General features: G+C 37.5%; 2 protein-coding genes across 2 annotated transcripts; one reads left to right on the top strand and one right to left on the bottom strand.

The window, feature by feature from the left end:
- Positions 1-22,318: 22,318 nt before the first annotated feature.
- On the top strand, positions 22,319-23,962 carry LOC131060021 (uncharacterized). The gene is made up of 3 exons (XM_057993118.2): positions 22,319-23,055; positions 23,137-23,558; positions 23,646-23,962. The coding sequence occupies exons 1-3, from the start codon at positions 22,319-22,321 to the stop codon at positions 23,960-23,962; spliced, it is 1,476 nt and encodes a 491-aa protein (XP_057849101.2).
- A 14,352-nt stretch (positions 23,963-38,314) lies between these two features.
- On the bottom strand, positions 38,315-116,544 carry LOC131060005 (uncharacterized). Its single transcript, XM_057993084.2, has 6 exons — positions 116,339-116,544; positions 72,429-72,561; positions 72,073-72,255; positions 71,871-71,941; positions 38,843-38,930; positions 38,315-38,697 (listed from the first exon to the last, which is right to left on the bottom strand). Exons 1-6 carry the CDS (start codon positions 116,456-116,458, stop codon positions 38,594-38,596), a joined length of 699 nt encoding a protein of 232 aa, XP_057849067.1. The 5' UTR covers positions 116,459-116,544; the 3' UTR covers positions 38,315-38,593.
- Positions 116,545-144,179: the final 27,635 nt, after the last annotated feature.

The raw sequence follows: 144,179 nt of genomic DNA, 5'->3' as shown, positions 1-144,179 counted from the left end.
AATGATAAATCCAAATTTTGGTCAAAAAAAAAAAATGTGACCAACGATGGTGTTGTAGATGCCTATACAATGAACAGAACTCAACCGATTTTGTCTTTACAAGGTCCAAGTCAATCATTTAATCTGCACACGGAGAATAACACTGTCTTGACAAATGTAAACGTTGTGCAAACTATGAACAAAAAATTTCCAAGGGTAAATGCTCCAAGAAGGAATTACACACCTCTAGGGGAACCTATTGAATCAGCGTTAAAAAAGTTGATACAAACAAACATGATCACTTTTCCAGAAGTAAGAGTATACGAACCAGGTCCTTTCAAACCTACATGGTGGAATGATAGTGATTTCTATGACTATCATCGTACTAAAGGTCACAAAACTACAAGTTGATATAAATTGAAAAACTTAGTCCAAGACATGATCGATCAAGGTGACATCACAATTGACACCAACAAAATGTCAGCAAACACAAATCATACCATCTTTAAAGATCCATTTGTCAAACATGACAAAGGGAAGGCATCTACATCAGGAATGCAAGATAATACAGCTAAGTACACAAAAGTCCCATACGACTACACTATTCATGTCATTAGCTCAGGAGATGTAGTAAATGATGATTTACAAAAAGTACTTGATAATGATGAGCAATATCAAGAGACTCACAATGATGATAACCAAATTTGCATGTTGTCAAAAGCACCGAAATATGATGAAGACAAGAATCTTTGTCTTATGGACTGGGGACATGAAGAACCATTTCATTCGGGATGGTTTGAAGATGAACTTATAGCACATATCATGGATGTCAGTCTTGCACATAATGACTATAAGAAGGGATATGGCATAAACCTAGATAACACAGTATATGTTACAGACAGTTCCTTCACAAGAGATGATACAGTGGCTACAATAACGATAACTCCCAGAGACTGAGACTGCACAGCAGTTACTCGCAAATCTAAAGTAACTTTACAAGGAGTACCATAAAACCCATACCAATAGTAGGGACTTATAATGTTGTTGAGCAACTCAAGAAAACCTCGGCACAGATTTCACTCTTTGAACTATTGCATATATCACCAACTCATAAAGCTATTCTGGACAAAGCACTTTCAAGGTTCAGTAGTGGACATAAATATAGATGAAAATACCTTCCAATCCATGGTGGGGAATTTGGCACAAGGTACTCACATTTCATTCACAGAACAGGATATTCCTAGTGATAGACTTCTCCATAATGACCCGCTACATCTAGAAGCTTACATACATAAGAGAAGAATCAGAAGAGTACTTATAGATAGAGGAGTCGATCTCAACATTTGTACATTAAAGTTGGTTAAGGCATTGGGATATTCTAAACTTCATATTGATTCTTCAAAGAGAATAAACATTAAAGCATATGATGATGAAGAGCATCCCTCAAAAGGTATAGTTACACTACCGGTGCAAATAGGACCTATAACAACAGAGGTTACTTTCCAAGTGTTGGACAAAGAACTAGGGTACAACATGTTATTGGGTCACCCATGGATTCACACCATGCAAGATGTACCATCAACATTTCACCAATTTGTCAAATTCCCATACAATGGCATTGAAATCACCATAAAGGGTGATCCAAATCCATTCCAACAGTGTAATCACTTAAAGGCAAGTGTAGATAACCAGGTACTTATTAATCAAGTAGCACCACTCACTACATAAATGGAGTCATTAACAATCATAGAAACACAGAAGAATGTGCCTACAACATCTTCTTTGCAGATAAAAGATATTGGTTGTGGAGAATACTCTATTTCAAGTACCTCAAATGGAAAACAATTATCTCTGTCTCCTAGGTCTTTTGGGAAACCTCAAAATGCAGTAATGAAACAAGACAAAGGAAAAGAAGTAGTCAAATACTCAGATTCGTGCTCTTTCATTAGGTGGGGAGATTTACAAGAAGAATCTCTGAATGAAGATGTCAATCACTGGATATACAGAGAATAAGATGACATGACAATACCCAGGTTACCTTTAGATCAATATGGCAATAGATTCAAGATGCTACAAAAATATGGGTATGATGGTACCACAGGCTTAAGATTACAAAAGCAAGGAAGATTAGAACCTGTTGTACCAAATGACAATCCAAAGAATCAAGGGTGAGGATATAAACACGTACCAAATATAACGGAAGTGAGACAACATACATTGGATATACTAAATAAACCAAGGCGACCATCAGAATACATATCTCAAAGTCATGCATCATCACGAGTGTTTCCCTCTTCATCTCAAACAAGCAAGAAAGTACCAACAACGCCTAGTGCGGAATTAGATGGTGAAGATATGAGACTTCTACAAGAACCTAGCATGGAATCACCCAGCCATACAGTATCTGACACATCCGCACAAGAAAATATGGTAACAAACACAGGCTTAGCACCAGTAAATGAGCCTAATCCTTGGTTGTTGTCAATACTTCTGCCAAGGGAAACAACTCAAGCTCTACCCAATGAATCAGATGAAGAAAGACTACAATGACTTATACCAAGTTTAAGAAGGGTGACCCTCATACAAGGTTGGCCCGCCAATCTACAACAAAATAAGATACAAGAACAAGAGGAGATAAGTGATACAACCTCATAAGCTGAAACGTACATAGAAAGTGAAACAAATTCTCACAACTATGAATTTTTATCTAATCATGATTCCAACCCATGAACAATTGACATGATAAGGTATCACAAATCACCTATAGATGATGAAAATATACCAAGTCCCTCAAATAACTAGGTATGCATGTTATCAGAATCTGTTACAATAGAAGGGAGTAATGAATTACCCCTTGTACACTCACATTTGATTGATTGGGGACGAGAAGGAAAACCAACTCTAGATTGGTTTGAGAATGATGAAGCTATTGCAGAATTCCTTGGTGTCAGAGAAGGATTTCCACAAGGTGATCGCAAGGAAGGATTTGTTGTAGACCTAGATAGAACAACATACTTTGCGGAGGCAAGTGCCTTTGTAACAGAAGATATGGATAAAAGTAATCATAATGGAAAGTGTGAGTTAGACAATCTCCATATTAAAAAATAGAATTCAACATTACTCATGGAAGAAACAGAAGAAGTAAATATAGCAGAAGGAGAAGTTGTACATAATATCCACTTAGAAAAATCATTGAACCAGGAAGAAAAGGATAAATTCATATAGTTTTTCAAATGTCCTATCAATTTCACTTGCTCCTATGCAGATATGCCAAGCCTAGATCCAGAGTTAGTGTTACATCATTTACCACTGCTACCAGGAATTAAACCGTGCAAACAAAAGTCAAGAAAGATGCATCCACAGATTGCATTACTGATCAAAAGAGAACTCCAAAATCTTCTGGATGTGGGCTTCATTCGACCTATTGACTATGCAGAATGGATATCCAATCTGGTACCTTTGACTAAGCCCACTGGGGAGCATAAGAATCTGTACCGACTTCTGAGATTTAAACAAAGCATGTCCTAAGGATGATTTCCCATTACCCAATATATACATGATACTTGACTTAACTACTGGGAATGAAATACTTTCATTAATGGATGGTTTCTTAGGATACAACCAAATCAGGATTGCACCAGAAGATCAACACAAGACAACATTTACCTATCCATGGGGAACATACTACTAGAACATCATGTCGTTTGGTCTTAAGAATGCAGGAGAAACATATCAAAGGGCTATGACGACACTATTTCATGACATGATCCACAATATCATGGAAGATTATGTGGATGATCTACTGGCTAAATCATAGACAAGAGAAGGTCATCTTGAAGTCCTTGCAAAGATATTTGATCGATTGGAGCAGTACAATGTCAGGCTAAACCCAAAAAAGTGTGTGTTTGGTGAAACAGCAGGCAAACTTTTAGGGTTTATTGTGTCTAACAGAGGGATTGAAGTAGATCCTGCAAAGGTCAAAGCAATCATGGATATGCAACCTCCATCAAAACTTAAGCAGTTAAGAGGGTTACAAGGAAGACTATAGTCCATAAGGAGATTCATAGCACAGCTAGCAGATAAATGTCATCCATTTTAATATTTACTCAGAAAATGAGTTACCTTCAAATGGACAGAACAGTGCCAAGAAGCGTTTGAAGCTTTAAAGGATTATCTTTTGAATACTCCAATGTTAGTTCCACCTACTCTAGGAAAACCCCTATTACTATATATATCAGCAACAAATTCATCTTTAGGAGCCTTGTTGGCACAGCATGATGATCAAGGAAAGGAAAGAGCAATATATTATATAAGTAGAACCTTAATTGGATATGAGCTTAATTACACTCCTATAGAACAAACATGTCTAGCAGTGATTTTCGCATCTTAGAAACTTAGACATTATATGTTGAGTCACAAAGAACAACTCATCACACTCTTTGATCCACTCAAATATTTGTTAAGCATAGCAACATTGACTGGAAGATTGGCTAAGTTGGTCATGATTTTAAGTGAGTTTGATATAGAATATGTGGACAGAAAGGCAATCAAAGGGAAGATTATAGCAGATCAACTAGCAGAGGCTCCCTTGCAAGACACTCACCCACTACTAATAGACTTTCCTGATGAAGCGGTGTTTACATTGACAGCATCAACCATGTGGAAATTATACTTTGATGGGTCCTATACAAATCATGGAGCTGGAGCTGGGATTATTTTCATCACCCCTCAAGGTGATTCTATCCCTAAGTCATTCAGAATAAATTTTCCCTGTACGAACAATATAGTTGAATATGAATCTCTCATCATAGGACTTCGTACTACTGTCCAGTCGAGGATAAAAGAATTACAAGTCTACGATGACTCACAGCTGATTGTAAATTAAGTCAATGATGACTATAACACAAAAGATGATAAACTGCTGCCCTATAAACAAATGGTAGAAGATTACAAAGAACATTTCAGTAACATCACTTTTGAACAGATTCCAAGGATGCAGAACAAGGCAGTCGACGCCATGGCTACAGTAGGGTCTCTACTAAATATGCCTAATAATGAAACTCAGTTTGAGTTTATTATAGAATAATTGATGATACTGGCATATGAGATTCCCTCATCAGAATATGTATGTGCAATTGTGGGTCCAGAATCCACATGGTATAATGAGATATACACATACTTACATACTCAGTATATGTCTCCTGATTTGTCTAGAAATCAAAAGAAAACTCTTATTCGACGGGCATCTAGACATACTATTATTGCTGACACATTGTAAAGAAAGGGCTTTGATGGAACCCTTTTCCGATTTCTTGATGAAAGAGAAGGTCAACTTGCCCTATAGGAGGTACATGATGGAATTTGTGGGGCGTATCAAAGTGGCCCGCCACTATCAAAGAAATTGTTAAGAATGGGATACTATTGGCCAACTATGAAAAAGGATGCCAATAAATATGTACAAAAATGTAAACAATGTCAAATGCATGGAGACCTCATTCATGCACCGGCACAGGCTCTTCAACCTATTACATCACCATGGCCATTTTCACAATGGGGGTTAGATCTAGCTGGTAAAGTCAATCCTACTTCTTCCAATGTGCACAAATTCATCTTAACAGCTACTAAGTATTTTACTAAATGGATAGAGTCAATTCCCCTTACATACACCACTGGTAAGCAAATAGCAAAATTCATGCTTAATTACATTATTTTCTGGTATGGGATTCCCATGTGCATAGTGACAAACAATTGACGTCCATTCAAAAATCAAGAAATGAGAGAATTGTGTGAAAAATTTCAAATACAACAAAGATTTGCAACACCATATTGTCTGCAAAGAAATGGACAAGCAGAGGCAACAAATAAGACAATATTGAAGATCCTCAAGAAAGTTGTCACTAACGTAGGACTAGCATCTCCAATTAAATCCCGCTCTTTGGGATTACAGAACAAGAGTACACATCCCTACAGGAGCAACACCATATTCCTTGGTCTATGGTACAGAAGCGATACTACATATTGAAATAGAACTACCGTCTTTAAGAGTCTCCTTAAAAAACATCATTACAAAGGATGACTTTCGGGTTGCAAGATTACAAGAGCTTGAAACGCTTGATGAAAAGAGACAAACTGCTTTAAATCATTTTCAAGGTTACCATAACAGATTGAGAAGGAGTTACAATAAACGAGTACGCCCAAAGAATTTTGAAGTGGTAGATCTAGTTCTCAAGGAGAACCAAAGGAACCTAGCAGAATGAGAAAAGCCAGGGAAGTTTGAACCTAACTGGCTAGGTCCTTTTATCATAACAAGGGTTATAGGAAATGGAGCATACAATTTGACTACCATGGAGGGAGATCCACTCCCTGGCCCTATGAACATCATGCACCTTAAACGATATTGTATCTAAGGGATGGGTTAGTTTAGGTTTTACTTTCTGCATTGCATATCATTTTTATTCAAAGCACTGCATCGCATATAGTTTCTTTTTCAAATGCATTGCATTCACAAATTTCATGGCATATATCAGCATCAATAGCACAAAGTAATTGTCCAAGTTTATCATTCGTTTGCATTCAAGAGAAACAAGGGTCATCTCCTTTCTTAGATATTCAGATATGAAGTCTTTGAGGTCCTAAGGTCATTCATTTTCAACATTACCCTGTGACGACGCTTTACTTATGGTTGGGTAGTAATTTCACTATTTGAGACTTGTTAACCTAAAATCTATCAATTGCTATATCTCACACACTAACAAAATCTCTAATTCATTCGAGACACCTAGTTGATCATATGACTAGTGAAAAATATAAAATTCAACTTAAGCGCTGTTGTAATTGTCATACCCAAGTAGGTTTCATTACTTACAAGTCAAGGATAGAAAATAAAAGAAAAAAAGCTATACCAAATATTCATCTTAAGGCAAAAGAGCAATGATATATAACTGAAATGTCATGCATACAAAGTGCGACAAAAAGCTTGACTATGGGAACATGCAAGTAACTCCATCAGGTCTATGAACAACTGTTGGCAATGGAGAAATATTCGAGAAATTACAGTCTATATCCTCGTCGGAGATCTAAAAACTTGCTGGCAGTGAGACTCTATTCGAGATGCTTTTGAAGTTGGAATAGTCCACTTAGCTAGTCATATAGGATGCTAAGGATCTTTAGTGAACACAAGAGCAGGATTTAACTCATTTGCACACACATGGGCAAAAGAAGATCAAAGTTTCAAGAACCAATGGGGAAGTTTTCCACGTCTCCATTTGTAAATCCTAGTCACTAAGTGTGTTAATTTGTATGTTCCAAGGGATCTTAAGGATCGATTGACTTCTTATCTACTAAATGTTTTATACCTCCAATTCAATTGGTGTATTACGAAATGCTAAACAAACACAGTCATCCTTGTTCGACTAGGAAATGCATCTTCATCATGCATATTGCATTAACATAGGTCATGTCAAAAATTCATTGTCTCCACATGCATTTTGGAGATCATCATGTCATACAGGTCTATACACTAGGGGCATAACTGAAAAAATCATAAAAATCATAAAAAAGTCCTGAAAAAATCCTAAAAAATCAAATACGATCCTTAAAAAATCAATCAAAAACATTCAAATATCAAAAAACAAAATAAATCAAAAAACTTGCAATAACATGTCTCACAAGAATCAACCACCCTAGCAAATATCCAGCAAACGCTTCGTACGAAGTTAACAAAGGATACGACTATCTAGTCAAACATCTGCAATCAACTGATCAAGTTATCTTATCAATTATATCATATCCATATCAAGTGATCATTATCTTGTCTTAAACAGAAGAGGATACACTTGAAATCAGATAAGTCAGTCTTAAACGAGGTCCGCAACTTTCTGAGATTAGACATTATCAACCATCACATCAAGAAATTGAGAACGAAGGCACAAGGTCAGTATAGCTGCTGAATTTTGTCTGGGTCAGTCTTTATCTTTTATCATTTGGCGACAGATTATGTTCCTATGCTACTCAAGGATGTCCAAAAGTGACTAGAGGATCCATGATGGGCATTATCTTTTTCTTTGTTTGTTGTTTGTGGTGTGAACCGATGAAGTTCTAGGGAAATTTCTCTAGTGGGTGTCTATGATAGGAGCATTGAGCTATTGAATGCCACACATACCTCAGCCCCTGGTGTATTTCCCAAAATGGAGGGGTTCACTCCTTGTCTGTTACATGTTTGTTTCTTCAATGAGATATATTTACATCTTGGTTCCTTATACCCTGATGTGCTAAGCTTCATTGTTCACTAATAAGGCTCAGTGATGAATATATATTGCACAATAAATGTTGACACAGGTTCGTGAATCATTCATTCTCATTCTCATCTCATTTGTTTATTGATAGTTTGTTGATTTCTCATCTTCTTTCTAAATCATTTCCTTTTCTAACATTATTCTTTCATCAATCTCTTCTTTCTTTCATTTTACTAACATTTCTTCAAGATACATCTCAGTTAAAAGAATATTCTGGCATTATCATACAAAAACAAAAGTTGCATCCATATAGTTAAAAGATTCATCCATAAAGTCACATCCATAAAATTGCATCCATATAGTTAACGTTGCATAAATCTAGTTTAAATTGCATTTAATAACCATTGCATTCATAACATTATTCATAAATCATATAGAAATCATGTAGAAACCATTGCATTCATAAACATCATTCATAAATCATATAGATATGCATCGCATAACTCATAGCATCATGCAACATACATAGAAAACAAGGCATAATAGATCGCCGTCAAAAAATGGCATATCGTATATTTAACTCAAAAATGGTAATGTATCTAAATACAATAATCATAAATAAGCCCGACGGCTCAGATAACATGATCTAAATGTCTCAACTGGCACTACATCTGTCAACGGGTGGATCCTGCCCACTAGATCCTGCCCCAGGATGTCGAGGTGGACCCATAACAACACCACTACTGGTCCTCCATGTAGAAGTCCTACTGGAACCAGAATGGCCTCTAACCTCACTAAAGCTAGGAGCTCTCTATCCCTCAAGTACAGTGTCATAGTAGAGTTGTCAGTAATAAAAAGCCTCCTGTGCAGCGTAGTAGAGTCTGTCATACTGTCTGCGTGCATCAGTACCTGGAGCAAAATGTTGATCATAGGTAGCTTGAATCATCTACGACCATCTAACTGCCTCATCTCTCTCCCTCTAGATACGATCCCTCTCGGTCTCTAATGCACCATAGTCTCTACGGAATGCCTCCCATTCAATATCTCATCGTTGCCTAAGTCTGGCAACCTCGTCCTCTAGACTCTGTATCCGCGCTCTGTGAATCTACGGATCATCCTCATCTCCATCACCACCATGTCCTCCTCCTCCCTCTGGAGCAGGCACGTCCTCTAGCTCTGGCATATCATCATCCCCCCCATCCTCACTGCTTGATGACTCTGAAGAATCATCGTCATCTCCACCGCTCATAAACTCGGTGTCTCCACCAATGTCTCCATCCTCATCTCCTTTCTCATCTCCTCCCTCATCTCCTCCACCCTCATCTCCTCCACCCTCCTCTCCTCCTCCTCCCTCCTCTCCTCTATCATCTCCTATTCTCTCCCCCATGTCAATCCTCAGTCACTATCTAGGATGTCATATATGTTGTGTTGTGATTGAAACAGTCGAATCAGTCAGTGGAATAGGCCTATGTCTTGCCCAACATGCATCATACTCAGGAGTAGTCCTTGGATCTGCTGCACCTACACTCCAACCCCACTGTAATGCCTGAAGAGAAACAAACTCGATAGCTGCCACATATGGATATATGCATACACCCGAATCAGAAACCTCACGAGAAACATGAGCAAAGTACGTTGTAACAACAGGTGTCACTTGTATCTCTCCAAACTGTTTGAGTACCCGTCCTGGAAGAGACATCTTAATAATCCTCTAAGTCTCAACGGTCCTCCCAATAAGATATCTCTGTTGTTTGCAGAAAGGCAAGTGTTGTGCATTATCTGCCGAACCGGAGCAATCTAAATATGGTCTCCCAATAAAATGCTGCAAGACATCAAGTTGATGTCGCCAGTACAAGGTGTTACGCGAACCCCTGTGTCTAATACCAAGTGTGTATCTTTACACATATGGCTCCCCGGGCTGCAAGTCAACATGAATAACTAGCCTCGAGATAGAAATGTTCTCCCACGCCCAAGTCTGGAGCAATGTCACACCACAACTGATAGATCGGTATCCCAGGTATACAATGTCGTGCATCTAATAATAGACCATGGCTAAAAGACAAGGACCCCAAGCATATACTCGGTGATGAACAATCATATCATGGAGCACTCTGCCCCATCCAACTGGAAAGCCATGACCTCGTCTGTTAGGAATCAATAAACCACCTAAGATACTGCACAATACGATAGTAAGATCATCTTAGTCCAATCGAGCCCAAGGGATATCATAATGACCACTGATTTGTAAATCCTACTCCTCACACTCAAAAAGGGCACATAGTCCAACGACGCCATCGTCATGATCATATACAACTCTCGCACCATGGATGGGAATATGCAGTATACGCCAAACATCTTCTAAGGCAATGGATGCCTCGCCAGTAGGAAGATGGAAGGAACATATCTCGGAATGCCACCGCTCTACTAACGTTGTAATCAAGGCCCTGTTGGTCGTAACCTCTGGCAAATGCAAAACATGATACAGTCCAAGATGTCGGATATGTGCAATCTCCTCATCAAGTAAATTAGCTCGAAGATCAAGTCCATTGGGTCTGCTCTGTCGACAGTATAACACTCCCATATTCTCCTACAGAGAGAAAATATTGAAAAAGTCAGATATCGAATAACGAGATTACAAAAAAATTATCAAGCGCGTGACAAAAACTTCAATTAACAGCAAATGTGTGAAGTTAAACACTTATGTGTGACATTTAACACCATTGCGATACAATTAATGTGTATGCGTGACAATTGTAACGAATGTGTAGGATTTACAACTAATGCGTGAATAGATAAGCGAATGTGTCATACTAAGCACCTATGTGTAACACTTAAGCTTTTGTGATACATTTAGAGCATTTGTGTGACACTTAGCACTAATGCGTTACACTGACACACGTATGCCTGATCAATAAAAATAAGCTCTTTGGAAAAAATTTGAAAAAATAGCAAAAAAAAACAGAGAAAAAATCAGGCAAAAATTTAGAAAAATACCATGTCGCCAGTCCCTAGAGGTCTCTGATAAGAACGTACTCGATCAAACAAGTGCACTCGCGCTCTATAGCCAGCCATGATGATCAAATACTCATAGGAAAGCAAAATAATCGCAAGGATCTCTAAGAACTCACCGCAATGCAAATGAGCAAATGAAAAGCTAAAATCTCTATTTATAGCTCAAAATTAGGGTTTTTTCCCACTCCGACGCCCGTGGTCCATGCCAACTTCAAACAACTTGTAGGCTACTCAAACAATCTCCAAAATGCATGAAACTTCACACGATTGCTCATTATACTGATATCCAAAATATGGTCTCAATTTCCAAATTTTTCAACCACCTTTTCCGAGGGGGCATATTTACACTATATAGTGGTACCAGGGCATACTGGGGCAGAAATTTTTTGTTTTCTTTGAAACAAAGTTGTTCCGACTTTGTCTCAGAGAGGGGAAAATGTAGACACCTATAAATGTCTCATTGATCATGTACTAATTATTCCTCTAATTGATTAAATAATTATTTAATTAAGTTAATTAATCTTATTCTTCTAAATTCATATTTCCTCATTATCTTACTAATTAATTCATTTTCAATTCTATCATAATTTAATCATTTTAACCATTTTTCTAATATTAATTAAATATTTATTATTTAATTAATTGTAATTTTTAATCCCTCAATTTAAATAATCTTTATTATTTAAATAAATTCATTTTCAATTTCTATCTCTAATCATCTAATCATTAACCTTTTTCTTAAATATTAATTGAATATTTATTATTTAATTAATTATGGTTTAATTCCTTTAATTCAAATCATCTTTATTATTTAATTAAGTTCCATTTCTAAAATAATTAAATAGTTTCTTTAAATTATTTAATTAACTAATTAACTATTCTTATTCTTCTAATTCTTTTAATTTCATTTAATTTCTAATTTCTTCTAATTCCAAATCCCCAAATGCTAATTTCATTTAATTTCATAATTCTTCTATTTTCATCTAATTTCATAATTTCTTCTAATTTCTTCTAATTTCAAATACATGTACATTATTTCAAAAATCAAATTGAAAATCAAAGTCAAGTTCTAAATATATTCAAATAACAAATTGAATTTAAAATAAATTCAATTATTTGAATTAAATCTCATACAAAGATTAAATTGAAAATCAAAGTCAAACTTCAGGCACATGCTGGATTAATTAATTCAATCAATTAATTAAATAATTCGATTATCTCTTCAATTCTTGTTTCCATCTTTTAGTTAGCTTTTTATAAATAAATCTCTCAATCAACTTTCAATCAGTTAACTATTTCCTCCTCTTTATTTCTTCCAATCACCCTTTTTCATCTTTCAATCAGCTTTTTTCTCAATCAATTGACTCAATTAATCTATTTAATCTATTTTGTTCCACCTCCAATTCAACAGTTCAACTATCAATCAGCATGTGAGCTCACCTGAGTTCCACCTCTTGATCAATCTATTCCACCTTTCAATCAATCATCTCCAATTATCTATAAATTGAGCATTCAATCTCCATTTTCAACAATCATGAACTTTAAATCTTTGTGTCAATTGCAGGTTGCCAGCGCGATGTCTGAGAGCCACCATACCACAAAGAGGAGAAGAGCAATGGAAGCTATAAACAGTCTTGGAATAGGGGGGATTGATTGATTTTAATTATATTCACTTCTGTGTTATTTTATTATTTGTTTGTTTGAATTCTAATTAGGATAGGGATTCGTGATTTCCCTTTCATTCTTGGTTTACTTTACATTTGATGAATTTATACATGCCACATAAATATATTACCTTTTGTATGTGTACCGGTTGCAATCTCCAAACCAAATATGTTAATGATTTTGCATTTTCCATCCTTGAACTTTAATTGAAATCCCTTATCTACCAATTGTCCTACACTAAAAATATTATGCCTTAAACCTTCAACATAATAAACATTGTCAGTATTATTCTTACAATCCAATGATATAGTTCATTTTCCTTTGATCATACATGTTTTGTCATCTCCAAATTTAACTAGACGGCCATCAAATTCTTGCAAAGATATAAACTTCCCTTTATCTCTAGTCATATGATGTGAACAACCACTGTCAACTACCCATTCATCCTTGTCTTCAATTTTAGCAGCAAGTGCCTTCTCTTCAGGTACATTCACTTCCAGTGTCGGATCATCTTCTTTGATAGTCAAGAACACCCATTCCTTCCCATTGTCGGAACCACTAGCAAAGTCTTCAGTTGGTTCATCATCAGAATCAGTAATGTCTTCCTCATCTGCTATGTAGCATGATTTGTCTATGTTTTTCTTGTACTTGTACTTGTTCTGATATCCAGGGTTAGGCTTAAATGATCTTCTAACTCTTTCTTCAAATCTTGAATTCCTTTCAGGACATCTAGATGCAAAATGACCAATCTTATTACATGCAAAACATTTAAAAGGTGTTTTTCCTTCATACTTACTTCCTACCGGTCCTTTAGGTACTCTTCTAGAAAATAGTGCTTTAAGTTGCTCAAACTCATCATCTTCTTTCTTCATATCTTCTAATTCCTTTGCATATAAAGCTTTCCAATCTTTCTTACCAGTTGTAGACTTAGATGAATGAAAAGAAGGTTCAGACTTCACAGCTCAAGAAGGTCCAAATTCTTCAAGCTCAAAAGCAGATAGTTTCCCAACCAAAGTATCTCTGTTGACAGATGTATTAGCCATTGTTCTCAACTCATTAATAGCAGTAGCCTTCATTTTGTAAGCCAGTGGTAGGGCTCTCAGAACTTTAGAAACAATTTCATCTTCACTCAGAGTTCCACCACAACATTGAATTCCCATAACAATCTCATTTACCCTTTCCATGAATGCAGTAATCCTTTCATCTTCTTCCATCTTCAAGTTTTCATATCTCACCCGGTAACCATCAAGTTTAGCAATCTTCACTGTATGGTCACATTCATTAAGAGTCTCCAAATTATCCCATATAGCTTTTCCAGATGATTTATCGATTAATCCCATTATTTGTTGATCAGAAAGTGCACACTAGAGGGCTTTTCTTGCTCTACAATCATTCTCCAGCTCCTTGTCCAGGTTTGTCGGAGGAGGATTGTCAAATCCCGGATTATAAGGTGTGACATCATTCTGTGTAATCTCCCAAATATCATTGCCAAGACATCTCAAATGAGTCTCCATCTGAATCTTCCATACTGTGTAATTTGTTTCATCAAGCCTCAGAATATCCCTCCGAAAGATAGCTCCAGAAGAACTGGATGAACTTGAACTGTTAGTCGCCATAGGATCTTCCTCAAGCGGTTAAGCTTTTTGCAAAGAGGACCAATGCTCTAATACCAATTGTTAGAAAGTTCAAATAACTGGAAGACAAGTGAGAGGGGAGGGTGAATCGGTTGTCATAGATTACTAGAACTATTAGCAATTTAAAACTTTAATACCGGAACCCAAAACATTAATACCGAAATAGCAGTTAAACCAATTAAGCATAAACAATAATCATAGAATAAAAATCATCCACATGACACCAACATTTATACGTGGAAAACCCGGTAAAAGGAAAAACCACGGTAGGAAGCCTATCCACAGTCAGATAATACTTTTACATTAAGTATGTGAATTACAATTGATGGGCCTACATTTGCAGGAAGGCCAACAGCCTAGAGCGCACTTCTCATCACAAAAGGAGCCTCATTGACTACATAGAAATCCAGTCTACAATCTAGAGAAGTGTTGAACTGCAAAAGACAGCATCTCCTATGCCTGAGTACAATTCTGGTTAAACTCAATACTGGAGGACTGAATCCTCTTACATAAACCCAATTCGATCTCCAATGATCAACCAAATCCTCTGCCTGAATGATATTACATTATTCACACATTACATTCCTTGACTATGACCTCTAACATAACCATGATAATCTACAATGAGATCTTACATCTATATATACAAACCCTCGACCATAGACAAGCAGGTCGGCCACCAGACAATAAACCAATTACATAATTACAAACCATGTCGGCCTTAGACCAAACAAATAATATCCAACACATAAGACATCCCGGAAACACATCAAGAGGTCCAATCCACACGTTACATTAAAGCCGGCCCAAAACCTAGATCAATCGGAACCCAGTATAGGTCCACACGCTACAACAATTATCTCCATCCGCCAAGTCTCGAACATGATCACCAATAGCATCCTGAAACTCCACCAGAAGCTGCACCAACACCACTTATGCAATTCATTAGAGATCTTCATCAAAAGCTCTATCGGTGAAACCCTCGCCGAAACCAGAAACTAAGCTTATAAGCAAGCAGGATAGAATCTGATCACCAAAACAAAACCAATTGACCGAATATGAGCATGAGTATCATGAACAAGCCAATTCCATCACCAAATCATACCAGAGCCTACCGGATCATGTCGGATCCAAATCAACCAGAAACCACTCAACCTACCGGGACCAAAAGGGTGTCGGTAAAGCATCCAAACAGCTAGTGTTGGCGTCAATGACAAAACATCAATGCAACACATAATCAATTCCACCAAATGGCCAACACCAAAGACAAGTATATAGAAAGGATCATTCCTCCTCCTAACAAAGATTTGGACAAAGTGCAGCATACTGATTATGTCATCAAGAGGATTGATTCGAGCAAGTAAACACATCAAGGTACAATTGAAGATACTCAAACCTCATTCCAACATCTTGTGGCAATGTTCAATGAGGAGAAAGGGAAGAAAGATAAGCTGAAGAAATAGGTAGATCAGCTCACAGAGGTCCTAGTTAAGGTTACCAAATCATCAGAGGCATTCAATCCGGTCACTTCTTTAGTGGATTAACAAATTGTCAAAAAAGTTGAACAGGTGAATTCTCGTGGGAGAACAATTGGTGAATGGATGGATAGACTGTTGAGTCAAGGAACACATCTCTTATGTTCAGCAGTTACTCTTGTCAACAATTTGGAGGAGGTAAAGATCAAAATTGATAAAATTTTGAATTTGTTTTCTAATGAATTAAAAGCACATGAGAAAGACTTTGAATCCTGGTTGAAGTTCGAAGATTTTCAGCTGGATGTTCTAGTTGATAATGGAGTGATCCCTTCAAGGGATATGTATATTGAACCAAAAAAAATCCTAGAAAACCAAATGAACACAAGTGAGGTCCTTATCAAAGATTTGAAAAATACACTAAAGGAATATAATGACAAAGGGAAGGACGTCATTGACAAAATATTAGCCCTTCCTTGTACTTTCCTTAATGAGAATCAAAAGCCTCTTCATGAAGACATCATCGTCAAAGAGTTTAATCTCCTAATTGGCGAAGAGGTCAACAAACAAGCTTTCTCACTATCTTCTATTGATAAGCTAGTAGATATCCAAGTTAATCTGGATGATCTAACCTCGCTTCTAAAGAAACACAAGAAGTGTTACATGAGCCTCGGAGATTCTATCACCAGACTTGAGGTTATCACAAGCCATACCAAAGGACCTGACTAGGAATAGATGAAAGCAGCTCTGCAAAAGTTCAAGGATTTCATGAAGCAAGATCAAAATGGAGTGTCTCATGACACTTAATAGTTTTCATATGTAGATGCATTTTTTAATAAGACATTGACACCTTCAATGTCAATTTTGTATTTAGTTTTTGCATGTAGGCAATGCATGAATCCAATTCAATCAGGACTCTTCTTTGAATTAGTCATATTTTTTCCTAGATTTTCTCAGCACCTTTCTCCTATATATATGAGGTTGCTTTTTGTAATGCATATCTATTATCTTTAATCTATATGCTGAAACTCTATCGAACTGAAGAGCAAAAGTGAAACTGTGTTCCTCTTGTGATTTTACAAATTTGATGAAATAAGAAGAAATTTTTTGGTGTCCAGACTTTGAGTTGAATTCATTTGTGTTTATGGTGAGAGTGTTCTTATGTCATTTTCATTATAAAGTCTTGTTTACTCAAGTAAAGGTGTGTTGAGAAAATATCATTAAAGTGTAGAGGCAATTGTTAACTTGTGAACTTTGTGTCATATCTTGTCTATTGTTGTTAGAATTAGGAATTGGTGATCGTATTATCATTTTGAAGACTTTGTGCTTCATTTTGGTATTTTAAGTAGAAATATCTAATAACATATACATATATATTAAGGTTTCACTTTGAAGACTTTGGGCTTGATTGTGTTATCTCAGAAAAGAAACAGTAACTTGAAGACTTTGAGCTTCATATTACTACTTCAACAAAAAATTTATTAAAAGTGAAGCTAGGAATCATTTTGAAGACTTTGAGCTTTATTTTGGTTTTCATAGTTAACTCTTTGGGTTACAGAGGAAATTACAACAAAGGTTGATAGGACAACAATGAATTCAAGACTTTGAGCTTGAGCATTCTTTCTCGTCCCGGAGAAGCAACAGAGGACTTTGTTCCTTTATGGACACTTTGCTTCTTTTATTATCTATATTATATTTTTCTTGATTTCCAAGTTAATTTGTAAGAAATAAATTGTAAGAATTATTGTTGCTCTATGTTGTAAATTCTTTCTTGAAAAAAGTGGAAAAGAATAACATTTGTCTTGAAAAAAGAGGATAAGATGATGTACCGCCCATATTAGGATAAGAGTTAGGAATTTGTAAATTATTTTAGTAGAATAGAGTAGTGAATCACAGGGGGAGCCTTCCCTTAATAACTAGGAGAGATTAGATCTCGTGTTGCTATGGTTTAAACCACAATTTTGTAAACTCTTCTCGAGCTGACAAAAATTTCCACCAATAGTTTTTTGGCGACTCTACTAGGGATAGATTATGTTACGCATTCAAAAGCCTCACGCTTTTGTTTGAAGTATACAAGTATTATTTTCATGTTCAATTATTATCCATATTTTTTCTTGTCAGTAAGTCTTTGAAATTACTAATCTAGTCAGTTGAAGTTACACTCGTCAAAGATGGAATCAAGGTATTGTTGATCCTGTTTTTGAACTATTACAAAAGAATAATTTTGACTATTTTCCTCCCAGATCAATAACTTTGTTGCAGTGAATAAGAAGTTATCCTCCTACAAGTGAAAGATCACTTATTCCAAGCGAAGCTTCCAGTGCTTCAAGAACTTTGGTCATACCACAAGTTCAAAGGTTTGTGATACCTCCATATCAACCTATACAAAATACAATATCAATGGCAATTCAAGGTCCTTGGGGACAAAAATTTGTCCTCTTAACTTGACTCCACCTCTCCATCCCCTTCCGCAAGGCTCCAAGAAGAATATTCCTAAGTTCTACGGAGATGGAAAACAACACCTAGATGAACACATTGCATGTGGAATTCTTGGTGTGGAATATAAAGATGTAGTTGTTCATCTCTTTGTTGAGACATTGGAAGGCGTTGTTGTTGATTGGTTCTACCACTTGGTGTCCCAGACGATTAATTCTTGGGATGCACTCAAAACACAGTTTGAAGCACACTTCAAACTGGTGGAAGATGCCCACACTCTCTTGGCCCAGTTGACTTCTATGAAGAAGGAAACACATGATCCCATGAGAGATTTCATGGCTAAGTTCAACAGATTGAAGAACAGAATTCCTACAAACTCTCAGCCTACCGCGGAAAATATCAAATGTTTCTTTATCAATGCTCAGTTGCCCAAAGTAAGCTTCTTGTTAAGAAGAATACCTCCTGCTAATTTGACAGTTGCACAAACTTAAGCAGTGGAAATTAAAGACCATTTTATTCTTGCTAGGAAAATCAAGAAGGATCCTAACAAAGCTAAAGTAAGTTTCTTTGTTCTAGAAGTTTCTGGTTCTTCTCCATCAAATACCATTGATCTCATGATACAAAGGCTCACAAATGAAGTGCTCACCTTAAAGAAACAAATTTTGCAGACTTCTTACCCTGCTCCATATACGGATGTTCCACGGCGAACATACCCCAATAATGCTAGTAATTATGCTGCGAAAAATCAACAAAAATACCTCCTCTTCCTAAGAGGTTGGCTCTTGAAGCTCCACCTTCTAATTCAACAGTTGGGTACTTTGAAGCCAAACAAGGTGATTTTCAATCTTCTCAAAAAGATGTTGCAACTCTTTTCCAAGAACATGATGAAGAAGTTGTTAGCAACTCTAATATTGGTTACATGAATTTTGAAGAATCTTCTGAGGTGTTTGATATAAGTATTAATGTTGTTCTCACTCGCTCACATAATCAAATCGATCATTGTCAAGATGATGGTGCAAAGAAGAAGGACACTCCTCATTTGCCAGTTACGATTGGAAAGAGGGGAGTTTCTCTCCCTACATTACCCAAATGTGTTATGAGTGATAACCAAGTAAGTGCTCAAACCCAACCCCTCGTGGTTTCAAATGTATCTAAGACCAGTGTCCATAATACCAAAACCCAAGATGTGTCTTAACCTGTTTTGTCAAGTTCTTATCAGCTCTTTGATATTATTGACCATGCTAAAAAGACCAAGATTCAAATGTTGGAAGTTGAGTATCTACAGTCTAATCCTGATCAATTTGATAGGCTAGTTAAATTTGTTAAGGATAGAGATTCCCAACCTACTATGAATTCTTCCCAAAACAACCTTGTTTTATCTGAGCCTAAGAATATTTCCAATAACCTGGTTACTATTCCTTCATCAGTATCTAGAAAAATAGGTCATTTTTATATTTCCTTATTGATTAATGGTTTTAAATTGAGCAATTGTGTTATTGACTCTGGGGTCTCAGATAATGTAATGCCTCTCAAGGTTGCTAATGCCCTTGGTTTAACATTGAAAAAAACCTTCGACCATTGTTATTCCATGGAAAACAAGCAAGTGCCTCTTGTTGGGCAGATTGAGGATGCACAATTTGCATTCGCATCATTTCCCATAAAGAAGATTAAGATGATTTTCTTCGTTGTTGATATTCCTGCATCATATGCAATGTTGTTGGGATGCAATTTTTGTAAAGATGTAGGTGGTGAGTTGGACATGGATATGACTCGGGCCAAAATTCCAGTTAAGGGAGTTATGCAGAAGCTCACTCCCGAAAGAGAAACCAAGTACACAGTGGTAAAATCTAAAGATCCACATGCCCAAATTTTGTTCAAGTCAACGGGTATGGGAAAATACTATTTACACATTGATGAAGTTTCTGAATTTTCTGAGGATTGGGTTGAAGTTTCAACTTTTGAGGCATCTGAGTCATTCACCATTGATGATGGTGAGGAATCTTATTCCTCATGCATTTCTGAATCTGACAATTTTGTTGATGTGTGTGAAGATCAAGATTCTTTCACATAATCTCCCAAGTCCTTTGTCATGATTGACAAAGGTGAAAGCTCTTTTAATCAAGTTCAATTTTATTTCCCTCGTGATGAAGATATATCCATGACTCCTATTTAAGATATTTCTAATGATGTGTGGATATTGGAATTTGATGGTAGTTGCGCCTCAGTTGGTTCAGGTGTAGGTGTGGTACTCATTTCTCCTCAAGGAGAAATCTTTCCTTATTCCTTCAAATTGCAGTTTTCTAATACTAACAACATAGCTGAATATAAATCTTTTTTGTTTGGTATCGACGTTGCACATAGAAGAGGAATCAAGAATTTGCATGCATAGGGTGATGTGGAGCTAGTGGTGTGTTAGGTGAGAAATATCTATCAAACTAGAAATGATAGGCTCAAGCACTATCGTAATCTTGTTTGGGACAATATTGAAGGTTTTGATACTTTCAATATTTATGTGGTTCCAAGAGACTTCAATAACAGGGCGGATTCTCTAGATGCCTCTGCCACTCTCTTGATCCCACACAAAGATTTCAATCGAGATAGATATTCCATTGAATTGGTTTCAAGGCCAAGCATTCCAAATAATTGGGGCCACTGGCAAAACTTTAATGGAGATGAACACATCATTAATTTTTTGGAAGCTAAAGACGATTTCAACAATCTCCACTTTGAAGGTAGCAATTGCTCTTCTTCAGATTCAGCGTCAAACAAAAAATCTGAACAGGAAGAGGAAATCTTACAGTTGAAAGGTAATAAGATTCCTAAGGGTCTTGTCTCTTTTGATAAATTTTTTGACAAACATGACAGGTACATCAAGCAACAGCAACAAGTTTCATCAATTGATGCCATGGGATATGAGAAATATAACATTGGGTCAAAAAGTGATCCAAAATATATAAATATTTGTAATAGTTGTACTCCAGTTGAAAGGGAGCAATTCATTCAATTGTTATGTCAATACATTAATGTATTGACCTATTCTTACAATGATTTGAAATATTTCAAGCCCAAGGAGGTGCAGCATGATATTCCCCTTAAAGTTGGGACAACTGCTTTTAAGCAGAAACAAAGGTACTATAATCCCAAGATTTTAGGTACAATACTTTCTGAGATTCAAAAAATGTTTAATGCAAGAATAATCTTTCCAATTCATCATTATTCATGGGTTGCCAATATTGTACCAGTAAGAAAGAAGAATGGGGAAATCCGCATTTGTGTGGATTTATGCAATCTTAATCAGTCTTCCTTAAAGGATAATTATCCTTTACTGGTGATGGATCAAGTTCTACAAACAGTCAGTGGTTCACAAATGTTCTCCATGCTTGATGGATTCTCCGGCTACAATCAAATTGAAGTCAATGAGGATGATCATCACAATAATTCTTTCACAACTCCTTAGGGTGCCTTTGTTTATCGAAGGATGCCTTTTGGTTTGATCAATTCAGGCGCAACTTTCTAAAGAGCTATGGACATGGCTTTCTGAGGTATCATTGGGAGATATCTTGTTGAATATCTTGATGATTTAACGATTTTATTCGAAGATTGTGAGAATCATCTCTTCCACCTGGAGGATGTTCTAAGAAGATGTCGTGAGCATGGGATCTCTTTGAATCCTAAGAAATTAGTTTTTGGTGTGACCGAAGGTAAACTTCTTGGTCATATTGCTTCTAAAGAAGGGATCAAAATTGATCCCGAAAGAGTTAAGTCAATCCAGAGTTTGGCTCTACCTACCAGCAAGACAGTGGTTCACTCATTCTTCAAGAAGGTAAATTTTCTCTGAAGATTCATTCCAGATTTTGCTGAGAAGACACGTCACATAGTAGATATAATGAAAGGAAAAATAGTTTTTCGATGGAGTGTTGAAGGTAAAACGACTTTCAATGAAATTAAAGAACCTATTGCTCATGCTCCAGTTTTGGTTTGTCCTAATTACACTCAATATTTCATTATATATAGCTATGCTTCAGAGCATACTATGTCTGCCATTCTCATGCAGAAAAATCAAGAGGGGATAGAATCTCCTATAGCTTTCATGAATTTTCCTCTGAAGGTTGATGAGTTGAAGTACTCCCAAATGGAAAAGCATGCTTATGTCATAGTCAAGGTGGTTAAATATTTCAAATTTTACATCTTGAATTCGCATACCCTTGTTTTGGTCCCTGACACTACAGTGAAATCAATCCTTACTCAGCAGGAGTTTGGTACCAAGAGGGGCAATTGGATTGCCAAAATTCAAGAATATGATCTTGAGATTAGACCTACGAAGCTTGTTCATGGGAAAGATTTATATCAGCTTATGACTGAAAATGGTTCATCTCATTTATGTGACAAAGTTGATGACATTTCAGAATGTTTACCGACGGTGTTGTTTGTCAACACTACAAATGAGTGGTATTCTAGTATTTCTCATTTTCTCACATATGGCGATTGTCCATCATATTTGAGTTACAGGGAAAGAAGGAATGTCAAGCTCAAAGTTGCAAACTTTGTCATTTGGGACAATTGTTTGTATAAGAACATTGATGGTGTTTTTCCGAGATGCGTTGATAAAGTGCAACAAGTGAAGTTATTAGAATCCTTTCATAACTTAGCTTGTGGTGGTCATTTCTTTGCACCTGTGATAGCTCATTAAATTTTGAGAGCTAGGTACTATTGGCCTACTCTTTTCAAGGAGAAGTACAAGTGGGTACGCAAATGTGATCTTTGCCAACAATTTGTTGGAAAGCAAAAGATTACAGTTCTTCCTCTCAAGCCCGTTGTTATTGATGAGCCTTTCAAACAGTGGGGTTTAGATTTCATTGGTGTAATTAATCCATCCCCTAGTGTAGGACATACTTATGTTCTCACGGCTACGGATTATTTTAACAAGTGGGTTGAAGTTATTCCAGTGAGGCATACTACATCAAAAGTGGTATGTCGGTTCTTGAAAGAAAATATTATTTGTAGATTTGGTGTTCCCAACAAGATCAAGGCAGATAATGCAGCTACGTTTTCCTCATATGAAATTACTCAATTTTTCTTTGAGTATGGGATCACTCTTTCTCATTCATCCAACTATTATCCTCAAGGTAATGGTCAGGTAGAATCTAGTAACAAGAACCTAGTCAGTATCATCAGGAATCTTGTTGATGATAATCAATGATTGTGGCACAAAGCTTTGTTTGACGCTTTGTGGGTTGATCACAGTACTCCTAAGAGAGCTATTGGTATGTCTCCTTTTCAATTTCTTTATGGTCTCAACACTGAAATTCCTATTACTTTAGAATTACCTATGCTAAATTTGGCAAGAGCAGTTGAGGATGACACTTATGTTGATGCTCTTAATAAAATAATTATGTTTTTTACTCAATTGGAGGAACAACGAGCACAAGTTGTAGATCATCTTGCAAAACATCAGAAGCAAGTGAAGACTCTCTTCGATAAGAAAACAAAATCGAGAGATTTTAAAGTTGGTGATCTTGTTCTTCTCTAGGATAAAAGACATGAGCCAAAAGGAATGCATGGGAAATTTGATTCCTTGTGGACTGTTCCTTTTACAATCATTCAAGTGTGCGGAGAATCCAATTATCTTTTGGCATATCAAGATGGTACCTCGTTTGCTTTACCTCACAATAGACATCATCTCAAGTTGTTCACTCAGTAAAAGTTTTCAAGCTCTATTGTAAATAATTGTGCAGTGGTTCTTTATTTTCCTTTCTTTTTCCTTCATTTTGGTTCTTTTTGTCTTTAGTCGCTCGACTCTATGGCCCAATGGATTAGAGGAAGGCACCAGGAGACCTGAGGTTCTACACTTTTCTATTATTTGTTTCAAATAATGAAAATATGTTCCCCAGTTAGAGCCAGTTGTTGTCCTCATTTTTGTTTCTGTGAAAAAGGTCGACCCCTACAATTTTTTGCTCAATTTGTCCCTCTTTTCTCTTAAGTCGAGTAAATGAGACACTTTTGTTGTCTTGTTGGTCTTCGAATATCAATTATTCGAATTTAGTTTTTCCCTCCTCTGAGTTAAAATTTTAAAATTTTAACTTAGAATGTTTTTTCTTGTTTTAGTGCAAAATCGGGGTTTAAAACCGAAATTACAATTTAAAACTTTTCAAAATGTCAAGTCGGGGTTTAAACCTAATTTTTCATTTTGGAGCTTTTTGTTTGATAATGTCAATTAGACTTAAAAGTCCAATTAACATCATTAATCAATACGTCTTGCATTTATGATTTTGAAGAGTTATTTTCCAATCGGGTTTCTTATCTCTTTATTTACTCAATTTATTTGCCCTAGTTCTATCTTATTGTGTTCTTGGAGATTCTTGGAGGAGCTCGATTTATTTTCTTCCAACCATATTTGTAGTCATTCGAGTATGTTTTATTTTCCCCCCTTCTTTTTAATGAATTTACTATTAATCGAATGCATTGAAGTATTGCTTCAATGCATACGGTCTATATCAAATTTGTTTGTTTTTTTAATCAATTTATTAACCTAAGCTTTTGGGGGGAGCCGGATTTCAATTCCGACTCACCCCATTTGTTCTTTCAATTTCATTATTTTCGGTGTGGGTCGAGACTATGTCTCCGTCACACACCAAAGCCATGCTCAACGGTGTGTGGTGGGGATACAACTCGTCCCCCCAACCGTTTTTCTGCTTACTTTGAGCTTTCACAGTGGTAGTCGAATTTGTAAGCCTAGCCACCACTGTCTCTAAGACCAGTGGTAGTTGGGTTTACAACCCGACTCCACTATTTTTGTTTTAGCTTGTGTTCATTTGTGGTGGTCGGGGGTAAAATCCCGCCCAACACCACTGTTATGATTGCCATTAAAGATGGCGGTCAGGCATATAACCTCGATCACCACTTTATTACTTTGATCTTCCAAATTGGTGGTTAGGGTTGTAAGTCCGACCACCACAACATTTTTTTTATTAAAATGGTTATCGGCTTTTAAACCCCGATCACCACTTTCAATGCATGATTTCATCAACCAAGTGTAAATGGAGGTTATACCCCCAAATTACACCGATTTTGTTCTTCCCAAGTGTAAATCGAGAGTATAACTCCAATTTGCACTAATTTGGTTTTTATCATTCTTAAGTGCATTTTGAGAATATAAACCCGATATGCACTTAGCTTTGAGTTTTAGCCAATTTGCTAAGTGCAAATCGGACCTATAGGTCCAAAATGCACTTGTTTTGATTTTACTTAATAGTTTAAACTGGACTTATAGGTCCGATTTGCACATATTTCACACACACAAATTGGTTATTTTTAAATAATTTATGATGGATCAATGGAGATTTTATGGTGGCTAATCATTTCCAATGATGATATTTTCATATTGCGGTGCATTTAATGCAAATGTCAGGATACTCACTGAGAAAGAAATCAGTGAATTTTAAATGCAAGAAATACATCCAGTGTTTCCTTCTTCTTCGATGATGTCAAATATTGATAATATCAGGGATATCGAGATTGGTCATGTAGATCTCAATGAGTTCTTGAAGAGGGTAAAATCGCCACCAGTTTCCTACAAGATGGAGCCCACCATAAACAGTGAAATTCATCTAGTGGTCGTATTTCCCATGTCAGCTCAAAATCCAGAGTTTGTATTGGCTATTGCCAATAAATATGATTCTACCACTAGATCAGTGAAAGATGCCAATGGGAAAACGCTTATGAAACTTGATGAGGATTTCTTTGACACCATTTTCAAATGTTCTCCAATTGATCAGTATGCAGATATTGATATGCAATCAGCAGTGGCATATTTGATAAAAATTCAGAGAAAGGCAAGAAGAACATGAATGAGAATTTACTGAAAATACCTAGGACTACAATTTCAAGATGGCTTGAAACTCTTCCTCGTTGTGACTTCATTGAAGAGGTTAATGATTTGATTACTCTTCTCAACAAGTGGATGTAAAAGGCCTCCCAACTTCCAATAGCTACCACAAGTGGATGTATCAATACATCCATGTCATAAGGGAGAATAAGAAGAAGATCTTCTAGGGCAAACAAATTGCAGATGCCCTGTGTGAACAACTAAACAAGGTGATACCACCTTGAAATTTTACATGAATTCTTATCTTGTCTATGCAATTGCCTCAATGAGGCATTTTCTAGGTTTATCAACTATAGGTGATAGGAGTCAACTTCCTATTTACAAGTATTTCTCTCAGTTGACTCTCTCAGAGAGTTTACATCATTTAAGGAGGGTAAATGATGATTTCTTTGCTCATTACATGTGTTTGTTTGACAAGGAGCTTCAAAACAAAAGAGTGTCAGATGAAGCATGGAAGGTGGTGAGTGAATATGGTTGCATTTTCCTTCAGTTTCCTACCTTCACATATAGCAGAATTGGGTGTTTTGGTAGAGAACCATGCATGCTCCCGATATATCCATCTGATAAGATCATCCTTATGGAGATGGCTCGTAAAATGATTTCCATTCATGAACGTCGATCTGGAGCTCATAAGACAGGTTTGAAATTTTCCATTTCTATAGGGAGATATTCTATCAATTCCATCTACAAGGCTCGCACCATGGAGGAGGGAATGAGAACAGTAGTCATGAAATTCAAGGCTAGGAATTTCTTTGATTATAGGGGCATGAAGAATAAGATTAAAAATAACTACACACATATCCATTGAGATGAAGATATGTGGGTAGATTGCAGGACCGAAGAGGATATCCGTAGAATGAATTACTGTTGTTTGACAGTAGAACAAATTAAGAACTTTGATCTTGTCGATGCTCTTGAAGATCTTGAAGAAGATGGTGACATCCTTGATCCTACATATGAAAGAAACAAGGTTGTTGGATTACCTCTACCTCTCATACAATGGTCCCAAACGGAGAACACTTCAATAATGGCTAGATGTCAGAAAATTCTTGATAACACCACTCCTTAGTTAAACTTACATGGTGTGCAGATGAAACCTTTCCAAACAGAGTTATTTGAAGAAGATGTTGCAAGTCCCAAGAGAAAGACTTCTGAATTAAGGACTAAGAATAGGCAAGAACCTGCAACTCCCAAGGGTCCTAAATTTAAATTTACCATTGGAAAAGGTAAAGCTCAAGGTGAGTCTTCAACACAAGAGACTCAAGTTCTTGATGAAGTTGAGGGAGAAGAAGAAGTAAATGAAGATGAACAACTTCAAGAAGGAGATGAGCCAGACAATGAACGAGAGCAATAAGAAGGGGAATTCGATGAGGAGGGATTGTCTCGAATCCCAAGTACTTCCCAGTCTCAAGAGACACATGAAGGTATTCCTCCTTCATCATGTGATATGACAGGTACTAGATCAGTCTTTGTCTCTGATGCTATTCCTTTGAGTACAACTGTGTCAATTCCTTCACAAGTTCTTGAAGTACATGTTATTCCTTCTACTTCCACAAGTTAGACAACCCTTGATATACCTCATGACAACCTAGATATTGTTTTCCTTCCTAATTTTTCTGAGGTCACATCTTCTATGTTGGAAGATTTTGATAAATTTATAACAGAAACCCAAGTTCCTCCTCATGTTTCTAATGTTTTCAATCCACCCATTGTTGTCACTTCAGCTCCACCTATTGTTACTACCAACATATTGTCTTAGGAGTTGGCAACTCAAGTTTTGACTTTTGGAGTGGATGAAGATTTTTTTTTGCCACCTTGGCTAGTGTCCAACGCTCCTAAGAGAAAGAAGCAAGTCATCTCTCCTGATGACTTTGATTTTAGTCAACTGACACCAGTTAAGCCCAAGGTCATTGTAGATAATATCTATACTTTTGAGGGTTTATGATCAAGGCATTGGTTGAGACATGTCAAAGTCATTCCAAAAGAGATCTGGAGCCGTGCAAAGGTGATGGACCGATGAGAGGTGAGAAAACTGAAAAATCCACAATTTCGGTATTTTGTCTATGTTTCAATATTTTGAATTTTCGAAGGCCTTCGGAGAGAGATTTGGGGTCGAAATGTTCCCAACCCCTTAACTCAATAGCCAAAGGCATAGTGTTAAGGGACTGAAACTAGATCTTTTGAAGACCTTTCCAATGGTGGAAGCGGCTTGAGATTTCAAGCATCGAGCGAAAAGTTATGATCCCGCCATGTCAAGACCAATTTGTTGTTGTTTGCGCAGAGTAGGTACAAACGCGCCACATTTCAGCATGGTGTGGTTTCTAGCAGGTCTGCGGCTTCTTGCTCTTCTAAAGGCACGTGAGAGTGACACGTGTCAGTATCATGGGGCTCTCTAAGGCAAAAGGGAAGGGAGGCTCTAAAAACTCCACCAGGATGCCGCGTGTCGACAAAGCATGGGCCTAGAGATGTTTTGAGCCCGAGGAGATTTCAAAAACGCACCATTGTTTCTTTTGAGGGTGGAAGACCGAAGGAGGCGTCGCGTGGCGAAACCAAAGGGCATGAATCGAGAAAAAAAGAAGATGCCTGCGTGATCTAGCGGTTGCAACAAAAAAAGTGAATTTCCAGGTGACAACCATGCCACGCGCATTGAAGAAAATAGTGATGCATAGATCAAGCTCACGACGATTGTAACAAACTCCATGATGATAGTGGACACGTGCGGAGTATGCAGAAGCCTGTTTGGCTGCAATCACCATTTCAAATCAAAGATAATTTCACTATATAAGCCTGCGGGCGCATTGTAAAAGGGGTTCACAACTTATTTTTTGAGGATATAGATTGATATCCTCTAGGAATTTAGCCTTTGATCTATGTTTTGTATTTCTGAAGAATAGATAATCAAACTGTGCTTGCGGAATTTATGATTGTTGTTATTCAATGTGCGTTGATAGTTCTTTGTGCATCTTTGAAATTCTGACATAACTTTAGAAATATATGCCTAATACTCTACCGACTAATCTATGTTTTTGCACTTGTTATCTGGTGGATGCATGGTATATGTTGCTTTATGTTAAAAGTATTTTTTTTATATCTTAATCATTGTTTTGGGCATGTAGATTGTTGAATGGGCCTCAAAATGGCATGTATGTGAAGTTCTTTGTGCCTCTTATTCCGCCAGAATCAGTTCAGCGCATCACTTTAAAATAGTTTTGCTTTTATGTTTCTTCATTTCCCTTTTCTCCCCCCTCAATGAATGAAGAGTTGGCTTCTAAAATCCCAGAGGTCACTCAATGAAAACGCACAAGTCCCCCATCACTGAGTTTCCCATAAGGTTGTAGTCTTGAAAGCAATTTTAATGATCAATAGTCACAAAGAAAGCTAAGACTTTATCCAGGTTGAGGATAGACTCATCCAAAGACAAGTATATAGAAATGGTCATTCCTCCTAACACAGATTTGGACAAAGTACATGATACTGATTATGTCATCAAGAGGATTGATTTGGGCAAGCAAACACATCAAGGTACAATTGAAGATGCTCAAACCTCATTCCAGCATCTTGTGGTAATGTTCAATGAGGAGAAAGAGAAGAAAGATAAGCTAAAGAAACATATAGATCAGCTCACAGAGGTCCTAATTAAGCTTACCAAATCATCAGAGGTATTCGAGCCGATCACTTCTTCAATGGATGAAGAAATTGTCAAACAAGCTGAATAGGTGAATTCTCATGGGAGAACAGTTGGTGAATGGATGGATAGACCACTGAGTCAAGGAACACATATGTTATGTTCAGCAGTTACTCTTGTCAACAATGTGGAGGAGGTAAAGATCGAAATTGATAAATCTTTGAATTTATTTTCTAATGAATTAGAAGCACATGAGAAAGACTTCGACTCTTTGTTGAAGTTAGAAGATTTTTAGTTGGATGTTCTAGTTGATAATGGAGTGATCCCTTCAAGGGATATGTATATGTAACAAAGAGAAATTCTAGAACACCAAATGAACACAAGTGAGCTCCTTAGCAAAGATTTGAGAAAGGCACTAAAGGAATGTAATGACAAAGTGAAGGACGTCATTGACAAAATATCAGCCCTTTCTTGTACGTTCCTTAATGAGAATCAGAAGCCTCTTCATGAAGACATCATCATCAAAGAGTTTAATATGCTAACTGGCAAAGAGGTCGACAAACAATCTTTCTCACCATCTTCTATTGATAAGTTGGTAGATATCCAAGTGAATCTAGATGATTTGGCCTCGCTTTTGAAGAAACACAAGAAGTGTTACATGAGCCTCAAAGATTCTACCACCAGAGTCGAGGTTATCACAAGCCATACCAAAGGACCTGACCAGGAACAGATGAAAGCAACTCTTCAAAAGTTCAAGGATTTCATGAAGCAAGATCAGAATGGAGTGTCTCATGACACTTAGTAGTTTTCATAAGTAGATGCATTTTTTAATAAGACATTGACACATTTTAGTGTCAATTTTGTATTTAGTTTTTGCATGTAGGCAATGCATGAATCCAAAGTCAATCAGGACTCTTCTTTGAATTAGTCATAGTTTTTCCTAGATTTTCTCAGCACCTCTCTCCTATATATATGAGGTTTCTTTGTGTAATGCATATCTATTATCTTTAATCTATATGTCGAAACTCTTTTGAACTGAAGAGCAAAAGTGAAACTTTGTGTTCCTCTCGTGATTTTACGAATTTGATGAAATAAGAAGAAAGCTTTTGGCATCCAGACTTTGTGTTGGATTCATTTGTCTTTATGGTGAAAGTGTTCTTATGTCATTTTCATTATAAAGTCTTATTTACTCAAGTTAAGGTGTGTTCAGAGAATATCATTAAAGTGTAGAGGCAATTGTTAACTTGTGAACTTTGTGTCATATCTTGACTATTGTTTTTAGAGTTAGGAATTGGTGATCGTATTATCATTTTGAAGACTTAGTGCTTCATTTTGGTATTTTAAGTATAAATAGCCGATAACATATACATATATATTAAGGTTTCACTTTGAAGACTTTGGGCTTGATTGTGTTATCTCGGAAAAGAAACAATAACTTGAAGACTTTGAGCTTCATATTACTACTTCAACAAAAGTTTTATCAAAGGTGAAGCTAGGAATCATTTTGAAGACTTTGAGCTTTATTTTGGCTTTCATAGTTAACTCTTTGGGTTACAAAGGAAATTACAACAAAGGTTGATAGGATAGCAATGAATTCAAGCCTTTGAGCTTGAGCATTCTTTCTCGTCCCGGAGAAGCAACGGATGACTTTGTGTCTTTATGGACATTTTGCTTCTTTTATTATCTATATTATATTGTTCTTGCTTTCCAAGTTAATTTGTAAGGAAGAAATTGTAATAATTATTGCTGCTCTCTGTTGTAAATTCTTTCTTGAAAAAAAAGGAAAAGAATAACATTTGTCTTGAAAAAAGAGGATAAGATGATGTACCACCCATATTAGGATAAGAGTTAGAACTTTGTAACTTATTTTAGTAGAATAGAGTAGTGAATCACAGGGGGAGCCTTCCCTTAATAATTAGGAGAGATTAAATCTCGTGTTGTTGTGGTTGAAACCACAATTTTGTAAACTCTTCTCAAGTTAACAAAAAATTTCACCAATAGGATAAAAGAGAACTCACTCCTAATGGACAGAGGCTAAAAAACTTAAAGGAAATGCTTGAATTGACAAATGATACCTTTCATGTGAAATTCATTTCCTTGAATCCTCACATAAAGTTTGATATTTCTTGTAGTTGTTAATGCATGCCTTCATCATGGAGGAACACATATCTTGATCATGATTGTTGAACTTGAATGCTTGTTTGCCAATTTATCCTCAATTGCCTTGAAGATGCTTGATTGAATGCTTAATTGGAGTGATATGAATGTGAAAGATATGAGATAAGAGTTAAAATGGGAGAGGAAGTTGCATTTATGTACAACTTACACCTTTTTGGTTTAATTTCCAAAGAATGCTAACATTAAGGAGCACTTTCCCACTACTTACAAAGTCGATTGTTTGAATTTTAAATATGGGGCTAAAATGGTTGGACTAGGGTGTTAGGCACCATAGTCTAGGAGGTCTATTGCACAAGGTTCCATAGTCTTGGCATTTATTGCTGAAATAAAGATAAGTGAGCCGAGGATTGTGTTAAGCTTCTGGAAATGGCCATAAACTAAGAACAATTAGGCATGAATCAAAGGAATGAGGCACAAAAACCAAAGTGAGCCCAAAGCTAGTGTGAAATTGTAGAGGGATAAAATTTATGACACTACACCTACAAACTCACATTATTCAATTTACTTATAGATAAGAATACTAATTTTATTGGTTACTTTTTGAAGTTGTTGAGGAAGAAGATAAAGATAGAGCTACAATACAATTCAACATATCATCAAGACAATTTGTTGGAATGCTTAATAGGAGAGGAGATGGGAAATTAGAATTTGTTATTAGTGCAAGCAAATCTTGAAGATCACGTGAAAACAATACATGAAGAAGTAAGAAATTAGTCGGAATGATAAATGTGAGATAAAAGGAGAATACTAGTGAGAATAGGAGATATAAGAAATTTTTGATAGTAGATTAAGTAATGGTTTATCTCATAAAGGAAAAATTTCTAGTTGGAAGATACATGCTAAAAATGATGAAATTTGGACCTTGCAAAATTGTTCAAAATTTTGATTTTGGTAACTCATATTAGATAGAGTTCCCTTAAGATTTAGGTATATCAACATGGTTTAACATTATGAATTTGTATCAGTATCATGAAGGAGAATTGGAGTTAAACAAATTAAATATAGGATCAATAAAACAAATATCCTAACAAAAAGAGGAAATTGAAGAGATCTTGGATAGTAGAGATGGGAGGAGCATCAAAATAAGCAATATGAGAATTATTTGGTGAAATGGAAGGCAAAGCTAATTGAAGACTCATCTTGGGTTTCTAAGGGTGGGGGAAACTAATTTGGTTTCCCTCTAGCTAATAAAAAGTGAAAGACCACTTTTCAAATTACCCCAAGTGTTTGATAAAGGAGCATCCTCAATATAAGGGCAATCTTGCACCACCCAAAAAAAAAAAAATTGTTAGTGAGTTTACAATAATGTTTTAATCATTTTATAATCACAACAACTTGTGGCTCTTACTACAAAGGCGGATCAGAGTTCCAAACTCAATCACAAACATATCAAAGACCATTATTTCAACCATGTAACAACTATGCAAAGAAACAACGATACTAACATCTATATAATTCCATTATTTTCATTAAAAAAATATAAAATTGATTTTAAAACCACAAATTAAGGGGTTATATGCTTAATCATTATGCATACAAATTACTCTTACTACATTAAATCCAACACTACGCAGTCACAAGGTAAATAACTATATACAAGCAACACTACTTGGTCTCCATAAGCAACTATGATGTATTAAATCTAGTTTTTTAGTGTTTAACTTCTTCAATGTTTGTATTTGTATTTTTTAAACAAAGTGATTTTATTTATGTACATAAAATACAAAAAAGTAGAGAGAAGAGATCTAGAGAATGTAGCAAAAGGCTTTGTAACTAGATAACTAGATAACAGACTTAGTTCTTTACAAAAAAAGATTTGGTTAATCCTACATGTTATTTACTAATAAAATTTAGATTTAATAAATCATAGTTGCATATGTTGTTTTAAGACTTAGTTCTTTACAAACAAAGATATGCAACTATGATGTATTAAATCTAATTTTTTATTAGTGGTTATTCAAGTGGTCATTCAAGATGTGGTTAAGCCTACAAGGAGAGTGATCCACTCGAATGACCACAACAAGCTTCCTAGAATGCAATGAGCTGCTAAGAAAACAATATCCATCCTTATCCATTTTAACAACCTCATCAATATGAATGGCACAAGTAAATACTCTTGAGTTAAGGATGTAAGCTTCTTTGTGCCAAATCTCCTCATGCCAAAATGGAAGGACATCTAGAATACTAAGGTCATTCCAAAAATTAATTTATTCTTCTAGATCATAATTCAAAACTAGCAATTCAATCCAAATAATTTGAGAGGTTCTATTAGCTTGGTGTGTCATATATAAAGTTGTTGAGGAAAGTAGGGAACAACTTTTCATTCATTGTGTTTGTTGACTGATTATGACCTACTTTGTGAGTAAATATTTATGTTTAGTACAAATATCTTATATTTTTAGTTCATAGGAAAATTAGTCATAATTTTTGTTTATTTTTACTTAGGTTAGGAGTTTGACCCAATAGCCTATTACCTTCCTTGTTTCATCTATTGTCATCTCAATTTACTAGGTTTCTAATTTTGATTAATTGTCATATAAATCTGCCTCTTCCTAGTAGAGTGTAGTTGTATCCCTCATTATCTCCATCTAATTATGAGTTCAACTCCAATAGTTTATGACCTTCATTGCTTCATTCGTAAACATCTCAACTTATTAGGTTTCCAATCCTAATTAGCAGTAATTAAAACCTGCCACTTCTTAGTAACATGTACTCAAAATAAAAGGGAACCCCAAATGCACAAGATTCAAACCATCAACAATGACTACCAATTAATCTACTAACCACACCCTACCTTTTAATATTTTTTCCATTATTAAGCTACATTTCATCTTGTTTTTATTGATGAATAAATGGATACAGCCATCCCTTACTTGAAAGAGTCGCCATACAACTCAAACCTTTGACCAATGATCTACAAGCCATTTTTGCCTTTGCTGATCCAAAACCCTCAAGATTGTCCTTTATATTCTTAACATATCCTTCAATTAAATTTAACCATGTCAATTGTTCTATTGCTCATTTGTGATTTATTTAAGATATCAATCTATATTTTTTATATAATTCTTCAACTTTAGACCATAACATCTCTTACAATAAAAGCATTGTTTTTAGGGAAACTAAATTTTTATTATTCATGGTAATTGGTAGTAAATAAGCAAAATGCACCAAAAATATCTTTTTTCTTAAAATGAAAAAATATTGTGAAATATTATAACTAAATAATTAAATAAATATTACAATGGAAAAAAAATGCAAAATATGTATAAGAGAAACAACTGTGTTATATACATAGCTTAGATACAAAATGTCATACATACAACCAAAATGCATTAACATTAGAGGATTCGTGTTAAAGTGAAAATACCCAAAAGGTCAAAGGGAAAGGTAATTTTATTCCATCCACATTATATTGTGTAACAAAGAGGTGTTCGTTTTGCAACAAATACACTTTGATCTTACATTAATTGAAAATATTATAATAACTCTTTGTTTTTGGCTACATATATTCATCTTGAAACAATTGCACTTTGATCTCTCGTTATTTCTAACTACACACCTCTAGGCTCACAAAATTCTTTTATTGTCTTATGTTGTTCTTGGGTCATTAAAGGAAGCAAATGTTGCCTTAATTATTCTATTATGTCATTAATCCTCTAGTGTGCATAAAGTTACGAGTTGTCAACTAGTAGCTACCTTAATTTTTAATTAAATTATATTATCATTATTATTTTCTTAATTAAATAATGAGGTCATCTTGGGTGTTCTATTTAGGTATCTAAGTCACCTTAAGTGACATCGAAGGCATAAGCAAGGCACACATAGGAGGTACGAGTTAGTAATTATGATCAAATTAAATATTGTCATTGTGTTCTTGTTAAAGGATTAGAAGGTTGTCCCCTCAGAGTGGCATATTTTGCAACATATTTCCTCTTTTGTGCAATTTGTTTCATTACATAATTACAATGGTTTGGCCTTAAAAATAGTCAACACTTATTCCCTCAAATGATGAGCTTAACTCTTTGATTCATATTCCATTGATTCGCTATTAGACACATCCACGCAAACAAAACCATATTACTACATATTTCCCTTCAAAAATCTTCAAATACAACACTTGTATCTATCAGACTTTGAGGGAAAGGGAATTGCAGAAAGGGAGATTGCCCCTTTAACTCCAAGAGTGTAGGGAAAAGAGGAGGATATTGTGGTTAAGGCTTGCAAACAAGGAAGGGATTTTTGCATTGTCTATTATCTCCCTATCCATTGGAAACCCTTATTTTTCTTTTGTATTCCTCCTTTCACATGGTTCATTTTAGATATCCTAACAAATGCCATATATTAAAAAAATGTAATGTCTTAGTTCAACATGTCACAACAATGGATAGATGAAACAACCTTTGCAGGAACAAGTGGACTTTATTGTCACAATACCTTATATATGTCAAAATTTTGCACTTCAATTTCAATCTATTTCCAAGCTGAACAACTATTTGAGCCTTGTCAATCCATCTACGCAAAGACTAATATTTGTTAAATAATATACAATCAAAACAATGAACAAATTTAAAAACAGAATGTTCATCGCCAATATAATATTATAATCTGATTGAGAGGTAGCGTAGAAACTTGTAGGATAAAAGTCTATCAATTTTGCATATGCTTTCACTAATGTCACCATTATACTTTCAATGAACAAATGATTGAAAATTTCTCACTATCTTATATGTGTCTCCCAATGTAAGAACCATAAACCAAAAATCAACTTGATCACACAAATCCTATAGTTCACAGTGAAGAAGCCTTAATTTGATGGTGACCAATGTCAAATGAGTAATAGAATATATCAAAAAATTATGTGGAATTTCTCTAATTTACATTTTGGTTTTACATACATATTTAATTAAGTTCAATAATTGATGTAGACACCTAAAATTGTCCTAATGCTTGTGAACGTCAATTTCACTAACTTTCCTCTTAATTAATTAAAATTATCTTTAATTATTTAATTAATCTAAATTTATTCATCTATTCTAAAGTCAAATATCAAAATTTCCCTCTTCTCATAATAAAATAATTTTTAATTATTTATCTTATTTTCTTCTAATATTAATTATATAATTTTATTATTTAATTCATTCCCTCTTCTCCCCATATCTCTTTCTATCAATTTTTATTCCAAATCTGCTAATTATGTCTTCACAATTAAATAACTTCTTTAATTTATTTAATTGTCCACTTTTTTGAAAATCATTTTCCTCTAAAAATAAATCATCCTTTCTCCTAAAGCACGTGTTTAAATGATTTTTATTATTTAAACAACTAATTATTCCCTCTTTAACTACCATTCACTCTCAGTTGCACTTACAATCAACATTTTTCTAACTGAGTCAATCAATCCACCTCACTCCCAATCAATTCAATTAACAGCCTAGTCATTTCTCCTAACTAATCAATCAATTCCAATCACAATCCACCTCACTCCCAATCAATTCAATTAACAGCCTAGTCATTTCTCCTAACTAATCAATCAATTCCAATCACATGAGCAATCAACTCTCAATCAAATTGTCTCAGCAATCCTCAACCGTTGATCATTTTGTTGATCTTTCAATCTAAATCATCGATCGATATCACAAAATCTATAAAAACAAATCTGATTCTTATTCATCAACAACCATACCTTCGAGTTTTTGTGCGATCATGCTGATGAAGTGCTACAATTCTAAGAGTCATAGTCCACACATCACAAAAGGGAGAAGAGCAGTAGAAGCCTCTTTCTACTCTTGCATGGATTCAACATTGGTTTGCATTTTGTATTGAATTATTCATTTGTTGAGTTTGTTTGCATTCTTCCATTGATTACGATTGAGAATTTAGTGATTGATTTGAGTTTGTGGTTGACTAATTTCCTTAATTTTCAATACTTCTACACAAATTCAAGTTATGCTTGGTAAAAAAAAATTCCTCCACACTCTAAAGAGATCAAATTAGCTCAAATTCATTAATCAAATATTAAAAGTCATTGTTCGGTGACTAGGTTTCACTCATAATCTGAATGAAATTTATTTAGGTTTTGTAGAATTAATTAGCAAACAAATATGACCATATTGAAAAACTTTGAATGTGATGAATCCGTTTCTATCAACTAATATTGAGTCACAGTCAATCCATACTTTATGAAAGCTAAAATATGATACGAATCGCACTAACACCTTGTAAAAATCAAATTAACTACAAATTTATGTTCTGCCAGAGTGTGCAACATCATCTTTCCCAAGGCAAGAACCATGTTCTAGGCGCTTTTTCATTTCATCTTCTGGTCATCATATTATTTTTCACTTTCTAAAACAAAAATTTGTGCAATACAGTTTAGAAGTCTATTAAATCTTTTGCTCATTTTGCTTTGAACAAGCAATATAGATCTCCACAATTGTTATGGAGTGATATCATAGACAACCCAGGATTGGGTTTCAATCTGCTCCACAAAACTTGTTTTCCTTTTCCTTAGAAATTTGATCCAAAAAAGACAACATTGTGCTCCTTGCATTTGCAAGTTGCACAAGGGTTTCAAGTGCTGCATTACAGTAGGAAATGTAATTGATGAAAATGCGTGTTTACTTGAGAAAAATCAATACTTACTTGAAATATGATTTGTTTACAAACAAACAACTTAAGTGCATAAGGTTGTCTTACATAGAAGCAAATATTCTATTACTAACCTGTTTCAAATGAACCCTGAGCCAATCGAAGCTGTGGGGAAACTAGTGTGCCAAATAAGGACAGAGCCTCAGACTTTCGCTTCTGAACCTGCAACAAATGAACAGTATTATTGACCAGTGAAGCATTCCCCTTCCAAGTTTAGCATAGTACTTTGACTCCATTTTTCATTCAAACATTTGAGTTTATACATTAGAAAAGATAAATGTTGCCCGCACTAAATGTGCATATTATGATTGGATATTAATCACGGTCAGGATGTAATATAAATGTATAGTGGATTAGTGAAATCAGGTGGAGAATATTTTGAAAACTTAGAATGTATATTAGATTATTGTACTATCTTTTCTTCATGCAATGCACAGGATTCACATAAGCTAGCCAACCTCTCTGTGTTCTGCTTTGAATTTTAACAATTGCAACCAACCAATGAACCAGTCTAAATATCATTATTTTAATGTATCTAAATCATTAAAAAAATGACCTATCAGGTCCTTGAATTGTTGGCTATACTCTTTTGGCACGCCCCTTGTTACAGTTGAATTTTTTCAGCTTGAAAAGATCGCTGATGCTTCAACTTTGATAATGTGATATATCTATAAAGCTCTTCGTGAGCTAAGATTGGTTGTTACTTTGTTCTAGTTAAAATCGTACATACAGGTCACACTTCCTTTTCCAAGTATAACAACATAGCATTTTAAGTCTATTTTTCTCAAACAATTGAGCTGACACATTAAAAAAGATGCATGTTGACCACAATAAATGCACATACTTCAATTGGGCATTTATTAATTGTTGGAATATAATCTAAATGTATATAGGAGTTGTGAAGTTAGAAGGTGGAGGGTATTTTTAAAACTCAGAATGTACATTAAATGATTGTATGATCTGTTCTTCAAGTAAAGCACAGGATTCACATAAGTTGGTTGTCATCTTTATGTGTTCTGCTTTAAATTTTAACAATTGCAACCAACCATGAACCACTCCCAATACCAGTATTTATCTGAATCATAATAAAAATGGCCTGCCAAATCCTTAACTGTTAGTCATACTCTTTTAACATTCTCTTTGCTGCAGTTTAATCCTCTTCCCAAGTTGACCGCAGTTGGAAGAAGTTCATCACCCTTCAACTTAGGAGACTAGATGCAAATTGGATCAAAGACTGAAAACATGCCAAACAAGAAGAGGTGTCAAATATCCCGATACTGACCTATGAGTAAATTTACTATTTTCAAAAGCATCGTTTCACCTGCACTTCTGTTGAGTGGTGACAATTTTATTGAAAGATAGCTTCACGGTTGCATTTTGTTAGTCAACTTGAGGGATTCTGAACTGGACATATGATGTTAACTAGAGACGAGATATGAACCGATGTTAACTTGAGAAGAGCCTCTTCCATATTACAAATCATTTTGAAGGTACTGAATCATTTCTCCAGTTCCCAACTCCTCACAATTAAAGCCTCTTCCATATTACAAATGCACTATACAGTTCTCTATGGATATCTATGTAACATGCTTAAAGGAAACAAAGCAAAATTAACAACTTTGCAACTTTAAAGCATAAGGAAAGAAACACTATATTTTTTTTTTTAACTGAAATGAAACTAGATCTCAACTGAAACTTGAATTAAACAATGATCTATGCTATAAGCAAGAACAGTAGATACGAATGTAATTTTAAACATTTCAATTTAAATGAAAGGAAAGGGTTTAGAAAGTACATTTCTCCATATGCTAACATTCTGAACTTTCATAACTTTATCAACAAACCAATGAGAGAAAGTATCATCAGGGCGCTTTTCTGCCCAACCACGGACTTATTAGTCCCTCGTGCCATATCCGACTGGACGACTCTTTGCAGGGAGGTAACGGGAAGTTGAACTCATGCCATCTAAGACTTGGTGTTTAGGACCTACACAAACTAGTCGGTCATACACTATGGGTAACCCCCAACTAGTATGACACTTTTCAATAGAGGTGTATCTAGTTCTAGTGATCTCACGGTGGCTTGCATTATGCAGCAAAACCTTGGCCAAGGTTTTAACATTGCAAGCACGTTATACGTGTTGTCAATAATCACCACCCTTCTCGGCATAGGTTTAGAAACAAGTTGGCTTAACTTATAATGGACCATATTTGTGCTCTCGTAGAGACTCTTGGCCACACAATAGTTTTACATTATATTTTTTGTTATCAGCACTATTTCTCATCACAGGTTTTTGATCAATCTTTCTCATAAATCATTGCATAAGTTATCAAAGTAGACAACTAAACCCCTAGGTTAGTGTTGTGACATATTCAAACATCGCCCCATTGCAAATGGGGACCCCTACTTTTTTTGCTTTCTGGGGTTTGCTTTCTAGGTGTTTAGGGTTTGTTTGTTAGCCTTTGCATTTTGAGTGTCACCAAGGGATCAATAGGATGGTAGGCTTTGCTGGAGCGAGGTGAGTCTTTGGGGCCCCAGAACTAGGGTTTCTTTGAGAGTCTTCTTTATGGCCTGGTTTTGCTCTTGTTGCTAATTGTGTCTTGCTTTGTGAGTGGGTATCATTCTTGAAGGTTTGAGTTAGGTCAAGTTGGTGAGTGATGAAGTCTGGAATGTCATCCTGATCTTCAAATGCCTTAAAATTTGGCTAAGTCTGGAATGCCCTGATCCTGAAATTTGACTAAGCCTGGAAAACTGAAGAATCCTCCAAAAAATAGATTTTGCAATATAACTCCTGGAGGTCCGAAACCACTCTCAAACATCCTAAAAGTATATATGGAATATAACTTAAAGTATAAGTATTTCTTCTTTCTTATACTTATATGTTATATTCCATAAAATGATCCTGACGGAGAGTCCAAAATGTCAAATTTCGCTCCTGACCCTTCCAAAGGGTCTAGAGCGAAATTCTCCATAAGACATTCTACTTTGACCAAAACCTAGAACTAACGCATTCCCAGGCTTGAATGAAGGTAAAAATGCTTGTTTGAATGAAGAAATGTGAAAATGAAGTCAGGATCTTGGCCAAGATTAGGAATTTCGCTCCTGACCCTTCCAAAGGGTCCAGAGCGAAAATCTTTATAACTCTTGTTTTCCTCCTTATTTTGGCTAGGCGTTGGCTTGATGGGAGATGAATGGGTATGTTTTTGCCTTGAGAGGGAGTTTGATTGATTTTGAAGAACAAGATTTTGGCCTAAAGGAGAATTTCGCTCCTAACCCTTCCAAAGGGTCCAGAGCGAAATTCATCATAAACTTCATTTGCTACCTTGTTTGACCTTGAAACCTTCTTCCTCAGGTGGAAAATGATCTAAGTTCGCTTCTTGAAGTGGTTCGAAGTTTGAAAAGTGAGTAATCTAGCCTAGAATGAGATTTTCGCTCCTGACCCTTCCAAAGGGTCCAGAGCGAAAATCTTCCTAAAGCTCATTTCATCTTAAGTTTGGCTAATTTTTGATTTGCAAGGTACCTTGGAAGGAAGCTTGGACATTCTTATTGCCTTTGAAAGGTTTGAAAGCATTGAAAATGAAGGATTTTGGACAAAAAATGAAAATTTTGCTCCTAACCCTTCCAAAGGGTCCAGAGCGAAATTCCTAAAAGCTCTTACTTTTGCAATAAAGGAAATCAAGTTTTGATTTGTTATGGCATGGATGGAAGGAAAATGACTTTCTTTTGCCTCTTGAGGTCGTTTTGGAAAGTAGAAATGAAGGATTTAGCCCAAGAAGGGATTTTCGCTCCTGACCCTTCCAAAGGGTCCAGAGCGAAAATCTCTCTAAGAGACATTTCTTGCCTTCTTTGGCCAAAACTTGATGTCCAAGGCATGATGAGATGAAGTATGAACATGATCTAGCCTTTGGGGATGTTTAGAAGTTGAGAAAATGAAGGATTCTAGCCAGGAAAGGAAATTTCGCTCCTGACCCTTCCAAAGGGTCCAGAGCGAAATTCCTTATTAGCCTACTTTTTTTACCTTTCTTGGACATGAAACCTTGTTCCTAGGGCAATGAAAGATGAAACCCTACCTTGCAAAGAAGTTTCAAGTTGAACAAATAATGATTTTTGGTCAAGAATGAAAATTTCGCTCCTGACCCTTCCAAAGGGTCCAGACTCCAGAGCGAATTTTCTCAAAACCTCTTTTTGCTATCAAGTTTTGCTAGATCAAGTGTGGGATAAGGTAAAATCAAGAGGAAGTTGCCCCTAAGAGTGACTTTAAGTTGCTAGAGACCATGAAAGATGAAGGAATTGAGCCTAGAAGTGATTTTCACTCCTGACCCTTCCAAAGGGTCCAAAGCGAAAATCCTTAAAATCATCTTTTCTTCCAAATTTTGAACAAAGCCAAGCTTGGACAAGCATGAGAGACGTCATTTGGATTGCTTTGGAGTGGATTTTGGTCACCAAGAATGCAAATTTTGAAGCCAAATGAGATTTTCGCTCCTGAACCTTCCAAAGGGTCCAGAGCGAAAATCCTAAAATCTACCTATTCCTTTCAAATTTATGCTAAGCTATGCCTAGACCAAGGTGAAAGATGCCCTTAAGATTGCCCTTGAGTTGATTGTTGTCTCCAGGAATGATGATTTTAGGCCAGAGGAGGAAATTCGCTCCTGACCCTTCCAAAGGGTCCAAGGCGAAAATCCTTCAATCACCTATTTTGCCTTGCAAAATCAAGTTAAACTTGGGTTGGACGTGAGAGGAGAAGTGTTTTCTAGCCTTTTGAGGTGAATGCAACTTGAAATGATGGAGGAATAAGCCTAAATTAAGAAATTCGCTCCTGACCCTTCCAAAGGGTCAAGAGCGAATTTTCTATAAATCACCTTTTTTCCCAATTTTGTGCCAAGCCAAGTGCTGACTAGGGCGAGTTTTGATGGAGAGGTCCTCAGGAATGACTTTGACTTAGCAATGATTATCAAACTTGAAGGAATTGAGCCAAAAAGTGATTTTCGCTCCTGACCCTTCCAAAGGGTCCAGAGCGAAAATCTTAAAACCACCTATTTTCCTTGCAAGTCTAGTCAAACGTTAGGTTTTCATGGCTTGGATGGGTGCGAGGAGACATGTTCTTGCCTTTTGAAGTTAGTTGGTGTTGAAAATAATGGAAATTAGCCCAAACCAAGGATTTCGCTCCTGACCCTTCCAAAGGGTCCAGAGCGAAAATCCTAGGATCACCTACTTTCTTTGCAAGACAAGTTAAAATTTTGATTTTTATGGCCTAGATAGGAGTGAGGCAATGTGTCCTTAGTCTTGGAGGAGAATTGAAGTTGAAAGGATGGAGGAACATGCTCAAAACTTGAAAATCACTCCTGACCCTTCCAAAGGGTCCAGAGTGAAATTCCCAGTATCACCTAAATTGCTCACAATGACGATCAAGAAATGGATTCCCAAGCCTTGGTGGAGAAAAGCTATTTGGATAATATCTTTTTGTTGATGATTTAAGTTGAAAATACTATGTTGAAATGAATTTATCATGTGTCCTTAATCATCTTTTGGTTTGTTTTGGCAGATGAAAGAAGACCAGGCCAGAACAAGGACAACCTTCTCCAGCCCAGCATCAACAAGGACGACCTTCTCCAACCCAGCCTCATCAAGGACGACCTCTTCCAGTCCAACATTTGAAGGAAAGACAAGGTGGCATCCCAGTCATCACTCCTCCAGTCAGGTTGGTCCACTTCAGCATGTCCAAATTCAATGTACCTAACTCATCAAAGATGGCACTAACTTCGATGTACCTACCCCGACTATCCATTGGTCAAATATTCTAGAGAAGACGTGTCCAAATAATGCAATTATTTCATTGGTCAGAATTAAGTTTGTTGTAACTAACCCTAATTAGGGTTTTCATTGTAAAATCTCGACCATTGATCTCAAATTAATCTGAGCCATTGAATTGTATTGAGGGCGCTATATAAGCCCTGGCTCCTCATTTGTAAAGGCTAATAGTTAGTCAATGGTTAGCTAATAGAGAACAGTTAGTCAATAGTTGACAGTAGGTGAATAGTTAGCTAATAGTGAATAGTTAGTTGATAGAATAGCAATTAGAGTAGAATAGCAAGAGAAGGCAAAGATTGTTGCCAAGATGTTGTTGTAAAAGACTTGTAAAACTTCATTGAAGAAATGGTGAAATCTATGGGTCGATTCAACAATTTACATGGTCTTTATACTTCTCAGATTTGATTTCATGTTATTAGATGAGTGGAAGAAATGTGTTTGATTGATGGTGAAATTTGTATATCCATACTACTAGCAGTTTGTTGATTGCAGACTTGCCTTGTGTAGTCAACTGGAATCATTCAGCTTAAGCTTAACTTCAATTATCGCTTCTTCATTGATATGCATCAGCCTGATGGTGTCTATGCCTGTAGCGATGATCTGAACATCATAAAGCTTTCCTCCGAAGATCGCACTAACCTTGTGGAGACGGTCCTGGGATGTCAAAACAAGACTTAGTTAAAATTTCATCAAAGATCATTCATTGCTCCTACATTCTTAGTGTCAGAATTAGATCCTTTCCTCGCCCTCATCCTTTTTTCCTTTTTTTCAAAGTCTAGACTAGTGAAATCCTGTGTTCCAGTAATATTCAAAGCGAATTAGATGTTTAGTCATCAAGTGTAAGTCCCCTTGTGATTCCAACAAAATCACATCATACCACAAAGAGCTTATCCACACGTAGAGATCCTACATAACAAAACCTTGGAGTTACTCCGACTGATCCTTCAGCGAGATCTTCAGCAGTCGGGAACTTTGTTCAAGAGAGGATAAGATACTTCGGTATTTTATTCTGTGTTTGGTCGTGTACAAAATACACATCAACAGTTAGGAGAGGTAAATGACCTAAGAGCCGTTAGCTACCCATATGGGCTTAAAATTTGGAACGATCATCTTGCATGACATGTCTCTGCTGTCATTGCAATGTTTGAGTGTTTTTTCTTTCGTAATTGAAATGCCAACTACATTATGATTTTTGTTGTTTTGCTCTTATCCATTTTCCCTCCTAAACTAGGGTTTTAATTTTCAACATGTGCTAAAGAAGGTAAATCTCAAATTGAATGATCAGCTTCACTGCTGTTATATTTTTCAGATTTGAATAATTCTGAGACAGCCCAAATTAAGAAGGTAAATTCTTCATAATACGAGTCTTTTTGGTATGCAAACCCTCTAAAATGAGTGGTATATTTTTGCACATCCTTTATTGGTTATACTCTTTAAAATTTTCAGATTATAGTCCATACCCAAATTATTTATCCCCCTTATACATATATTTATATATAGATATAAATATAAATACACACACACACACACATATATGTGTGTATATATATATTTATATGCAAATACGTTTATACAGATGTTGTCATGTCCCAGTATTAAATGCACCAAATACAGATATTTTCTTGTTTGCAAAACCTAATCAGATTGTTAATAATCAAATTGAATATTAATTTGATTTATTATGAATTCCAATTTATAATGTCAAGGGATAATATGTATTATGTTTCTGCTTTATACATCTATCATTTACTGTTATTGTAGTAACAAATATTAACAGTGGCCTTAATTGTTAATTCAATAATAAGTAGTCGTATTAATGATAGTGATTAGTTAAGTAAGTTAGTAAATAACTTCTAAGCAAACTTCTTATACTAATCACACTAAGTGCGATTTCATCCTTATGGGCACGTCTTTATCCTGGGCTTTATCTGTTCGGAAGAGACGCGACTTAGAGAGTAAGTCACACCTCCATCCTGAGGGTCGTGACTCAGCATGCCACAATGCCCCCTTTTTGTATTTATGTAGACTTTGCTTTATAACACGGGAGAGGGATAGATGGTGTGTGGAAAAATACCAAGGAAGAGAAGTATCGCGTCAGTGCAGACCAGGCTCTGCACTCTCTAAGGCTGCTAGTAGGACCAGCAGTCAAAGGTTCCTTCTGCCGGGAGTGCAAACAGGTATGTGTTCGTTCTTGTTCCCCCATCATAAGAATAAAAGAACATCATGTCACAAACCAGTAATAACTGGTGCACTAAAACTATTAATGAATAATCTGGTTAAATTACTGATTGCATAAAACGGAATTTAATTATTAATCTGTTTATACCGTCTGGCAATTACGTATGGATTAATTGATATTAACTTAATAATAAGAAAGGAATTGTGCCAAATTACAGTGTATAATTGTAATAAGCTCTCATTTTATTGGACAGTGAGTATAAAGTACTTATAACTGCAATACTAATAATATCAGATATGAATGATAAAGAACAAACTTAACACAATCTGTAGATTGACAAATAACGCAGTGACTGATGAACATGAAAACCAGAATTAGCCATTCAATCAATGATAATATTTAATGAATATCTAATTGAATATAATTAACTGGAAAAGGGTACTGAGTGTGGCCAGGAAGTAAGACCCACACCATGATTCGTAAGACCTGATGGGCTTATCATGGGCTGGCTGGGCAACTTGGTCATGACTCCAAACTAAGTATGATTGGGGAAATATGACCCACACCACGCTCGTAAGACCCAGTGGGCTGGCATGGGTTGGCTGGGCAACCCCATCATAAACACACTTCCTATAGCAATTTAACTATAATAGAATCATTCATAAAATGAAACAACTATTTAATAAGCTGAATAATGTATTTACTCTAATAGTTTCTGTAGAATCTTTTATTTGTTTCTAGAATTATTCAGTAGAAAAGCAATCTGTTTATTTTAGTTTACCAACTATTGAATTCATATCAGGGTATTAATAGGGAACATCACAAGTGGTATCAGAGCAAACGTTCCTGCCATCCTGTGGATTACTGCTTAATGCAGAGAAGGGGAGGCAAGATGGGGGAGCAACTAAGCAATGAACTAAGAACCTCCATGGAGCAAACAGCTCAAACCAACAACAGTTGATCCAACAAAATGAGAGAACTAACCAGCTTCTCCTTCAAGCCATACAATCACTCAGCAACAATCAGACTAGACCCCACAAAAATAGTGGAAGAGACGCAAATTCCAACCACTCAGAAAAAAATCATAACAATAACACTCCCAACATGAGAACCACTAGACCCACCTTCCTACCTAATGAAAATCAGGAGGAAGAGGGTGAGGAAGCAAGCGCTCAGCCCTTGATTGATGTGGATGCAATTTTGGAAGCCTATTCCAAGCTTGACCTTGAACTAATGTGCCTTTCAAAGACTATTATGATGCAAAAAGGAAAGCTGTCCCAACCCCCATAAAGACGAAACAAAATAACAAAGATCTTAGTGATAGAATCAACAAAGTCACCCTCCCAAATTGTGATGGGTCAGGCAAGATTTCAGCATGCTCGTGGATTCAAAAGATGGACACTTATTTATCCCTAACTCTAAGCCCTATGGCTGAGGAAAATGCAATTAAATTTGCAGTTCTACGTTAGACACAGGACAGCCCACAAATGGTGGCAACATGGTCTTATCACCCAAGGCCATCAACAGATAACCCACTATAATGAGTTCACACAAAAGCTCATCAAGGGATTTGATCAGAAGCACCCAAAATGGTATTTCAAGGAATTGACACAACTAAAACAACAAGGTTCGGTGGAGGAATTTGCCACAGCTTTCCAACAACTTGCTGTTATGGTACCTGAAATTTCCCAAGAAAGGCTCACTTATCTCTTTGTGGAGGGGTTAAAAGAATCAATCCGCAATATAGTAAGCACCATGGAACCCATGAACTTAGAGGAAGCAATCCAAAAAGCTATGAAGTTTGATAACCACTCTTCTAGAGATGAGCCCAAAAATTATGCATCTAGCTCCTCCTCAAAAAATTCCTATAGGGAAGACAGGTACAAGAAAGGCTCCCTTAGAGAAAAGCCTTGCCATTATTGCAAAGAAATGGAGTCTAAGAAACAACGTGATGAGTTAAGAAGGAAGAATCTATGCTTTAAATGTAAAGAACCTTGGGAAAGGAATCACCAATGTAAGAAGATACAAATGCATCAATTAGAACAGGAGCTCATTGATGAAATTGAGGAACAACCAAGGAAAAAGGCCAAATGCCATGAAACAGTTACTCTAGCAACCATCTCTCAAGAATCGGAGCATAGAACCCTCAGACTTGAGGGTATCCTTAAAGGTCAAAAAGTGGTAGCTTTGGTTGATAGTGGGGCATCCCACAATTTTATCAGCAAAGAACTACTGGCTCGGAGGAAGTTAAAAACTCAAGAATTTGGAGGATTCAAAGTAGCATTAGCCAATGGGTTCATAGCCCCTTGCAACCGGCTCATCCCACAAATGGAGCTCAACATGGGGAATCACACAATCAAAGGTGATTTCTACGTGGTGACCCTTGACAATGATGCCATTTTAGGTAGACCTTGGATCCATTCATTAGGGCGCTTCACAATGGATCTTCCAAATATGGTAGTTTGTTTCTTGCACAATGGGAAGGAGGTTACACTAAAGGGGTCACCTGATGGAGCAGCAAAGGTAGTAACCTGTAAAAAGATGGAAAAAATTCTTAGACATGGGCAAGGTGATGGCCCGATGTATGGTTTTAGATCAGTCCACTCCCCATGATAAGGCAATTCATATTGACATTCAACCAATTCTAAGAAAACACAAAAAGGTTTTTGAGGACATTCTAGCAGGTCTTCCTCCCAGTAGAGGTTTTGAACACTCGATTGAACTAGAAGGAGATAGGCCGGTGATTACCACTCCTTATAGACATCCCCATAAATTCAAAGAGGAAATTGAGAAATCCATTAAAGAGTTATTAGAAATGGGGTACATACAGCCTAGTTCGAGTCCATTTGCATCTTCAGTAGTCTTGGTTAAAAAGAAGGATGGGACAATGACGATGTGTGTGGATTACAGGGCATTGAATAAAAAGACTATTAAGAATAGATACCCTATCCCACGAATTGATGAACTACTTGATGAACTCAATGGAGCAAAATACTTTTCAAAGATTGATTTGAGGTCATGGTATCACCAAATAAGAATGAGGAAAGAGGAAGTGCCAAAAACTGCTTTCCGTTGTCACTATGGGCATTTTGGATTTTTACTTCTACCATTTGGCCTCACCAATGCTCCGACCACATTCCAATCATGTATGAATCACATTTTCCGCAAACACCTTAGGAAATGTTTACTGGTGTTTTTTGATGATCTCCTTATTTACAGCAGAACTTGGGAGGAACACCTCCAACATATTGATGAAGTATTGAGTATTCTTGAATCAGAATCACTATTTGCTAAGGCCTCTAAATGTGAATTTGGCCTAGAAAAATTCTTTACCTTGGCCACAAAATTAATTCTCAAGGTGTCAGTGTAGATGAAGAGAAGATCAAAGCCATCAGAGAGTGGCCAAGACCAAGGAATTTGACTCAGCTAAGAGGGTTTGTAGGATTATGCAGCTACTACAAACGGTTTGTTAAGGGGTTCTCCAAAATAGCAGCCCCTCTCACAGATTTGACAAAGAAGGGAGCCTTTGTATGAAGTGAGGTATCCCAACAAGCATTTGAAAAATTGAAGGAGGCAATGAGCTCATGCCCCGTCCTCGCAATTCCAGATTTCACACAGCCTTTTGAATTACAATGTGACGCTTCAGGTGATGGAATAGGGGCAGTCCTCATGCAAAACAAGCACTGACCGCCAACAGAAATGGGTGAGCAAAATCCAGGGTTATGATTTTGATATAGAATATGTGAAGGGGACAAATAATGTGGTAGTTGATGCTTTATCCAGGTGGTCTTGTTTGAATTCTATAACCAGCATTACCGGTGATTGGAAGGCACAAATCACAGCCAAATATGTCAAGGACTCTTTAGCCACGGAAATTACGGAGGGAAATTTGTCAAGTGAAGACTATAAGGTTATGGAGGAACTTATCCTCTATAAGGATAGAATTTTTCTTGTGCCTAATTCCAAATTTAAGGGTACAATTATGAAAAAATACCATGATAACCCCTTGGCAGGACATCAGGGGTATTATAAAACATACAAACAAATAAGGGAGAAATTTTCATGGAAGGGCCTCAAACGAGATGTGCTAAGGTATGTTCAAGAATGTATGAGTTGACAAAAAAACAAGGTTGAATAGACACACCCTGCAAGACTCTTACAACCACTACCCATTCCTGACCAAAAATGGGAAAGTATCTCTATGGATTTTATTACTGGCCTACCTAAGGCCCAAGTCAAAGATTGCATTTATGTAGTGGTAGATCGTTTAACCAAATATACTCACTTCTTTGCAATATCCACTGAATACAAAGCACACCAAGTGGCAGAAGTTTTCTTTAGAGAAGTATTTCGGTTGCATGGGCTACCGAAGAACATTGTCAGTGATCGGGATAGCCGCTTCCTTAGCCAGTTTTGGCAGGAATTGTTTAGACTAGCAGGTACAAATCTCACTCCTAGCACTAGCTATCATCCTCAGACTGACAGACAGACAAAAATAGTGAACAAGTGGCTAGAGGGATATTTGAGGAATTATGTTACAAATCAACAAAACACATGGATTAGGTGGCTGCACTTAGGGGAGTATTGTTACAATACAACCCATCACATGTCCATTGGCATGAGCCCTTTTAAGGCTTTATACCGATATGATGCTATGACTTTTGGAGGATTAGCCATCCAGGAAAGCAGAGTACCAGATGCTAAGGACTTTAGACAACACAATGTTGATATCCTAAATTCTCTCAAGGACAATTTGCATCATGCCCAAAATCAGCAAAAAATTTATGCTGATCGTCATCGAGAAGAAAGAACTTTTGAGGAAGGAGATATGGTCTTTTTGAGGCTTCAGCCATACAGGCAGTCATCTCTTAAGGCCAGTGGTGCTGAAAAGCTTAAACCACGATTTTATGGCCCTTATAAGGTATTGCGGAAGATTGGAGAGGTGGCTTATGAGGTCGAACTGCCGGAGAACAGCAAGATCCATAACATTTTTCATGTGTCCAGACTTAAGAAAGTTTTGGGGCAGCAAGTTTCGCCCTGTGCTAAGTTACCTCCTCTTGATGGCGAAGGAAAACTCATTTTGGAACCTGAACTTATTTTGAATATGAGGCAAAAAAAGTTGAGGAATAAAACCATTCCAGAATTTTTGGTTAAGTGGAAAGGTTTACCCAAGGAGGATGCTACATGGGAAGGTGAAGAAATTTTTAACCACCCACAGCTCAAGTTGCTTGAGGACAAGCAAATTCGAGAGGGGAGAACTGTCATGTCCCAGTATTAAATGCACCAAATACAGATATATTCTTGTTTGCAAAACCTAATCAGATTGTTAGTAATCAAATTGAATATTAATTCGATTTATTATGAATTCCGATTGATAATGTTAAGAGATAATATGTATTATGTTTCTGCTTTATACATCTATCATTTACTGTTATTGTAGTAACAAATATTAACAGTGGCATTAATTGTTAATTCAATAATAAGTAGTCGTATTAATGATAGTGATTAGTTACGTAAGTTGATAAATAACTTCTAAACAAACTTATTATAGTAATCGCACTAAGTGCGATTTCATCCTTATGGGCACGTCTTTATCCTGGGCTTTATCTGTTTGGAAGAGACGCGACTTAGAGAGTAAGTCACGCCTCCATCCTAAAGGTCGTGACTCAGCATGCCACGATCCCCCCTTTTTGTATTTATGTAGACTTTGCTTTATAACACGGGGGAGGGATAGATGGTGTGTGGGAAAATACCAAGGAAGAGAAGTATCGCGTCAGTGCAGAGCAGGCTCTGCACTCTCTAAGGCTGTGCTGCTAGTAGGACCAGCAGTCAAAGGTTCCTTCTGCCAGGAGTGCAAACACATATGAGTTCGTTCTTGTTCCCCCTTCATAAGAATAGAAGAACATCATGTCACAAACCAGTAATAACTGGCACACTAAAACTATTAATGAATAATCTGGTTAAATTGCTGATTGCATACAACGGAATTTAATTATTAATCTGTTTATACAGTCTGGCAATTACGTATGGATTAATTGATATTAACTTAATAATAAGAAAGGAATTGTGCCAAATTATAGTGTATAATTGTAATCAGCTCTCATTTTATTGGACAGTGAGTATAAAGTACTTATAACTGCAATACTAATAATATCAGATATGAATGATAAAGAACAAACTTTAACACAATCTGTAGATTGACAAATAACGCATTGACTGATGAACATGAAAACCAGAATTAGCCTCAATCAATGATAATATTTAATGAATATCTAATTGAATATAATTAATTGGAAAAGGGTACTCAGTGTGGTCAGGAAGTAAGACCCACACCATGATTAGTAAGACCCGGTGGGCTTATCATGGGCTGGCTGGGCAACTTGGTCATGACTCCAAACTAAGTATGATTGGGGGAATAAGACCCACACCACGCTCGTAAGACCTGGTGGGCTGGCATGGGTTGGCTGGGCAACCCCATCATAAACACACTTCCTATAACAATTTAACTATAATAGAATCATTCATAAAATGAAACAACTATTTAATATGCTGAATAATGTATTTACTCTAATAGTTTCTGTAGAATCTTTTATTTGTTTCTAGAATTATTCAATAGAAAAGCAATCTGTTTATTTTAGTTTACCAACTATTGAATTCATATCAGGGTATTAATAGGGAACATCACAGATGCACATAGTTTCTAATTGGTTTAAACCCTTCAGCTAGGCTACACAGGCCTTATATATTTTATTTTATTTTTTACTTTTGGTACTAACAAAATGTGACTGAACCCTTCTGTTAGGCTCAAGTAGACATTTAACAGTTTGAAAAGGAAAGATCATTCCAACCAGCGGAATTAAGACAAGCAAATTTTGCATACCCATAACATGGAATCCCTTCCTTTCTCATTTGGAAGACAGGTTATATATATAAAAGAATAATACAAGTCACAATATATATTTAGCACGACCTGCATACTGAAAATTGCCTTTAAATAACAAATTCTTCCTTAATATAACTCAGAATGAAGGAATGTACACTCCATTATTTTTTCTATTTAACATATTTGTTAGTAGCCTAAGTGGGTTAGGTTGTAGTATACAGAACATCAATATCCAACCTATAACACCAGAGCATAGTAACACATTAGCATGGAATCAATAACACACAATACAGTATACCACGATATATTCATGTAACACAGATTTCTATCATATTCCTCTCCAATCCAATGTGTCCAAAATGTGCTACGAGTTTACAATATAAAGAGTTCACGGTTGGTTAGGCCATCAACCGTCAGGCAACTAACTACCTGTAGATATAACTTAATACTATTGTTTTCTTTTAAAGCATTACAAAAGCCTTATTTACTAATTAACCGGCTTACATCATCCCCCCCCAAAACTTGTTCGTCTTCCAGACGAACACCACGGCAAAATAACAAAAACTATCTACTTAGAGGGACAAGAGGACGTCCCTGTTCCCGTAGGGGTCCGCTCTCGGAGGATCTTTAGATCCCTTTCAGCAATGAGTTGCTTCTCCCGAGCCTGAGTGCATCCATTCGGTCTTTCTCAAAGGCAGCCAACTCCTGTTCCTTTTCTAGTCGCGTGGTTCTCTCTTGAACCATTTCTTGCTCTAGAGCATTGATCCTTTCTTTCAGCTCACTCTCTCGCTATAGGGCTAAGGTGTGGTCGCCTTCCATTTTGCTCGCTTTCCAGGTCATCCCCTGGAGCTGTAAGAATGTAGTACGGAAAGTCCGTTCCATGGAAGTGAGGGCTCCCATTACTTCCTGATTATCTCCTGTATGCCCAGTAAGGATCTGTGGTACTCCCCATTCTGCTACTATCTCCGGAGTTTCCGTGTCGGGCCAACCTTGGTTCCTAATTTTCTCCGAGAACTCCCTCTCGCAGCCTTCTGTCATAAACGCCAGTAGTGCTTCCGTTGCTCTTACTATAGTAGGCACATCAGATGCTCGAGAATGATCTATCATCCTCTCCGTGGCTGTCCTCATTACTTCCAACTCCGAAAGAAAATGTTGCGTAGCTGGTTCCCACTCTTAGACCCCCTCTGCTGGTGAGGACGTACTGTGCCCTTTCCCAGTTTCTTCAATCCTGAGGCTCTCCTCCTGCTGGTCAGGCCCCAGCGATGGTGAAGGAGGTGGAACCTCTATGTCCATCTGGAATCTGGCGAGTAGGCTGTCTGTTTCGGTCTCCATGTCTGTTTCCTCGGTCCCCTTCCCTTTGTCTCCCTCTCGCTCTTCCCGATGTATTTCCTCTTCTGTATTTCCCACCTCCACGTTTGCGAGCGGATCGGTTATTGGTGCCACTACCAATGCGACAGCTCTAGCCGCTTCCACGCACCTGGGTGTGTTTATATGGAGAGTGTGGGCCCCCGCACTGTGTCTCCTCAAGTCTATTAACTGGGATGGGGTCCCTATGACCCCAGGTACCAAATGTGTTGTGGTGGGAATCTGTGCTGGTTTGAAAAGTAGCTTTTTCCTTACTCCCCATCCTGGTACGGCTGGTATGTCCCCCATACGGCTTTCTGTCTCTACCTTCCCCAGGCCTCCTACGTGCACTCCTTCTTGTTCCATGCCCATTGGCTCCAATGTTGGAAGTCCTGTCCTATCCTCCTTATCACCTTCTAGTCCATGGCTTTGCTCCATAGGGAATTCTCCTTCGTCTTCCTCTGATGAAGATGATATGTATGTTTCCTCTTCCCCTGTCTCTACCTCTTCCTCAAAGTTGTTATCTTCTCCTCCTCCATCTTCTATGCTCCCTGCTAGTTCTTGCCTTGCTTTCTTCCTCGGTGTTGTCTCTGTGGCTACTACTGTAAAAGTGTCCAGGTGTAGCCAATAATACATGGCTGGCTTGTAGGGCTCCACCCGACTTGAGGCCACAAAACCTCCTCTATTTTCCAACGCAATGCTTCCAAGAAGAGGGCAATGAGGTGATGGGGCACATATAGAGTTTTGTGTTTGAGGAGCATGGCTTCCTTTACCCAGCTGGAAAGGACTCGGCCCCAGTTGTATATTTTGCCATTACTCAGTCCATACATGAGGCGTAGCATCCATATTGCAACATCGGATGCTCGGCTTGCTGCTGTTAGCTTACTCTTCAGGATATCCATGACACATCTCCACTTTGGTGAGGTGAGGTAAGATTTTTTCAAGCCCCTTCTATTGCTATTCTGCCATAAACTGCCCCATTGCTCTTCTGTGAGTGTATCGCCGCAAATGTGTTCCAGCAGCCACTTCTTTTCTTCTGTAGGCATTCTTGCTGATGGTTTCATAGTTGAATTGCCGCTACTGGGGATTCCGAAAACCTTGTTGAATTCCTTGGGTGCATAAGAAATGACCACCGTCTGTCCCAAATAGTCAATTACTGATCTATGCTTGTCCTGCTCATACCCATGGACCATGGCACGCAATATAGGCTCAAATTCTTTTAGGTTGAAGATGGGCATAAAAATGATTTTATCAACCTCTGCTTTCTTCAGTGAACTCTTTAGGGGGTGGTCCTCCTCATTGTTTTCCCACCACCTCCTGCACTCGCTTCCAAGCACTCCTTCAAACGTGACACTCTCCATATTCACCTGTTCTGATGCCCTCTCCTGGCTTTTCTTGCTGGTTCTTGGCATGGCCATTGCTTGCTTGTTAGAGGTACTGGCCTTGTAATTTATGTCGTAACTTCCCGTTCTAGTGTTGCCATGACTCCCGTTCACCATCTCGTGCTTGTATGATGTTGTACCCGAGGGCTGTGAACGTGTACTCCATGGCTGTGGTGTTGTGTACTTTAGGTGCCGCGTACGCTGTGTACGCTATGATTTGCCGTGGTCTCGGAAGTCGCCCGGTTGAAACTCCACACGACGCCTAAGGTATACATTGTGGCTGTGGGCTACGCACGTGGGGAGCTGCATATGTCATAGCCTATTTACGCCACCCCTCCGGCTAGGTGTTGCACATGCTGGTGGTTGCGTGTGCCTCCACCAGCTGGGTGCTGTGTACGTGGCTGCTGGTGGTTGCGTATGCCTCCACTGGCTTGTTGCCGCGTACGTGGGTAGCTGCGTGTCTATCCGCCCGCGTACCCCTGCGTGACTCCGTGCCGCCTTCTCCCCCTTCACACTGCTGCTCCGTGTGCCACCGCATACGCTGTCCTTGCTCCACGCCACGACTCTCCCACACTCCGCGTACGTTGTGCCCTTGCTCCACGCACCGGCTTTCCCTTACTCCTCATACGCTCACTCTGCGTACGCTGCGTCCCTGCACACCACGGCTCTCCCTTACCCCGCGTACACCGCGTGTGCCCTTCGCGGCTCCGCGTCCTGCCTGCGTCCTTCTCCCGTTCCTTCCCCTGGTTGTGCGTACGATGGTGTGTACGCCCTATGCCTTCCCTTTGTCTTCTGCGGGGTTTCTCCTTGGAGCTTTCCTTGCGTTGTGGTTGTAAAAAGTTATGTGCCTTTTTGCCCGTGTCTCTTCTTTATTCTGTTGTTCCCATAGTAATAAAAAATTAATTTTATTCTTTCTGGCCTTTATTGTCTTTTTTTGACCTTCTCTTTTCATGTATAAAGTTTTGATTTGCGTTCTTTTTTTCTCTAGGCCATTCTTGTTTTTCCAATTTCTCTGAACCCTTGCTTCCAACTTTAGTGCCTTAGGGCCATCTGTCTTGGTCCCAGTCCAGTCATACCCCAGCATATTCGTGGCAACTGTTTCTCTCTCCTGGATAGTTTCTCTCTCTTGGTAGATTTTAAGTTTTGACCCATTTACTGGGTCTCTAATTGGGCTGCCATCTATGGTAGATAATTTTATGGCTCCGTTTGCCCCTACTCTCTCTATTTTGTAGGGCCCTATCCAGCGTACCCTGAACTTCCCAGGTCGGAGTTCATTCCGGCCATTGTATTTGAGTACCAAGTGTCCCGGTGTAAATTTCATCTGTTTCAAGTGTTTGTCATGCCAGAACTTCCTTCTTCTTTGGGTTACTTTTGTTGCCCATTGTGCTAGTGTCCTACGTTCCTCCATCTAAAGTAATGTATTCAATTGCTCCCTTAAGCTCTCCTCGTCCCCCAACCGGTTCTGGACCGCTATTCTCAAACTCGGTACAGTGTACTCTACTAGCATCACAGCTTCTTGTCCATACATGAGCTGGAATGGGGTATGTCCGGTAGTGGCCTTGTAAGAAGTACGATAGGCCCACAGCACCGCACCCAACCTCTCCTCCCAGTCCTCTCATTCTACTCCACAAGTCTTGTATAGAATGGACACCAATACTTTGTTTGTTGACTCTGCTTGTCCATTCGCCCTTGGGTAGTACGGACTTGACAGTGTGTGAAAAATTCTGAATTCTATTGTCATAGTGCGTCTCACCTGGTTCACAAAATGTACGCCTCTATCACTGGTGACCTATATGGGTATTCCAAACCCAGTTATGATCTGTTCATTTAGGAACTTGGCTGTACTGAGTGCCGTATTGTCTGGAAGAGCTCTAGCCTCGGCCCATTTTGTAAGGTATTCTGTAGCCACGACTATGTACTGGCACCTGTGTGCTTTGCTTATCCTAAGTGGCCCTACGAAATCTAACCCCTATCTCTCAAACAACTCTTGTGGTTGGGATGGAAAAAGAGGCATAAAATCTCGTTTGAGTGGCTTACCCATTCCCACGCATCTGCATAAAGTGTAGGCCACCATAACCCTGCTAGTAATATTTTTCTTGCAGTAGCATCTGGGCCCATATGCCCTCCGGCTAGCCCTTCATGTGATTCTCTAAGAACCCCCGGAATTTCTTCATCTAAGACACACCTTCATAGTACACCAGCAGGGCCCATTTTATACAAAAGGTCGTGGATCAGTTGGAACGTTGTGCTTTTTAGTGCTAGCTTCCTTCTTTCACTTGGGGGCATCTCCTTTGGGAACGTTGCAGTGGTGAGGTATTGTCCTAGCTTCTCATACCAAGATGGTAAGACTGCTATTTGAAACAAGTGGCCATCCGGAAAATCCTCATTTACTCCTCCTTCTGCGCGTTCCCCTGATTTTATTCTTGACAGATGATCAGCCATTACATGGCTCTTTCCTGGTCGCACTACAATGTTGAAAGTAAATTCCTGTAGTAAGATCAGCCACCGACTTACTCTCCCTTGGATGACCGGTTTGTTGACCAAATACAAGAGGGCCTGGTGATCTACGAAGAAGGTAAAGGGCGTAGCTAGGAGGTAATGACGGAATTTTTACACTGCGTACACCATCCCCAAGGCTTCTCGTTTTGTGGTACTATAGTTTCTTTCTACTCTCGACAGTAGGCGGCTGGCAAAGTGTATAGGGTGGTCCAAGCCTATGGCTTCTGCCTGTGCTAGGGTGGCGCCAATGGCAAAGTTGGAGGCATCCACATGCACATGAAATTTATTATCCCAATTTGGGTATATCAGGATAGGTGCACTTACAAGTCTGGATTTGAGTTCCCTAAAGGCCTTTTCTTGCTCTTGGTGCCATACGAATGGCTCCCCCTTCCTTGTGAGTTTTTCCAGTGGAAGGGAGACCTCAGCAAATCCTTTGATAAACCGTCGATAGTATCCTACGTGGCCCAAGAAAGATTTCACTCCTGTGACATCTGTTGGGTTTTCCATTTCCATGATGACTCTTATCTTATCAGGGTCAGTCTTCAACCCTGCTTTGCAAACTATGTGGCCAAGTAACCTTCCTTGGGGAACGAGGAACCGACATTTCTTTGGATTGAGGGCAAGTCGTGCTCGACGACACCTTTCCATGCACTCCCCCAGTATTTGCAAGTGATTTTTCTTCTCGCTGTACACTGACCAATCGTCCAGAAATGCTTTAAAATTTCCAGTCGCCATTTTGTCGAAGATATGCAGTATGATCCTCTGGAATGTGGCTGGGGCGTTGCATAATCCGAATGGCATCAGGTTATATGCGTAAACTCCATCCTCCACAATAAAGGTGGTTTTCAGCCTATCCTCCTCGGCTATGCTGATCTGGTTGTAGCTCGAAAAGCCATCCATGAAGGAATAGATTTCGTGCCCCGCCACTTCTTCCAGTATACTATCAGTAAAAGGTATGGGAAACGGATCTTTCACGGTCATAGCATTTAAGCATCTAAAGTCTACGTAGATGCGGATCTGATTCCCCTCTTTTTTGAGCGAAATGACAATAGGCGAGACCCATTCACTGGTTTGCACCCGGAATATGATTCCGACTTCTAACATTTTTTCTATTTCCTCTTGTACCTTTGCCGCGTAATTTTTGTTCATGCGGTAAGGCGTTTCCTTACTGGCCTAGCCCCTGGTATTAATGGTATGCGATGTACGCATAGTTCTGGAGGTACTCCTTTCAAATCCTTATATGTCCATGCGAACACATCTTTGTACTCTAGAAATATTTTAAATGCTGTTGCTTTTAGTACGGGGTCCCAATCGTCCCCTACTAGTATTACTTTTGGGTCCTTTTCTTCTCCGAGGTTGGTTTGTTGTACCTTGGGTTCCACATATTGTATGATCTCATTTTCATTTTCTCCGAATTGGTGGGCTGGGGTCCCATCTACCCGGGCCTCCCCTTCTTGGTATTCGGCAAATTGTGGTGGGTAAGTATTGCCTTACTCGATCTCTAGGATCTCCAACACGTTGCACGAGTGGAAGATTTCATTATCTTCCATCTACCAGTGGAATAACCCATTGATAGAACTTGTTTCGTCCTCTGAGCAATTCCCCAGGCGGACGACTCCTTCATCAAGTTCCATCTCAGCATCCTCCCCTGGTGCGCCTTTCTCAGACCCAGAATCTGAAGCCACTTCTTGACTCACTACTTGGTTTCCTAGATCAATGGTATATTTCTTCCCTTCACTTTCGATTGAGAGAGTGTTTTTCTTCCAATTGTGGTCTGCTTTGGCCATGATGAGCCATCCTCTTCCCAAGAGTGCATCGTATCCCTTCCTTGCTAAGGATATAACCATAAAATCCAAAAAGAATTGTTGGGTTCCAATGGTTACCTTTTGGCCCATAAGTGTGCCCAGTGGTTTTATGCCATGTTGATCTGCTCCTACCAGGTGGAAGGCAGGTGGCCAAAGCGTCGGCTTCCCCAAGGTTTTCCATGTCTCCTGGGGTAGCACATTTACCACGGACCCTCCATCTACAATAGTGTTAGTAAGTCTGTAACCGAGAATCTCCATTTCTACTACGGCTGGTGTCCTGCCTACCCCTACTGTCATCAACATAGGGTCAGTGGTTCCTTCCATTTCCTCTCGGTGGCCCAACGTCTTTTCCTCCTTTCTGGTCTCCTCCACTTGGTTTATAGCTACCCGTAGTTGTGGTAGTGTCTGCAACAGATCCGCTACACGGACCGGCACGGTGGTTTGTAGCAGTTGGTTCATTATGGTAGCTTCAGAGTCGGCTCGTATGGCGTTGGTGGTTTTGTGGGGCACTGTCTTCCGTCGTCCCTCACTCATTTCCCTTTCTACTTCCTTTTGTGCCTCCTTTAGTCTTTCCTTTTCTATACCTGGTTCAAGGTACGTTAGTTTCCTTGTATGAGATCGGGTAATGGCCAATACTTCTGGTTCCGGCCGTACTACCTCCAGCATGTTCACGCCTTTCTGTCTTGGACATTCCGCATCTTCATGGTTGCCCAGCCCGCACCATTTGCAGAGTAGCCCTCCTCCTTGTCCAACACCACTCTGGCAATCACGTGCAAAATGGCCCCATTCGTTACATCGTCGACATTGTATCATCGGTCTACCTTTTGCATCATATTGGATGCATCCTCGTGGGGTATTATTATTGCTGTTGTTGTTACTCCCCCTCCGGCTGTTCCTATAGCCACCTGGTGATGCGTCTGAGTTTGTGTTCTTGGAGGGTGTAGTTGGTGGTGTTGGTTGTTCTTGAGTGTATAGTACCTAGGCACCCCTTGCCTTCAAGTTGTAGGGGCATTCCTTAATGGAATGTCCCAGCACTTGGCAGATGTCACAGAAAGCTTTCTTTGGACATTTGGTTTTTATGTGTCCCTCCAATTTGCACTCTGTGCACCAGAGGGTCCCTACCCTCCCTACTTTTTTCCTTCTGTGTCTGCATTTCCTGCATCATCCGTCTCATATCCTTACGGAGCGCTTATATCGTGCGTGACTCCTCCTCGCTTTCCTGATCACTACTATCTTCATCACTTGTACGCTTCTTGCCCTTCGATGTCTTGTTCTCACTCTCGATGTCCGTGGCTCTATTGTACGCATCCATGACCGTAGATGGAGGTACTACCTTCATCTTTTTCCGCAAGGATGGTTGCAATCCCTCGATGAACCATCGCTTCTTCAACCCATCAGCTGGCTTATTGTCCATTTTTCCAATCAACTCTTTTAGTCTGCGGTAGTAGGACCTTACCGTCTCATTCTTGCCCTATTTGGTGTTGTATATTTCTGCAACGATCTCGTCATCGTCCCGGAGTAGCCGAAACTCCTCCTCAAATGCTTTAGCAAGGTTTTTCCAGGTATCCTTTGAAGTGGTGGGTAGGTTTGTGTACCAGTCAATGGCAATTCCACGGAGGGTGGCCGGAAATGCTTTCAACCAGTTATCCTCATCATCCTTGCCATTGGCCTGCCATATGGTGACACAAGTCTTACAGTGGCAAGCGGGATCCTCCGATCCTAGTCCATTGAATCTGGGAAGTTTCTGTTTTTCGGGGTTATGTGCCATCTTTCCTGTACTCTCCAGTTTACTCTAGGAATTGTTGAGTGACTCGGTTGGGGCGGTTGTTTGCTCCCAATTCTCACTGCTTTCTATTGCCTGTGGGCTGTCGTGACTCCTATCCCACTCTTGTGTGTGTTGCCGAGAACCTTCCGCTAGGCTCCCCTTCTCTTCAACTATCCAATAGAGTTTCAGGCGCCTCTCAAGTTGCTCCTGGATGCACAGGGATCTCCTCACTATGTCTTCGTGGCTCCCCTCTTCTTCCTCTGGGGGTTGTCGGCTTCGATCTTTGTTGAGTGTATTTGGCATTAATTATTGGAACTACGGTGGTTTCGTCGCTGTGTGGAGTCTCGTTGTTCTTCTTCCCTTCTGTTCCTTTCTCTATACTGTTGAAGCACTTGCTGCCTACGTTGCTCCCTCTGTATGTTCTCTCATTCCTCTTCACATTCCATGAGTACACGTGCCAATAACCGAGGAAGACTACCCAGGAGATCATGTACTGCCTGGTTCACGTTGAGTTCCACCCGTACCATATCAGCCGAGACCGCGCTTAGTTCCGCTTCTTGCTGTACGTACCGGTCCACGGAAATGTCCCACGCGTGAATCGGGTCTTGTGTCAACTGATCCTCCTTGGTTACTTCGGTGTTATCCTCTACATCACTGTCTGTTACCCGGATGCTTTGGTCAAATGGATGACCCATTATGCTTCCATCCCACCAGCCTTCCCTCCAGAGACCTTTGGATTCGACTTAGGCAACGGCGCCAAAATGTTAGTAGCCTAAGTGGGTTAGGTTGTAGTATACAGAACATCAATATCCAGCTTATAACACCAGAGCATAGTAACACATTAGCATGGAATCAATAACACACAATACAGTATACCACGATATATTCATGTAACACAGATTTCTATCATATTCCTCTCCAATCCAATGTGTCCAAAATGTGCTACGAGTTTACAATATAAAGAGTTCGCAGTTGGTTAGGCCATCCACCGTCAGGCAACTAACTACCCGTAGATATAACTTAATACTATTGTTTTCTTTTAAAGCATTACAAAAGCCTTATTTACTAATTAACCGGCTTACAATATTCTTTCTTGTTGAAAATAAATAGCCAGTTCGGATTATACTTGATTAAATTTTAATGTTGCCTAGTGGCAATTAATATTTAAATAACTTAAAGCAATTACAGTAATGTAACTTGTAATCATATGAGACTGGTCCTATTTGGGTGTAACGTGCTAAGGCAACATTTAACTTGTGATGACATGATAGGTCAAGACCTATTCATGTAACTTGTAATTCGAATTTATTGTATTTTGGCACCAAGTTCATTATAGCCGACTAAGGCAAATAAGTTACTTGTATCTCCTATATAAATAAAGCGATGTAATCCATCCTATACACCATTTTCATGCATTCATCCAATTCAGCGATCTGATCTGCAAGCAATTCAAGACACAGCGAATATACATTGAAGGCCTGCCATTATACTCTGGGCCCCTGGGGTCAGTGAACTCATTTTGGAAAATAGCAAATTCATTCTAGCTTTATCCTAGTGAAGACTTCTTCAGGGGTTTTGTCTTCAATGTGGGAATGAGGACATCTATTTTGTATGTAAACAGTAGTGTTGGAGGCTTCTGCCCAAAGGTGAGTTTCTAAGTTCTGATCAAGGAGCATGGTTTTGACTGCTTCTACAATGGTTCTATTTTTCCTTTCAGCAACCCTATTTTGTTGGGGTTTGTAAGGAACAGTGAACTGCCATTATGCTCGTGACATGATGTATCACATAACACGTGATACAGAAATATATCACATCATCTCGTGATATAGAGATATCACATAGCACGTGATATCAGCATCGCATAACACGCGATACCTTGGATATAAAATAATTTTAGAATATTGAATTCTCTTATATCTGTTGATACATGATAGCCTCGGTAAGATAAATGATTGAATGAGAGATGAATGAAGTCTCTCATTCAATCATCTATCTCATCGATAGACTATGATAGGACTTCAGTTATCATTCCTTCGTCTGATAATTATAATTACTCTTCGATATGTTATTTTCGTTTTATCTTATATCAATAATAGTATGCATGATATACGATCTGGCTGTGATCGTATCCCTAAATTCATATATATAATCTTGCATATAAATCCCGATTAATAATCGGGTTCTTAACTAATGCACAGAATACCAATTGTTATCGGGTTTATTGTTAACTGCATGCATACCGATTGTTATCGGGTTTATTGACCATTGCATACACACCGATTGGTATCGGGTTTATTGACCACTGCATACACACCGATTGGTATCGGGTTTATTGTTAAATTGCATACCCACCGATTAGTATCGGTTAATTCAATCATGGCTTGAAGAGGCACGATCAAGTAATATCTTGACCGGTCAAGGTATTGCTTGATCACCTTCATTTGCATATATATATTGATCGGTGAAATGTGGGAAGAACATCGAAATTAATAAATGCTCCTTCTCCATCTGCAATATACCATACAATAATCAGATGTTATTATATTGTGAATTAACATATACTTGAAAGGAAAATAACCTTGAATGTAACTTGCACCTTGAAATGAAAATTGAAATACATTTACATGGTATCAGAGCTATAGTTAAATCGAACCTGAGGCTATTCAAATTTGTGGAAAATTCAAGACAAGCATATATTCAACATCACATTTCTCCAAATGGCTAGCACTATCAGATTCGAAGATAGACTTGGAGGAGGTGATGACTTCTCAGCATGGAAGTTCAGAATTAAGATGATTCTAAGAGAAAATAAAGTTGAATCATTTGTAAAAACTGAAACTACAGAAATTGAGACAGTAACATTTGACAACTCCTTGGAGGTACTCAGGAATAAGTATAAAGGCAGAAGAGCCCATCATAGCAATTGAATAGATGACATGATAAAGTTGCAACAAAAAGTGGAGAAACTTATTCTCCTACTTTTGAACATAGTAGCAATACAATTAGTCCTCATACCAGGGAGATGTTTTTCTCAATGAATACAGTTAAAAATCAGCACTAAATGTTGAATATAACAATCAAAGATTTGAACAAGATATGCCTGTGGTGTCTAGCAATATCCAAGAAACATTTGACAAGATCTCAAGCCTTGAAAAAATGGAGCCATTGGCATATGAGATTGGTTTACAAAGTAGCTATGTGGATGGGCATGGAATTGTGAAGGATGTTTCACTTGGTCTCGTTCCATTAATAATCGTTGTTTCAAGAATTTGGGTTACAAGTGGCAGTGCTGTTACAAATCTTTCAAAAATTCACAAGTCAGCCATTGAAGGCAAACACTTTGATTGCCCATTGGAGTACACCTCAAAAAATAAGGAAAACGGTACTGACAAAAATCTGTTGCACCAGTTTGACACCGTGTCATTACAAAGCAAGCATTCAAGAAAGGAACATACTGCAAAAAAAAGATACAATAGAATCCAAGACATGCTCTTTGGAAAGGAGGCAAGTGATAGTTGACAAAGATTCCGAGGACAGATCAGCTAGGTACATTATCCCAAGCAAGTCACTAAAAATTGAGCTAATACACACATCATCTGATCACTCTTTATGGAAAATAGTGCAGAGCTCGCTTCTGAAGTCCGAAATGATAGCTATTGTAAGGTGTTTTGGGATCCCGGTCATGCTAATTGTGCCACACATACCAGAAACTTAAAATCCAAGATATTATGAGAAACTTTAAGGCACAAAAAGTGATCCTCCAAAGACATCAGAAATTATTGTTATTGCTGCTCACCAGACAAGTGATGGTAATGCATCTTTATGCCCGTACTCTTTACTTTCTGGAAACAATATGGATTTCTCAGTGAGAGACATGCCACCTGAAATAAAAGAGCACACAGTTTTTTATTCCAATACTTGTCAAAGAACTTTTCCTGTTTCAAAACTAGGATTGTCAATTGAATGTATAGTTTCAGCTTCTGTACTGGTTGCACGTCATGAAAAGGTCATTAATTTTGCATGTGGCATCCCTCAAGTCAGATTTTTAGGATTTGATTTCAGGAGCTACTCTTTAAGCTGATGGTTCACCACCACTCCAGGATATAAAAAAAGTCACAAAGAGATCTTTATCAAATAAAATGAAATTCTCGATGTGGAATATTTATTATAATGCATCCTTCATGTTTCCAAAACGAGTTCACATTCAGATGGATTTTGCTGCTACTGTTTTGATAAATGATGCAGAAAACATGACCTTGGACCCAATGATCCTGGGTTTGAGATTTACAGGGATGTGATTGCAGATGGTGAAATCCTTTGCAAACACTGTATAGTCATCCATTTATACTGCTATGCAGAACAACTTGACAAAGACAGAGATGGAATAATTCAAAATGAATGTTTTTCAAATCAAACATAAGATGCATGGTCTGTATCTGGAGTCAGCGTCTATTATGGCAAGCTTTTCTCAATAGCAGTTCAGGTAGGAATGTAAGATAAGTTGATGACCAAACTTCTTATCACAACAGCTTGAAATTCTTCCTTGGCCAGCAGATTTCAATGATCAGCAACAAAAGTGATCTCTTGAAAGAACATGTTTTGCTACCAAAGCAGATTCGATATGGCAATTCAGTAAGTTCAAATATTTTCCTGCAAAGGGCATTCATGAGCACTTGCACATTCTGATTTGACATGGAAGACGGTTTTCTGTAAGAAAGCATTCTTTTACAGCAAATGCTATTGCTCTGAAATTTGAGGAGACTTCAATGAAAAGAAATCTTGAAGAAGATTTTAAATTTAGGCATGCTGAATGCGGATCCATCATTGGCTTAACATAAAGCCCATTTGCAGTACAGATATACAAAGTATTTACAACAAGAAAGAAATGAGAAGCGATAAGGAAGCCTTGACGAATTTTCTCAAGGTTATTTGAAATATGGATTCAATCGAAGAAGGAAATGATATTGTAATTAAGGAATGGGCACCTGCTACTAAGGAAACTGAGCTTATTGGAGATATTTATAGCTGGAATAAATCTAATTACCAAATGGAAAGGGATTAGTTTGGCATTGGGTGAGTTCCAGATAAAGATGGGCAGGCTGCTATCCCACATGGGTCAAGGATGAAATTTCAAATGCAAACTGCTGATGGATATGGGTTGATAGGATACAGGCCAGGACCAGGTATGACACTGTGGACTAGCAGCTTTGGTGCAGCATACGATGGAGTCTATTGGGATCCACCACCTTCTAAGAGGCATGAGTTCAAATATAGTCAAACACCAAGGCTTGATGCTCCACGTATTTATGAGGCTGTTGCAGGAACGAGTGGTCCAGTACCATGTGTGGCATCATATTGGAATTTGCAGAAAATGCACCACCTCACATTAAAGAAAACCATAACACAATTCAGTTGATGGTTGGCATGGAGCATTTGTACTCATTTGGATATTATGTCACAAGACTTTTTGCTGTGAGTAATATATCAGGAACACCAGAGGACCTGAAAATTTTGATCAATAAAAGCACAGGTCACAGGGAAAGTAGAGTACTAAGATGATTTAAAACTTGGAGATGTATCGCATGCAGTTTCCATCATTTCAAAAATAGCAAATTGAACTATCATGGACACCGACCCTTCAGAATCTCTTTCCATGAAAGGAGTTGTCACTTTCCTCTCTGCCAATATAATTGCTGCAGATTGCTATTGTAATCCAGTTAGTGATTATGAGCTGGTTTTTCAATCTAAAAGAGTTCATTACCATGGACAAGCTGTGGGGTTGGTTCTGGCAAAGACAAAGCCCATTGCAGATGTAGCTGCAAAACTTGTGCATGTTGTTTATAGTTATACAGATGTAATGAAGCCGATACTCACAATTGAAGATACTATAAAAGCTATGTTCCACAGCGTTTCAGGGACAAGAACAGGGACGGGGACGGGGGGGTGGCAGGGGATGCATTTCCGTGACATCTCTAGCACAACTGGATCATCCAATGGTAGCCTGACCAGTCCTGGTTGTTGGGTTAGTGTTTTGTTTGGTTTTAACTCTTTATGTCATTTTAGGGTTCCTTTGTGGTTTAGAGGTCCTTGTGGGCACCCCACAGACCAATAGAAGCAAAGAAAAAGAAAAAAAAATTAAAAAAGCTATTTTTTTTGTTTTGTGAGCCTGGAATCATTCCCAGCCACAGGGTACGGCTAGCCATTTTGGGAACAGGGGGACACCAAGGGGATGTCCCCTTGCCATCTCAAGGATGGCGAAACGCCCCCAAGCGGCTAAGGACATTTCCTGGCATTTCTTGAGAGTTTTGGTCAAGCGGGGACGGCAAGGGGACGTCCTTTTGGCATCCCCCCGTCCCTGAAACGGCAGGGGACAGGGACGCTGAATTTTGAAGCAGGGGATGTGTCCCCATGTAACATAAAGAAAGCCAACTCGTTCTTTAACAGCAAAACTTTCGAATTCTAGAGAGGAAATGCAGATAATTCATTCAGACCTACTAAAGTTATTGTTGTAGGAGAGGTTAGCATAGGTTATTAAAACCATTTTCATTTGGAAACACAAAGGTCATTACGTATAACCAGTGAGGAGGGTTGTATGACTATTTACTCATCAACACAGGACCCTTCACAAGTACAATAATGTGTTGCAGTAGCCTTGAACAGACAACAATACAAGGTGAATGTATATCTAGCACATGTTGGAGGTGCTTCCAGTGCCAAGTTAAATAGAACGCCTCCCATTGCAATGGCATGTGACATGGCTGCTGATAAACTCCAAAAATGTGTTCTTTCTCTTGCTTGGCCTAAATACAAATATGCAGCTTGTTGGTGGACGGAGTCCATATTTGTGCAAGTACAAAATTGCTTCTCAAAAGAATGGTCAAATTACAACAATTCAGATCATAGTAATTAATGGCCAGGTAGCCCACTTTGATTCTGAGTATCCAGATTTGAGTTCAATCCCTCTATTTATTATGGGGTATATATGACTGCCAACTGGAAAGTATAAGGAATAATAGCGAAGACTAATTTGCCTGCATGTACCTACATTAGAGGATCACCATTTGTTCAGACAGAATCAGCTTAGCAGAGGAATTACAGCTGGAACCACCACACCTAAGGAAAGTTGTGATGAAGTTCAACATGCTTGAAATGTACCAGTTGAGAAACTTCACCCAGTTGAGACTTTCTTGAAAAAAACTAGTCCAAATAGTTTCTCCTAGATGGATTTAATTTTTCAAGCTCAAGTCCAATCAGTGGATTGTTTCTGCATAAATTTACTGGATTCCTGATTCAGGATGCTTCAAGATATCTCAGATATGGTGCAGCAGCAAGGACAAAGCTGACCCCCATTCAGAAACAACTACAATACTTCAAACAGATTTCATTTATGACTGTGGAAGAAGCTTGAAGCCGGTTGTGGATCATGGACAGATGGAAGGTGATTTTGTGCAAGGAGTTGAGTTCTTCATGATAAAGGAAGATGTTGTTGACAAGAATGGAAAACTTGTATCAATCCCAGATATCAATATCAACATAGGGGAGAAGAGATTAAAGAGCAGAAACAATAACCAAGTACTTGGCCCATTGGAGGAAACTACCCCCAAAGGCTGCTACTTGGCATGGGCCAAGGATATTTGAATATTCAACACTATGTTACTTGTGGGCAAGCAATTCCAGGAAGGCCAGATGTGTCATGTCCCCTTCTCTAATCTGTAGCTGAGTGAGTGGTTTCACAGCATAGGAGTAGAATTAGATAGGCTTGCGGTTACTTCCAGTTGGCAGTTACGAGTGTATGTGCTTGAAATAAAGCAGCTGTGCCTGACAGTTGAGTAAACAGTTTAGTGTGCTAAAAAGAGTTTGACCCCTTCAATCTGCCCAGTTAACAATCTTTAGTTCTGTCCCATTAATTACCAGTGATTAAGGGAGTCGAATGGCTAGTTAACCACCTGCAGGATAGACTGATCAGTTAACTGCCACCATTTAAGGGATAACTGCCTATGATTGTGAATCATAATAAACAGGGAGTATAAGGAAGCACTGTGGGACAAAGATCAGGACACTTATAAAATTAAAATCAAAAACTCAGTTTCAGGAAGGTGGCACTACAACAACAGCTTTGGTACATGGGACAGAAACGTTGGATGTATCATCTTATTCTCTTGCGAACTAAAACCCTCAGGAAACAATTAGTGGTGCAGAGCAATAGCAGAGTTGTATTAAGCATAGTTTGAAACTTGGTCTTGGAGAGTACTCAGCAAGCCCAAAACTTTTGACTCAGCAACTTAGAAAGTACAAAAATTTAAAATTTCTTCAAAAATCATAATTTTTTTGCAAAATTCAATTACAAAATATATTAAATTAAAAATTGACATCTCAAAAGAGAAAATGTATGGCTTAATAGCAAAAAAAAGTAAACGTGTGAAAAAAATGTTTTAATCAGCGCTTTACCCACATTGGCATTTTTACACACATTTTTCCTGTGTCTGTAAAAACTCATGCAGCCAAAAAAAAAAGAGTACTCAGCAACTAGGAGAGTACTTGCAGAGTTTGAAAACTATGGCTTAAGTGTTTGGGATCAATGGGCATTCAGTTTAGCATGATACAGAGGATCTAGGAGCATCAAGAGAGTCAGATGAGCATGATGGGTGCATCCAGTGAATAGTTATAGACTGGTGATTTCCATTTAAATATATATGTTTTCATAAAGATAATAAAAAAAAGAAAAAATACACCTTCTGTTAGAGTCTTTCTGGATTTGATTTCTGTATGACTGCATTTATTTTAGGCCCTTCATTTCTACAGTATCTCCTCAACACTATTGGCTTCCATCCCCAGCTTGAAAAAATGTATTATAATCATGTGCACACTTTAAGAGAATTGTAAGGAGATGTAAATCCTAATCTAATGCAACCAAGCAGCAGACATTGCTTATTCAATATCTGCAATAACTGAGTTATGCATCTAAGCTTCTGGCATACATCATACTACAAATTTCTCATTACCATAGTACATAGATTGACCTCAAATGAAAAGGAAAGACACTTCATCCATCTCAATTGTCCCTACAGAATTCCTATGAGATACCACTAGACTAACCCCCAGGCACTCAACATATTTTATAATGGCTGGTTAGATATGAAAACGTTATCTGTTCAAAACTGTATCATTTTCTCTTAAATCACATTCTTGTTGTCATGTAACTTACCTTCTTGAGTTAGATTATGCTAGAGATGCTTTTATCTCCAGTCTTGTTCACCAGTTGTTATTTAAGGACCGTAATAAACCTCCATTCTCTAATATATTTGTTATGGCTTCATCCAAATATTAAGCAATCTATCTCTTGCCAGTAAACGTCCTGGGAAGTTTTTATTTGATTTTTAGAAGAGACAATCCAAATTTCAACAATATTAGAATTATTGCCGAACATGATAACTTACCTGAGTAACCGTTGAGCTAGAACTTGATTCCAAGCCTGCATTATCTGTTAGCACTTCCCCCCTAGATTTATCTGCAGAAAAAACAAAGGGATGAGAATGATCTAGACCTATTTTACTTGAACTTCTACAAACAAGAATTACAGATAGGATAATTACATCTAGGCATCCATGCAAGCCTCTAAAAGATTTCAAAATAAGTTACCAGAAGAATGAGAAAGAGGGCGATGCCGCAATTGTGATGCAGATCTCTTCTGTCCGAAACCAACATCTACTTCATTCTCAACTTCCTTTTTATTCTCCCACTTGTGAAGAGTGAAGCAAGTTGGGTATTTCTCTCTTGATGTAGATATGTGTCCTTCGGCTTCCTCTGCTTCCGATTTCTCATCTACAACAATTGCACATTTCCACAGAATAAAGCAATCACAGAATTATTAATGTCAGATCTAGCAATAAATAATAGTCAAATGCAACCTCACACATCTCAGGCATGCCATGAAATTTCTTGAATATATCAGTTTAATGCAACTAAAAAGCAACCACTAGATTGAGAACTATTACATGTTGCAGCAAGACCATTTCTATAATCAAGAGATATCGATGTCTGTGCAGAACAAGGTTTTAAACTAAATAATGCTTCACTTATGCGTGATAAGCCCATTGAATACCGGGCACTTGCTATCTCCAACCATCCCTGCAGCCACATTATTTCATTAGGACATTTTCATAGCAGTGAAGCATAGGAATAATCAACGCAACTCAAACATGCCAGTGATGCAAAAAATAAGAATATACAACAAATACAAACTGAAAAGAGAATTGACACAAATGGAAGCTCAGAAAACACGCTATAAAAGACATAGGATTTGATTTCACAGGTCGTGTTCCATATGAAGTAAACATGCATAAATCTATATCCATAAATTATCTTATGTAATTCAGATTACATATTGCAGGAAATCAGAAGAAGCAAATGGATAGAAATCAATAAAGCCATTCACTGTGCATATACATTTAATAGTGAGCTTTATGATTATTTCCAAATTTAACCATTAGAGATCTCCAATAGAGAGTAAATAGGAGCAACAATAAATTTATGTAATTAACCAGATGGTTGACCTGATAGGAAAAGATGTGACTTCGTGATGAATCCTCACTTGTGATATATTAAACTATGTAAAAAGTAAAAGGAAATTGCTTCTGGTTGGTAATGCTGCTCAGTCTTTTGTTCGCAACCAGAATTGTTGAATCTAGCTAAATTTTACAGTTAACGTGCCATCTTTTAGAGTGGAAAGCGGCCCTTCAATTGGGAAGTGGAATCTATCTCCCTTGTATTCTATTTAAACCACTTTCCAAGGCCATCGAGGTTTTCAGACTTTACTCAATCTCAGATGTCAATCTGCCAGAAGTGTGCCCCAACAGGATTAAAATATGGCTCAGTTACAAAGAAAGCATTCCATCTTACTAGTGGACAACAGCATAACCAACAGCTATCATTTTTTTTAAGTTACAACATAGGTAATAATAAGAATAATAAGAATAACTATATTGATGTCCATGAGTGATCAAAAGTGGATCAATTGGAATTGAGAATACATCAGTTTAGAATTGAAAGTCCTAGGAAGAGAGCATCCTAAGGAAGCATGAATACATTAAAATGGAAAGAGATATTTTTGCTGATAGGAAACTTAGACTTAATCCATACAATATTCAGAACACTTGCCTTTCAATTCCATTTAAGTTTTTTGGTATTTTCCAACAATCATATGATCATGAATTGCAAATACATTTAAATCAACAGTCCACAGGACTTAAGTACCTTAAAAATAGAGCGATTACTTGGCCTAGCAGACCTGTAGCAGAAATTTATTGGAAAGAACAGTCTTCAATCCACTGAAATCATGTCTTTCACAGTCTCTGAAAGGCACCATAGGCACCAAACAGATCATGGAATCTTCACAATCAAGTTCTCAATCCTCCCAAGTGCTCAGATCAGTATTACAGCTCCTTTGACTCATAAATAACACAACATTAGGACTGAACATGCTCAGAAAATCTCTGCAACAGAGATCTCCAAGGGCACCAATAGGAAAACACCACACTTCCAACCAAAGTAAAGCTAACTGCAGTCATTCAGACCTTGCATCAGTTTCTTTCAATGCTAAACAATCATTTCCAGGGCACCAAAATATCCAAATCTGCCTGCTGTAGCTATCTGGGCGCTGTTATGCACAAGAGGCAATTAGTTAATAAATTATTTTGAATTAGGTCTACCCTCCAAACTGCTAATAACACCACCAGCAGGCTACTAGGCACCAAGATGCCTCAAATGAAGGTATTTGGCAACTTTAAACTGCAGAATTTAAGCCCTCAAAACACCCATGTGCCTCTAAAAATGGTGTACGGCCCTGTCCTTGGGGTGACTTGCATAGAAAATTCAGTTGGGGTCAAAAACTTGAAAATAACCTACTGATTCTTATCGCCCGGCCAAGAATTCCAATGCAACAATACCCAAAATGATTGATGACCTAATCTTGGAGATATGAACAAAAAGGTGGATCTAATGGTAGTTGGAAAATCTACGGCCAGCTCAGGGAAAGGCTCCAAAACTCTTGAAACTTGAACAACACTCAAAAAAACCATAAATAACACCAAAAACAAGAAACCCAAATCAAAATACCTTACATATCTTAATCTTCATCAAACTTTTATCACCAAACTTCGAGCAAACACTGAAAGCTCTGACTTAAAATCAACAACCAGCTAGGGTGGATCTTGCATCACCAAAACAAAGCTAACTAAAGAGGGTTTTTGTCCTCAACAATCCAGAGAACTCTCCAAGTTCATTTCAATAGCATCTTGTTATGTGTGCACAAGTAGAATGAGTGAATGAGAGCCCAAATCCCAAAATATAGACTTGGAGGGAGAAATTAGGGCAAATTGAAATATTCGATTATAATATTCCCTCGAAAAGGGCCCCCATATAACTTTTAAAAACAACTTATGTCTCCCAAAGCCTAAGCATCCCAATTGGAGAGACACCTTTCAAAATAGAAATTCACTTAAATTAAATGTTAAAAAGCCACCTTTGAAACACTTAAGTGAAAATATTAGAACAATTTCCATCACCTTATGGAAACTTGCCAAGGATCCAAAAACAAGGAATTGAACATGTCATAACCAACTAAAGCTAACAAATGATAACTGATGCCAACACGAGCACATACTATAAATAGCAGTGTTCTTCGAGAACCAAAGAGAACAAACCCAAAAAAAGCCCATAAAGATCGGTGCCATGCAACCACTTACAATAAATAGCAGTGTTCTCCCCGAGGACCAAAGAGAATAAACCAAAAAAAAAACCAAAAAGATCAATGCCATGCAACCACTTACTATAAATAGCAATGTTCTCCGGGGACCAAAGAGAACAAAACCACAAAAACCCAAAAAGATTGGTGCTATTCAAGCACTTACTAAAAGTAGCAACAACTATCAAAACCCAGTAAAAATGAGAATTGAGTTCACCAAGAACATTGGAACTCTCCCAACACATCAATAAACCTACAAAAACCCCTAGAAACTAGCTAATGCCTACAAAACAAGATGGCATAAAAGTGGGGACATTACACTAAAACCCATGGCAAAATAGTCAAAAAAAAGTAACTGTTACACCCCTCTCATGATACAATTACTATTCTCTTCTTGCACAATAATGTTGAGGTGAATGAATGTGTAGTTGTGTGGATATAGCAGTTAAATGCTTAATTGAGTTTACATTGCAATGAATAAATATATGACTCAAACAATTAAAAGTGTAGCTGATGTTTTGATATATGTTATGTCTGCAATGGTTTATGATTGATCTAGCTACATTTGTGAATTCAAGTGGATGTAGGAGACTTCACCACCCTCCAAGAGGAGTGGGAGAGCATCATTGGGGAGAGGGTTGCAGACGCGGAAACAGGTCAAGTTGCCATTAGAGCCAAGAGCACACTCCAGTAAGTTGAGTCAACCTTGGTCAAACCCTCAGAAGGGTTTTCCTTGTTCTCACCTGGTTGTGTCAGTTGACCATTAAGGTAACTTTAGTCATCAACCTTGATCTATGTTGGGAAGGGTAGACGGTGTCTTTAGTCTTATGTCTTTTGATTGGAAGCACTTTTGTAATACCACTCTTCTCAATTTCTAGGTTCCGTAATTTTTGGTTCAATCAGATGAACATATATATTTACGTGTAAAAATTACATATACATATACATATACATCTACATATACATCTACATCTACATATACATATACATATACACATACACACACCCTTTTGATTCCTTCTCTTTATATCTCTCAATGTGAGGAAGAGGTCACACCTCTTCATCATGTATGCCCTTTGGCAAGAGACACACCCTTTCACCATTAGCACCCTTTGAGAGAGTGCAACTCTTCATTATTTCTGCCCTTTGAAAGGGACACAACCCTTCATAATCAGATCTACACCTCTTATTTAAAGAGGATCTGCACTTATGATTTCCAAATTATCCCCCTCTCAAATGAGTTCCTCTTCTCCCTTTTATATCTCATTGTTGAGGGAGACACAACTTTTCCTTCCATGTCTTTTGACCATTTATTAACTTAATTAAATTTTTCTTAATTATATTTAATTATATTCTTTTATATTTTAATTTTATTATTATTATTTATTATTAAATTATATTTCAAAGTGGGGACATTACATCATAGACAGTAACCTAATCAGAACTAGATACTGCACAAAATTTATTTAGACAAATAGGACACATCTGCTAAGATAATGCAATTATGAAAAGTTGCACCCAATGACTAAGAAAGAGCATGTAGAGTGAGCAAGTTTACCACCTATGAAATGTGCATGCCACTCAAACATTTGCCACTTATTTGTTATTCCCTCTAAAGTCATGTCACATCTAATGATGTTGGGATATTGGGCCCACTTCAATGAACCTCCAAATTTAAACATAATTATAAAATGTTACACAAAGAGAAGTGACCAATAAACATGCCTCATGTTTATAAATAGAAAAAACCTACATCTAAGGTATGTATAGAATCTAGATATATTTATAATAGTGTTACAAGACTCACCCAAAATCACCAAGACTCAGAAATTCCCTAGGCGTACCTGGTGAGTTTCAAGGCACACCCAATGAGTCTAGACAAACTCGCTAGATCCAATGAAGTCCCTACGAGAAGACTCAACCGACAGAGTCAAAAAAGAAAGTGTAAAACAAAATGCAATGTCCCCTTTTGGGAAGACACTAAATCTTGCCCAATATACTTGTAGAATTATTGCAGGTTATCTATTTTCAGTCTGCTGTGGTAATTTGGACAGATTCAATTCGATGTTGTTTCCCTCTTTAAATGCACAAGTCTGCTGTTTATATCAATCTGTTCCGCTGCCTATACTCAGATATATATATGTGTGTGTGTTTGTTTGTGTGTGTGTGTGTGTGTGTGTGTGAGAATCCTTTCTATTCCATCAGGTCTGATTCTCTGGTTATTGATTTAATATTTCCTTTTCTTTTCTTTCGATGCCTGCTTTATTATTGTTTGCAGATTTGTATTTGTGTTCTGATCTCCTTGATAAATGTTCATATTATTCTTCCAGATTTTCTTATAATTCTGATTTAGGTTTGCTCCTAATTCTGCTTCTAATGCTTCAGATATTTAGTTCTATTCCATGGATCTTTTCCTTCTCAAATGAAAACTTCTCCACTTTATATCCTCCAATGTGAGGGAGAGTCACAACTCTTCATTATGGATGCCCTTTTGGCAAGAGACACACCCTTTCACCATTAGCACCCTTTGAAAGAGTGCAACTCTTCATTACTTCTGCCCTTTTGAAAGGGTCACAACCTTTCACAATCAGATCTGCACTTTTTATTTAAATCAGTTTTTCACTTGTGATTCCAAAATTATCCTCCTCAAATGAGGTTCTCTTCTCCCTTTTATATCTCATGTTTGAGGGAGACAACTTTTCATTTCATGTCTTTGACTATTCATTAACTTAATTAAAATTTAATTATATTCTTTTATATTTTAATTTTATTATTATTATTAAATTATATTTCAAAGTGAGGGCATTACACAAAACCAATAGAAAACATGAAACTTAATGACTTAAAATCAACTTTTACAATTTAAAAACTCTCACTCCATTTGCAAGCACAAGGAGAAGAAGAAAAATATCTTGGAGACAAAATTACTTTTCATAGAAGAGAAAAACAGCACACAAGTTGAGCAAGATATATTGATTGAATGCCATTTGGGCAAGTTTGTAGCAGCCCTAAGTGCATCAAGAGAATCCTACTGAGGATTTAGGAGTCCATTGTTTGATTTGGAGTAGCCCACCATCAATCTCAAGAAAACTTGGAGAGATAATTTTCTATTTTGAATCTTTTTTTGTTTTGTTTTGTTTTTTAAATTTGATTTATCTTCTACATTTTTATTTTCTTTCAAGAAAGACTCATAGAACAAACAAAAAAAACCTAGTAATCATTTATTATTTTTTATGAGTAAACTCTAGATATTTTTGTAATTTTTTTCTATTTTATGGCTACAAACAATAACTGTTTTTTTACTTCTTTGTTATCTTAATTTAACTAGAAACTGTAAATGGGTTTGGTCACGGGGACACTCTGGCGCAACAAAAAAAAAACTAGAAATTGTAAATGTTAATGTTACACGCCATTGTGATATTACTTATTTACTGTTACTTTGTTTAGTTAAAATACTCTAACGAATGAATATGTTCTTAATATATTTATCTTGAATGGAAATATGATGAATGAATGTGCACCCTATTATATAGCATTGGTAACTTAGTTATAAGTTACACCTAATATAAAGGTGGACTTAGTCAATAAACATGAGTAAGAGTGAGTTAGTAATCATCTTGCTTAAGTAATAGTAAATTATGGGTAAACATAATTTGACTTAGTATTTTATGAATGACTCATAGTAGAATTAAGTTGGACTTTGGTATGTGTCAACTTTATAGTTATTAGAGAAGCCACATATAGGCTTAGTCAATAATATGACTATAGTGGTGGCATTAGAAGTGCTAGAGGTGGCAAATTTGAGAACTTAATTATAGCATTAAGTCTCTCAGATTTGTGTATATATAGAGGAGCTCTCCATCTTCTTGGGCATCTTTCTTTTTTGCATATTTGCTCATTTGATCATTTGTTCATTATTCACTCGTCGTTTTTCAATCTTCATTTGTGAGAGAGAGAGGATTGTTCAAGTTTTGTGAGGAAGTAGGATGGTTGTTATCTTTAGGAGCTTGTGAAATTTCATGACTGTGGATAAGTGGTGAAGCCAGCGAGATTGTGTTTAGGAGTCAATATCTTCGCGGAACCTGTAATCCAGGCATGAGGATTCTATCTTTTCCTTTTATATTGAAAATATATTTGAATGCAATTATTTTAAGGAAAGATGATGTAGAAGCTTAAATGATGTAATGTTTGTATTTATGCTTACTTGTAGAATATGCATGCATGAAATTGATAGAAACTTGTTATTATCCTTTATGATTGGGTATATGTATAAGTACATAATAGCTATGTTAGAAATTGTGTAATGGCGTATGTCTTTAGTGTGTGGAAATGATTGATTTGGTTAATCCTGGGATTAGGATAATTCGTGGATGGGAGTAACCTAGTTAGTCATCTTGTTATTAACTTTATAGGAATGAATTAGAAATTGAGCAATGAAGTGGGTGGACATACAACTCACACTCGTAGTATTGGGTGATGAATCTTTGGCCAAAGTAGCATAGGTTGCAATTGTCTACATTGTCGGTTCACTATGATCCAAGTTTACATACTAGATAGGGAACATCATACATGTAGGTTGTAGCCAATGTATGGTAGCTCTAGATTTGTAGGACACAACACTATGCTCACAAGGCTATTATTATGAGGTTACCAAACCAATCTCTTCATCAAAGGGTCAACTCGCTTCAGTTCGAAGAGGCACGGGGGACTGTAAAGTCTTGGTACTCATTTTACTCATTTTGGCTGTAGGAGCAAAAGTCTCCTCGTAGTCAATGCCTTCTTTCTGTGAGAACCCACGAGCAACAAGACGAGCCTTATACTTGTCTAGGGTTCCATCAGCTTTGTATTTTACTTTGTACACCCATTTGCAGCTAATGGGCTTCTTCCCTGAAGGAAGATCAGAAAGGGCCCAATTGTGATTCTTCTGAAGACTCTGGAACTCAGCTTCCATAGCTTGTTCCCACTCAGGTATACCTTTAGCCTCTGAGTATGTCTGAGGCTCAAAAACACTGTGTATGTTAGCCATGAGAGCAAAATTGACTGTATGCTGTTGTTTGCTCTTATTACGGGAGGTTCTACCCTCAATGAGCTCAGTATCCCTGAGATCACCAATGGTCTTGGCCCACCACTTAGGCCGGAGAGTAGAAGTGCTAACATCTGGAGGAGCTAGAAGAGGCTCAGGATCAGGAACAGGAGCAGCAAGAGGAGGATTATTCTCCAGAGGAAACTCAGGTAGTGCATCATCGAAAATAGATTCTGCATCATCCCTCCCATCAGACAAACCTAATGGAATAAGAACACTGTGAGGTTGATCCTCAGAACTCTGCTCAGAAGAAGGGGACTGAAAGAATCCTCTGTCTTCATCAAATACAACATCACGACTGAAGATAAGACGTTCAGTGTCTATATCTATCAGTCTGTAGGCCTTATGGTGATCACTGTATCCTGTCATCATGAGTTTCTGACTTTTGGAATCCAACTTGGAGCGCTTAGCATCTGGAATCCAAACATAGGCAACAGAGCCAAAAACCTTCAGGTGGCTGATCTTAGGCTTCCGACCAGACCAAACCTCTTCTGGAGTCTTCCCCTTAACAGCCTGAGTAGGAGAACGGTTAAGTAGGTAGACAGCAATAAACACTGCTTCAGCCCAATACTTATTCGGAACACTCCTGTGTTGTAACATAGAGCGAGCCATCTCAACAACCGTACGATTGCGACGCTCGACAACACTATTTTGCTGAGGAGTGTAGGGTGTAGTCAATTGGCGTGTGATGCCATGGGTATCACAGAAGTTGGAGAATGCAGAAGAACAAAATTCCCGCCCGTTATCTATCCTAAGAGTAATGATGCTATGTCCAGACTCTTTTTCAACAAAGGACTTAAACTTCTGAAAGATACTAAATACATCTGATTTATGTTTAAGAAAGTACACCCACATCTTTCTACTAAAATCATCTACAATAAGCAAAAAGTATTTGCAACCAGTAACAGAAGATGTATTCATAGGACCACAAATATCAGCATGAAGTAATTGAAGTACCTTAGATGCGCACCAAGACTTTCCATGTGTGAATGAAGTCCGATGCTGTTTGCCAGCTTGACAGGCGCCACATACTCCAAGATGCTGAGTCTGAATATCAGGTAACCCTGAAACAAGTCCCTCCCGAGATAGCTGAGAGAGATACTGAATGTTGAGATGTCCATATCTCTGATGCCACAAAGTGCTGAGAGGAGAAACACGAGCTGCCAAAGCCACTTCAAGAGAATCGCCAGTGTCAAGAAGCCTATATAGGCCATGATCCTCTAGACCAACAGCAACAGTAAGACGAGTCTCCCGATCAATGATGGAACACTTGTGAGCACTGAACACCACATCTAGCTGAGGAGAATTCCTCATAATCTGGCTGACAGAGAGTAGATTAAGTTCCATTCCAGGAACATAGTACACATTCAAAAAAAGGAGAGTCCTGCCACCAGACTGTATTTGAACAGTGCCTCTGCCAACAACTGTATACTCCTCACCTCCGCCAAATACAACGGAATCACTGAAAGATGAGAAGTCTGTAAACCAGTCACGCCGATGAGAAAAGTGACGTGATGCACCAGAGTCAATGTACCAAGCAGAAGACCTGGCATGATCTGAAGACCTCTTAGCCATAAAGGCATAAAAGGCAAACTCCTTCTGCTCGGAATGTTCAGCAACATGCGCCTTCTGGTGTGACCCTCCCTGCTTCTTTTGTTCAGAAGCAAGCCTCTGACGGCAATCTTTCTTCATATGGCCGTACTTGTGACAGTAATTGCACTGCACATTCTTCTTCTTAGCTCCATCCTGTGTCTGAGAAGAGCCTTTCTGCTGAGAAGACTGAGAGGACTGAAATTTGCCTTTATCCTTGTGAAAGAATTGGGCTGTGAAGGCATTTTCCGAGGAGGCTGATGTAGTACCACTACCAAACTGTTGTTTCCAGCGATCCTGCTGTAGAAGTTTGGTGCACAATTCTGAAAACTTCAGATCAACATTAGTGGAAGTAATATTGAGGGTCTCAATGAAGTGTTCATACGATTTCGGAAGACTTTTCAGAGTGATTACTACCATGTCTTCTTCCTCCATAGTCCGACCAATAGCTTCGAGCTGATCTCGAATATCCTTAATCCTCGTGAGGTGTTCCTGTAAGGACATACGTTCGTCCATCATAATGGAGAACAGTTGATTCTTTAGAAAGAATACTCGGCTCTTGTCGGATGTCTCATGCAATTCCTTCAGATGCTTCCAAATGTCGGAAGCTGTCTTGCCGGAAGGACTGCGGTAACTGATCATCAGTCACTGAGAGTTTGAGGAGCATAACTGCCTCCCGATTGCGTTCATCAAACTTATCTTGATCTGCACCAGGTGTACCAGGACTGAGCTCTTTTCCCAAAACAAGCTGGTCAAGACGCCTATATTCAAAAATGGTCAACATACGCTATTTCCAGATGTTGTAATTGTTGCCATTAAAGCGTTGACTGCCTTCTAACATCAGGTTGGTTAGAGAAGCCATTTGCACGTTTCCCAAAAAAATCCCAGCTGACCCAGAAAAATCCAAAGACAACCCAAAAATTTGTGCGAAAAACCCAGAAGGAATCTGCTGTCAGAATCTGGATCCGCAAGCTTGAAAATCGAGGCACGAAAATTGAGGCACCCAGAAAAAACGGACAACTACCCAGATTAGGGTTCGAAAAACCCACCAAGAATCTGCAAGAATAATTTATTTTCGATGGAAACTAGAAGGTAAACACCTTAATCGAAAATTTCAGAGGGTCGTGGAAGCCATGATTTGCTCAGAAAAAAAATTGCATCGCCGAAGGTGCAGATCGCGACGTGTTTGCAGGTCGCATCGTGTCGCTGAGGTTGCAGGTTGCGACGCCGAGGGTTGCAGGTCGCGACGCCGAGGGTTGCAGGTCGCGAATAGACGGAGCAACGGTCACGACGACTCTGCAGGTCGCGCACCACCACGAACACTACCGAACACAGGTCGCGCACCAACCACGAACGCCGCCGAACACAGGTCGCAAAAAACCGCGACTGTACAAACCCGCGAGGTAGTCACAGGAGCTAGGAAAACTGAAAAAAACCCTAGAAGGATTTTTTTTAAAACCAGAAATAATTTCGAAAATTTCCACTAATTGGAAATTAGAATTAAAAAAATTTCGAAAAAAAATTTCTCCTATAGCTCTAATACCATAAAACAAATGCAGAAGCATATGGATTTCAAAGAATTGATTCATTAACAGAATGAGCAAGACGCTCATAAATAATACAAGAATATTTACAAGAATAGCAAGTTTCTAATAAGAAACTGCTGAGAAGATCGAAGACGATCTAACTAAAATAGAATATACACTATTGAGCATTAATACTAAAATTAACATTATTTTAATATTCTATTACTTGCGGAGTTGTAGTTGAACTTGGCGAAGCAGAGCTTGGTTTATTTGAAATTTGTCCACCAAAGCACTATTCATTGTTATCACTGCCCTTAGGAGTAGATTTAGATCCTTCTGAACCCTTTCCCTTTTCTTTCAATTCATTTTAGTCCGTTCGAAGCAATAGCATCGCAGAATTGCCATATCCGATGGTGGAGTTCCAGCCATAGCAAATAAGTGAAAGAACGATGCACACGTAAGGCCCCTTGGATTACCAGCAATCACATCAGCCAACTGAGTCACGTCCACGCATTGAAGGAACCTTGGAGTCGATTGTTTGAACTTCTTGCAATCTTAGCATGCAATCGTACTTTGATCAAGAGAGAGTGAAGTGACCGTTAGGCAACTTTATTCTGTGTTAGACGCTGTCATAAAAAACACGTCAACACCACCGAACTTCGTATGATTGTGTGCCACACTATAGCGGATCTGGTTTCTTGGCCCTTCCCGAACCCTTGCCTGCCCTAGATGTTGACAGTGACACATACACCACTTTGCTGCCTTGTATCTTTTGTCATCTTCCTAGAGGGCACTCATCATGGGATAGTGGGTTTTCTCTTCCCTAGGCCATCACTAGCCCAGCCTTGCCTAGCTTAAGTTGTTTGGTTGTTCAAAGTTGATTAGAGACTTCAATGTGCAAGACAATTACTTATCCCCACCTAGAACCTTCATCAACTTTATCACGACTTTCCAACTCCTAGGGCCCACAAATTAGGCATGACTAAACATAGCAGTTGCTGGTGTCCATACTTCCACATATTACTGATCCCGCTAGGCATGCTACTTGCCCTCTAGTAAACTCTACTAGCCATTTTACACATTTCAAGAGAGTTTTGCCACTGCATTACTGCAGCTGTTCTGCACTCATGCAGTAGTAACTAAAGATGTCAACAGCTGCTGTATGGCATTACTGTGGCTATCCATAACACCCCCAATTTTGTGACACAACTCTCATTTATATGTGTTTGCTTGTTTCTCCTTGCATAAGTTCTGACTTTTCATTTTGAGATACATTGTCACTCTCAAATGACTTGATCACAACATATTGCTCATTTAAAATAAATCCATTTGAAATCTGCTTTTGTGCCAACAGAATGTGTAATGTGGATTCACGGTGTGGTCTTGCATACTCCTTCAAGGTCCTTAAACCTTTTGCTAGGGTGGTTGTCCTATCATTACAGAAGGGTTTTGATTGATTTTCTCTCTGGCCAGAACCTCCACGGGGAGGTTGTTCAACTTTGAATCTTCTCTCATGCTCAGATTGATAAGTTACATGTATCTCTCATTCACTTAGTTGTTCATACATTATCCCTTTTTGCTAGAGGCCTCTGCATTTCCATACATTGTCGCTCATGTCTAGAAGGTCTGTTGATCTCATTCTCTGATATTGACAGCGGGTCCTGGGAGCTTCACAGCTTGGAAACACTTCAACACTGGCATGGCAAGACACATAGGTGGTCTACCCTCTACCCTTGGTGGACTTTGTAAAAGATTCAATATTATTGGTCGGAGATGATTTCAGGATTTCACGTCACTCAAACCATCAGATAGATCAGATAGTCCTATTTACCATTTTATGGTATTTGCTAGCAGTTTGGGGCTTGTTCGGTATGATTCTCTATATGCTAGCCAGTGGTTGCTTGAATCTTCTCTTTCCTTTACTTCTTCCATGTTTTCTTGTACATAGCATTTTTTGAAAAGTTAAAGTTGCATTCTCTGAACACTGTCGCCTTCATGTTATTGGAAAGGAAAAGGAAACGGAGTAGTTATTTTTTTATTTGTTTACTTTACTTGAGAACCCACAAACATAGCTTTTACTACTGCCTCTCTTGATTGGATCTTCAGCCCTTCTTCTCTTGGCCATAGGCACCATTTATAGGCTTTCCTCTGCCTAGCCTGCTATCCAACTCTACTTACAGATTTCACAGATCTTAAAACATTACTGTCTTCGCTCCTTTAGACATGTATAGTCAAGGGTTCTTACATTAGAGGCATACTTTTATCGACTAGTGTCATGTCCCTTTTTCAAAATTTTCTAAAATAACTTACTAAAAATAGCAAGTGAGCAATCTCAAACTAGCAAATCAAGGTCTACTGACGGTTTGAGAAATTATAATAAATTTGGTAAATTGGTTGAGATTTGAATACTATTCAAATACCAAATATATTTAAATTTAAATATTTCCCTCATTTTGGCATGGGGATTTGGGAAACTTCACTTGTCTTTTTGGAAATTAATGGTTTTTGGCAATTTTGAGAAATGACAAGTTTCTTTGGAAATTGTAGAAGTTAGATGACACTTAGAAAAAGGAAAATTTCCTTTACCTGGGAATGGGATTTTGGTGATCAATTTGAGTTTCAAAATAGGTTTCATATATGCTTGGTTTTGGCTCCAAGTTGCATCATCCTAGATTTGAAGATTTTTGCTGAACTTTGGCTTATTTCTTCAGTGGCTGAAGGAGACTGTAGAACGGGAGTTTGAAGGTTTCCACGTGATTAAGGATGGGAGTTAAAGGATTACCAGGTGATCTAAGATGGGAGTCAAGGATTACCATTGAATAATCTCATTTCAAAGGTTATCATTGTGTTGATTTGTTAAAGATGTCTTCAGTTTGAGTTTATATGTGTTGCAGAAGTTCATGGCAGATTGGAGACCATGGGTTTGTTGTTTCTTATATGTGTAATTTTATGTTGTCAATAAGAACCTTGGTATGAAGTTTGGTAAGATTTCCTTAAGTTTGTAGTGTTGCTGAGAGATTTTTGGACTCAGTTTGGGTCTATTTTTAAGAGATAAGTTGTTGCAGATTTTTGTTGTTGTTAGCTGCAATATTTAATAGAAAATATGATGTGTTTCATGCTGGAAATCAGTTCTAAACATAATAAATCCGTTGCATGAAGTATCAGTTACATTTTTGAGAAGTTTGGTGAAAATCTTTGTTCACCTGATTTTCATGTTTGTTGAGTTTAAAAAAGAAGTTCCTGAGAGTTTTCAAATCTAAAGGGTTTCCGATTGATAAGTTAAAATCATTAGATCCCTTTGCTGCAAATTTATTAAATTACTCAATTAATTTAATCTGGGACATTATAGTGGTATCAGAGCTAGGATATTGCCAGCCTGCAGAGTTCTCAATTGTAAATCATGGGAGGGCTCTACAAATCCTTTTTGAGGAGTTTGGAAAATAATGTTTTGGTCTGTAAAATATCAGAATGTTTTGATGAATATTTTATGAAATGTATAATTTCAAAGGCAACCCTCACTTTTTATGAATATGCAAAGCTCACCAAATGTTTGTTGAATAGACCTTACCCAGCAGGAGAGAGACAACATTTGGAGTGTAGGCAATAGAGGACCCAGGAAGAACTTCCTTGCCACTCCTGAGTGGAAGTGCATTCTAGATTTGATCAAGTGTCAATTGACTAGAGCAAGCAGAGCATTAGACATAGCCATATGAACGGTTGACCTTATGATCGGGTTGAGCATAGGGAAGGTATATAATTGGGTGAATGTGTTGTCAGAGAGGATTTGAGAGTTCTTGTGCCTGAAGCACAAGGCATTCTACATTGGGCTCCTACTTCTTGTTATATACACACAAGTACCCCATGATAAGTGGGGAAGAGTTCAGCCAATTGGCCAAATGGACGCCTCGTAGCCAACCGCATTTTACTGGGCGAACTTAGGCATACAAGTGGTTGGGGAGGAGACAACATAATCAGCGATGCCACCTACCAAGAAGGGGAAGCAAAGAGATGTTTCAGGGAGTGGAAATGACTATGAGGCCATTGAGCTATCTTCATCAACAAAGGCATCTACAGAGGAGGTCTCACTTGATGTCAATGCATATGCTCAAGAGGGTATTGAGAAAAAACCTGTGCATGATAGTTAGGTATCATCACCAGTTGTAGGCCCATCACTAGCAATAACATTATCAATTGTAGTCCCACCACCACCAACAAACCACCGCTAGTTGTAGTTCCACCACTACCAATATCGCTACTAGCTGTAGTTCCCCCAACGGTCATAGATATCCCAATGGTTGAAGTATCACCACCGGCCACACCAGCACCTTCGACTAAAGGCACTACGATGGTTGAAGAAGACACCAAGATTGATGACTAGCTTGGCATGTTGAGAGTACTAGCGGATGTCCCTCCACTAGATTCGCCAGGGCTACTGACTAAGGGTCTAGAGCCACATGAGACAAAGGTCGCCACCCTGGTAGTTGACACTTAGTTAGGCCCTTCTGAGCCCCCATAACCAATTCAACTGACTACAAAGGTTGTCATGGAGACAACCCCCAAGATAGTCCCACAACCACTTCTAGAGGCCCCACAGTTACCTACAACCAAACCCTCAAGAGAAGAGGAGGGCTCAAGAGAGCGTGAGTCAAAACGGATTTTTATTGAGATTTACCGACCAGATGCATATGACCCCCTTGGCTCAATAAAGTGTTACCTCAAAGAACTCCATTCTATGGCCAGGGTTATGCATGAGGTAGGGGAGATTTCTCGACAGCTCGACATCAGCCATTAACATTCTCCTCTCATGTTGCCCACTAACCATCAAAAAAAGGGCATTCATCACCAAGTTGCCCACTAAACATCAAAAAAGATTCAACTCCTTTATCTAGCAACAGAAAGAAGCTTAGTGCCTATCATAAGCACATGGCACATTCTACTAATAAATGTAGTGTCCTAGGATCAAAGAAGGCAAAGACACTGCTTGTTGAACATATTTCACAATATAAAGATTTTAGCTAGTACTAAATCTTCTTTTTGTTGTTGTCTTGTTTTCTACCTTGAGGGTAGTTGTTGCACTGTCGTGGGCTGTCTGTTGTCAGTTTATTGGGGTTTTGCTTTTTGTAATCTTTTGCCCAGTGTTTTGTAAAGGTTTTTGGGGTCCCCCCAAGACCTATTTTTCCCTCAATCAAAAACACCCTTAATCCTATAACTCATTCCCATGGTGAATGAATATCATATAAATAATGAGGAATCTCTGTTGACTCATAATTTTCAAATCAAGAATAGATTGGTAGAGCTTATCCTTGACAATGGCAGCCAAAAGAAATTGATTTCACAAAATTTGGTAGATGGTCTTCAATCACCAACTACAATGTGTTAGAAAATAAGAGGTGAACTGCAATATAAGAAGCTTCAAATCAACTGTAAATCTGATCTACCAACATTTACGAGATGAAAATTAAATCAGCTATGACACAAAAAAGAGAACACAATAGAAAACTGAACACATAACACCATGATTATGTGGAGAAACCCTTTCAAGAAAAACTCCACCAAGAAAAAAGGGCAAATTTGTATTATTTTTCTAAGGGATTACAATACATAGAGATTTCCTCAATCTTGCATCGAATTTATGAGCATTTGTGTACCTATAAAAAATATATCATATTGTCTCCAACTCAACCCCTCAATATATAGACTCGTGGGGGCTCAAAATACTAACATAAAACATTGCCATGGATCAAAACAAGGTTCAAAAAAACCATGATAAAAATTCTTACAACCCCTACATGCCAAAAATAGTCTCTTACATGACATTATACTTTCTTACAAGATGTCATAAGAATTCCCCAAAAATAGGAGATGATCTTACATGCATCATAGACTATCAATAACTTATGAAAGGATTCTCTTACACATGTCGTAATAACTGATTCTCGTGTCCATAATGATCCACCTATTTTTAGCCCTTATAGTTGTCATAGAATCTATCATAGCATCCTTAAAAATAGGATTTCCATGTCATATTACTTGATGAGCATCTTTTGAAAACTAATAACTTGCTTCTAAAGGCATCGACATGTGGCAAAAGTGCCAACTCGTAAGACTCATGCCCCTTATGATGGAGCACAAATATTTAATAGCATAAATGCCAAATAACCATGGGAAAATTGTAACATATTAATAAATAAATACTCTGGAATTGCTAAGGTTGAGACATCTGTAATATCGCTTATATTTTGGGTATTTACATTCTATTTGAAGAGGATCTAAACTATTTATTTGTTCATTAACCAATATTCATAATAATTATTAAATAGATATTGATTTATATTTTATAACCACAATTAATAATTATTATTGTTAACTAACATTCACAATAATTATTAAATAAATATTGATTTGTATTTATAATCACAATCAATATTTATTGTTAAATAATATTCATAACAATTATTAAATAGCCACAATAAATATTAATTTACATTTATAATTACAAACAATAATATTCACACTAACTATTAATAATCACAAGAAATATTAAATTGACCGATGCTTTGCAAAGGCCTTGGTCAAAAGACATTTTGATTCACGTCTCTTAAGAGAAAGACATACCCGTTTAAGACTCTTTAAATAGAGTCGATCTTTCCCAGCCAAGACATGGGAGTAAGTAAGGAGGAAAAATAAGAGAGGAAGAAAATACGGGAGATAAGGAAAAGAGGATACGGGAATAGGAAGAAAGGGAAGAAAGTCTGACTCAGCACAGGTAAGTGGAAATCTGTAAGGGAATTACTAATAGTGTTTATGGTTTAATACACAGCATACTCTCACACGGGAGATAAGGTAAAGAAAATAGGGAAAAGGAGAGAAAAGAAAGGTGAGACTTTCACCAGCAACCATCACACTTGGCACGGTAAGTCTAAATCTGTGATAATACTTAGGCAACTGTTTTATATTTATTGACTGGTTAAAATACAGCATTTCATTAATATGATTATACGGGCTGTTCACAGTCTAATACAAGTATTAATAAAATAAAATACTGTTAACACACAAGATGCTGTTAATAAAATAAAATACTGTTAACACAACATGAGGCTGTTAATATTATAAAAGACTGCTAATACAATTAGTAATATGAACAATTTGATATTTTTAATACAATGGATGCTAATAATACAGTTCAGTATTATTAATACAATTAACACTACTAATAAAATCTAATCTTGCTAATACAATTCAGTATTAATACTACTAATATACTTAATATTGTTAATAATACAATTTAATATTATTATTAACTCAGCACGGAGGATACAAGTGCTGCTATTTGGTGTGGATGAATTAAAATAATATAATGACATATTTATATATATACATACATCACTAATATTCATTCCCTTTGCATCCAGAGACTTTATATTTTGTAACATATTTTATGTATATTCATAATGAGAGTAATGCTTGAGGATCGTGATGTATAATTGGTATGTTTTATCATTGTTTGCAATTGTGATAGAAGGGACATGATAGGGGAAATGGTGAGAGATTCCTCACTAGGCACAACCCCTCGTAAAGATGGTCAAGGACCACGGGGCCACCTCATGATGATGGTTAAGGACCATCGGTTAAGGACCACATGAGGCCAAAGAGGATAAGGTCCTAACCTTGGGCCTAGGGTTGAGGGTCAAAGGCACCCTATTGTAGCTTCCATACTATCTCCATATGGATCGATTGTTGAGGTGCACCAATCATAAGAGATGAGAGGTTGATATGATGGAGGGGAACGGTGTAAAGCCCTCACTAGGTATGCCACCTCATGATGATGGTTAAGGACCATCGGTTAAGAGCCACATGAGGCCACAAAGGATAAGGTCTTGTTGTTGGGCCTAGGGTAGAGGATGCTTGGGGCACCTCATCATATCTTCCAACCCAACCCTTGTTATGGTTGAGTGTCTATGCATATATTGATATTGGTTATGTAGATTTATATATACATGTCCTAACCCTAGAATTGGATGTATTTCATGAGTTATATCTACATTGTTGTCCAATCTCATTGCGGTTTTCAAAAAATAGGCTTATCTCTTCTTGTTCTTAAATGAAGATTATATCCCTAACTATGTTTTGCCCTTATTTCATTCTGGATTTGTGATTTTTGGCCAAAAACTAAGGCATTTACAAAAAGGGGCATTACAACATCAATTCCCAACACAATGCATCCAAACCCATACTACTTCAAGTGGATCACAAAGTAGAGCCATTCAACACTTTTATCTCACAAAAAGTTGTCACATTTTTCCATTGAGCCATTTGATGACACAACTGATTTTTGCGTCATATCCCTTAATTATTGCAATATGAAACTTGGAGCGTTTTATTGTATGACTGAAAAGCCGTCAAAGCTGGCTTCCACATGACATAATTGACTGCACAAGGATGGTAAAGTATATAAACTCACTTCTTTTTTAGTCCTTTTCTCTCTTGTATGATAGAAATTAAACAAATCAATCTACATGAATTTCTTACTCATTGTATTCAGGAAGCCAAGTTGGATATGCCAGCAAACTACCTCTTAAAGCAATCAAATATCTTGTTGATGCATGCTCCAATATTTCTTATAGACCTAAAGAACTTCCTCCTTTGAGACCCATTCAACATTCTATTAAGTTTGTGCCATGTTCTCAATTGCCCAAGTGACAGCTTTACCCCCACTATATCCATTGAGTGCTACGAAAGAGTGACACATCAAGTGAATGCTAAGAGATGATAAGATCCAACCCAACACACATCCTTGCTTATCTCTTGCTTTTCTCATATCAAAGATGGAGCACAATGAATAACACTCACATATTATCATGCTCAATAAAATTGTTATGAAGAACCACTATTCACTCCTCACAATTAATGATCATTTGGACCAACTTCAAGGTTGCCTGTACTTCACCAAGCTTGATTTGACTTCTAGATATCACCAAGAATGGATGGAGCCCTGGGCCTGCAATATGTATTTCAGTCATACTTAATTTCATATATATTCATAATACATAAGAAATTAGTATACCTCTACTCTAAATCATGTTATTACTGTCAGTATTTAAGAAGATGGGAATGAGATGTTCCAAAGAGGGGCAGTCTAAATCCAAGCAAAAGGTTAAGTCCCAAGATAGGGTGGGGATCAGCGACCCATAAGCCTTGAGGGTATAGACCCAAGATAGGTAAGGGCTTGGATTTGTAAACTTTGAGGGAAACTATTGTATTTGGTCTCTAAGCACCTTGGTAACATACATAGACCCTTCTCCCTTAAAACTGAAGTAGTAGCAGGGTCTGATATCTATATTAAGAACTATGAATAATGAAATTAATCATCTAAGAAAATAAATAAGCACTTGTTAATAACTAATAAATTGAAGAATATCAATATTGGCTTCATGATTAGTCTCTCAATCAATTTTAGTATATTGAAATAGATTAATTATGTTAATGGTAGGGGACATTACAAGCTACCTCTTAAAGCAATCAAATATCTTGTTGATGCATGTTCCAATATTTCTTATAGACCTAAAGGACTTCCTCCTTTAAGACCCATTCAACATTCTATTAAGTTTGTGCCATGTTCTCAATTGCCCAATTGACAGCTTTACCCCCACTATATCCATTGAGTGCTACGAAAGAGTGACACATCAAGCAAATGCTCAGAGATGATAAGATCCAACCCAACACACATCCTTGCTTATCTCTTGCTTTTCTCATATCAAAGATGGAGCACAATGAAGAAAACTCACATATTATCATGCTCTCAATAAAATTGTTATGAAGAACCACTATTCACTCCTCATAATTAATAAACATTTGGACCAACTTCAAGGTTGCATGTACTTCACTAAGCTTGATTTGACTTCTAGATATCACCAAGAACGGATGGAGCCCTAGGCCTTTTACAGCCACATTTAGACTCCATGAGTAGTTGATCATCTCTTTGGCATCACCAATGCTCCTATCACATTCATGTGCATCATCAAGGACAGTTTGACTCAATCTTGGTAAATCTTTCTCACCTACTTTGATGATATCTTGGACCAAAGCAAGTCCTAGGACAATCACTTGGTAAATGAGTAAAAAATTCAAAACCTTTTCCAACATCATCTCCAAGCTAAGATAAAGAATTCCTTTGGTCAAACCTTAATATAACACAAGTCCATCATTAACAAGCATGAAATACATGTCAACTAAAATAAAGTAAAGGTTCTTCAAAAATAGACCACCCCATCCAACATTTTAGTTATAGATAGTTTTCTATGTCTTTTTCACCAACATCGTCTCCAAGTTAAGAGGAATTTTTTTTATCAAGCCTCAATTATGTACTTGAGATTCCTTGTTAACATGCATGAAATACATGTGGAGCAAGATGAAGTTAAGGTCCTTTAAAAGTGGGCCATTGTGTCCAGGATTTTAGGGCTACAAAATTTTCAAGGGGGTGAACTTTTATAGGAATTTTATTTGTAACAACTCACACATCATCCATCTTCTTCATTAGCTCACTTGACAAGAATATCTTAATTGAATTCCTCAAGCTGCTAAAGCACTTCTCCCAAACTTACAAGTTACAACAATATTGTGGGCTTGAGACTAACATTCCCCAACATTCCACAGCCATCTTACTTAAGTAGAGACGATATCTACTAATGTCATTTTGAAGCATTGCGCAAGCTAATCTCAACTATAGCATTAATGGCAAGGAATTCTAAGCCTTGGTCCAAGTGCTCAAGCAACAATGCCATCATATTCTTGGTAGGGAGATAGTTTGCATATTAAATACTAACCACATTAGTTCTTGAACTCTTGCTTGAAGATTCAAGAACATCAGAACACAAAGTATTCATCTAAAATTCGAAATTTTCATTTGGTAAGGAAGTATATGAGGGTTGTCACCAAAAAAGTTACCAATCTTCTTAGTCATCCTCATTTTTACTTGAAGTGCAACCTATGATGAGTGGAAAGCTCTCTATTCCACAAGAACTTAATTTGATCCACTTGTTGAAGCTTTTAGCCATCCAATGGAATTGAACCAAACACCTTCCTTGACTATAGTTTAGGGGATTTTTTTTTGTATAGTCCATTCAAACAGGCCCACCTTACCAATTTTTGTGAAAGGAAGCTCACTCATTCTCATAAAGTGGACATTTTGTTGCAATGAATTACAACACCTTCCACAATACTTTTATCAACCATCTATTCAGGAAGTTGTTTGAGAATTACATCCATCAGTACTCCCTTTGCAATCAATCTAACCCTTCCAATTAAAATATATCAAACAATTAACAGTATGTTATTAACCATGGGATCCATTTCCATGGACTTCATTAGTGATCTACCCAGCACTCAATGCCAACATCACTACATCTTGTTAATGTTGATCAGATTTGTAGATAAGTGTAGATTTAAATTTTTGTCTAATTTAACTTAGAATGATTTCCAAAAGATCAATGTTCAAGTACTAATTGATATCAGTATTTAAGACAGCTATTGATTAATATCAATACTGATATGTACGGACTATATATAAACTGCTCTATTCAATTGCCTTTATTTACTGCTATCTCTTGTTCGACAGCACAGATAGACAATCAATTCTAACTATGCCATCACCGACAGTAGGAATCAGTGTCAACTATTCCCTAGTTGACTACCTTACGGACTGCAGACAATTATAATATCACTGTTATATTTGCTGACTCCTCTCTATACTTTATATCAACTTGTTCCTTTTTTGTTATTCTTTTTATTCAGTGGTATATCGTTTCAAAATGAATGTATATAAGTATAAGAGCCACCGAGGGAGACACGACTCTTCACCAAGAGCCCGATGACTAAAAACAAATTCATTATAGTAATCGGAATATCTATCTGACCCGATATACAATAGTTTGGTCCATATAATTGACAGCAGTAATATTAACTAATATTAACTTAATATGATCGATAGAATCAGTTTAGGTGAAATCAATAATAACAAGAATCAATCTTGTAACACAAATTGATAATCGAACTGATCATACTACTTGACAAATGAATCGACAAGAATGAAATACGATATAGTTATAAGAGAAATCTGAATAGTTTAATAAGATTAATTGATTGATAAAATGTGTAAGGCCGATAGGCCAGTTACACATTTGATCTACAAAGTCGGTATTTAGGATTCTGACTGAGGCTACATCTTCAACACTCCCTCTTAGCTAGGGAGGAATCCTTCTTATCCTTACATCACTCCATTGTGATGATTTACCACAACAGCTACATCTATATGTGGAAGAGAAAAATATCACCTCACTGTGATATCAAGTATTATGGCATATCGACGGATATCACTTCACGTGATATCGACCATAGATATCTCCTTATGTAATATCCACCATTATGGCTTGTCCACGGATATCACTTCAAATAATATCCACCATTATGGCTTGTCCACGGATATCACTTCAAATAATATCCACCATTATGGCATATCCACGGATATTACCTCTCGAGATATCAACCATTATGGCATATCCATAGATATCACGTCATATGATATCCACCATAATGGTTTAACCAACCAATATTGTAAGATCGTCACCTTACAATAATGGTGAGCTGTACAAGTGTTCATCATTGTGAGATTGTCACCTCACAATGATATTCACCATGGCTCATCCATAGGGTAACACAAAGTACAAGGAAATCATCACGGACTCTCTCACGTGATGTTGTCATGGTGTCACACACATGACATCCACCATGAACCATATCAGAGGGCGGAGAAGAGGGCTTTCACCTCAAGAATCTTCTCAACGAGAAATGACATTAAACAAGAGTTTACACATTAAACATCTTTGCTCAAATAGAAGAATACATTAGTATAACATATAACTAAATCAATGATGTTGAGACTCAATCTCAGCTAGGGCTTCATTCTTGAGCTTACCTCGAAAGTACACAAACTTTATTCTGAAGAGAGGCTTGGTGAGAATGTCCATCTTCTGCTCGTTAGTAATAATGTATCTTAGCTGAATAGCATACCTTTCCACTTGATCTCCACATGCCTTGACCTTTCATGCAATACAAGGTTGGATTCTGCATCACTCTTGGTGTATTCCAAGCTTACCAAGTATTCATCTATCCAGAAATATCATGACCGAGGAGTCAGCATAAAGGCCTTCCAGTCTATATACATGGGACTCCATCCCATGAGTCATAGTCCTTTGACTGATCACTAGGGAAACCATCTTGACATGGTCCACTCCCTCTGAATAAATATGATCAAGATCCTCGGATATCAATCGAAGCACATCTTCTTAGCTGCTCCCTTTGTCACAGAAGTATACGAACAAGATCCCCTTGTAGTATGCTCGCTCTCACTGGGAGAGCCCTCTTGTCTCATCTTTGCTTTGTAACCCTAGATGCTATCATTACCTACACAAATGCCTTGATAGCTTTCCCAAATGGACTGTTGCACTTCTAGAGGTAACTATTTGTTTTAGGGAAATGCAAAATCTCCACTAAAGTCCTCTGCATATTCATCCTGAATTTCAATCTCTTCATCACAAATAGAACTCTAAACTCCACAGGCTATGATTCTAAGGATGTCCTGTATGTAAGAGATAAGTTTCTCATAGTAAATTGAAGAAATTTAAACACAAGATATCCAGAACAGCTTGTTGTAAACAGACATCTGCTGACAATGTTGATTCACAAGTAACACGCATAATGTAATAGCATGAATTAATAAAACTTATTTCTTTCAAGTCAAAATATGAATCCATCTGAATCCTTTTGTGGAAGAGTTTCACCAACATCCGCAATGGAAGCTTGAGGCATAGTCCTGGTTGGACATTGCATTGCATAGTGACCATATTTGTCACATCTAAAGCATTGGATTTCTGAAATATCCTTCCTTCTTTTGAATGTAGGGGCACCATTAGATTCCTTATCTTTCTTTCTTTTGAAATGTCCTTTCTTACCTTTCATCTTTGAGGAGTGCGAGGCAAGAACATGAATATCTTCATTTATGGAGCTTTGGCCAATGCCTCTTATAGCTGATCTTGACTCTTCTTGAATGCAATCAGTCTTTAATCAATCAAACTTAGGAAGTTTTGATCTTGCGCTTATCCCTTGAATAAATGACTCCCATGAAGAAGGGAGACCATTGAGTGCCAACATGGTTAACTCTTTGCTCTCTATCGTGTGATCAATGGTAGAGAGTTGATCTCTCAATTCTGCAATCCTCATAAAGTATGAGGTGATGGATTCGCCTTTTGTCATTTTTACATGGTGAAGTTGTTGCTTTAGTGCAAGAGCTCGGCTTGTGTTGTTTATCTCATACATTTTCTCTAATGCTTTGAACATGTCACATGTTGTCTCCAACTTGGAGATGATTGGCACAATGTGATCTTTCACAAAGTCAACCAACATTTTCATTGCTTTGTTGTCTTTCTCTTCCATTGAAGTTTCTCATCCTCTTCCTTTGGTTCCGGTACCGCATCCTTCACGAATTCATCTAATTTGTTTTCCCCCAAGGCAAGCATAATTCTAAACTTCCAAGACACGAAGTTTAATGCACCCTCAAGTCGGTCTTCAACACTGATTCCGTTCACCATCTTGATGTTTGGTAGACGAAGTCGATCTTGAGGACAATACTGGAGGATAACCCTACTTCTATGAATCTGATCTGATCTTTCCTTAAATCTGCTCTGATACCATGTTAATGTTGATCAGATTTGTAGGTAAGTGTAGATTTAAATGTTTGTCTAATTTAACTTAGAATGATTTCCAAAAGATCAATGTTCAAGTACTGATTAATATCAGTATTTAAGACAGCTATGTATTGATTAATATCAATACTGATATGTACGGACTATATATATATGTCTTTACTGCTATATTCAATTGCCTTTATTTACTGCTATCTCTTGTATCGACAGCACAGATAGACAATCAACTCTAACTATGCCCTCACCGACAGTAGGAATCAGTGTCAACTATTCCCTAGTTGACTACCTTACAGACTGCAGACAATTATAATATCACTGTTATATTTGCCGACTCTTCTCTATACTTTATATCAACTTGTTCCTTTTTTTAATTCTTTTTATTCAGTGATATATCGTTTCAAAATGAATGTATATAAGTATAAGAGCCACGAGGGAGACACGACTCTTCACCAAGAGCCCGATGACTATAAACAAATTCATTATAGTAATCAGAAACGTAACTAAACCGATACAACAGTGATCGGGTTATATAAAACTAAACCGATAGACAATATTAATCGGTATATATAAATAAGCCGATATACAATGGTAATCGGAATATCTATCTGACCCGATATACAATGGTAATCAGAATATCTATTTGACCCAATATACAGTTTGGTCCGTATAATTAACAGTAGTAATATTAACTAATATTAACTTAATGATATGATCGATAGAATCAGTTTAGGTGAAATCAATAATAACAAGAATCAATCTTGTAACACAAATTGATAATCGAACTGATCATACTACTTGACAAATGAATCGACATGAATGAAATACGATGACGTATAGTTATAAAAGAAATCTGAATAGTTTAATAAGATTAATTGATTGATCAAATGTGTAAGGCCGATAGGCCACTTACACATTTGATCTACAGAGTTGGTATTTAGGATTCCTACTGAAGCTACATCTTCAACACATCTTAGTGGTTGTCTTTCAGTTTTCCAAAATGGCTATCTTTAAGTCATATTCCAAGACCATAGCTGCAAACTTGTTGCTAAAGCATGTCTAAAACAATTTTAAGCTGCCGCTAACTATCATTTCAGATTGTACCCCATGCTTATTGAGTCATTTTCAATGATCATTATGTAATTCTAGGTTGTTAGAGGCGTTTCTCTACTTCATTTCATCCATAGACTAATCGCCAAAAGACGATAGTTAATCACTCTTTAGCCCATGCGCTCCTCATTTCAAATCAAAAGAATAGGCAATGGTATAATTATCTGCATGTCATTCAAGATAGCTGCAACCAAGCTGCTAATTTTTCTACAAGGGTTCTCCTTTTGAAGTCTGTTATGACCTCCAGCCTTTAAGTCTTATGAGATTTCATTTGCTGTCCCAACTCCAAAAACATTTGAACAGAAGAAGGAAAAAGATAAAGCTTCTACATTTGTACAAGACTTGGCCAACCTTCAGACAAAAATATTAAGATATTCTTCAGCAAACTCAAACCAAATTCAAGGAAGCATTGATGCTCAATAAGATGTAGATTTGTTCTCCAAGCATGTTTGGAACAATTTCAAGTTTCCTCTAATTATCATTTACTGACTCACACTTCCTGAATCATTTTCAGTGTCCACTGTAGAATCTTCTAGGTTGTCAAGCATGCTTCTCTAGTTCTTTTCAACCACAAAATGAGGACCAAACGAAGACAGTTAATAGGTGATGGTATAACTATCTATTTATCAATTATCATTCAACATAACCACAATCAAGTTCCTAAAGTTTCTAAGGGAATTCTCCTTATAGGATTGCACTTGCTCTTCCTACTCCAGATACATCCCAACAACAAAAGGAACAAGACAAAGCTTTTACATTTATGCAAAATCTGCCCAACCTTAACAAAGAAACTCAGGAAATTCCTCAGCAGCCCAACCTTAACAAAGAAACTCAGGAAATTCCTCAGCAAACTCAAGCCAAATTCAAGGACTTCATCACTGGTATTGAATTCCCCATTTTTTCCAAATTGATGATGATCGTGTTTTGATTAGCTTGGATAAATAGAGGTTCACAAAAAACAACACAAGTGGAAGCCCATCAAAGAAAAACCTTTCACAATTCTCCAAGCAGATAGACCTAATACCTTATGACATAATCTTCGTGATCTTCCAGCTTAGCTTGGCATCCATAGTGTTGTTGATATGAGCAAACTTAGGTTATACAAAAAAATCTCACTTTGAGAAGAAACATTCTACCATTTATTCTAAGACCTATTCACAATAATACAATACTATATAAATATATATTGACTTCTTTAATGTCTTCCATGTTGCATCATAACTGCTACTAGCTTTTAGATATATATATATATATAAAATATGCCGAGAGATTCCCCCCGTTAATGGGATTGGGAAGGTTGATCTCCCCACTAATCCCCAAGCTGGTGTCCATTGGTCTGCCCCCGCCCTTGGTTGGACCAAAATCAATTTCAATGGGGCTTCCAATGGTAAACCCAGGATGAGTGGTGTTGGCTGCATCATTAGAGATCACTTGGGCAGAATGTTGGTCGAGAAGTCAGTCAACTTAGGGATTGCAACAAATAACAAAGCAGAATTTAGAGCTGCCCTGATAGGGTTGGAATGTGACCAAGATCTGAAGTGTCCCAATTGTTAAGATATAGCCCTCGTGAATCTAACTGATGGTAAATCAGTTATTATCTGGAGAGTGATCTATTAACAGAGCATACAGTTCAGAAATTAAACATAAACAAACTAATTGTTATGAACGGTTGCCTCCGTAGGGGCATGTCCATATATGGCAACTGCCACGTATGGACATGTCCCTACGTAGGCAACCTTTCCTCTTGTATTTAAACCGGATTCAATGATGGAGACGATCAATAACTCACGGCAATCAGTCTTTCAGAATCGCTGTCATTATTCTTCGATCCATATTTCACAACATGGTATCAAAGCCAGCATATTAAGAGAATAAATTAGACAGCCATATTACTCATAAGCATTTATCGGAAGTAAATAACAAATCGACGCAAAGGCTATATACGCAGAGGATATATCCGACTAAGAAAATATTCAAAATGTCAAGTAATATGAGAGTGGAAGATAGACTCGAAGGAGCCTCCAACTTCGTTTCCTAGAAGATAGTACTATCTAAGTTCAAAGAATTCAAGGCACTAGTAGAAAACCAGTCAGGGAAGAAAATTAAGGTGTTAAGATCCGACAATGGGGGGGAATATACATCGGACAACTTCAAAGACTTTTGTAATTATGTTGGGATTAAGAGGGAGTATACTGTACCATATAATCCACAACAGAATGGAGTAGCAAAAAGAAAGAACAGAACCATAATTGAAGCAGCAAAAGCCATGATGCATGACCAAAACTTACACACTTCATTCTGGGCAAAAGCTTCAAATACAGCAGTCTACATTCAAAACAGATGTCCGCACTCAATTCTAGAAAACATAACTCCTGAAGAAGCTTTTACAGGGAACAAACCAGACTTAAGTCATTTAAGGATATTTGGCTGTCCCGTATATATACATGTTCCTAAAGAAAAGAGGACAAAACTAGAACCATCCGGAAAAAGAGGTATCTTCATTGGCTATAGTGAAAATACTAAAGGATATCACATTTACATTCCAGGGAAAAAATCTGTTGAGATAAGTAGAGATGTAAAGTTTGAAGAAAACACTACACTCAAAGAACCTGAGGATGATAACATTACTAAAGAAGAAGAAGATCACATAACTGAGATTGAGAGGGAGAATATCATAGAAAATTCCGAACCTTCAGACACTGAGAGGGAGGACATCATAAGAGCTTCTGAACCTCTTGTTGATGAAAATATTGAAACACTCAATAACAAGAAAAGACCTCTATGGGCAAGGAAAATAATTGAAGAGAATAATGTAGAACCAAATGATATTTCCAAAGAAAATAAGAGAACAAGAACTCTAAAATGTTATGCTGCACTTCTAACCGAACTCACAAATTCTGAACCAACAAATGTCAAAGAAGCCTTATCAAAACAGGCTTGGAAAGATGCTATGGTTGAAGAATATCAATCTATACTAAAGAATGATGTTTGGGATATATTGCCTAGACCAAAAGACAAATCAGTTGTCTCATCCAAGTGGTTATTCAAGATCAAATATGCATCTGATGGCAGCATTGAAAAACATAAAGCTCGCTTTGTGGCCAGGGGATTCTCTCAGAAAGCAAGAATTGATTATGAAGAGACATTTGCCCCAGTTGCCCAGTATACGTCAGTAAGAACAATCATTGCAATTGCAGAATCCAAAGGATGGAAAACTCACCAAATGGACGTAAAGACTGCCTTCCTAAATGGTTCAATTGAAGAAGAAGTATATATAGAACAACCAAAAGGATTCACCATACGTGATAAAAATTGCTATGTTTGTAAACTAAAGAAAGCTCTCTATGGGTTAAAACAAGCACCTAGGGCCTGGTATGCAAGGATAGACAACTATCTCTCCAAACTAGGGTACTCCAAGAACCTAGCAGATCCCAACATCTACTTCAAGGCTTCAAATGGCAATATGATTATATTGGTCCTTTACGTGGATGATCTTTGATAACATGAGAGGATAATCTCATTGAGAAATGTAAGCAAGATCTGGCAGCAGAATTCGATATGAAGGATCTAGGGCTTCTACATTATTTTTTGGGATTAGAAGTATGGTAGAAGAAAAACTACATCTTCCTAAATCAAGGAAAGTACACCACAGATATTCTAACTAGATTTGGGATGATGGAGTGTAAGCCATTAGCTACACCAATGGAAACTAATTTGCACAAGCTGAAAATTGAGGCAGAAGATTCAGAACCTACAGATCCCACACTCTACAGACAAATCGTCGGTTCACTCATGTATTTGGTAAATACTCGTCCTGATATCTGCTATGCTACAAATGTATTAAGTCACTTCATGTGTGAACCTAAGAAGATACATCTAATGGCTGCTAAACACATTCTAAGATATTTATGAGGCACAATCGGACTTGGCTTAAAGTATGAAAATGTTGAGATTCAACTTGAAGGATATTCTGATTCTAATTGGGCCAGAAGTACCACTGACCGTAAAAGTACTACAGGGTGCTGCTTCAGTCTTGGTTCTACTATGATATCTTGGTTCAGCAGAAAACAGTCAGCAGTTGCACAAAGCTCCACCGAAGCAGAATATATGGCAGCCTCCATGGGAGCTCGTGAAGCGGTATGGCTAAGAAAGTTATTATTTGGATTATTTGGAAAAACTCTGAATTCAACAATAATTCACTGTGATAATCAGAGCTATATCGAGCTCTCAGTAAATCCAGTTTTTCACAATCGATCCAAACATATTGAGATCCCTTATCACTACATAAGAGATATGGTAGATCGAAACGTCATAAAACTAGTGTACATCAGTACTGAAGAACAAAATGTTGATATCTTCACCAAGCCACTTGCAAGATTGAAGATAGAATACTTCAGAAGTAAACTTGGTATGAATAGATTATAATTGAGATTATTAGGATGAAATTCCTACCATGTGTAATTTGTTCATGAATAAATAAATAAAATGTATATTGCAATATTCTAACTGTGTTCAAGAAGATGACAATCTTCTTATGTTTAAGGTTACTATTTCAAGGTGACGATCTTGACAATACTTGACCAAGTGTCAAGATTGACTACATTAAGTTGTTGTCCCGGACTGTGCCGGATATCTTGATCCTAAAGTATGTGATCATCTCATGATTGACTTCTTAAGTAATTGTCCTGGACTGAGCCGGATATCATGATATTGAGTTTATTGTCATGACAAGACTATATTAAATGTTGTCCCGAATTGTGTCGGAAGTCATGACAGAATATGCTCCCAAGAAAATTACTTAGATCCACTCCTGCTAAGAGGGAGTGTTAAGATATAGCCCTCGTGAATCTAACTGATGGTAAATCAGTTATTATCTAGAGAGTGATATATTAACAGAGCATACAGTTCGGAAATTAAACATAAACAAACTAATTGTTATGAACGGTTGCCTCCGTAGGGGCATGTCCATACGTGGCAACTGCCACGTATGGACATGTCCCTATGTAGGCAACCTTTCCTCTTGTATTTAAACCGGATTCAATGATGGAGACGATCAATAACTCACGGCAATCAGTCTTTCAGAATCGCTGTCATTATTCTTCGATCCATATTTCACAACACCAATGTGCACCTGGAAGGCAACTCTTTGATAGCTATAAATGCTATCCGACAAAAGCACACACCGAACTAGAAGTTGCAAAAGTGGATCTGAAAGATATGGGATGTAATCGAGTGCTTCAAAACTTTCAACATATCACACATACATAGGGAAGGCAACATGGAGGCAGATGGATTGGCCAACGTGACCGCACTACCCACCTAAGATGACATGTTGGCAGATGCTTGTAGAAGTGTTGACAGAACCTTCTGTGGCACACAGTGATGGGACAAGTTCGTGCGAGTTTGATGACATCTCAGAGCTCAGACTAATCAGATGGTACAACTTGAGATTTGATATCACCGCATTTAGCACTTGAAAGGGACACGTGGCTAGCTTGCGGTGCATATGTGACACTTGAATTACTTTGAAGGGCGCTAGCATTCAATTGGGTGTGGATGATGGCAGTCTTGGGTGGCATCGGGTACTAAAAAGGCAGCGAAAAATGGGAATTTGTGAGTTGGGAATAATGCCTTTTAATGGAAACCTTGAGGATGTAATTGCCAATCTAAGCAAGGACAAGGTGTGATCATTATTCTCTAGGCCCTTACCTTTAAATGGAAGCCTTGGCTCTGCCACCTCCATTTGAATTTTCATGTTGTTTTCAATGGGGTTTAAAGCTAGGTGTGCTTGCATTATGGATACACCAATCTGACTGTTATGCAAGAGTAGGCAGATGGCCTTCCTCAGTGAGATTACAAAGAAAAGGTTGAAAGGGGTTATAAGGTCTAAGCATGCTCTAGTTGTGAATGCAGTAAAGATTGTCCTAGGGGACGAATTTCTTAGAACAGACCACCGGTATAGGGTGGACACGGACATATCTTCAACGTTTCTAGCCACTCTGCTCAATGCAGGCGAATCCCCAGAGATGGCAAATTCTATCTGTCAAGGGATGATTAAAAAGAAATTTTTGGGAGGGATTGGAGATGTTCTGGGGAACATGGTGGTGGGGGTTGGCGCTCCCCTACCAAGGAACTTCTATGTGGTTCAAAAAAATGGCAAGGAGGTGGAGAAGCTTCCTTTTATCTCCTTGGCATCTCCTGGCACTCTCCCTTGTCGAGGCAAGTAGTCAAGAGGAGCATAATGTTCTTGAAACAGTTGCTCGAATTGGCTCCTGTAATGTCCCCTTTTTAGCCGCACTCGTTTTATGATTGGTTAGCCTATCATTGGCCCTCGTAGGATGAGTCAGATGTTAGAGGGTCCCCAATTAGCAGAGATCGGTGTGTTATTTCTCTCAAAGCTCAGTATGGGTACAGGTTTGGCCTTCGTTGGACTCAGTTTGGTACACTTACTATTTATAGTAAGTCATCATTTCAAGAAAGTCATGGTTTCTATTTATAGAAAGGCACTTGGACAGGCTATGATTGCAGTGTTGATCCCTTGCACTACTAGTTTGATCAGATAATGAGGGATTTACTATTTTTAGTAAATCAGTGGTTGATAGAGAGGGACCCTTACTACTTACTATTTTTAGTAAGGCAATTGGATGCACAATGGACATAATGGTTAACTCCCAAGTTCAAGAGGAATGGAGAAATAATGATTATTTGTGGAGATAGGTTATATTAATTATTAATAAAGTGATTACTTTATTAATAATTATATTATTTACTAAGTGCAATTATAAAGTTATAAAGTCACTTTATACACAATGGGGCCATGACCCTCAATTTAAGTGATTTAAAAGTGAATTAAACGATTATGATTTATGAGGCCAAATATTAAAGTAATTTATAAAGTCAATGGGACAACATAATATATCTAATGAGTATGAGTGCCCAAGTTTGAAAAGTTATTATAAAGTATTATTAAAAGCCTAAAAGTGGATTTCAAAAGGGGATTAAAGGCATTTAAGAGTTGAGAGGATATAAAGGGTTTCAAAAAGCAAATCAAACTGATTCTTGATGTTATTTGACTTGTGCTTTTTGATATGAGAGCTAAGTGTAGAAATACACAAGGGTTTCAGTCATCTACAGCATTGGAGAACGAAAACTCTTCAGTGTTTGTGCAATTTCAGGCTGTGCAATACCAGCTGATATTATTGCTTGAGAGGGCTTCATCCAGGAGTTCTATTTGTGCTTAAAAGTGAAGAATTTCATCTAGGGTTTGAAGTTTTTGGAGGTTTATCTACAGCAGACCCAGGTATTTACCATTGGCAGCCATTAAAGAGAAGATTGCAAGCTTTTAACTGCTGCTACAGTAACATGCAAACAGTAAACGCTACAGTGTTTGAACAGATTTGTGAAAGATAATCAAGGGGTTTATTGTTGCTATAATTTTCAGGGTTCGTGTCATCATCAACAGATCATTCCAGCAACTTGTGAAAAATCTTTACATTGAAGTCTATTTTATTTGCTTGTAATCAGATTGTAGCAAATCGCAGCCATTAGACATGGCATAATCTTGTTATGTTAGGGATTGGTAGTGGGAAAATCAGTCATTGTAATTTGCTTGTAGAGCATAATAATCAGAGTTTTGTAATCAGTCCATTTTATAACAGCATTGAATAAGAGAATTGTAGTTAAGTTTGCATTTTTGCATGCCAACTGTTTGTATTAATGTCTATCTGCCGCAGGTGCACTTTTCTCATGAGTAGGCCATATATATGTTGTTTGTAACTAGGGTTATGTATGGGTTCGGATTGCCTTAAGGCAACATCCGAACCCCTTTAGGTCTGGGCCCTATCCTAGGGTAACGTGGCCCCTAATATATGCCCATCCCAATCTCCACGCTATCCTAAATACACACGCCACCTAATAAATTGGCGCCAAAACCTAGAGGAGGCCGACTTGCAATTAAGGGTTAAAGGTGTGTATAAATAAGAGACATTTTGCAAGTCAAACTCACTCATTTCATTCTGCAAGAAAGGTGAAACAGCTCGGCTTAACAAGGTGCGAATTCACAAGGAAGAAAGCGAATTTATCCAGACTTGTGCGAAATTGTCCAAGAGGACATAGGCTGTTTTGTACAGACTTGGAGAACTTAGAAAGTGCAGATCTGCTATGCAAAAGGATCAGATCTGACAGAGAAGCTAAGTATTGTATTTGTGCATTTAAGAGGAGAATATATAATCTGACCTGTGGGTCTTTAATGTTGGGTTTTTCCTCCTTGGAGGTTTTCCCAGGGTATGTGTGTTTGTCTACTGGTTACTTACTTTATTTCTGATTTTACTGAATGTTAACTTATTTGCCACAAATCTGATTACAATCTAGGGCATAAGCAAAAGGATATAAGTCTGATTAACAAACCTAGGGTATAAAATTACATGGTATCAGAGCTAAGGTTTCACTAACTTCTGATTTTAGCAAATCAATTGTTGCATATAGTTGTTGCTTGTTTTCAGATTAAAATGTCAGGTTTGAAGGCTGAAGATAGACTTGAGGGAGCCATTGATTTTGCTGGTTGGAAAGTCCGTATTCTATTGATCTTTGAAGAGAATGATCTGCTGAAATTTGCAGAAGAAGAAAATCTGTCTCCTCCAGAAGATGCTGAAGAGCTGAAACAGTTCAAGAAAGATTCCCTCAAGGCTAGAAGGATCATAATTGAGTCTGTCAAGAATCATCTTATCACTGTCATATCAAAGTTCGTATCTGCCAGGGAAATGATCAAACACTTGGAAGAATTGTATGAGGTCAACAACCTCAGCAGGGCTCTTGCTCTAAGACAGTAGCTTCTCCACATGAAAATGAAAGAAGAAGACTCAATCATAGCCTACTTCATGAAGATTAATGAACTAAAGGACAAGCTAGGCACTCTTGATTGCCAAATCTCGGATAAAGATCTTGTTATGATTGCATTAAATGGTCTACCTGATGAATGGGAACCATTCATTCGTAGCATTGGTGGAAGAGCTGATCGTCCCAACTTTGAACGTCTTCAATCTGATTGCATCGAAGAGGAATCTCGAATTGAGGTAAGAGGAAAACTCAAGAACTCTCACAAAGATAATCATGTTCTCTTGGCTAAATCTAGGAAAGGTGGACATTGGAAGAAAGAAAAGAGAAGCAAAGATTTTAGATCCTCATCCTATGATCCAAGAAAAAAGTCAAGAGATTCCTCTCACATTCGTTGCTTCAGATGTGATAAGTATGGTCACTATGCCAGAGATTGTCAGAATGACCCAAAGGAAGGGGAAGCCAACTTAAATGAAATTGCCGAACAAAGTGAAGATTATCTTCTTATCTCTGCTCTATCCAGCAATGTTCCTACGGACAGCAATACGTGGATACTTGATAGTGGTGCCTCCAGACACATCTCAGGATTTCATGAACATCTCTCAGATCTGATTGAAAAAGACACCAACCTTCATGTAGTAATCGGTGATGATGCTCGATACTCGGTAAAAGTTCTGGCACTACCTCTTTAAAACTAGATTCTGGTATTTCCTTACAACTCTGTGATATTCTCTTTGTACCTGGTATTAAACGAAATCTGATTTCCATTTCTGCCTTAGAAGATAAGGGTTTGCAAATAGCATTTTCTGAAGGGAAAGTACTCGCTTGGCCTAAGAAATCTAATTTCAAATCTGCTCGTATTATTGGAAATAGATGTGATAGTTTATATAAACTTGCAGCTAACCCAATTCAAGCTCTCATTCATGAGACCCCTGAATCTGTGAACTATGGCATAGAAGATTGGGTCACTTACACTTCCAAGCTCTTCCCACTCTTGGTAAAATGGTTAAAGGTATGCCTAAACTCAGTTTATCTCATGATGATGCTTGTAAAAGTTGTGCAATGGGTAAAAATATAAAGAATCCCTTTCATAAAAGCGATAGTAGGGCTAAAGAAAGGTTAGAACTTATTCATTCAAATTTATGTGGTCCTATGTCTGTAGCATCTCCTAGCGGTTTCCTATATTATGTTATCTTCATAGATGATTTTTCTAGGAAAACATGGATCTATTTTCTTAAATCTAAAGAGTCTGAAGAAGTCCTAAACAAATTTAAAGAATTCAAAGCCTTAGTTGAAAATACTACAGGAAATCGAATTAAATGTTTGAGGTCTGACAATGGAGGTGAATACACCTCAGGTAGTTTCTATGACTTTTGTGTTAAAGCAGGAATTAAGAGGGAGTTCTGCGTTCCCTACAATCCTCAGCAAAATGGAGTTGCTAAAAGAAAGAACAAGACCATTGTTGAAGCTGCAAGGGCCATGATCCATGATCAAGACCTACAACCTTTCCTATGGGCGGAAGCATCCAAAACAGTAGTTTACATTCAAAATAGATGTCCTCATCGCGCCCTAAAGGATGTGACTCCTAAAGAAGCCTTTACAGGAATCAAACCTGACATCAGTCACTTAAGGATTCTCGAGAGCCTAATGTATGTTCATGTGCCTAAAGAAAAATGAACCAAGTTGGATCCATCTGGAAAGAAAGGCATCTTAGTGGGTTACAGCAAATCTTCCAAAGCCTTCAGGATCTACATTCCAGGTCAAAGGTATGTTGAGGTAAGCAGAGATGTAACTTTTGAAGAAGATATTGCTTTCAAAAGATCTAAAGGTTCATTAACCAACAATAATGATATGATGATTGAAAATCAAGATTCAATAGTTGATGCTAACCCTGAGACACAGGAGGAGTCTACTGACCTTCCAGATCAAGAAGTTCAGAATGACCCATCAGAACCTATGCACTCTACCGATATACCTCAAGATATTGTGGTCTCCAAGAAGAGACCACTTTGGGTTAGAAACACGATTCAAGATGCTGAAGGATTTGCTGCTCCCAGAGGAACCTTTAGAGATAGCAAGAGATTCCAAAATCACGCCAACTACATCTCTGTGATGTGCAATAACATTGAGTCTGAACCTCACAATGTTGAAGAAGCTATGTCCCATCATGCTTGGAAACTAGCCATGGATGAAGAGTATGGGTCTATCATCAAGAATGATGTCTGGGACATTGTACCCAAACCCAAAGGTAAGTCTGTTGTTTCCTCTAAATGATTGTTTAAAATTAAACATAATGCTGATGGTAGTATTGAAAAATATAAAGCTAGGTTTGTAGCTCGTGGCTTTTCTCAAAAAGAAGGAATAGATTATGAAGAAACCTTTGCCCCTGTTGCTAGATATACTTCTATTAGATCTATAATAGCTATTGCTACAGCCAAAGGTTGGGAGCTGCACCAAATGGACGTTAAGACAGCCTTCCTCAATGGAGTCATTGAAGAGGAAGTCTATATTGAACAACCAGAAGGTTATGTAATCCATAAAAGAGATTCTCATGTTTGCAGGTTGAAGAAAGCCTTATATGGGCTCAAACAGGCTCCTCGTGCTTGGTATGAAAGAATTGATAAGTACTTACTAAGATTAGGATTTTGCAAGAATGATGTTGATGCTAATATTTACTTGAAAGTTTATAATGGTGAGATGCTTATTTTAGTTCTGTATGTGGATGATTTATTTCTCACTGGTGAAAGTAAATTAATCATAAGATGTAAGAAGGAATTAGCCTCAGAATTTGAAATGAAGGACTTAGGTTTAATGCATTACTTCCTAGGGTTAGAAGTATGGCAAACATCCAATGAAAATTTTCTAAGTCAAGGAAAATATACTATTGATATTTTGAAAAGATTTAGGATGATAGATTGTAAACCTATGCATACTCCTATGGAATCTAACTTAAAGAAGTTAAGTGTTTCTGCAGCTAACTCTGGTTTTGCAGATCCATCTGAGTACAGGCAGTCGATTGGCTCCCTGATGTACCTAGTCAACACTAGGCCAAATATCTGTTATGCTGTGAATGCTCTCAGTCAATTCATGAGCTTACCTACACTTGTTCACCTGGTTGCTGCCAAGCACATTCTAAGATACCTGCGTGGCACGATTGGCTATGGGCTGAAGTATTCACTGAATACCTCAATCCTCTTGGAAGGCTACTCAGATTCAGATTGGGCGGGAAGTGTCAAGGACAGGAAAAGTACTTCAGGTATCTGCTTCAACTTGGGCTCTGCAGTGATCTCTTGGGCATGTAGAAAGCAATCTTCGGTAGCATTAAGCACTGCAGAAGCCAAGTACATTGCCGCATCTGTTGTATCCAGAGAAGCAGTGTGGCTTCGTAAGCTCCTTGTTGGACTATTTGGTCAAGCTAGTGGTCCTACCACCATTCATTGTGATAATCAAAGTTGTATAAAGATGTCAGTAAATCTTGTATTTCATGATCGGTCCAAACATGTGGAAACACACTATCATTTCATTCGGAATATGGTGCAAAGAGGCATCATTCATCTAAAGTACATCAGCACAGATGAACAGATTGTTGACATCCTCACCAAACCTTTATCCAGAGTGAAGTTCGAATACTTCAGAGACAAACTTGGTGTTGTGGAAAACGGAACCCTGATTGAGAGGGAACTTCAATCTCAGTGACTCTATCTGTAGCACTTTGAATCATTCCTTGCTTGTGTGCAAGAATGAATTATATCCAATCTATGCTTGTGTGCTAGATGGATAATTGTAATAATGTAAAGACCCACTAGTGTATTACACTTTCTATGCTTGTGTGCTAGAACCATCCTATGCTTGTGTGCTAGGTGGAAGATGTAATTCTATGCTTGTGTGCTAGATCCATTCTATGCTTGTGTGCTAGATGGAACTTTAAAGGTTCAGATTATGTATTCTCCTCTTCCCTAGTTAAGAGGGAGTGTTGTTTGTAACTAGGGTTATGTATGGGTTCGGATTGCCTTAAAGCAACATCCGAACCCCTTTAGGTCTGGGCCCTATCCTAGGGTAACGTGACCCCTAATATATACCCAGTCTCCATGCTATCCTAAATACACACGCCACTTGATAAATTGGCGCCAAAACCTAAAGGAGGCCGACTTGCAATTAAGGGTTAAAGGTGTGTATAAATAAGAGACATTTTGCAAGTCAAACTCACTCATTTCATTCTGCAAGAAAGGTGAAACAGCTCTGCTTAACAAGGTGCGAATTCACAAGGAAGAAAGCGAATTTATCCAGACTTGTGCGACATTGTCCAAGAGGACATAGGCTGTTTTGTACAGACTTGGAGAACTTAGAAAGTGCAGATCTGCTATGCAAAAGGATCAGATCTGACAGAGAAGCTAAGTATTGTATTTGTGCATTTAAGAGGAGAATATATAATCTGACCTGTGGGTCTTTAATGCTGGGTTTTTCTTCCTTGGAGGTTTTCCCAGGGTATGTGTGTTTGTCTGCTGGTTACTTACTTTATTTCTGATTTTACTGAATGTTAACTTATTTGCCACAAATCTGATTACAATCTAGGGCATAAGCAAAAGGATATAAGTCTGATTAACAAACCTAGGGTATAAAATTACAATATATGCATCTGAAAATACAAAAAAGGAATTGCATTTGCATCTTAGCTTTGACTAGACATCTTAGTGATCATTTACAAGCATCCAAAACATATTTGGTACCAATCAAAACAAAACAATCAAACTGTAACATTGAACCAGCAAGCATAAAGGTTGCAAGCAATGTGTTTGTCAAATTATCTAAGGCAAAAAATCAGGGTTTTACATCAGATTCCGGCAAGGGATCTTACAGCTCCGGAGGAGGAGGATGGATGGTTCCACAGATACCTGTTAGATGAAAAATTGTTGGAGGTGAGCTCAATGAACTCAGTGAACGATGGTAGCAGTCTAGTGGCAACGGACAATGGCAACATGGGACTCCTGACTGGTGTGGCAGAGCAGATGAAGCACAAGGATTGCAGACCTTCTTGCTCGGTAAAGGCGAAATATGCAATTCAGTCTGAAATGAGAAAAGGGTAGATATCCCTGTGCTACTTTCCTTCCTTTTTGTCTATGAAATTATGTAATTGGGACTGGTTATAATGTTTACACCCCAATATTGTAGGTGGGGGTGTTGATAGCATGTATGTAAGTAGTCCATTGTGACATTTTGGGTTAGTATAGGACTATGACAGAGATGGTAGCGATTTGCAAGTAGATATATCTTATACTTGTAAATTTTCTTAGCATTAATATAATTGGGTGCAGCCCCTTAGCTTCTCTTGAACGAACAAAAAAAAATATGTCAAGAGATATCCTTCTCGAGGCAGCTATTTTTAATATTTTTTCACCCTAAACTCTAATAGGTGCCTCGAGAAGGATGTCTCTCGACATATTTTATATATGTTATAAAATTAATTATATCTAAGCTAGTTCTAAAACCCATTCACAATTTTCAACAACCATTGGAAGAAGATATTTTGCTAGATATTCCGATTCATGCCAATCGCAAAGCAAAAACCACTACATACCTTGTGACTGGAAAGGAACTCATTGGTGCAAGGCAGATGATAACTGAGACAACTTTTAAAGCAAAGTTCCCAAATGTCATTTAGAAGCAGGGGACAATTTCCTTAACTTGGGAGGAAATCAATAGGACATCTAATATGGTTAGTACTTTAACTTAAATTACTTATAAATGGTATACATATGCAAATGGGTAGACAAATAAATTAAGTAAGTAGGCAGAAAGTTGGAAAAGTTATAAAGGATGGCTAGTGAGGAGTTAAAAGTACATGGACAGCTGGAAAAGTAGATGGGGGTTAATTGAAGGTAGTGAGACGGCCAAAGAAACTGGAATAGGAAAGATGGGTATAAATTAGTAGGTAGACAGCTAGGAACATTATATATATATATATATATATATATATATTTGCCCCCCGCTGGCAGATTGAAGCTCAATTTCGATGGGGCATCTCAATCAAACCCTGGCTGTTCTAGATACAGATTTATAATAAGAAATAGTGAAGGAAATGCTCTTTGGCTACGGGCAATCAAGCTATATGAAGGAACAAATAATGATGCAGAATTTTGTGCGTTGTATGAAGGACTAAGATGGTGTAATAAGCTTGGCCTTAACAATATTGATATTGAAGGGGATTCAATGTTCGTGAATTCCATCATCTCAAACTATCAAGAGAATTGGGAGTTTGACCCATGGATCAAGGCAATCAAGGAAAATCTTAGCAATATAGATTATACAATGTCGCACGTATATCGGGAGGCAAACCAGGCCGCAGACTTCCTGTCCAAGGCGGTGCTTGACATGGAGGACAGTCAGATTACGAATTGCCCAGAGCAGTGGTTAGTTATCGAAGCTATCTTAGGAAATGACAGGGCTAACTCAAACTTTTTGGAATGAGTTATTTGGGCAGGAATGAAGGCTTATATTCATGACCACGTTTGCATGTTACTATGGCCGCAGCGAAGGACTGGTGACATCGAGGAGCGGGTGGTCTGGAACATTGTCAGTGAGAAAATATTGGCACAGGTGCATGTGCACAATTCAGAAATATTGGAGAGGTTCGTTTACAATGTTCTGAGAACAACGGATGACAAGGATGCCACGGCGAAAGCCATATGAAGGCTGGTCCACCCACAACTCTGAGGTAAGGCAGAAGCTGCCCTCAACCATGTATCGCTGCACCCTAAAACAGGGCTTACTGGTGATGCAGTCAGCATTGAGAAAATGAAGAGGCAAATGGTGGAAATCATTGGTGGAATGCCAACTGGTCTTCTACAAAATCAAACGGATACTTATGCATATTTAGTTAGAGTTAATAGAGACGTTTTGTCTCCTTCACAGATCGAGAAGCTCCAAGAAATGGTGGATGCCATCTGAATTCTGTTGCACACTTTATGTAATTGATCTTTGCTATTAATAGAAAGGGCGCTACCCCCATGGTAGAAATTTGCAATATATATATATATATATATACTCAGAAAATTCATATCATATTTGTACCAAGGTATCGCATATTAATTGATTACCTTTCTTCCAGTAGACGCTTTCTGACAACTGAATAAGTTTTACTTCTACTGATGTGACTTGTAAACCAAGCTTTACAGATTTCATAGAGTATTCTATATTTTAGATGATCGTGACCAGATAATATTAAACTTGAATTAATGGTTTGTTGTCTCCCAATCTACATGCTGGTAAATTAATGAGGTTAATAATTTTCTTTTGTATTCATAATCATTTGCTTGTTCGTTGACAATTCCGCCATTTTAGTTTCCTTTCACAATTGAGATAAATTATATTTGTGTGGATTGTCAGCTACCTCAATTCTCTTTTTCCTAAATTATAGATAAGATTGATTTGAACTCGTCATAGCAATTATATTGTCTATAATAAAGAATATTGGACCGTATGGACTTCAAGACCATTGTCCTTGAAGTTATATCCCTTAGTTGATCATAGGGTTGTTTGCTTGATATTGTCTATCTATCTACTTTCATACACTACAGCCTTATCATCTTGGGTTAGTGTCCACTAATATAGTATGCCCACTTGCATTTCCGTAAATCATGAAGGATCTCTTAGGTCTGCTAGGCTATGGTAGAATCTATAAAATAAATTTGAAAAATGTCAAATGATTTTTGTTATATCTTCATCCACTCAAATGACTTTTTGTACACCCTAGGCAATCAAATCCTTTTGTTTTCAGTAATAATTCTTGCAAAGTTGCTATCTTGGGTAATTTGTGAATAAAAATTCTATATAACCATGCAATTTTTTAATTAGACGTTGTAGTTGTTTTACAACCTTAAATCATTTTAGTCTTTTTAAGATCATCTGCTAGCAGTTTGGTTTACTGATATCCCTTGTATTGAGTGTATAAATCGAATTTCAATTTTACACACTCCCATTTTGATAGTTCAGCATACAATTAGTCTCCTCTTTCAAGAAATAAAATTTCTAGGTCGTCCTTGTGTTCTTCCCCATTTTAGTAAATTAGTACGTTAGTACGTCATCCAGAAACATCATGATAAATTTTCTCAGTGGGTGAAAAACAAACAACAAATGAATTTCTAAAACAATAGCATTTGCTCAATGCAAGAATGAAAACACCAATTAAGACCCCAGAGGCCCGCAACTGAATATTGTTCTGTGGGTGTGTGTGAATAATGCTTGCTAATTTGACTTAAAGGAGAGAAAATACCTGACGCATGGTGTGAGACAAGGAGTTATGAAGCTTTAAATAGGCTTCTGTAGCGTCCAAAAGGTAGATGACCTTCATGTCTAATCCCTCCTCTTCATCTCTTTCGCTTTGAATCTCCATTTTGGAGGTGAGTGAGCAAATAGTAGAAGCATTTGACACAGCATATAAATCCCCACCCGTCTCTTATATGTCGACGTGAAAGAAAATGGCCATGGCAAATATTAAATTTGACGGCCTCCCATGAGAGGGGAACATTATAAATCTCCGATGAGGTAACATACCTAATATTTTTCATAGATGTATCTCTTCAAATAGATAGGTAATTATAGTGGAGGGGCAGCTTTTCACTAGTGATTAAATGTTTCAATTGTAGGGAATCAAAATTTATTGTTTTTATATTATTATATTTTAATTTTGTTAAAGCAAAATGTAAGATTTTTAATTCTTTTAATGTTTGAAATTATTTGTTCTTAATTTTATTGACTAAAGTAATTGAATGATAAGGACAAAAATTTCATAATCTTGAACATAAACATTTTTATTGTAATTTTTCAAGGTACTTTTTTTTTGTGAAGATCATCTATGAAATTGTTGTTGTTGTAGGTGCAACATTTATTTTCAATTGGTACTGAATGTTAGTGTGAATAAAGTTTTGTACCTACTAAGATGTTGTACCTAGGTAGTTCTTAATAGGAGACCTATTCACATGACTTAAGTTTACTTAGGTCATGGTTGTCATTCAAGAAGTCCTACTTGTTTAAATAAGAACTTATCAAATCTTATCTTTATGAATTTTATTTACTTGTAGTTGCTTAGACATTTAAAAATTGTGTTGTGTTAGTTAATCATACTACATTACACATTGTCTTTATAAGTAAGGCATCTCATTGTATATTTCATTTTCAATCACTCAATCTTGCATAATGAAACATGAAAGCACAATTAGCTTATTACTACAATTATGAAACATGAAAGCACAAAGCACAATAAACACATGAACATCGGATTTATATGGAAAACCCTAAATAGGGAAAAACCACAGTGAGAATCACACTCACTATATGAATAAATGATTATAATGTTTTATGCTCAAGGCCAAGGAGCTCATTGCACCTAATAGTACTTGCAAGGCTAAGGCACACAACCTTTAAGGCAAGATACAAAGGACTATACAAGCTATCGAAAAGAACACACCTTCTTCTAGCTGGTATCTACGGAATAAGTGAAATGAAATGAACAAGGTCTCTTGAACATGAAATTGTCCTTGAACTATTGTGTCAAGTGACCAATATCATGGCAAACACATTTGAAATCAATCACTGTCTCAAAACACTATCACACCAAAGAAATCATCATCAAAGCTCTTCACAACTGACTTTCATACCAAATTTGCTTGAATATCATTCACACCCACTTCACATCAATTCACACGCATTCTATTACCTCAACTCATACAACTGCACAACTATATATACGATATTATTCATTAAAACTCTCAACTACGTCGACCACAAACAAAATATACAATATTACATAAATTAGGCTACTCAAACCAATAATACCAAATGTGGTCCACTCCAGGAGATAGAGGGCACCCAAACACATCATAACACGTCCTTCTACAACAATTTCAATGGACAACACATGCTAACACATCCTCCCAAAACATGTAAATAAACAATAAAGCACATTAACCAATTGACCCAAAAACATCATTTAATGCAATTTACACAATGTGGATCTACACATGCCATGGCGAGACCCATAACAATATTCGAACTCAATTTTCAATGTATATCCAGACCAAAAGAGCATGATCCAAATAAGATACACCACCTCAATCAACTAGAAAACAAACCAGCTGACAGCACTAAACACAGAACAACATAACTTCACTTGCCAATCAAACTAGCACTAAAAAATTGAACTGGAACACCACACAAACTAAATGAACATGTCCTCCAAGCCACAACACTTGAATCCACATATAAATTAACCACCAAGCATTCTCCAGACTAGTTCTAACAAACACCTCTTTGTCGAAAACAACAATAATCAACTCTATCATTTGACCAATAAAGGACCTAAAAATTTGATAGTACAATATACGTAGATCATAAATAGTATATCCAAAATCGCAAGACATAAACTTCTCAAACCGAAGGAATGCAAAGCATTCTTCCACTAAGACATTAAATACTCTTTCTTGCATGTAAATATTGTTTCCTACATATTGAAACTTCCACTATACAAAGCTTCCAAAAACACCTCAATATTACCACCAATCACACAACCTCAGAACACTCGTTCTCAAACCATCTATATCACATAGTGACATCAATGACAACACAGCTCAACACAACTCATTGTAGACGTATAAAAATGACCATATTCCTAAATGAATATTTAATGTTCATTTTATTCTCATTCCTCTATTTTGTTAAATCTAATTTAATTAAATCATCCACATTCTTCTATTTAATTAAATATATTATTCTATTTATTTATTTAAATTCACTTAAGCCCTTTATATCATTTAATTGAATAAATCATTTTATTTAATTAAATCCTTTCTCTCTACTTTTTAATTAAATTTACATTTAATTAAATAGTTTACCCCAATTAAATAAATCTAATTTATTTAAATCCCCAACTTGCAAGCAAATTGAAATAAAGCAATTTATTTTAATTAAATCATATTATCCCTCATCCACTTGCATTTTTCTACTTCTCCCACTTGCATCCTAACCCTCTTCCTAAATTCTTCTAGAACCTATCTAATCCTAATCAATTAGCCTAAACCCATCAATTATCCCCTTTCCCTAAATTTGAGGAGGTCACTTCTCAAATTAGGAGTAAAGTCTTCCAAACGCATTAAAGCCTTTATGCCTTCAACAAGCTAACTTGTTGAATACCCCCAAATTTGAAAGGACTCTTACAAATTTGTCCCCAAAGTCTTCAAATCATTAATGGTTAACTAACCCTTAGTGGCATGGTTAGAGACTTTTTGCCTAATGTAATCCTCATCTAACCCAGGGGTCTCATCAAGCATTCATTGATTTGACCATGGTTAACCCTTTAACCTTTGCACAAGAGTTTACCCCTTGGGTAAAAGCTTTATCCATTGGATAACCCTAACCTAGCCTTAACCCTTACCTTCTAAAGTAACCATGAGGTCTTCTCAAGCATTTAATGCTTCTTACCTCTCCTCTCAAGCAGTCTTATGTTGACAATTGTCACCATTTCATTGGTGGAAATTGTAAACATGGATTGATAACTTTCAATCCTGACCCTTGATTAGATTCTTCAATCCTGACCATCCATTGCCCTGTTTCCTCTATAAATAGAGCCCCCATTCCTCCATTTCAAGGATCCAAAGTTTTTAGCATCACACTTATACTCAATTTTAGTATGCACCTAGCCTCTCTTTGTAATAGGAATTGGTCTAATAAGCATTTTAGAGCATTTCTATTATCATTAGCTTAAATCATATAACTAGTATATCATGTTAGGATAGTATTATTACTAATCTTGTCATCTTATAATCTAGTTTAACTCATTTGATAGAATCATGCATAAATAGGATGCATTCATGTTAAAATTAATCTAAAGCATCCCTCGTTCTTGCATTCATCATCCCTAAGTCACTTTGCTCAGTGATCTAAGAGCAAAGGCATTGGCTTGAGGGACCTTGTGAGATAGAGAACTATGGAAACCACTTTTGGAAGTTGAGTCATTCCTCATGACTCCATAACTTGCACCAAGAGTCCCATGGGTGTGTGGACAAGTTCTTTGAAATATTTCCACATTTTGAGTTTCATTGAACCGCTTTTCCCACATACATTTCTGGCGCCCATTGTGGGGCATAACCCCGTTAATCAAATCAGTTTTTGAATTTGACCACTTTTGCAGATATGCGGGAAAGGAAAATCAGCGCGTGGGGAACATCCCTTAGCGCATTTAGTTAGCATTATAGCGCATCCGGTACACTGTTCGGCGCATGAGACTCATTTCCTAGCGCATACAAACCATCCCTTAGCGTATGGGATTTTAAATTTTTTTTCCTATAGATCTCGGCGCGGAAACTTAACAAAACAGTGCATCGGGCTAATAGTTCAACGCTTCGGGTTCTTTTGATAGTGCATCGCAGGTTTTCTGTAGCACATACAATATTTTCAGTAGCACATCGCAGATAGAGAACAAAAAATTAATTTGTAACCGAAATCAGATTTAGACTTGTAGAAGTTCACAAAGCCAATGTTTTTGCTAATTGCTTTACTTGTTGTTTTTACAAGATTTCTGACTGTTTCTTGCAGGTTTTGGGAGCCCATTTTTATTTCTTAAGTTAGGATTTAAAATAGTTTGAATTTTTTTACTAACTTAGCTAAGTTAGTTAAAAGTTTGAAGTCTTTTAATTCTTGTTTTAAAGGATAAAATTGAACTCACATCTCATTTAGGTACCTAAAAAGAACCACAATCAAAAATCTTTCTTTCTTTCATTGGAGAAAAATTTTCCTTTTGGGTTATTAAAAAGAACAAGACAATCTTTCTATTTTTGCAAAAAGAGCTTTAAAAAGAACCTCACCATCCTTTGGTGCATAAAAGGATCAACTTCAATTTTTGCAAAGTAAAAGAATCACACTTGTCCTATTTTATTCAAGTTAAAGAGGGAAGTTCTTCCTCTTTTGCCGATTTTATTTTGTCGACGCAAAATCAAAATTTTGCTTTGTTGACTCTAGGTTCCTTTACTAGATCAGATAATCACTGATTTGATGGGATAAAATAAACACCATGTTTTTGTGGAGCAATATCTCCATATAGATTTTACCAAATCATTGCAATAAAAAGTTAAAACAAACACTTATGTGCTTTGATTCGAAAGTGGAAGGAATATGCTCTCCCCTTAACTGGGTGATCAAAAAGCCATACCACTCTTACGCTTTCAGTGTTTAAGCATTAAATCCTTTAGCAGGTCTGCCCTCCTGAGTAGTTGAAAAACTCTTAAAGTCATTCTTTGGCCGGTGTGAGGGGAATGACCTAAGTGGGGAACGCCTTTGACGTCAAGTGTTCCAACCCACTATAATCAAAAGTGGAAAGTGACAAAAGTCCTTTTCAACGGTTGCGTGCAGCGATTAGCCTTCCCCCAGTATCTTTACGATACGTGAAACCTTTATTTTAAAGGTTGGGAAGCCTCCTGAGGGAGTTTATCACTGACGACCGAATGGGAAGCCTGATTACGAACTCTAGCATTAGAAACTTTGAGCCGAGTCAGTATCCAGACATTTGTAATATCATAGTGCAAGGGTGGGGAAGAATCCGCCCCCAAGATCCCTCACCATTTATCTCCCAAGATAACTACTCAATTGTGAAGCAATTCACTTTGGGTTAATTTCTGGCAAAAGGCAAAAAAATGGGCGCCCCCTAGGGGGTGACAAGGTTGTTTGAGCTGACAGAGTATCGAGACTAGTGGGGTATGGTATTACTTATGATCCTTGAATAAAGAGTCTGACTGAATTGTATCTTGTTGTATTTGAAACCTATTAAAACACTGGGGATTTGAACACATCCTCGCAGAATTTACACTCATTGTTTAGACAAAGCAAAATGGTTACCTCTTTTGTGTCGTGCTTTCATTTATTACTTCAGAAAATCATCCATCGTCATTGAAAACAAAGTTCAAAAATTGCAGAAAATCATCAAGTCAAACTATCAGGGCAGTTTAGCGCGTAAGAACAACATCTTAGCACATTTATTTTGAACTTTAGCGCATAATCAGTCCAAAATCAGCACTTCAAAAACTTAGTGCTTTCTGAAAACAATCTAGCGCATTGAAGCAACACCATAGCGCTTAGAGATCGAGAATTAGTGCATTGAGACCTTAAGTTAGCACATTAGCAAACCATATTAGTGCATAACCTTTCAGAGCAAAACAAATTTAAACCATCCAGTAAGCGCGTCACAAAGGGCAACTTAGCGCGTGGAGTCTGTTCTCTAGCGCGATGAGGAAATTCAATAGCGCATTTGGTTTCTGTCTTAGCGCATAGCAGAAACTGAGAAAACAGGGGGCAAAACATAAGCTATTTTCAAAGAATCTAAAAACAGTTTAGGAAGCCTTCTTTCATCATCTTGAACTTCCTCAAATAGAGAATCAAATCAAAGTATCAAAACTACTCCAAAAGCAAGTTTTCCATAAAACAAAGTTGTCTGAATCCAAAAACTAGTCAAGAGATAAAACACATCTCTCCAATCAAAATCAGGAAACATCATCACATATATCAAAAGGTCTTTCAATCAAATAGATTTTTATCCAAAAAACCTACTTGTTTTAAACTCCAAGTTGTCAAATCGAGTTTCCATATCGAGAAAGCTCTTATTCCATATCATTTGACGCGCTTTGTCATGATGGGGCATCTAAACCTTCATTTGGTAAAGTAAAACTTAAGTTTCCAAACAAGATAACTAAATCCAAAATAAATCAAAGGAAACCATTGATAACTTGTGCATGACTAATCCTTATATTCTGAGAAGAAAGAGTATTTATCATAACACTAAGTTAAGGAAACACCAACCCTGTTCTCTGAAACTTTCCAAACGAAATAGATTTTTATACATCAATCGCCAGCTCTTCAAATCTCATCAAACATTCCTCTGTCATATGCACTTGTATCTTCAAGACAAAATAAATGAATTTGACAAGGAACCATTGAGGAGTAGAGCATTATGTCAAAAATCAGCATTCAGTCAACGCCTGAATCAAGGAGGAAAAATCAATCCAGCTTTCTTCCCTGAAGTGTGCATCCCTTACAATATACCTTGATTTGAACCACCGACCCCTGAACAAAACATCAAAGAGGAGTTCGTTCCCTTTGTCACAGAAAGTTTCTACTAGATGTCAGTTGTTACTCGCTCTCAACGAAACAAACAAAGCAAAACACAACCAAAGTCCAGCATGGATCGAAGATTGTCAAATCCTTTCGAATGTCCAAATCTAGAAGACACTGAAATTTTTGAAGAACTACTCCAAGAGTGTCAAGAAAGTGTTTCATTTCAAAAACTTGTGGAAAGACTCATAGAAAACGATAAGGAAAAATACCTACTCATGTTCACAAGCAAAGGAGTTAAACTCTTTGAAGACTTCAATACTGACATATTTAGAACAAGGTCTCAACATTATGCTTATCAAGAATGACAAAGAGAGGAGGAATTATGTGACCATGAGCAAAACATACCTGAGCAAAACTTACCTGAGCAGAATTTACCCGAACAAAACATCCCTGACCAAAACATACCGCTGCACACACTGTTCCAAACTAGAAACAATGCAAGGGAAGAACTATTCCCTTGGAAAACAATTGCGCCTTTGATTGCTCTCACTCAACAAATGCAAATGTTGCAAAGACAAATGCAAGACATGCAACAAGGGACAATAGTACGGTATACCTTGAATGAAATTTGTCCTTATCCTTTTGATAGGTCATTAAACATGGTACCTTTTCCCCCAAATTCAGACGTTCCCAAATTTGACAAATATGATGGGAAAAGTGATCCCCGTGATCATGTCCAGAAATTCTACACCATGAGCCTAGAATTTGCCCATGATGACACTTATTTAATGAGATTATTCCCAAGAAGCTTGGGAGGACAAACGATGGAATGGTTATCCAAAATCACACCTCCTGTCAAATCCTTTGATGAGTTAATCAACAAATTCATAACTTAATATTCCTACAACATTCTACATGTCATCACCATGCTAGATGTCTGCAATACCAAACAAAAGAACAACGAAACATTCATGGTGTTCCTTCAACGTTGGCGACGGATGGTCTCAAGATATCCTTGAGATGTGCCTGAGAAGGAAAAGATGGAAATTTTCATCAATAATTTAAATAGCGAGATGAGTTACAGACTCAAACTCCAATGCATACCATCTTTTGCTAAATTGATTGAGAATGGCATCCAAGTAAAAGAGGCATGTGTCAAAAAAGGAACATTGAAATTTTTCAAAGAAGGGACGAATTCATCCAACTCTAATTACAATAACCAAAACAAAAACAACTTAGACAAATTCAGGTTCTGGACACGAAACAAAAACACTGGAAATGAAGGAGGAGGTGATCCTAATGATACAAAGTCCAAACAACCAGTGTTAGCTTTGTCAGGCAATCCTCAGGCTACCAAAAATCAAAAGGGTGCTAACCAAGGTACTAACACTTATGCACCAAATAACAATCAAGATCATCCCAACACAAACAACACCAATAAAACCCAAAGCAATAACACCAATCGAGGACCTAATACAAACTCACGAGGTAACACCAACAACTTTCCAAAACGCGTCTACACACCACTAGGGCAATCATTGGAGTCAACATTCAGAGAACTCCTGGCAAACAAAATTATCTCCTTACCAGTAATTAACAACTTTGAACCACAAATCAAACCACCCTAGTGGAATGACTCACACTTTTGTGATTTTCATCAAAACAAAGGCCATCAAACAAATGATTGCATGAGATTGAAAAACATTGTTCAAGACATGGTTGATAGAGGCGATTTAACAGTCAATGGTCTCAAGACAAATGGTGACCATGGAGCCTTTAAGAATCCTCTTCCAAACTACAACAAGGATGGAGCTTCAACCTCAAATGATACACGTGGAGCTCGTATATGTTGACAAATGCACACTCCAATGAGACATTATAGGTGATTGAAGGTTTTGTCATTGATGGCAACCTTACAATCCTATGTCACCAGCAAGGCAATCCACCCGCACTAGCAAAGTTAGATTCTACACCGGCACACAGACCACCGGCACGGGCAGTGAAAGGAAGCATACCAGCACAGAAGCCGATAGGAATTTTGGTTGTAATTTATTTTGTTTATTATTGTAAAATCATTGTAAACCGACTTGGCATATTGTAAAATGACTCATATATATATATATATATAAGAGATCATTGTAGAACAAAGAAGTAGGTATAGAGGAAGATAATTAAGCGAAATAAGGCAAACCTATTATGCGAATTATAGGTTAAGGGTTTATGTAAGAAACAGAGCTATAAACCGGTACTGGATCTAGCATAGTAGATGTTATTTTGAAGTAGTACAAGACATTGGATTTATATAATCCATTTTGTAAGTCAGTGAGACTTCCCATTTTGTAATTGAGCAGTGAGCTCTAGGCACTTGGCCTTCCTGCATGTGCAGGCCCCTCTTGTAGCAGTAATATTCTCTTATTGGCCAGTAAGTGAATATTGTGGGTCACAAATCCCACCGAGGTTTTTCCCACACCGGGTTTCCTCGTTAAAATATTGTGTTATGGTGTGTTTTCATGTGGTTGTTTTTTATCTCTGTTTATTGCATTACTTTCTGTTTATCGGTACACAGTTCTAATTTGCTCTACATGTTTTAAGTTAAGAAAATCTTATTACCGGTTAGATACTGATTCACCCCCCCCCCTCAGTATTTGTGGGAATCCTAATAGTATCAATTAGATATACAATAACACCATCAATCATATATTAGCTAAGGACAATCAAGTAAACGTCATTACGATTAAAGACAAGCGTGAACATGAATCCGTCAATGTAACCACCAGAGCTCAAAAATATGTCTTGAAGGGATATACGTCAACAACAAACACCATACCCAAAATTCAATATGATCCAGTCAGTCAACTACGCAAAACTCCTACTCAAATATCTATACTGGAGTTGCTAAAACTTTCGCCAAAACACAAAGACATCTTGGAACAAGCCCTATTGGAAACTAATGTACCTCAAGATCTGGATAATGACAAATTCCAAGCCATGGTAGCTCACATGACAGGGCCTCATAACATTACCTTTTCTGAGCATGATAATATCTCATTAAGCCATCCTCACAATACTCCACTCCACATTTAAGTCTTGGTCTACAAGCATCAAGTCAAAAGGTATTAATAGATGGAGGAGCTGGACTCAATATCTGTACCTTGAAACTTATCTGTGCATTAGGCTTTTCTGAGAAATCTATTGATCCACACAAAAATATCACTATCAAAGCATATGATGATGAAGAAAGATCATCCAAAGGAACAGTAGTGTTGCCAATTCAAGTAGGACCAATACAAAAGGACACTATGTGCCAAGTCTCAAACATAGACCTCACATATAATATCTTATTGGGTCGACCTTGGATACATGAAATGCAAGCAATACCTTCTACTTATCACCAGTGTGTTAAGTTCCCCTATAATGGACAGGAGATTTCTATATCAGTAGATCATAACCCTTTTCAACATTGTAATGCTATGGGGGCAGCCCAAGATAGTTTGGTTCCACATAATAGAGAAAAACAAAGTTCCTCAGCACCATATCTTCGGCAAGAAAAGTCTAAATCACTATCTATGGATTTCAAGCAGAAAATGAAAATCAAAGAGCAAGGCATGGGTGAATACTCTTTAGAACCCTTGTGTTTAGCCAACTTACCAGCATTACCTAAATCTCATGGATTACCTACAGTATCAACACATAAAGCCACACAGCCCATCACCAAATTTGATGGCAAATTTATCCAACTACGCACTCTAGCACATGATTCAGAGGAAAAAGACATCCTTAGTTGGCTATACAAGGATGAGGAAGAAGACAGAGCAGCTACTATGGAAGTAGCTATACCAACACACTTGTATGGAAAAGGCTACTTGATCATGCAACAAATGGGATACAATGGCAAAGGACCTATCAGCAAGCGTTAGGAAGGCGTCACAGAACCATTAGATCCTCCTTCACAATTTTGTAAAAACAAAACAGGATTGGGCTATGAATGCACTCTACCACCAAGAAAGACACCAAGCAAATACCAAAAACCTCAGTGGAAGGCAAAGAAGAAATACAAGGAGGACTCATGACAGGAGGCACTATTTGCATCAGCAGAAACAATACGCAAAGAACGTGAATATCAAGAAAAAAAGCAACATCAAGAGAAGCCCATCCATCAAAAGAAGGAAGCGCCCACTACAAAAGTGCATCGTATTCAAGAACCAGTTTCCAACAAAGAAGAATCACTCCCTGATAACATCATTACTCCCCGAGGAGAGACAGTATATGAGAAAATGCAAAGAGTGGAAGCAAGATCTGATACAAAATCAAAGAAAACTATCAGGCTCGTATCAATCATCAAAGACTTGTTTTCACCCTACAACATACCAGTCCACAGCACTGCCAGAATCTGGGATAATACCTTTGAGACTGATTCAAATGAATATGAATGGGGCAACTGTTCCAATGTTACTGAAGATATTGCTGAAAATGACAGTCATACACCCATTTCTCAAGAAGAACAAGGCACGAAGCCTAGACTACTTGAATTTGGTCCACAAAACATCTATGACGCCAAGGAAAACGAGCAGCGACATTATGAGCAAGTTTACACAAAAGATGATACCATCGAAGACCTCGACAAAATCATTAACTTATTTAATATCCCGGGAAACCACGATGATATCTCCATCTTGACACTTACAACAGCTGAACTTGATCCACCCAATGACTCTTTACCACTTATCTTTCCTAACCTCATAGACTGGGACGAACCTGAAAATCATGACATACCCATTTTCCCAAATGATGAATCCATTATCCATTACTTGTGTACCATCAACCTAGAAACAAACTCTACCAATGAATAAAGTAACGACATCTGCAATCATGGGAGTGCCAAGTCTCTCAGTCGCAAAAATGAAGGAAATAAAGGATCTACTGCTAAAAACCAGTCAATGGCGGTAATAGATCACAAAAAAGTAAAAATAAAGGATGCATCCGCAGGTGAAAACCTTTTTAAGGCACCTAAAGATGGGATAATTGACACTCTTCCTGAAATTTATCAGGAGCGATCACCCATATTGATTGAGCCTACTCAATCAATCAACATTGGTACAACAGAAGTAGCCAAAAACATACATCTAGCAGAATCTCTGACAGAGGAAGAAAGATCAAAGTTTATCCAATTTTTCAAAGCAAAGCAGATCAATTTTGCTTGGTCATATGCAGATATGCCCGGGATTGATCCACAGTTAATCATACATCACTTGTCCATTGCTCCAGGAGCTAAGCCAGTCAAGCAAAAATTGAGAAAAATGAATCCACATGTAGCACTCATGGTCAAAACTGAGATAAAGAAACTATTAGACGTCGGATTCATTCAACCTATCGACTATGCTGAATGGATTTCCAACATTGTGCCAATATCAAAACCGGATGGCAGCATCAGGATATGCATCGATTTTAGAGATGTCAACAAAGCCTGTCCAAAGGATGACTTTCCTTTGCCTAGTATCGACATAATTGTAAACCTCACAGCAGGCCATGCAATGCTATCACTATTGGATGGTTTTTCAGGCTATAATCAAATCAAGATAGCCCCAGAGGATCAAGATAGAACAGTGTTTACCTGTCCTTGGGGAACGTATTGTTGGAATGTCATGCCTTTTGGCTTAAAGAATGCTGGGGCAACTTATCAATGGGCAATGACAACAATCTTTCATGACATGATGCATACCTTCATGGAGGACTATGTGGATGATTTACTAGCAAAATCATTTACCTGAGTAGAACATTAAGCGTCTTAGAAAAGATTTTTGACGGATTGGAGAAATTCCAAGTCAGGCTCAACCCTAAGAAGTGTGTCTTTGAGGTAACATCAGACAAATTATTAGGCTACATAGTTTCAGCAAAGGGCATTGAAGTGGATCCAACAAAGGTACAAGCCATAATGGAGATACCACCACCAAAGAACATTAGCCAACTCAGATCTCTACAAGGATGGCTCCAGTCAATCAGGCGATTCATTGCCCAACTAGTAGATAAAAGTCTTCCATTCAACCATTTGCTACATAAAAATGTATCATTCAGATGGGAAGCCAAATGTGCAGAATCATTCTATCAAATCAAGCAATACCTAATGAACCCACCAATTCTGGTACCGCCAATAGCAGGGAAGCCACTCATTCTTTACATTTCAACAACAAATATATCACTAGGGGCATTATTAGCACAAGAAGATCAACAAGGAAAGGAACGAGCTATCTATTACATCAATAGGACATTAAACAGATATGAACTCAACTATACATTCATTGAGAAGGCTTGTCTAACAGTGGTATTTGCTTCTCAAAAGTTTCGGCATTACATGCTAGCTGACACAATTAAGCTAGTCGCAAAAATTGATCCTCTCAAATATTTTCTCAGCAAAGCAGCTCTTACAAGCATATTGGCTAAATGGGTCACGATTCTTAGTGTATTTGATATCCACTACACAGAGCGACGAGCTATCAAAGGACAAGTAATTGCAAATCAGTTGGAAAATGCACCATTACCAGACAAACAACCAATGGAGATTGAATTTCCAGATAAGGATGTTCTTACTATTTCAACCAAACAATGAACCCTATACTTTGATGGATCCTACACTCAACATGGCTCGGGTGTTGGCATTATGTTCATCACTCCTAACGGGCACACCATACCCAGATCATATAGGCTCATGTTTCCATGCACAAATAACATTGTTGAATATGAGGCACTAGTTACAAGCATTAAAATGGTTGTAGAATAGAGAATCACAGATTTAAAAGTCTACGGAGATTCACAACTAGTCATCAATCAGATCAACAATGACTATCAGATGAAAAATGACAAATTGCTACCATACAAACGAATGGTGGATGATTTCAAACAATATTTTGTACACATCACCTTCAAGCAAATACCAAGGTTGGACAACAGAGCAGCCGATGCAATGGCTACTATCGCTTCACTACTACAAATTCTAAAGCAACAGTGTCGTTACGAGTTTCTGGTAGAGCAAATGTTCTCCCCAGCCTATGACCATTTTGAATCCCATGTTATCTATGCCTTGACCAGTTCTGACTCTCCATTATACAGACCGATATACGACTATCTTAAAACAAAATCCTACCCATTGACCTACCTCAAAACCAAAAACACAACTTTATCCGGCAAGCCGCCCGTTATACTATTACTGCTGACACTCTGTATCGTCGAGGTCTAGATGGTACTCTTCTTCGTTGTCTTGATTGTAATGAATCTGACTCTGCTTTACAAGAGCTTCACGAAGGTATCTATGGCACACATTCAAGTGGTCATACTCTTGCTAAAAAACTTCTATGAATGGGATATTATTGGTCGACAATGGAAAATGACTCTTATCATTTTGCAAAGAAATATCCTAAATGCCAAATCCATGGCAATCTTATACATGCACCAGCACAGGAACTGCAACCATTCACAACATCTTGGCCCTTTTGCCAGTGGGAACTAGACTCAGTCGGCAAAATACATCCTTCATCTTCCAATGGAAACAAGTTCATTATCACTGCAACAAAATATTTTACCAAATGGATTGAAGCGGTCCCCATGACCATAGCGACTGGGAAACAAATTGCCTCTTTTATTCTTAATTATCTAATCTGCAGATATGGAATTCCAAGTTCCATCATCACAGATAATGGATGACCTTTCAAGAACCAAGATGTGTGAGAACTATGTGACAGATTCAAGATCCAACATCATTTCTCTACACCTTACTACCCACAAGGGAATGGTCAGGCTGAAGCATCCAACAAAACAATATTGAAAATCCTAAAGAAATACAGTGAATGATGCAGGCAAATATTGGCACATGCAAATCAATCCAGCACTTTGGGCATACAAAACTAGCATCCGCACACCTACGGGAGCTACACCATATTCATTAGTGTATGGATCAAAGGCAATTTTACCCCTGGAGGTAGAGATTCCATCTCTCAGAGTATCTTTGAAAGGCCTCATTCCAGATGAAGAGTATCGAGTCAACCGACTGCAAGAGCTAGAACTTCTAGATGAAAAACGCCAACATGCCTATACTCACCTCAAAGCATATCAGCAACGCATGTGCAAAAGCTACAACCACAAGGTCATTCCCCAAAAAAATTGAATTGGTGATCTAGTACTCAAAGAAAATCCTAGAAATCAACATGATCTGGAAAAGAAAGGGAAATTTGAACCTAACTGGTTAGGTCCCTATGTTATCATATCCGCCTATGGATCAGGTGCTTATCAACTAACAACTTCAGAAGGAGATATGCTCGATGAACCAACTAACATCATTCATCTGAAGAAATACTACACTTGAGCAGTCTAATGCACGGAAAAGTCAAAAAAAAAAAAAATCAAGAAAAAGAAAATAAAAAGGTACAATAAAAGCAACCGGTGAAAACCTGGCAATAGGCGCTATTGTGAGAGGACAACTCCTCTATCTATATTTACTCACGAGCCTTTTATATACACAATCAAGCACTATTGGCCATTGCCCAACATTTTATCAAAATACCATTATTCTGGACATACTTAGCGTAGTCACTATCCTTGTTAATCCAAAAACCATTTCGTCATCCACCATGGCTTGGTAATCACTGTACATATCCGCATCAGGAAGTAACATTAGCTAGGGGCAACATTGATCAAATATTCCATCCTAAATCAAAACTTGCAGCAAACTCAGAGCATCATGTCCAACTAATGCTCTACAAAAAGGATTAGAAAATTTGTTTGATGGCAACACACACAAGAGCACAAGAAACAAATGTTAGTGTTAGCAACAAAAGATTATCCTAAACAAGCATATCAAGAGAGATATTAAGCATGAAATATAAAGCATATAAATATAGAATAGGTAAACTATACTCCTCCAAATGCTAATCAAGATGCTCATAGATGCTTCTCCCTTGTTCCTCTCCTCTCCAAGTTCCACATGAGTGTAGCTCTCAGCTTTTAGCACTAGCCATGGATGTCATATGGAGATTCAAGATGGTTGAAAATGATAAACAAATGCTATGCAAGTGTAGATAGTGATGCTATGAAAAACTCTATGCTAATATCAGTATAACAACAATACTCCAATGCTTCTTTCTTTGCTTGAGGAGAAGAGTTCTATTTATAGAAGAAATGGGGAAATGAAGGGTTAAAATTGAGAAATCTTAACAAGGGTTAGGATTGAAAGATATTCAATCCATGTGAGACTTTCAACCCAATCCCATGTTGACAAGTGTCACCATGAGGAGGCTTGAGATGAGAGATAAGGAGCATTGAATGCTTGAGGGGACATGATGGTTACCCTAGGAGGTTGGGTTAGGGTTAGGTTAATGGATATTCCTTTTATCCAAGGGATAAATGAATGTGCAAGGGTTGAATGGTTACTTTAGTCAAAGAAATAAATGATTTGAAGAGACCCATGAGTCAAAAGGATGGTTAAGTTAGAGGAAAGTCTCTAACCAAAGGTAAAAGGTGAGTTAACCATAAATGGTTATGTAAGAGCCTTTAATGGTTTGGAAGACTTTAGAGGTTAATCATTTGAAGACTTAAAGCCTTAAATGCCTTTCAAAGACTTTGAGGGCTTTGAGAAGTGACTCCAAGTTGCTTAGGAATGTGACAATATTTAGGGGATGGATTACGCTAATTAGGAAGGGGTTAGAAGAATCTAGAAGGGGGTTAGGATTGTAAGTGGGTTTTGTAGGAGAATGCAAGTGGGAGGAATTTTGGGATTTTCAATTGAAATAAAATCATTTATTTCAATTAAATGGTGTAATTAGTATTTGGATAGATATGTAAATAAATATTTATTTATTTAAATGTGAATGTGGATTTTGGATTTAAATAAATCTTAATTTTTTTACATGAGAAAAAGGAAGATAAAGCATTAAATGCTTGAAGACTTTAAGGGAAACCTTTAAAGGCTTAAGAAGACTCTAGAAGGAAGCCATTAAGTTTGAAGACTTTAACGGAAACCATTAAAGGTTTGAGAAGACTCTAGAAGGAAGCCATTAAGTTTGAAGACTTTAAGGGAAACCATTAAAGGTTTCAAGTGGGTGAGGATAAATAGGATTTTAAATAAATAATTTATTTATTTAAAATAGTTGTGCAACTTGCATTTGTAGGAAAATGTAAGTGGGTGGAGGATAAAGGTGATTTAAATAAATGTTAATTTATTTAAATGTGAGAGATGGGATTTTGGGGGATTTAAATAAATATTAATTTATTTAAATGTGAGAGAAGATTTAATTAAACAAATATGATTTATTTATTTAATTAATGGTCTGAATTTGGTTAAGTGAATTAAATCAAATAAATTGAATAATTTATTTAATTAATAGGAGAAGAGGGTTAAGATGAATTAATTAAATATTAATTTAATTAATTATTGATTGATGGTTAAATAATCAAATAAATACTAAATATTCATTTAATTAAGTGAACAAATTTATGTGACTACACCAATAAATCAACAAATCACGCAAGCAAACATTGATCACTTAAAAGGATTCACAACGCATGATGGATGATTTTCTGAAGTATCAAATGTTGGCATTTTGCATGAAGTTTTGACTATTTTTGCCCTTGAATTTTTTTGAACTATTGGATCCTCTATATTTTCTCAACAATGCATCAAGCTAGAGAAAGTCATGGGGACTCCAATATTTTTTAGTTTTCTGTCTGTGAGGCGATCACTTGTACTGTGCAAATACTTGTCTCGAGACGTGATTCAAAGCATATCACTGAAGACATGATTCCACTTTGCGCATACAAATGGTTTAATCTTGTCTATTTATACGCAAGCTGCACTCAGGTTGTCCTAGTTCAATTATACCTTAACGCTTGTGCTATATTGCAAAATAAAAAGTCATGTAAATTTTTCTCAGGTCATTATGGTTCAATTATACCATTATGCTTGTATAAAATTATAACATATCCCAACAAATCAATGCTGAAATGATGATAAGTACAAAGAAAGCAAAAACATGTGACTATACAGGAATGACAAACGAAAGAATGAGGATGCTCAATTAGTTGCATATCATTTTACAATTAGTTGCATATCATATCATACATCTCATTTTCAAGATACATCTCACAACATCATGCATTAAATTCATCGCATATCAAATCACATACATCTAAACATTGCATCATCATCATAGAAACATCAAAATCATATAGAAAGCATCATCCATAACACATCACATGAGGATCAAGGAAAATGGTGCTATATATATATATATATATATATATATATATATATATATATATATATATATATATATATATATATATATATATATATATATATATATATATATATATATATATATATATATATAATATCTTGTCCCATAATACAATAAAATGATCAAAATACAAAGGAGACAATGTCTCTCAAGTATGACTATCTCTTGAGGGTGACAGTCTCACAACAGATGTCCTAGCACCGGGATCCCTAGGTGGATCCTGACGAGTAGACCATGTTACACCTCTTCTCTCTGTCCTCGAACCAATCTGCTTGGATCAACTGGATCTCAAAGCTGTGAAACTCGGAACTCGGTGCTCCCTGGGCATCACATCCTCATAATGCCTCTAGTAGTACTCCACCTCCTTGGCTCTCAAAGCCACCTCTCTCAGGGTGTCTCTCATCGAGCCACCCGTCACCGCTCTCTCCAAAGTCTTTGCTCGAGCCTCGACTCGACCCAACCGCTCCAAAACTGTATCCCGCTCAGTGGTCAGCTGTGTAATCTGTCACTGATTCACCAGTAACTGTGTTTGTATATGTTGCATTGATAACTACAGAGACCTAATCTAAGCGTCCTCCTAGTGTGTCGGAATCCGCATCTGGATGGATACCTGTGAAGTGGTACCCCCTATCCCTCCCACTGTCCTCGGTGTTGGTGGGGGTAAAACATCTGACCTCCTCCTCTGGGTCAGCGGTCTAAACTCATATGTCCCTCCCACCACTGCTATCACCTCTCCTACCCTCTCCTTACCCCAACTCCAATAGCTAAACCTCCCCTCCCTCTATCCACCACAGCTCACCGCACTACTCTCTCCACCCAAATCCCTCTATCACCACCAACTCCACCTCTGTCTCCTCTCCTCCCCCAATCTCCTCTCTCTCTATCCCCTCGCCGACCTCAGCCACCATCTCCACAATCATCACCTCCATCATCCCCACCTCCCTCGTCTAGCTCCTCTCCATCCTCTCCCCATCTCCCTAGCCTCTCGGGCTACTCATCCTCATCATCATCAAAAATGGGAATCATCTTCGCTGGATCTGATATCCTAGCCACAACATGCGTCGCAAACAGTGTGGCGAACTCATCGGTCATCCCTGCATCCACTATCCCATAGGCATAGTCCCATATCTAGCCTGCTAGGTGAAAGAACTTCTCAACTGCCACCGCGCTATCAATAGTGGGTCCCCACTCTGGTACATCTTGTCTCCGTCGAGCATACAAACATGCTCCCTCTGGAATCCCATGTTGTCGTCCATATTGCCGCAATACTCGGTTGTGCAAGAACCTTTCAATCACAAAGGGCATCCGCCCTATCAGAAATCAGGACATGTAGACATAGAGCATCTTCATCCCATCCTCTGCCCATACCTCGCAATCCGTATACGATCTCCAAATGACCGTATCAATATCATCTAGCACTCGCCTCCAATACTCTAGTTTGCCCAGCTTATGCTAGACAATTATCCCTTGGTATCCATAGGCATAAGCGCACCCAGCAGGCCTATCTTTGTCCACCAGTGGCCTGGCTGGAAGAATATGCTCCCACGCCCATACCTGTAGTAGTGTAACCCCAACTGATAGACTGTTGTATCCCAAGTAAACCACTTGATGCAGATCCCTGTATAAGTGGGCCAACATAACAGACCCCCATGCGAATCGGCGACCCTGTGTCACCATATCCTCCAGGACCAATCCCCATCCTACTGCCAGTCCCTTCGACCTACGATCGGGACATAAAAACCCACCTATAAATCCTGCCAGCACTGATGGTAGATGGGCGTAATCCAAATCAATGAACTCCTGCTAGGGGATCTCGTATCCGCAAACCATATCATCCTGTAGAATCTGACGAAGAGCCTTTGTCCCGCCCTCCTCGATCTGCTCATATGGTAAAAGTGCACCTACCACGGGAATCCACAGAATCCGGTAGCAATCCTCAAGTGTCACTGTCATCTCACCTGTCACCAAATGGAAGGTGTTGGTGTCACTATGCCACCTCTCAGCCAAAATTGTCAATAAACCTCAGTTAATGATATACCGGGGCATCTCCAACAAAGAGGATAGGCCACACCTCTCAATGATATCCCTATCTGCTTGTGTCAATCATGGTATCAATGACCACGGTCTCGGAAATCACTCTCGCAATTGAACAACCCCAAGTCACTCTTGTCATAAACAAAACATGTCCAATATCAATTTCCTCATCATATCAATTCATATCAAAATCAAATTCATATCAACTTGAAACATTGAAAATCTAATCAAGTTCCACATCATATCGAATCCATATCCACAATCACATCAACTTGTAAAACAATTCAAGTTCCACAATCATATCAACTTGTAACACAACTCAAATTTCACATTCATATCAGCTTGTAAAACAACTCAAGTTCCACAATCATACCAGCTTGTAAAACAACTCAAGTTTTACAACCATATCAACTTGAAAAACAACTCAAGTCTCACATTCATATCAACTTGAAACAATGCATATCAAATCAAGTTCATATCACACATCCATATCAAAATCCACATCATATCAAATCAACATCAGATCAACATCAACTTGAAACATTACAAATCAAATCAAGTATCTATCAAACAAACCATATTGGAGCTCATATTGGACAAAATATCAAAACAATGACAACAGACACGCAGACTGACATTCGCACTGGCAAACACCTACCCCTCTTTCTTCATCTCATCAAATCCTATTTTTTTGTCTTCGCGCTAAACTCTTTTACCTACGCGCTAAACTGCTAGCTATGCGCTATCCAACCTTCTCCATGCGCTACGAAATTAACCCTAAGCGCTAACCTACACCTATGCGCTAACCTAATCCATCAAAGCGCCACCTAAAATACCCTCTGCGCTACTTCTAGGCTATGCGCTATCCTACTTTGGCCCTACGCTGCAAACCTAACCCTATGTGCTAGGTCTTTCCTACGTGCTATCCTACACTACCCATGCGAGCCTCTGCTAACCCTATGTGCCAGGTCTTTCCTACACGCTACCCTGTGCCCCCGATGCGCTAAACTATTTCAATGCGCTACCCTAACCCACCCCTGCGCTATCCTAACCTACTCGGACGCTACCCTAGTTCATCAAATCCCACGCGCTATGCTACTTATCGTATGCGCTGCGATTTTTACCCGACACGCTAAACCGTTGAATCCGCGTGGAAAAATTAAAAAACATGCCTAAAAATGACAAAATAAAAATAAAAAATGGGTCAAAAATGATGACTTACCGATGGTCCATACGTGGTGGGCCTCCGATACCTCTGAACATGCTCGAATGGATGAGAGACAAAGGGAATCAACATTTTGTCTTTTCTCCAAGTGTCACTTTCTCCAAAGTCAACACGCACAAATGAGACAAAATAAATCACTTTTTACCTTTTTATAGGGTAAATGAAAATTAGGGTTACGTAGACAAGCACATAAATTGCTCATGGTCTCATTTCTAACCCTAGCAAACATCATTATTGGGAGATGAATCAATTTACCGCATTCAACATAAACAAAATTTTAAAATGCAATCAAAATTATCAACTCAAACCAAATTTTCAAATTTTTGATTCATCTCTCGAGGGGGGGCATTATCAACATCAAATATCAAATCTGGGGCATCATTTATCAAATCTGGGGCACGACATGAACATCTCGACATGACATCACACTGATCATAATCAAATTTGGATGATGCATCATTTTTCTTTGAATCAACATGTGCACAAACGTCACTTCAAAGAGGGGCAAAATGTAAACATATAAAAATGACCATATTCCTAAATGAATATTTAATGTTCATTTTATTCTCATTCCTCTATTTTGTTAAATCTAATTTAATTAAATCATCCACATTCTTCTATTTAATTAAATAAATTATTCTATTTATTTATTTAAATTCACTTAAGCCCTTTATATCATTTAATTGAATAAATCATTTTATCTAATTAAATCCCTTCTCTCTACTTTTTAATTAAATTTACATTTAATTAAATAGTTTAACCCAATTAAATAAATCTAATTTATTTAAATCCCCAACTTGCAAGCAAATTGAAATAAAGCAATTTATTTTAATTAAATCATATTATCCCTCATCCACTTGCATTTTTCTACTTCTCCCACTTGCATCCTAACCCTCTTCCTAAATTCTTCTAGAACCTATCTAATCCTAATCAATTAGCCTAAACCCATCAATTATCCCCTTTCCCTAAATTTGAGGAGGTCACTTCTCAAATTAGGAGTAAAGTCTTCCAAACGCATTAAAGCCTTTATGCCTTCAACAAGCTAACTTGTTGAATACCCCCAAATTTGAAATGACTCTTACAAATTTGTCCCCAAAGTCTTCAAATCATTAATGGTTAACTAACCCTTAGTGGCATGGTTAGAGACTTTTTGCCTAATGTAATCCTCATCTAACCCAGGGGTCTCATCAAGCATTCATTGATTTGACCATGGTTAACCCTTTAACCTTTGCACAAGAGTTTACCCCTTGGGTAAAAGCTTTATCCATTGGGTAACCCTAACCTAGCCTTAACCCTTACCTTCTAAGGTAACCATGAGGTCTTCTCAAGCATTTAATGCTTCTTACCTCTCCTCTCAAGCAGTCTTATGTTGACAATTGTCACCATTTCATTGGTGGAAATTGTAAACATGGATTGATAACTTTCAATCCTGACCCTTGATTAGATTCTTCAATCCTGACCATCCATTACCCTGTTTCTTCTATAAATAGAGCCCCCATTCCTCCATTTCAAGGATCCAAAGTTTTTAGCATCACACTTATACTCAATTTTAGTATGCATCTAGCCTCTCTTTGTAATAGGAATTGGTCTAATAAGCATTTTAGAGCATTTCTATTATCATTAGCTTAAATCATATAGCTAGTATATCATGTTAGGATAGTATTATTACTAATCTTGTCATCTTATAATCTAGTTTAACTCATTTGATAGAATCATGCATAAATAGGATGCATTCATGTTAAAATTAATCTAAAGCATCCCTCGTTCTTGCATTCATCATCCCTAAGTCACTTTGCTCAGTGATCTGAGAGCAAAGGCATTGGCTTGAGGGACCTTGTGAGATAGAGAACCATGGAACCCACCTTGGGAAGTTGAGTCATTCCTCATGACCCCATAACTTGCACCAAGAGTCCCATGGGTGTGTGGACAAGTTCTTTGAAATATTTTCACATTTTGAGTTTCATTGAACCGCTTTTCCCGCATACACTCACATTTCTAAGATTCTCCCCCTTTGTCATTGATGGCAACACTTATACCACCAACACCAAACAACACTTTCTATCCCTTTCCCGTAACAATATTTCTCTCCCTTTTGACATCAAAGACAAAGGGTGCAAAACTACCAACAACAACTCTCCCTCCCTTTTTCGAATAAAAACTCTGATAACTACAACACTCCATTCAATATCACACACACTACACCGCTTCCCCTGAGAGCAGTGACCACATAAATTCGGGAGACCAATGATGAACTTTAAATATCCCCCTAGATAGATGCACCACTTGAATGCATCTAATTTGAAGGAGGGTCAATAACCCCTCACTTCTGTCAAGATACTTAAAAGTGTCATTCGTTAAAACCTTAGTAAAGATATGTGCAATTTGTTCCTTAGTAGTTACATACTCTAATTTGACTTCCTTATTTACAACTTTCTCTTCGAAGAAATGATACTAGATTGAAATGTGTTCAGTCCTCGAATGCATCATGAGATTTTTTGAAATGTTAATTGCACTTGTATTATCACACATAATAAGTATCACTTCATCATACTTCACCTTGATATCTTTGCGAGTTTGCTTCATCCACGTGACTTGAGTAAACAAGATGTTGTTACAAAATTATTCTACTTTTGCAACAGATAATGACACTTAATCCTCTTTCTTTCTCAACCAAGAGACTAATCTAACTCCCAAAATAATATACCACCACATGTACTTCACATGTCATTAGCACACTTGATCCAATCAACATTTGTGTATGCTCTTGAAGTGAAAGCATCATCCTTCTTATATGATAATCCATAATTTGGAGTCCCTTACAAATATATAAATATCTTTTTTATTGCTTGATCATGAGATTCCTTAGGATTAGCTTGATATTTGGCAACCAAACAAACGGCCTGCATAATATATTGTCTTGAAGCAGTCAAATACAACAATCCTCCAATCATAGATCCATACTATTTATGATCAACATATAGAGATCCATCACCTTTGCTTAACTTACAACCAATGGTCATGGGGGTGGAAACTAGTTTAGAATTCTCTATCCTAAACTTCTCTAGCATCTGATTCATATACTTGGTCTAAGAAATGAAAATGCCTTATTCTAATTGGGTAACTTGAAGAACAAAAAAAATGACAACTCACCATCATAGAGATCTCAAAATCCTTCTACATTTCTTCTACAAACCTCTCACATACATCATCATTTCCTCCAAATATGATTTCATTAACATATATAACAACAATCACCAATTAATCGCCTTCAACTTTGAAATAAATATTTCTATATATAGTTCCTTTTCTAATTTTTTGCTACAACAAATACTTGTCTAGCTATGCATACCAAGCTTTAGGAGCTTGTTTGAGTCCATAAAGTGCCTTCTTGAGTTTGCAAACCATATCCGGATCTTTTGACAGCTTGAACCCATCTAGTTGTTCAATGTATACTTCTTCTTCAAGTTCTCCATTCAAGAATGTTGGCTCAACATCCATTTGATATACGTTAAAGTTATTATATGCAACAAATGCAAGAAACATCCTTATAGCCTCCATTCTTACTACCAAAGAAAATATCTCCTCACAATCTATGCCTTCAACTTGTGAATAACCCTTACACACCAATCCTGCCTTGTTCCTTGTGACTTTTCCATATTCAATTAGCTTGTTCTATAACACCTACTCAATTCCAACCATGTTCTTATCCATTGGTCTAGGTACCAATTCCCATGTCTAATTCCTCTTTATTTGATTCAACTCCTCTTCCATCACTTTCATTTAACTTTCATCCTTGCTTTCATCCACATAGGTCTTTGGCTCTAATTGAGGTAGGAAATAGTAATTTACTTGTTCATTGGTTTTTATAAGTCTTCTTGTCTGAACTCCTTTATTCTTATCTCTAATGATCTGGTCTGTTGAATGATTCTTCTGTACATACTTTGTTGGCAGTTTAGATGTTTGTTCAAGTTCTTTTTCTTCTGCACTTGTCTCTTCTATATCTTCCAGAGAAGCCTTATCTTTTGTAGCAATAGAAACAACTTCTATTTCAAACTTAAATTCAAGTACAGTCTTAGTCCGATTTCATTCTTCACTACCTTTGACATTTGCACTCTCCACAATCTTATTTAGCCTCTTGTTGTAACATTGGTATGCCTTACTCTTTGTAGAATATCCTAAAAATATTCCTTAATTTGATTTTGCATCAAACTTCCCTAGATCTTCCTAATCTCTCCTTATGAAACACTTGCTTCCAAAGATTTTGAAATATTTGAGTGTAGGAGATCTTTCATTCCATAGCTCATAAGGTGTCTTTGTGTGATTAACTCTTATATGTACCCTATTGATAATATAAACAACATCATGGATAAATTATCTCCATTACACATTGTGTAGGTTAAAATCCTTCAACATAGTTCTAACCATTTTAACATAAATCATCTTCTTTTTTTCAACAACTCATTCCATTAAGGTGTCATAGGAGTAGAAAAAATGTCTTCTAATACTATTCTCTTCACAAAATCTATCAAATTCATTTGATGTAAACTCTCTTCCTCTATCAGACCTTAAACATTTGATCTTAGTATCTACTTGATTCTCAATCATAGACTTGAATATTTTAAAATTTTCTAATGTTTCAGAATTTTCTTTCAAGAAAGTAACCCATGTCATTCTAGAATAATCATCAACAAGTAATATAAAATACCTTTCACCATTTAGTCCTCTTATCCTTGTAGGTTTGCATAAATCTGTATGAATCAAATCCAAAGGTTTTGAAGTTGAATACTCCTTATTCTTGAATCTCCTCTTTGTTTGCTTTCCCAACTGATTTATCTGCGCATAGTATTAGCAAGTTTGATAATCCTCGGTAAATCTCTCACAACACGAGTAGAACTAATATTCATCCTATTGTCAAAATGATATGTCCCATCCTTTTGTGCCATAACCAACACTTACTATTTTGTGCCAACATACAATTGATTCCTATGTTATCCTTCACATAGTAGACATTGCCATTAGTCCTTATACCTTCTGCAACTAATCCCCCAGAACTTCCTTTTCTGATTTCACATTTGGACCATAAAATATGAGCCTATAACCCTTACTAGGCATCTGACTCACACTTAAAAAATTATGTCTTAGGCACTTAACATAATAAACATCATCAATCTTATACTTACTGTCAATTAAAATAGTACCTTTACCAAAAATAGGTGTAGCTTCTTCACCTACAAACTTTACAAATCTGTCATCATACTTTTCAAAATCAATGAACTTTCCTTTATCACCCATCATATGAACTGAACATCTAGAATTAATTATCCACTCTTTAGGATCTACTTGTGCATACAATACAATCTTCAAATTTACAAATTTTTCATTGTTCTTCATATCTTTTAGATTTTCCAACCTTTCATTATTCTTAACCTCTATAGCTAAAAACAAAGATTCTTCATTTGATTCATCACTATCTTCATCTTTAAATGAATAAGTCTCCATTGAACATAAATTCTTCTTAGGCCCGTCTTCGTCATCTATTCTCTTATTTATATTATGAAACATGTAACTATCCTTTTTTTAATTGTCATCATTAGGTCTTTTACCATATCTTCCCCATAAGTACATCTAGAAGCACAATGACCAATTATTTTGCAATTGAAACACTTTAAGGGTAACTTACCTTTGTATTTTTGGTATCCTTTCTTCAATCTTCTCACAAAGTTTGCTATTATCTCATCTATGACATTTCTTGCTTTAGGTTCATCTTCAATCTTCTTGGTAGTTTTGGACGTTGCTTCTTTCTTCTCTTTCTGCAAATCATCTAAATCATCATTCTCAAAGGCAAAGAGTAAGTCATAGAGATTATTCAGAGTGTATTTGTCCATATTATGACTTTCTTCAATGGCGCACTTCTTATCTTTGTAACATTTAGGTAGTCTTAGAATCACTTTTATCACAACTTCACTTTCTTCTAATGTTCCACCAATTCCCATAATTGCACTCATAATCACATTTACTTGGTGTAGATGTTTTTCAATTTTCTCATCATCAAACATCCTCAAGTTCTCAAATTTGTGCTTTAGATTTGTCAACTTGGCTTGATATGTCTTCAAAATCACCTTCATACACACTACTCAACTTCTCGCAAATTTGTTTAGCAAACTCAAATCACTTAAGCAACTGATAATTGCAACTCTAGCATTTGCATTATTCTCATGTGCCTTGATCTCATCCAGAGTCTAAGGACCATTTGTCAAAGCAGTATACTCAATCTTGATAATATCCCATATTCTAGTTGACAGAGATTCCAAATGATATTCCATCATTTCCTTCTAATAGGAGTAATTTGTGTCATCAAACTTCGATGCTTTGAAATTAAATTCTTGCCTCATTCTAGATCTTCTTCAAGTAGTTAAGCTTCACTAAGAGGAACCAAGATCTGATAACAATTGTTGAACACACCATAAGACTGAGAC

This window comes from Cryptomeria japonica, chromosome 8, assembly GCF_030272615.1.
Source record: "Cryptomeria japonica chromosome 8, Sugi_1.0, whole genome shotgun sequence".
NCBI lineage: Eukaryota > Viridiplantae > Streptophyta > Pinopsida > Cupressales > Cupressaceae > Cryptomeria > Cryptomeria japonica.
Note: the sequence above shows the minus strand (reverse complement) of the source record. Positions and strands in the feature narration are given on the sequence as shown.

Coding starts and splice junctions, on each gene's coding strand:
- LOC131060021 (XM_057993118.2), top strand. CDS start 22,319: ATGAAAGGAAAAATAGTTTTTCGATGGAGTGTTGAAGGTAAAACGACT. Junction 23,056..23,136: donor GATAAAGTGCAACAAGTGAA/GTTATTAGAATC, acceptor TTTGAGAGCTAG/GTACTATTGGCCTACTCTTT. Junction 23,559..23,645: donor ATCCAACTATTATCCTCAAG/GTAATGGTCAGG, acceptor TGTGGCACAAAG/CTTTGTTTGACGCTTTGTGG.
- LOC131060005 (XM_057993084.2), bottom strand. CDS start 116,458: ATGGAGATTCAAAGCGAAAGAGATGAAGAGGAGGGATTAGACATGAAG. Junction 72,562..116,338: donor TGTCTCACACCATGCGTCAG/GTATTTTCTCTC, acceptor ATGTGGCTGCAG/GGATGGTTGGAGATAGCAAG. Junction 72,256..72,428: donor AAATGGTCTTGCTGCAACAT/GTAATAGTTCTC, acceptor CAATTGTTGTAG/ATGAGAAATCGGAAGCAGAG.